A 144179-nucleotide genomic window follows, 5' to 3' on the forward strand; every position below is an offset into this window, starting at 1 on the left:
CACGTGCCGTGTAGGGAGGATTAAGCTACACGAGTGCCTCAGCTCACGTGTGGGGCATACACTGTGGCACGGAGACTAGGCCTAAGGCGGACAGGTGCAAACACCTTTAGGCTGATTAGCGGGTTTTATGTGCTTGACCATCTTTTCTTTCAACTTCTCGTGAAGTGTCCAGTCTCTATTTTGCTCTTACATTGCTTTTTGGATGAGACAGTATAACTTCGTGGTCGTTACGTTTTGTTTAGCTGTGCCTTGAATGTAGTCGTGTTCAACAAAGAAAAGTCGAAAGACGAAGGATGGGGCTGATGCCAACTACGTCGATTGGTGATTCTTGGCTCTGAGGCTGGGATTTAGCTGTGTCTCGGCGACGAATTAAAATGTTTCTTACAGAGATGGCAATACCTTTTCGCCCTGATATCGACGAAATTGAAACCTCCACTCTTTTAGACCATTTGTTATGTGTTGTGCGGGACTTAGAAGATTTATCCGTTCCGTACGAACAGTTATATTGCCTTTTAATTTTTGCTGGCTTTTACATTTAGGGTTAGAAGCATATGGGTGATGTAGCATACTTTCGGTAATACTAGGTTGTTTGTACACAAAAGCCTTTACAGCATGTTGGAAAAATTGGAAATTTGTGGTAAGGACTATGGGACCAAACTGCTGAGGTCATCGGTCCCTAGGCTTACGCACTACTTAATCTTAAACTAACTTACACAAAGGACAACACACACACACCCATGCCCGAGGGAGGACTCGAACCTCCGACGGGGGGAGCCGCGCGAACCGTGACAAGACGCCCCAAACCACGCGGTTACCACGCGTGGCTATCATGTTGAGTTCTCGATATCTGTATGCTTCTATTCTCTATTTTATGGCTTGGTGAGCTGCTTTCCAGTTTACCACAGAGTCGCTGACTCATATAAGAATACTCGTATACAGTGGTGGTGGATATTTGGTGAGGCGTAGGAAATGGAGGAGATAAATTTCGGTTCCTTAACTGGATTCTGCGAAAATGCAATCGGTTTAAAAATATACTATTTAGCAAACACTTGTGCGATCCATCCTAGCAAATTACTTAAGTATGTGGAACCCTCACCTACTACGGCATACAGAATGTGTGCGAAGAGGGACAGCACGATTGGTTTGTTTCACCTCTCGGAGGGCACCACAGAGATGCTGGAAGACCTGAACTGGCAGGCGTTTGAAGACAGGCGGTAACTATCCCAAATCACCAGGCTCCCTTAACACTGGTTCTTATCTCTGAGGTCTTTACGGGAGCGATAAGTGGGAGACTAGTGAATTCATTAAATCCTCCCTTAATACTGGTTCCTGGAACTTTGTAATTATGCTTCCGCAGGAGCCTGATTGCAAAGTTTCAGGAACCGGTACTAAGGGAGGATTTAATCAATACACTACTCTCCCACTTATCGCTCCCGTAAAGGCCGCAGAGATAAGAACAGATTAATTAGTTTCCTCAAATGGTTCAAATGGCTCTGAGCACTATGGGACTTAATTTCTGAGGTCATCAGTCCCCTAGAACTTACAACTACTTAAACCTAACTAACCTAAGGACAGCACACACATCCATGCCCGAGGCAGGATTCGAAGCTGAGGCCGTAGCGGTCGCGCGGTTCCAGACTGTAGCGCCTAGAACCGTTCGGCCACTCCGGCCGGCTAGTTTCCTCACAAAGACTTTTAAGCTGTCATCCTCACCACATTCTCTATACGAATAAGTGATAGATTAGGGCCGGCCGAGGTGCCCGAGCGGTTCTAGGCGCTACAGTCTGGAACCGCGCGACCGCTACGGTCGCAGGTTCGAATCCTGCCTCGGGCATGGATGTGTGTGATGTCCTTAGGTTAGTTAGGTTTAAGTAGTTCTAAGTTATAGGGGACTGATGACCTCAGAAGTTATGTCCCATAGTGCTCAGAGCCATTTTTTTGATAGATTAGGAAGAAACCTTGCCATATACTTCACACTGTTATGCAGAGTATGAATGTAAATACAGATTTGTCATACACATAAGTACTAAAACGAAAACGCTAAATTTCAGTTACACGACAAATTAAACAAATCTAAAGGATGTAAAGTCAACTAAATACTTAGGTACTACAATTACGAATAACTTATGTTGGAACGATGGCATAGATAATGTGGGGAACGCAAACTGAAGATGGTGAATTTTTGACACAACATTTAGAAAACAGAGTTTAAATAGGCGTGAAATCTTAACCCACGCACAGGATTATTATAGTAATTTATATTGGAAACTATAGTTCGATGAACATCTTTGTGAATAAGATTGTCGGCCGAATGGCGCAGCTTGCTGAATATTTGCGATTCGATTCAAAACTTCCTTGCAGACAGACTTCAACGTGTCGCTCTTAAAGGAATAAAATCCCACTCGCCATTCGCGAATGGAACAGGTGAGGGAGGGAGGGGGAGGGGGGAATCAGTTAGTGATACCAGAAGTACCCTCCGCCACACACAGTCAGGTGGCTTGCGCAGTATTGATGTAGACGTAGAATGGAAGAGCGAACCTTGATGCACCCTTTAACGAAGATACAGTTAAAGAATCTGTTAAAAAAGCTGTCTGGACCCTTTCTGAATTATACGAACATTACTGGGACCTTCTGGCACCCACGCTCCCTGAAATGTCTTGGAATGTCGGAGACATACCTCTCGCATTCGGAGATGATGTCATCGTGTCACTACCTAAAACGGACAACAGGAAGAATGTTTATTAAATGAGTACCATTCCTCTCTTAATGCTAAAGCCGGCCGGTGTGGCCGTGCGGTTCTAGGCGCTTCAGTTTGGAACCGCGTGACCGCTACGGTCGCAGGTTCGAATCCTGCCTCGGGCATGGATGTGTGTGATGTCCTTAGGTTAGTGAGGTTTAAGTAGTTCTAAGTTCTAGGGGACTGATGACCACAGATGTTAAGTCCCGTAGTGCTCAGAGCCATTTGAACCATTTGAACTCTTAATGCTAACTAGAAGATCATGACTTGGGGGCTTCAACTGCGAATGTAACCAGTTTTAAACATGAACTTTTAGGCGGGTGCGAATACAACGGTCTCCCTCAGTAATATCTGCCGCCTGCGATTTCGACGACATAATTTATGCCTTTGCATAGAGCAGAGCTTGCCATGTCGTATTTTTATGCTTTGACAAGGCATATGACTTCATTAGTTATGACTGTCTCTACAAAATCATGTAGAAAATGGGATGTATTGCACCTGTGATGAAACTAATTAAAGGGCTCATTGCGGATACTAAGTGAGCAGGCGTTCAATTCAGTAAGGATGCACAGCGTCGGTGGTTCTGTGTGCGAGTGCTGCAGAGTCCCTGCTAAAAACTTCAACACTGCAACATTGCTGTGGCCATAGGAAACCCCACAACAAACACCATAGGAAACCCGACAGCACACGCCGATTATATGTGTGTTGCCATATCATCGTCGGAAGATCTCCTCTTGGCGAGACGCATCATCAATGACTTTTCTGTAGGAACGGATGCTCAGCTAAATAAAATAAAAACCTCCCTATTGCGCGTCGGTAATGGCTCGGTGACACAAGATATTATGAAGAAATCAGCTTTTACAAAATCCTCGGATATATCTGAAGATAATACCCCACAAACCGACGACGTGAAATTGGACGGACATGCTAAACAAAATTAGACTTAACATCGAATTGTAATTGGACAGACAAATGAGTCTGTAACAAAAAGAGCAAACACTCAAAATCTCGGTATTCGACGCAGATCGTCCAGCACCTATTCCCATAGAAAAAACATCCAACGAGAGCCATTTTTTATCATGAGCGGAAATATTTTTAATGTGCGTTACGACACCTTAACAGCGCCAAACAGGTGGCGTGGCGTAGAGCTTACGGATTTTAGACAAGAACACAAATCTCTCTCGATCAACGGCAAAACCATAGGAAACGGCAACTATAATATTATTGAGACCTTAATCAACAGACGGGAGCCAATAAACATGGAGCTACGGGCCGACATTACACCGATACCAAGAACTTTAAGACTTATTAAACCATACTTTCTCGCATTCAGCACAATTTTCACTGGTGAAATACTAGGTCTCTTCGATACGGTAATTTACAGGTCCAGCTACAGAACCGCATCTGACATCTCGTCTTACATTCGTAGGAGATTACGATAAAAAACTGCACAATCCCAAATTGCGACGACATACTGGAAATAAGGCCGCAGGAGATACGATACCCAAGATGCAAAATAAATAAATAAATAAAATAAATTAATTAATTGGGTGGTGTGACACACGACTACATACGTAACTCACAATGGACTATCCGTTTTCAATGAATATTATTCATAAACAGAATTAGAATACCAAGTAAGAAGACTCCATATGAACTACGCAGAATTTGTCACAAAAAATATTTAGTTCTTGTGGCATGGCACGTTCCGGAACTAACCAAATCATTTATATAAGGAATGGCAATTTTTGATTTTCGACCCCCTCCTGGATAAATTTCTGGGAACGCATGTAACTTCAACGTAACTAGGGCAAAAATAGGCCAGTGGAGTGGTGGAGTCACCACTCTCAGCCCCTGCCCATTATACGTAACTTCAAATGGTTCAAATGGCTCTGAGCACTATGGGACTCAACTGCTGAGGTCATTAGTCCCCTAGAACTTAGAACTAGTTAAACCTAACTAACCTAAGGACATCACAAACATCCATGCCCGAGGCAGGATTCGAACCTGCGACCGTAGCGGTCTTGCGGTTCCCGACTGCAGCGCCTTTAACCGCACGGCCACTTCGGCCGGCTACGTAACTTCAGATCAATATCTTATACATCATATTGTTACTATCATGTAGTTTATTGCAAATTTACAAACAATGGGACATTTTAGAAAAGAAAAAAATGAAGCAATTGTCCGTTTAGACTAATATTCCAAAGTGCCAACGTTTAATTCGTGTAATGGAAGAAACACGAGACAAAGCAAATTTCTGTCCTGTATTAGTGTACGATATTAACATTTTCATGTACAACAATTTTTAAAGTGTTCAAGTCCAGGATGAAATATCAACCCCGCCCTATAGCTCTCATTTACCCGCACTATCCACTGCAGCTAGACGGCGGCTCACGTCGAATGCGGTCGCCCTCGGACCTTAGCGCTCGGAGACAGTGGCTAAGTGTGTATGAATAATTGTTGTTGTTGTATGGGTTTTCTATTTGTGAAGAAGGACGTCGACCGAAAGCTTAAATATTTCTAGTGTTCTTTTTCACTGTGCCTGTCTGCGACTCACCGTCTCGTCTATATGTTGAATAACAATCTGTCAATTCCAAATTGTAAAGTTGTTTAGAGATATTCGTTCTACGTAATAAAAAAGGGAGACAGGTAGCAAAATCTTTGACTGCAATTGCTTACAGTTCGGTACCCGACACATATATCATTCAGAAGTATCAGCACCTGCGAAAGAAGCCGAGCGGTTCTAGGCGCTTCAGTCCGGAACCGCACTGTTGCTACGGTCGTAGGTTCGAATCCTGCCTCGGGCATGGATGTATGTGATGCCCGTAGGTTAATTAGCTTTAATTAGTTCTAAGTCTAGGGGACTGATGACCTCAGATGTTAAGTCTCATAGTGTTTAGAGCCATTTGAACCACCTGCGTAAGAGAGTCATCATGTTTGGTTTTTGCGCTCTAATGAAAACACACACACACACATACACACAATAACAGGGCCCTACACAACCAAACAGAAGAATTTAACACACAGACAGAAACACACAGCTCACAGCCGGACAAGAATCCACAAACAAAACAAAAAAGATAACATTTTAAAAGAAACAGGGACCGCAAATACGACTCCGAAGGGACAACTCGTCACAGACACAGCTAAGAACACGGGGCACACCCAAAGATAAATTCAACGGATCAGGCATATACTAATTATCATTCACCTCTTGTCAGTCAATCCATAGAACAGACATGCAGGAATTTTAAAACAAGATTTTCTGAAGATGGCAGGGCCCCAAAAAGTAGTTCATAGAAGGCATTTGCCGACCGCTTGGAAGCTTACAGCAACAACAGCGCAAATATAATTAATATAGACCACCTTAAAACACTAAAATTCAGTCACAGCTTGCATAAAAAAATACCTAACCACACAGGAAAATTCCTGATACAGAAGACAATAACAGACTACACTGACGAAAATTAATCGCAACACCAAAAAATAATTAACGTACAGTAACGAAATTTCAGTGATACATTTGTCTAGGTAACTCCCGTTACAAAATGCTACACGTTTGCGTTTGTCATCAGGACCCAAAGCTTGTAACAGCTGTAACTTGTACGGTTTCATAACCAGCCGACGTCTCAAAACACGCCAAACTGTTGTCGTAGGCAGTTGTAACTGCCGACTGGCCGACGAGTTGATTTTGAAGGACTACGTTGGAAAGCAGTTTCAATTCGTGCAACATTTCCTTCAGGAACACGAGGGCGGCCAGGACTCTTTCCTTTACATAGACATCCTGTATCTGGAAACTGTCGATACCATCTGCGAATGTTCCACCCTTTCGGAGGATCAATTTGGTATCTGAACCTGAAACGTCTTTGCGCTGTAATCACGGAATTGTACTTCGCAAACTCGAGAACACAAAATGATTTCTGCTGCGGAGTAGACATTTTGGACATATGATGGTTACCAAGCAAAACACCAGACAATTGACATCTAGCGGCTGTTAATATAAACTAGACTATCTATTCGTTTCTCCAATAGCCGAGTCAAAGCGCAGCGATCGATAGTTTGGACAAAGTAATACTTTGTGATACGTATCATGTTTTTGAAACACCCTGTAGATGGACCTGAACTCCCGTAAGAGAATGCCGTAAACAGCGTCAATCCACCAGACGTCAAATATCCGACAGAATATGCCATTTAAATCTACATCTACAGCAGACCACTGTGAATTGTATGGCACAGGGTCCTTCCCATTGTACCAGTAATTAGGGCTCTTTCTCGTTTCATTCACGTATGGAGCGCAGGAAGGATGATTGTTTAAATGCATCTGTGTGTGGGGTGATTAATCCAATCTTATAGTCACTATGCCTAAGCGAGTCGTATATGGGGATTTTTAGTGTATTTCTAGATTCATCATTTATAGCTGGTTCTTGAAGCTTTTGAAGTAGGCTTTTCCGGGGTAGTTGGCGTCTACCTTCAAGTGTCTGTCAGTTTTAATGTTTCCTACATCTCTGAGACGATCTCCCACGTGTCAGATAAATCTGTGACCATCCGTGCTGCTCTTCTCTGTAAACATTCAGTATTCCCCATTAGTCGTATTAAATAGGGTCCAACACACATGACCAATATTCTACAGTAGGATGGATCTCACGAATGATTTGTAAGTAGGTTGATTTCACTAGCTTTATATTCTACATATGACCCAAAGTCTGCAGTCTGCTGTAACTACGTCTGAGCCTCCGTGATCGTTCCATCTCATATTCCTACAATCAATTACAAAAATGGTTCAAATGGCTCTGAGCACTATGGGATTTAACTTCTGAGGTCGTTAGTCCCCTAGAACTTAGAACTACTTAAACCTAACTAACCGGCCGGCCGAAGTGGCCGTGCGGTTAAAGGCGCTGCAGTCTGGAACCGCAAGACCGCTACGGTCGCAGGTTCGAATCCTGCCTCGGGAATGGATGTTTGTGATGTCCTTAGGTTAGTTAGGTTTAACTAGTTCTAAGTTCTAGGGGACTAATGACCTCAGCAGTTGAGTCCCATAGTGCTCAGAGCCATTTGAACCGTTTGAACCTAACTAACCTAAGGACATCACACACATTCATCTCCGAGACAGGATTCGAACCTGCGACCGTAGCGGTCGCACGGTTCCAGACTGAAGCGCCTAGAGCGGCTCGGCCACTCCGGCCGGTAATCAATTACATTCAGGTATTTCTGTGAGTTCACCGATTTCAACTGTGCACTGTTAACACCACAGCCATAGGATACTATCCAGACTATCCAGCATGAATTTTCACTCTGCAGCGGAGTGGGCGCTGATTTGAGTCTTTTGTGGCAAATAAGAATTGTGTGGCGCACCAGGACCCGGACCTGTGACTTTTGCCTTTCGCGGGCAAGTACTCTGCTAACTGAACTACGCAGGCACAACTCACGACCTGTCCTCACAGCTCAGTTTCCACCAGTACCTCACCTTATACCTCTCGAATTTCACGGAACTTCTCCTGGGTACCTTCCGGGTAAAGAAAGAGAGAAGGAACGGGTACTGAGGAGACATGTTTTAGCCACCTCCTGCGGAATTGTATCTAGAATGAATTTTCACTCTGCAACAGAGTTTGCGCCATTTTAAATCTTTCGCGGCAGTTTTTTTTCCGTGCACAATTTTTACAATTTTTACATATCTGAACTTTTGAGGTAAATTGCCAATCCTTGCACCACTTTAAAATCTGATGAAGATACGACAGAATGTGCAGCTTCTTTCAGACAGTACTTCTTGAGACAACTGCATCATCAGCGAAAATCATGTTGTTTACTATCAATATTGTCTGAAAGGTCATTAATATATAACAGTAACAGCAAGAGTTCCAACACACTTCCCTTGTGCAAAGGAAATTAGGCGCACATCTGTCGATGAATCTGCATTCAAGACAATATGCTACGTCCTCCCTACCAGTAAATTCTTAATTTAGTGACAAATTTCGCCTTATACCCCATACGATCGCACTTTTGTTAAAACCTGTAGGTGTGGTAATGACAAGGGGAGGCCACAACGTTGGGATTGCAGATTTTCTTCGAACTTTGTACAAATTTTGTGGACAATGAAAACAACATAATGCACAAGTTGTAAGGTGCATAACTCTGTCAGTTCCGATAAAATCGCAAGAGAAGTTTTACGCGTCTCTTAAGTGCCTTATGTAACCGTGCCTAACTTTCTGACGTTAGACTTAATTTTGGTCAAGTGGTTAGCGTTCGAGCTACGTAAGACAAACCCGTATGAAGTTTTTGTATGCCCATCCTCTTGGCAGGAAGTGTATGGGACGACGGCCGTTTACTATTGTGACAAAATGAAACACCTAAAGCCGTCCTTATGATTTGATATTATTTTGTTTCAACCAGTTTCAGCGCTTCAGTGCGCCATCTTCAGGCTGTAGTTGATGTGGAGCGGGTTGATATGATCCCTATATATATCGCATCAGTTGCCAGCGTAACTGGACACGCAGATGATGTGTCAGCACTCGAACCATCAACTGCCAGTTGGCACTTGGTTCCCGGCCGGGTCGCGCATCTTCTCCGCCCGGGGACTGAGTGTTTGTGTTATACTCATCACCTCATCGTCGTTCGGTTAGCGCCGAGACTGGAAATGGAAAGATCTGGAACTTGTACGGCGCTGATGACTACGATGTTGAGTGCCCCACAACCGAACATCATCATGACCAGTGTATTTACATGAAGTTTCAGTAAATGTTATCCCATGTTTGACAACTACCATCGTGCAACGTGTGATGTCGAGAGCACATCCGACGAGTAATCGTACATTACTGTTGTGACCTACAACATTACTGATTGTGAACAGCCGGCCGCTGTGACAGAGCGGTTCTAGGCGCTTCAGGCCGGAACCGCACGACTGCTACGGTCACAGGTTCGAATCCTGCCTCGGGCATGGATGTGTGTGATGTCCTTAGGTTAGTTAGGTTTAAGAAGTTCTAAGTTCTAGGGGACGGATGAACTCAGATGTTAAGTCCCATAGTGCTCAGCATCATTTTTGATTGTGAACAACGTCATTAGCATTATTATTTATAGAGGTTTGACTTGAGCTTTCCAAACCTGTCCCTCGTCCTTGAAAATTTAACTGGAAACAGTAAAAAGTCAATATTCACTACAACTTCATGAAAATGCACGTGTTTTTTTTCATTATATTACCTCTCAGATGCCATATAAATTAAATAATGGGACCTGTGATGAAAAAAATACAGTTTAAAAAGTCAACATAGCTAGGATTCTAACCCTTGCCTCCTCCACAATCCTCTTGCAAAGTGCGAAAATTAACCACTTCCTTTCTTTTTTTAATCTCATTTTGTTCGTTATTGTTTGTTGTATTTGTGCGGAGCGGACGTCGCGGACATTTCATGACACTCCTTCAAGTTCACCGTTGATCCATTCACTGAGGTTTTTTATTGCAGAGGGCATCTAACCCTCTGACCGAACAAGCTTTTTTATCTCATTTTGTTCGTCAGGGGTCGCTGTATTTGTTTGGGGCGGACTTCCGATGACATCCGTTCAGGTTCTTCATTGATCCATTCACTTTTATTATTATTATTATTATTATTACAGATGGCAGCTAACCCTCTGACCGAACACGCTGATCTATCGTGCCTGCCTTGGCTACAGTCACGTCCTCCGGAAGACACCTTCGCACAGTTACATGAGTTACATAATAAACACGAAAACTTCTCTTTCGATTTTCTTCAGAGTAGTAGTGTACCTCCCAACGTCGTTGCCTCCCCTTGTGAGTCAAATGCTTTTCGGAAATCGAGAAAAACCGCATCTGCATGACTGCCTCGATCCATAACTCTTAGGAGATCATGTGAGAAAAGTGCGATTTGTTTGTCAGGCAGGTCATTCTGTTCGAGATACGTCAAAAAAAAAATGGCACTAAGCACTATGGGACTTATCATCTGACGTCAGCAGTCCCCTAGACTTAGAACTACTTAAACTTAAATAACCTAATGACATCACACACATCCAAGCCCGAGGCAGGATTAGAACCTGCGACCGTAGCAGCAGCGCGGTTCCGGACTGAAGCTCTTAGAACCGCTCGGTCACAACGGTCGGCCGAGATACGTCATTGAGTGTGAGTTCAGAATATAAAGCGCTATTCGCGCGTAAGCTTCAATTACATTTTTTCCAAAGTCCCTACGACCGTGTACTTTCCAACCATATGATTTCAAAGATCCTTGATAGCGTCCTACGTCGGTGCTCGTTAAGCGACTACACAAGGTCATCCAGAGTGGGACTGCGCCGCCTCTCGCGTGCGTCATAGCATCGAGTAAATAGGCGCAAGTAGCCGACACTTGTAAAGGAGGCGAGCAGTTGGCTGGTGGACATGCGTGCAGTCTACCCGGCGAGCAGCTGTGCGCGGTACGCAAATCACACTTCCTGCTCAGTCGAATAGTGCCGCTGACTCGTAGATGGAGAGTGGTCGCGTTGGGAAGTGGCTGACCGCGTTGTGCTACGAGAACTTTCCGGGACGTTTCCGTGCTTCATTCAGTATAACAAAACCTTCGCTACGAACAGCTTCACGGAAGCATGACATCATGCACATCAGTGACACCCAGGCTTTGTCAGAAGTCGCGTGTGACGGACAAATATTGTGTTTTCTCCTCGCCGGTAGCGTGTGACACTCTAAATTCGAGATCCAGTGCAGTGCGACGAAAAAAACATTCAGCACGAGAATGTTGAGTGCTGTAATTGTTACTTGGGTGAGCTTGGCGCTTGTAGCCGCCGTCGCTGCCCTCTCTTACGCTTACCTCTGGTCGGTGAACAACTACTGGAAGAGACTCGGAGTGCCGGGCACGCGCCCCGAGCTGTTCTTCGGAGACACCCGTCGTGTTCTCTTCGCCACGGAGTCGTTCTCTGCTATGCTGCAGACGCTGTACCACCAGCTGGACGGAAAGCCATTTGGTGGATTTTACATGATGATGACGCCGTGTATTATCTTGAGAGACGTCAGTCTCATCAACCGGATTCTCGTTACTGATTTCTCGCATTTCAGTGACAGGTGAGTAAAATTTTACTTCTGCACATCGCGTTCAGTGGACATAAACATTACTTTCCTACTCCTCCTTTGCTGAATCGGTTGGAAGTAGCGTGGTTGCCAGCAGTATCGATGGTAGCAGACCTACAGTCTTTTCTGCCTACTCCTTCATAGCCGTCACAATTTGAGCTATGTGCTTCAGTTTTTAACTTTCTCTGGTTCTTTTTCCACCAACATTGGTTTTAGAATCATTGGTTCGATGCGGCCCACCAGCTATTCGTCTCTTGTGCTATCCTCTTCATCTCGAAGTATCACGTGCACCTTGCCTCCTCAATTATTTGCTGGACGTGTTAAAATCTGTCTTCCCTTGCAATTTTTAGTTTCTATAGCTCCCTCTTGTACCATCGAAGTAATATGCTGATGTCTTAACACACGTCCCGTCATCAAGTCGCTTCTTCTTGTCAGTGTTTTCAACAAGTTTCTTCCTTCGCCGATTCTGCGAGGAACCTCTTCATTCATTATCCATTCAGTTAACTTTCAACATCCTTCCGTAACACTACATCTCAAACGCTTCGTTTTCTTTTCCGGTAGTATTGCAAACCTAATTTGAAAAGAAAGAAAAAATACACATTAGTAATGTACCTCAAAGGCTTAAAAAAGTAACAACACAATATCTAAAGTAGACTGTTTTAAATAACTACGAAATTGGACATGAAACAATGAAGGAAAAGACAGCAATAGAAACCAGATTAGATTTTCCGGTTTTCCTACAATCCTTGATTAAATACTACACAGTACTGTGCTCCTAACTTAAATACTCAAAAATGTTTTCTGCACATTAAGGCCTATATTTGATAATAGAAGACTTCTTTTGACTGGTGATGTCCTATTTGCCTGTGCAAACCGCTTTTTTAGTCCTCTTTGATTCGTCCCATCCAAGATAACTGAATTCCTTAACTTCGTCTAGTTTGAGGTTCCCGGTTAATGTTAAGTTCATCGCTGGTCTCATTTCTGCTACTCCTCATTACTTTTGCCTTTTTCAAGTTTACTCTCAATCCGTACTCTACAGTCATTAAGCTGTTCTTTCCGTTTAGTATATTCAATAATTCTTCTTCACTTTCATTGATGATAGCAATGCCTTCAACAAATCTTATCATTGATATCCTTTCGGTCTGCATTTTAATCTCACTTTTGAATCCCCCTTTTATTTCAGTCATTACTACCTCGATGTGTAGACTGAAGCAGCGAAAGACTGCATCCTTGTCCTACACCCTTTTTAATGCGCGTGCTTCGTTTTCGATCTTCCAGCCTCATTGTTTCCTCTTGGTTCTTGTAGGTATTGTGTATACTTGTTGTGTATGACCCGTCTTTCTCTGCAGCTTATTCCTATTTTTCTCAGAACTTCGAACATCTTACACCATTTCACACTACGCTCTCGAACTCTTTTTCAAGGTCGACAATTCCTATGAATGTATTTTGATTTTTCTTCAGCCTTGCTTCCATTACCAAACGCAAAATGAGAACTGCCTCTCTGGTGCCTTCACTTTTCTTAAAGCAAAACTAATCGTTATGTAACATCCGCCGGTCGCGGTGGCTGAGCGGTTCTAGGCGCTACAGTCTGGAACCGCGCGACCGCTATGGTCGCAGGTTCGAATCCTGCCTCGAGCATGGATGTGTGTGATGTTCTTAGGTTAGTTAGATTTAAGTAGTTCAAGTTATAGGGGACTGATGACCTGATGACCTCTGAAGTTAAGTGCCATGATGCTCAGAGCCATTTGAACCATGTAACATCCTCAATTTTATTTTCTATTTTTCTATATATTGCTACTGTCAGTAGGTAACATGCATGAGCTTTTAAGTTCATTGTACGGCAGTTTTCGCACTTACACACTCTTGCTATTCTCGGTATTGTGTCTCACAGACTCCAGAAACCAACTTGAATAGTCATTTATTCGCCACTTCCGGCAATGACTTCAGAAATTCCGAAGGAATGTTATCTGTCCCTTCATAATTATTTCTTTGCAAGTCTTCCAGAACTCTGCTGAACTTTAACACCGAAATCTTATGTCTTCCATTCGACTCCTTTTTTTCTCTTATCACGCCGTCAGACAAGTCGGTCACCTCCACTGACGCACCTGTCAGTTTTTGAAGTTAGGTCTCCTTCTTGTCTCAGTTTTATTTGTTTAATTTATCATTTCCGTGGGTCCATGTTAGCCGAAGATAGGTCCTCGAGGAACGTGAGTGCATAGATCACAGGACGCTGAGTGATAAAACAAGAAACAATTGTGAGGCGTACACGAATCAATAACATATTACAAATAAAAGTTCTCAACTACTGTGAGCAACTACTGTACAGAATGGTACAAACTTTTCAACTTGGATTCACTTTTCACCATTCTGCTGCAAGCCTACTGAAAATGAAACCTTGGGAATATTACACATCTTTCTGTATAGTATTTAAAGAAGTGCACTGTGTAAAACTTAAGGACGAAAGTAACTTTCGCATGACGTGTACTGCCAAGTAACATAGCTCGATGAAATTTTTTCAAGAAACTTGTCTTCAATAAAAATGCACTCTTGGCTGAATTCACCCTTGAGCACGTGGGAAAGGAGTACAGTCACAACAACGTTGATCGGTGAGTCAGTACACCCACTCAATATTATGCCTCCCCACTTCGCAAGACGTGCACCACGAAAACGATCTTGTTGGGCAGTTTATCATGGTACGTCCAGAATTTTAGAACTTGGGTGCTTTGCTGGTCCAGCTGTTATGGTGTGGGGGGGGGGGGGGGGGCATAATGTTGCAAAGGGCTGACTTACCTTCAAATTTTGAACACAGCGCACACTCTAGTCATTCTAATTGCAGTAATGTGCTCGAGGAGGTCTATAGACTTGCTAGTACAGCGGACCGAAAATCCCTCGCTGTAACTACCTAAGACTTGCAAGTTCAAGAATAACGTGGTACGGGAGAACTCATTATTTCGAATTGAGGTCTTCCCTGCCCAAGTGGTTGCTAGATTGGACACAAAACAACTAAGTTTCACAGGTTTATTCCTTAAGAGCGTGTAAAAATTTAACAGGACATAGAGGATGCTCGACTGAAGAATTTGAAGTATGGAACCTGGGTTCGGAGAAACCAGCTTAGGGAGATAGTAGGAATCAAATCACATTACTGTATAATTTTTTATTTAGATTTGTTACAGTTAACAACAAATATCATCATTGACTCAATGAACGTATCATTTGTACTGTATCTTACAAAATGTGCTGCAACTGACGGCCATCAACCTCAATGCAGGCATGACATCGGCGAACAAGATTCTCACGCACCCTGACAAATATCACTGGTGTATTTCGCAGCACATCACAGGCAGCTACAGTTCTGGTAACTAATTCCATCTCCGTATCCACTGGGGTCTCCTACACAAGTGACTGTAGGTATTTTTGTGTTAGCAGAAAAGCCAACACCGTGTTACGAGGGGAGGCCGAAATGCACACGTTTTAGCTCACTCAGGCTAGCGTGAGGAGGGAAGAACTATACTGACGTGACGTCTGGAACATGGCAAGGAATGAGACTTCAGAAAGCGGACGTAATTAGTTTGATACTTAACTTTAATCCATTAATGATGAACGTCGCTCTTGACGGTACATGATTCACAATATTATCTGTTCAGAATACGTTCTTGAAGATATTACTTATAGTAACTGAATACGGCGCCTTGCTAGGTCGTAGCAAATGACGTAGCTGAAGGCTACGCTAAACTGTCGTCTCTGCAAATGAGAGCGTATGTAGGCAGTGAACCATCGCTAGCGAAGTCGGCTGTACAACTGGGGCGAGTGCTAGGGAGTCTCTCTAGACTAGACCTGCCGTGTGGCGGCGCTCGGTCTTCAATCACTGATAGTGGCGACACGCGGGTCCGACGTATACTAACGGACCGCGGCCGATTTAAAGGCTACGACCTAGCAAGTGTTGTGTCTGGCGGTGACGCCACAGGAATCCCATAGAAAATAATCAAGGGGATTCAGATCAGGTGAACTAAAAGACCATGTAATAGGATATCCCCTTCCAATACAGTTCCCGGAAATACAGCATTGAGATGGTTGCGGACATCCACACTGAAATGAGGCGGTGCACCGTCATTTTGTACCCACATCCTCTCACGAACAGTCAAGGGTACGTTCTCCAACAACTCAAGTGGAACTCTTTGCACGAACCTCAAGAACAGATGGCCATTCAGAAAGCCAGGTAGAAGATATGGCCCAATGAGATTGTCGCCTAAAATGCCGGCCCAGATATTCACAGAAAAAAAGTACTTGATGGTGTGCCTCTACTACAGCGCGAGGGTTTACCTCATTCCATACATGGCTGTTCCTGCTGTTCGAGATACCATCACGATCAAACACTGACCTAGTGCGACCCTTGGTGCAAAGTCAGGCACAAGCATTGCATGAACTCGTTGTGGCCGGCCGAAGTGGCCGTGTGGTTAAAGGCTATGCAGTCTGGAACCGCAAGACCGCTACGGCCGCAGGTTCGAATCCTGCCTCGGGCATGGATGTTTGTGATGTCCTTAGATTAGTTAGGTTTAACTAGTTCTAAGTTCTAGGGGACTAATGACCTCAGCAGTTGAGTCCCATAGTGCTCAGAGCCATTTGAACCATTTTGAACCATTTGAACTCGTTGTGGGCGATGTGGGTGTAATTGTTTTTCGTGGAGTACTCCCCACACGCTAGTATGTGCAACGCCCATTTCACGTGCAATACGACGAGTACTGCTGCAACAAGTCCAGCACCTCCTCTTCAAAATCGGGTGTGTGAGTGGTCCTCATGTCGCCGGGACCCTCGTTTCTTCTGTCCAATGAACCAGATTCCTGCATTCGTCGATCGAGAGAAATCGTTCCCTGTAAAACCTTTCAACGGCAAGAGCATTGCAACTTACTTCCTCACATACAAGGTGCATGTCAATGAGTTCTGCGAAACTGTACCGGTACTGCTCCATCGTATTGTACTGTACGTCTCTGAATGGGTCTCTCGTTGACTCATAGCACTTTCTTCCCTAGGACACTGTAAATACAACAGAGTAATGTAAACAAAACCTGGATCATAACTTCCTAGTAACCAGGCTCGTTCTCCTTGTTTCCTTAAAGGAAATAAAGAAAGTACATGTACTGGGAGATCAAAAAGTCAGTATAAATTTGAAAGGCCGCGACTTCATTTTTACGCGTGACATTGCAGGACTGCATCGAACAGCGCAGTTGGAGGAACTCCTGAAACGAGAAGATATTCGGCGAATGGACTGGCCCGCCCATTCTCCCGACTTCAGTCTTATCTAACACGTATAGGATGTGTTGGGGAGACATATTGCAGCATGTTCGCGTGCGCAAGTGATCTAACAGTTGTCAACCCCGCCGGTGGAGGAATGGAACCCCTAACAGTAAAGCTCCTTAAAAAACTTGTGGCCACAGTGAGAGCGTGTTGCTGGGCACGTATTGCCGCCGGTGGTGCTCATACATCCTATTAAGGAATATGTCCCGCCTTTTGAAATGTCCAGCGGACCATCATAAATCGCAGTGTCTTCCGTGTAATCATTGTCTTTGTATGAAAGTTTCATCTCTATTCGTTTCACTGGGTATTTCTTTCAGTAACCTTCTGCACTATACCATAGTAGTTCTTTCTTCGTGTGATCCAAGTTTCATGGAGCTACGCTACTGCCCATTAAAATTGCTACACCAAAAAATATGTATGGACAAATATATTATACTACAACTGATATGTGATTACATTTTCACGCAATTTGGGTGCATAGATCCTGAGAAATCAGTACCCATAACAACCACCTCTGGCCGTAATAACGGCCTTGATACACCTGGGCATTGAGTCAAACAGAGCTTGGATGGCGTGTACAGGTACATCTGCCCATGCAGCTTCAACACGATACCACAGTTCATCAAGAGTAGTGACTGGCGTGTTGGGACGAGCCAGTTGCTCGGCCACCATTGACCAGACGTTTTCAATTGATGAGAGATCTGGAGAATGTGCTGGCCAGGGCAGCAGTCGAACATTTTCTGTATCCAGAAAGGCCAGTACAGGACCTGCAACATGCGGTCATACATTATCCTGCTGAAGTGTAGGGTTTCGCAGGGATCGAATGAAGGGTAGAGCCACGGGTCATAATACATCTGAAATGTAACGTCCAATGTTCAGAGTGCCGTCAATGCGAAAAAGAGGTGACCGAGAGGTGTAACCAATGGCACCTCATACCAACACGCCGGGTGATACGCCAGTATGTCGATGACGAATACACGCTTCACCGCAATGTCGCCAAATACGGATGCGACCATCATGATACTGTAAACAGAACATGGATTCATCCGAAAGACTGACGTTTTGCCATTCGTGCACCCAGTTTCGTCGTTGAGTACACCATCGCAGGCGCCCCTGTCTGTGATGAAGCGTCAGAGGTAACCTCAGGCACGGTCTCCGAGCTGATAGTCCATGCTGCTGCAAACGTCGTCGAACTGTTCGTGCAGATGGTTGTTGTCTTGCAGACGTCCCCATCTGTTGACTGAGGTATCGAGACGTGGCTGCACGATCCGTTACAGCCATGCGGATAAGATGCCTGTCGAGGCCGTTGGGGTCCAGCACGTCGTTCCGTATTACCCTCCTGAACCCACCGATTCCGTATTCCGCTAACAGTCATTGGATCTCGACCAGCGCGAGCAGAAATGTTGCGATACGATAAACCGCAATCGCGATGGGCTACAATTCGACCTTTATCAATGTCGGAAACGTGATGGTATGCATTTCTGCTCCTTACACGAGGCATCACAACAACGTTTCACCAGGCAACGCCGGTCAAGTGCTGTTTGTGTATGAGAAATCGGTTGGAAACCTTCCTCATGTCAGCACGTTGTAGGTGTCGTCACCGGCGCCAACATTGTGGGAATGCTCTGTAAAGCTAATCATTTGCATATCGCATCATCTTCTTCCTGTCGGTTAAATTTCACGTCTGTAGCACGCCATCGTCGTGGTGTAGCAATTTTAATGGCCACTAGTGTATGTTACTTGGTAGTGACACATCATACGGAAGTTACTTTCACCCTTAAGTTTTACGCACCAATGTACACTGCCGAAAAAAAAAATTGGTACACCTCTTTAGAGGTTTCCAATTCACTCAGTTTTTATTGCTGCAACAGTGCAGATGGATTTCATGAAACTATTACGTTTACAGATCAATAGAACAAGCGTCTCTAAGGTAACAGATATCGACCCATGCTGAAACACCAGTATCAGTACGTGGTGTAGACTCCACCAGCGCCAACGCAGGCGCAGACTCTGGCATCAGTGGCGAATACTGTCCTGGGGTATGTTATGCTACCCATGTTCCACTTGTTCATGTAGTGCTGTAGGTGTTGTCGGTTGACAAGTTATACGAGTTACTTCTCGTCAAATCATATGCAGCACGTACTCGATTCGAGACATCTCCGGAGATTGTGGTGGACAGAGTAGTTGCTGCACTTCTTACAGAGCACGTTGAGTTTCACAGACAGTGTGTGGGCAGCATTGTTGGAACAACGTATCACTTTCCGTTTGCAAGAACGGCAGAAGAACGGGTCTAAAAACATTCTAGACCTCTCGGGCGCTGGTTCGTACACCTTCATACACACCAGGGGTGAACTAGAGTTGTGTGTTGCAATTCTCCGAAAGGACCATCCTGCCATTCGGAAGGCCACAGTTTGACCCCTTTGAAACTCAAGTCAGTTGGCTGTAGGTAGCATGAGTCTGCCTCTGTGGCATGGTTGGCTGCTTGCTTTACACATTTGAACCACACTGAGCCTTCTGGCTGTGAGCATTCCCTGTTAGAGGGTAGACACAGATGGCGCTCTCATAGCTATGCCAGTTATCTGTCGGCGTACGACCTTGAAACCATTATCAGCTAATCAGTACGTCTACTATCCCCCAGGAGGCATATGGTCATCGGATCAAAATAGATGGCGTCTGTACAGGTGTACTAATTTTTTCCTGGAGTGTATTATCCAAGTCCATATCATTGCCGGCCGGTGTGGCCGAGCGGTTCTAGGCGCTCCAGTCTGGAACCGCGAGAGCGCTACGGTCGCAGATTCGAATCTTGCCTCGGGCATGGATGTGTGTGATGTCCTTAGGTTAGTTAGGTTTATGCAGTTCTAAGTTCTAGGGGACTGATGACCTCAGATGTTAAGTCCCATAGTGCTCGGAGCCATTTGAACCATATCATTCAAATATCTTTCGATCACTCAATGAATGTTGTAGTTTCTTCTCAAAAAGTCAAAAGTGTCCACTACAAATTGCATGGTGGCACATACGTACGAGGATGACAGAGTTAGCACTCCGGGACACCTGAGCAACGGTCTGCAGGAAGCTCGCGAACTGATCTACATCTACATCTACGTGATTACTCTGCAATTCAGAATAAAGTGCCAGGCAGAGGATTCAGTGAACCACCTTCAAGCTGTCTGTCTACCGCTCCACTCTCGAACGGCGCGAGAAAAACAAGCACTTAAATTTTTTTGTCCGAGTCCTGATTTCTCTTATTTTATCGTGATGATCATTTCTCCTTTTGTAAGTGGGTGCCAACAGAATGTTTTCGCAATCGGAGGAGAAAACTGATGATTGTAATTTCATGAGAAGATCCCGTCGCAGCGGAAAAGGCCTTTGTTTTAAAGATTGCCACTCCAATTCACGAATCATGTCTGTGGCACTATCTCCACTTTTTCGCGATAATACAAAACGAGCTGCCCTTCTTTGTACTTTTTCGATGTCATCCGTCAGTCCCACCTGATGCGGATCCCACACAGCACGGGAATACTCCAGAATAGGGCGAATAATCGTTGTGTAAGCAGTTTCTTTAGTAGACCTGTTGCACGTTTTAAGTGTACTGTCAATGAATCGCAGTCTTTGGTTTGTTCTACCCACAACATTATCTATGTGATCATCCCAGTTTAGGTTATTTGTAAGTGTAATCCCTAAGTATTTAGTTGAATTTACAGCCTTCAGATTTGCGTAATCGAAATTTAGCGGTTTCCTTTTAGTTCTCATGTGAATAACTTCAGACTTTTCCTTGTTCAGGGTCAATAGCCACTTTTCGCACCATACAGGTATCTTACCTAAATCATTTTGCAATAATTTTTAGTTATCTGATGACTTTACCATATCCTAAGTGACAGTATCATCTGCAAACAATCTAAGACGGCTACTCAGATTGTCTCCTATGTCGTTAATATGGATAAGAAACAATAGAGGGCCTATAGCACTTACTTGTGGAAAGCCGGATATTACTTCTGTTTATTCGATGACCATTACTACGAACTGTGACCTTTCTGACAGGAAATCACGAATCCAGTCGCAGAACTGAGACTATATTTCATAGGCACGCAGTTTGGTTAGAAGACGCTTGTGAGGAACTGTATCGAAAGCCTTCTGGAAATTTAAAAATATGGAATTAATTTGACATCCCCTCTCGGTAGTACTCATTACTTCATGAATAGGAAGAGATAGCTGTGTTCCGCAAGAACGATATTTTCTGAATCCGTGGTGACCATGTGTCAATAAATCGTTTTCTTCGAGGAACTTCATAATGTTAGAAAATACAGTATATGTCCCAAAACCCTACTGCAAATCGACGCTAGTGATATGGGCCTGTAATTCAGTGGATAACTCCTACTTCCCTTTTTGGGTATTGGTGTGACTTGAACAATTTTCCAGTCTTTAGGTACGGATCATTCTGTGAGAGAGCGGTTGTATAATGTTGCTACATATGGAGCTATTGTATCAGCATACTCTGAGAGGAACCTGACTGGTACACAATCTGGGCCGGAGGCCTTGCCTTTGTTAAGTGATTTAAGCTGCTTTGTTACACCGAGGATATCTACTTCTACGTTTCTCATCTTGGCAGGTGTTCTTGATTGGAATTCAGGAATATTTACTTCGTCTTCTTTGGTGAAGGAGTTTCGGGGAACCGTGTTTAATATCTCTGCTTTAGTGGCACTGTCATCAGTGACTTCACCGTTGTTATCGCGCAGTGACGGTATTGATTACATCTTGCCACTGGTGTGCTTTATGCATGACCAAAATCTATTTGGGTTTTCTGCCAGATTTCGAGACAGAATTTCGTTGTGGAAATTATTAAAAGCATCTCGCGTTGAAATACGCGCAATATTTCGAACTTCTGCAAAAAATTGCCAGTCTTGACGATTTTGCGTTCTTTTAAATTTGGTATGCTTTTTACACTGCGATCTGACCCGCTTTGTGTACCATGGGGAATCAGTACCATTACTTATTAATTTATGTGGTATATATCTCTCAATTTCTGTCTCTGAAATCATTCCGCAACTTTTCTACGCTTACATGATCAGATCGGAAGGAGTGAAGACTGTCTCTTAAAACGGCGTTAAGAGCATTTTTAACAACTTTTTAAAATAGATATACTTTGCGTTTCTTTTTTATGGTTGTAAGTGTTACGGTTTTCAGCCTAGCAGCAACTGCCTTTTGGTGGCTAATACTGTATTCGCCACGATACTCACTATTTGTCCAGGATTATTTGTTGCTAAGAGGTCAAGTATGCTTTTGCAACTATTTACGCTTCGACTGGGCTCATGAACTAATTGTTCAAAATAATTTTCTAAGGAAGCATTCAGTACAATTTCGGATGACGTTTTATACCTGCCGCCGCCTTTAAACGTATAATTTTTCCAGCCTATCGAAGGTAGATTAAAGACACCACCGACTATAACTGTATGAGTGGGGTATCTATCTGGAATGAGACTCAAGTTTTCTTGGAACTGTTCAGCAACTATTTCTTCCAAGTCGGGGGTCGGTAAAACGATCCAATTAATAGTTCAGTCCTATTGTCAAGTATAACCTCTATCAATACTATTTCGCAGGAACTATCTACTTCAATTTCACTACGAAGCAAATACTTCTGACAGCAATAAATATTCCACCACCAATTATATTTACTCTATCCTTTCTGAACACTGTTAGGTCGTTTGAAAAAATTTCGGCTGAACTTACTTGCGGCATTAGCCAGCTCTCTGTATCTACAACTATTTGAGCTTTAGTGCTTTCTATTAGGGCTTGGAGCTCTGGTTCTTTCCCAACACAGCTACGGTAATTTACAACTACGATACCGATCGTTTCTGCAAGTACCTTACTGTGTTTTACTTATCCACTTTTAGACGGACGCTCTTTCTGTGGTTCCCTGGGACCCTCTAACCTAAAAAACTGCCCAGTCCCTTCCACACAGGCCCCGCTACCCGTGTAGCCGCATCCTGTGTGCAGTGGACTCCTGACCTATTAAGCGGAACCAGGAAACCCACCACCCGATGGCTCAAGTCAAGGAATCTGCAGCCTACACGGTCACAGAACCGCCTGATCCTCTGATTCAGACCCTCTACTCGGCTATGCACGAAAGGACCACAGTGGGTTCTATCGACGATGCTGCAGATGGTGAACTCCGCCTTAATCTCGCAAGCAAGACTGGCAGTCTTTACCATTTCCGCTAGCCGCCCGAAAGCAGAGAGAATCTCCTCCAGTCCAAAGCGACACACGTGATTGGTACCGATCATTGGTACCGACATGAGCCACCACCTGCAGTTGGCTGCACGCTGTACTCTTCATGGCATCCGGAAGCACCCTTTGCACATCCGGAATGACTGCCCCCGGTATGCACACGGAGTGCACACTGGCTTCCTATCCCTCCTGATACCGTAGACCAGTCTGACCGCACTCTTCTGAGCTGAGAACATTCTTGACGAGCAATCTTGATGAGTGCTTAGAGTTGTCCCAAACGCATCGAGATAATAGAGAGAAGTTACGTGAAGTAAACATGCCTTCGCGTTTCATTGTCACAAAGAGTGGATACTGTTTGAGATATGAACAGTAGTTTAAACCCTTTGTAATGATATTCAATAAATTCCTCTTCTCTCTTGTAAGGTCTTCAACATTTGGGATGTGATCACTCCACTGGACTTTCAGGATGCGTCTTAAACGCGCATCTCAAGTGAATATAGTTGTTTCCTTTTCTTAGCACCCAGATCCTAGATCTTACAGTACGCACTTCCATTCTCCAAAGATATGCTTTCAGAAATCTTTTACCGATTCAAAGGCTGCTATTTGCCGAACATAATACTCTCTCATTTTTACTCTGTTCGCAGGAGCAGTTTTGTTACTTAAACCCTCTGTCTTTTTTCCATCTCAATTGATATTGCTCCCTCAATAAGTAAATGAGTCAACTTTAAACAACTTATCATATACATCTATTCGGGCTTCGTTTTTTCCTTTTTCCTCAGAGACCATCAACTTCCTTTTAGGGTCGTTTGTTTTCATGTTGTAATTAAAGCACCATACCTCAGCAGGGATAAAATAGAGCGAGTGGTAGGTTATCTACAACTAGCAGAGAAACTACACCGCAGTTAAAAGAGTTGGGGGACGTGAAAGAAAGGTAATAATTGAGGACGGAATGAGACACGGTTGTAATCCATCCTCCATGTTATTTGATCTGTGCAAATAAACGGCCATGAAGGAAACAGTGAGAAATTAGGAGTTAAATTCGGGGAGAAAAAATAAATCCTTTAGGATTTGCCGATGTCATTTGAATTTTGTAAGAGACGGTAAAGGATTGAGAGAGCAGGTGAATGGAACGGGTAGAGTTTTGGATAAAATGTAAAAAGGTGACACGTATAAGAGTAATGTGCAGAAAATGAAAGGTAATCGAATTAAATCAGGTGATGCTGAAGGAGCTAATAAGTGGATGTATGTGGCAGGCTGAAAATAATGGGTAGGTTTTGGTATGTGGTCAGCATGATAAGTGAAATATAAGTGATAGCTGCTACTAACCACTAACGAAATATTTATTTAGGTCCGTTAACTAATTCTCGAACCTTCTGAGGCTCATATTCAGATGAGGTGTTCAAAAGTTACATTATACAAGTTTTCAGACTGATGATGGGATGAGTGCTAGAGGTTTTTTCTCACGGAATTATCAATGGTTAAACCAAATTGGCAGACTCAATTAGTCATTTAGTCATTACCTATCAGTCGAAGAATTGAGCACTATTCACTATTCGTTACTGTTGTTCTGTAAACACAGAATGCCAACAGAAACCGGCCAGCATCCAGAATATACTTTAGTTGTACACATGATACTGGAAGTAATCCCCGGAACACTGATTATGCACGTCTCTGGAAATTTTTAAAAATATGATGCAGACAGTAGGGCGGTCTAACGTTGACTCTAAATAATGAAAAGTTTGAGGTCATCCACATGAGTGATAAAAGGAATTCGTTAAACTTCGGTTACACGATAAATCAGTCGAATCTAAAGGCTGTAAATTCAACTAAATACGCAGGAATTATAACTACGAACAACTTAAATTGGAAGGAACACACAGAAAATGTTGTGGGTAAGGCTAATCAAAGACTCCGTTTTATTGGTAGGACAGTTAGAAAATGTAACAGATCTACTAAGGTAACTGTCTACACTACGCTTGTCCGTCCTCCTTTATAATACTGCTGCGCGGTGGGGGATTCTTACCAGATGGCTCTGACGGAGTACATCGAAAAAGTTCAAAGAAGGGCAGCACGTTTTGTATTATTGCGAAATATGGGAGAGAGTGTCAGTGATATTATACGGGACTTGGGCTGGATATCATTAAAAGAATTGCGACGGAATCTTCTCACGAAATTCCAATCACCAACTTTCTGCTGCGAATGCGAAAATATTTTTTTGACACCGACCTACATAGGGAGAAACGATCACCACGATAGAATAAGGGAAATCAGAGCTCGTATGGAAAGATATAGGTGTTCATTCTTTCTGCGCGATATATGAGATTGGAATAATAGAGAATTGTGAAGGTGGTTCGATGAACCCTCTGCCAGGCACTTAAATGTGATTTGCAGAATATCCATGTAGATATAGATGTAGAATGTGTTATGGTGGAACGTATAGCGTGAAGTCTGAGAAGACCACAAAGAAAAGATTATATAATGTTTCATTTCAGTGGATGTTTCAATGTCAATGCCCTCATTATCAGGTGAATTTCGTAGCTTTTACCTAGGGCCCTTAATTTTTGGAAGACATTGTTGAGAATTAAGCACATATTACATTGTAGGCCAATCATCGACCGCGGGAATACCACAAAAGAAAAGAATAGAAGCGTCTGCGATGTGATATTACAGCTGACTGCTGAAAATGGTGATCTTATTAGTAAACGGCACCTAGCCTCAACTGCAGGCTGCCTGTCTAGAGGCACCCAGGGAATCAAAATTTTGACTATCAATGTTTCACACACTTCTTGGCCGAATTCAAAAATTTTAAATGGTGTCGTGATCTACTACTTAAGAAGTATAATCTTATGTTAAATGGTTGACACATTAAGGCAGGTATTATAATAAAAACTTTGTGTGTCTCTTGAGGCAACGTAACTCATCTGGCACAAAACCCAGACTACAGGGTGAGTCACTAAGTATTGCCACCAAGAATAACTTCGAAAGTATGATAGGAGCTGAAAAGTTTGTGGGACAAACGTTGCATGGGACAACGGCGGCCATAATATGAGGTTGATTTTTCGTTGCTAGGTGGGGTCGCTTCAGAGATATGGTCAACTTTTTTTTTTTTTTTTAATGGGATGCAATAGTTTGGTACTTATTTTGTGATAGCGGCGCCGGCCGCTGGTGGCCGAGCGGTTCTGGCGCTACAGTCTGGAACCGCGCGACCGCTACGGTCGCAGGTTCGAATCCTGCCTCGGGCATGGATGTGTGTGTTGTCCTTAGGTTAGTTAGGCTTAAGTAGTTCTAAGTTCTAGGGGACTTACGACCTCAGCAGTTGAGTCCCATAGTGCTCAGAGCCATTTGAACCATTTTTTTTTTTTTTTTTTGATAGCGGCTATCGAGACGAATCTAGTGATGAGTAATAGTAAGGTCTTTGAAGGTCAACGAAGGTCAGAAAGGTGGCATGAACGTCCATTTACAGAAGGAGTTCGAAGTGATGACTATTGGTATGAGTGCAGTGCTGGAATCTTTTTATCATGGATTGAGTGATATTCCTTATCACTTTGGCATTTATCGAAGAACACCCTCTGACAATTCTCTCTCGTATATCGTGCAAACAGTAAATATTCAGACAATACGGCGTATCCATCTAATGTGCCATTGACATGTAAAGAGCATTTGACGGTTTCGCAATACAGCACTAATAGGAACGGTAAGACTAGTATCGTCGTCGAATCAAGCGAATGTGAACGATGTATTCCTTCGAACTTCTCATTTACGGGGAATGTCAACGAAATTCAGTGAGTACTAGAGACTTACACACCGAAAGATATCTTCAACGTACTCATCCTACAGGTCGTACATTTAAATATGTGTATGATAAAATGAGAACAACTGGATCTTTAACGCATCGGTAACGTATCCGGCAAAGGAAAGCTACTGCCGAGGAAAGGAAAAAGTGTACTCTAGCCGCTGTGGTACGAGATCCTTGTGATAGTTCGCCTAAAATCGCAAGGGAATCTGGCATGAGCCAGAGTATTGTTGTTCGTGTTCTGCGTCGCCGTAAATATAATTCCTACCATATCAGTCCCCACCAAGAAGTAACTGGTACGGATTGTATGCGTCGCATTAAATTCTGCTGATGGGCTCAACTTCAGATTCAAATGGTTCAAATGGCTCTGAGCACTATGGGACTTAACTGCTGTGGTCATCAGTCCCCTAGAACTTAGAACTACTTAAACCTAACTAACCTAAGGACATCACACACATCCATGCCCAAGGCAGGATTCGAACCTGCGACCGTAGCGGTCGCGCGATTCCAGACTGTAGCGCCTAGAACCGCTTGGCCACTCCGGCCGGCCAACTTCAGATTCAGAGGTATGACACATCTATTAATTTTTTTTGTATTTACTGACGAGACTACTTTCACGAAATATGGGGATATTAATTTGCATAACATGCATAACTGGGCAACTAAAAATCCATGTTGGCTGCGGCAAGTTGCACACCAAAAACCGTTGTCGGTGAATGTATGGTGTGGGATTCTGGGAGACATAATCATAGGCCCCTATTTCATCGAAGGAAATCTTAATGGTAGGACATTCCTGCAAGAAACATTAGGTCTGTTATTGGAAGAAAAACCTTTAGGAACAAGCAACAGAATGTTGTATCAACACGTTGGGTGTCCGGCACATTTTTCGCTGATGGCTAGAAATGAGTTGCAGAGACAATTCCCAAATCGTTGGACTGGACGCGGAGGAGATTTGTCGTGGACGGCTCGTTCTCCAGACTTGACGCCTCTGAATTTTTTCTTATGGGGATTCGTAAAAGACATTGTTTATAAAGACGTTCCAACTACACCTGAAGATATGCGAGAGAGAATTGTCAGACCATGTGCTTAAAATGAGTGCCGATGTGATAAGGAATACCACTCAATCCATGATAAGAAGATTGCAGTACTGCATTGATACTGTTTTTGATAATTGCATTGATGATACCAGTGGTCATCACTTCGAACACCTTCTGTAAATTGACGTTCATGCCACCTTTGTGACCTTCGTTGACCTTCAAAGACCTTACTGTTACACATCACTGGATTCCTCTCTATAGTCGCTATCAGAATGTATGTACCAAACTATAGCATCCCTTTTAAAAAAACAAAGTTGACCTTCATGTCTGTGAAGCGTCCCTACCGAGCAACAAAAAAACCATCGTCATGTTATGGTCGCCGTTGTCCCATGCAACTTTTGTCCCACAAACTTCTCAGCTCCTATCATGCTTTCGGAGTTATTCTTGGTGGCAATAGCTAGTGACTTAGCGTGTATATTCACCCCGTATTTGAGAGTCAGAGCACTTAGCGACATGTAACAAACTTCATACGAAAGATACGAAAGTTCGAATTCTCACGAAACTTTTTCTCGTTGATTCACCCCTTTCCCACAAAACGGCGAAAGAAGAAAACTTCACCGCTTACTACATTTTCGCTGTGTCTTCATTATAACCGCAGCATCAGGCACGCAGTTTTAATGCATTACTTCCTGACTACTTACTCTATTAATAATTCATTCAGCGTACAGTATCCACATATATCACTAAATGTACTTGGAAAACTATATCATTGTATGACACATATTTCAGGAGATGGCGATATGAACATTCAGATGCTTGATAAAACTACATTTTCCTTAAAATGGGACGCTAATTGTCAGGACTGCACTCATAAAGTGTATGACAATGAGAGCACTTATCGACTTCCAGCAAACTTGATACATAATTTCAATCCTTTTCAAAACTTTCTCTCGCTTACCTGCTTAAAGTGAAATGTGTAACACATTAATGTATCGATAAAAAGAAGTCTGAAGTGGTTTTATATACTGGAGGTCAGTTCTGTAAGGAACCATAGATTTACTGGTAAGAAAAGGAAATTACGCTCTCCGGAGAAACGGCGAGAAAAGGAATTTATAGAAAACACAGACCAGTAGAAGGAACAGGAATGTAGGACATGTCTTAAGACATCAGGGAATAAGTACGATGGTTCTTGAGAGAGTCGTCGGGTCCAAAATATTAGGGGAAGACAGAGACTTTAAAGATATAAAATAATCGACGATACTGTATGTAAGTAGTACTCTGAAATGAAGAACTTGGCGCAGATGATAAGTCGTGGAGAGACTGCCTTGTAACAGTTACAAAAATGTCGAAGAAGAATAAAACTGCTTGTTAAGGCGACGACTGCATTTCGGGCTACTTATTGTAGGTGTTGTACGTGCTGGCGCCACATTCGCCAGCCGTTGAGGTCGAGCGGATCTAGGTGCTTCAGCCTGGAAGCGTGCGAACGCTACGGTCTCAGGTTCGAATCCTGCCTCGGGCATGGATGTGTGTTATGCCCTTAGGTTAGTTAGGTTTAAGTAGTTCTAAGTTCTAGGGGACTGATGGCTTCAGATGTTAAGTCCCATAGTGCTCAGAGCCATTTGAAGCATTTGGCGCCACATTCGACGACGGTCTATCGTAATTCCAGGATACTAAGTCGTGAAGAGCCACTCAAAAGGACTTCCCGCGATGGTAATGGGTTGCAGGACTACAGGAATAGTGTGGCATATGAGTGCCAAGGTCTGTGTCTAGGAAGCACTCAGCTGAAGAGGGCACTTAACTTCTCAAGTCGTCACAAGAGAGCTCCGCTGAACGATGTTTGCATTCATGTCGCGTCTGAAGGTTGCTGTATCATCAGAGTACACTGTAGACTGTGCGCAGTCGGTTGTAGGCGCGTCTGCGATATACTGCACGTACATGATCGGTCGCAGAATTGAACCCTGTGGAACACCGGTGCTGATTATCTACAATCGCTCAATAGTTGAAAGACGTCTAAGTCGGATGAGATATCTGTGGGTCTCTAAGGAGGTTACAAGAAAGAAGTTGCTCCTTTCAAGGAGCAGTTTATCGTAGGTCGTTTGAGTAACGAAGGAACGGAGTACTTGAAAAAAAAAAAGTACAGCCATTCCCATGTATAAGAAAGGTCGTTGGGCGGGTGCACATAATTGTACGCAAATATCGCTGACGTCAGTCTGTTGTAAAGTTATGGTACATGTTTCATGCTAACGCATCATAACGTTTCTCCTCCATACAAATTCCGCGAAAAAAGTGATCTTGCGTAACTCAGCTGGCTCTGTTCGTCCATGAGATTCAAAGTGTTGCATACAAAAGCGCCCTGGTTGAGGCCGTCTTCCTTGACTTTCTGGACGCGTTCGATGCAGTTCTGAGCTATAGTTCGTGAGCGAAATACGAGTTTATAGATTCGGGACCTCCTAACAAGCGGAACGCAACACGTTCTATCGCAAAACAAAATCGACAGATGTGAAGGTAATTTCCTAAGTAACCAAAGAGAGTACTGTAGGACTGTTACTGATTCAAATAAATATAAATCATTTAGTCGATGACGCTGGAAGTTACATGAGTGTTTGCAGACGATACTGTTATGATGATAATCATGTTTCCTTTGTTGTGCACGCAACTGTGATGTCATCAGCGCCCATACATAGTCCTAATTTTTATACAGTACATTTTTGTCACAATCCAATCTAGTCACTGTCACAAATGATGATGATTATGATGACATGATGAGGACAACACAAACACCCAGTCCCCGGGCAGAGAAAATGCCCAACCGGGCCGGGAATCGTAACCGGGACCCCGTGATCCAGAGGCAGCAACGCTAGCCACTAGACCACGAGCTGCGAACGATACTGTTATCTGTAGAAAACTGAAGACTGCAGCGAAATGCAGGAAGACCTGCAGAGATCGATGACTGTCGCGTGGACTAGCAGTTGTGCCTAAACGTAAACATAATTAGTGTACTGTACGTAAACAGGAGAATGGATCCACTGCTATTCGATTAAGCTATTGAAATGCATTACTGCTGAAGGTAACATCCGTAAAATACCTAAGAGTAACCGTCCAGAGCGACCTAAAGTACACTGCATAAAACTGACTATACAGATTGCAGATGCCGGTATATTCGTTGGAAAATTCCTCAGGAAGTTTAATTCAAGCACGAAAGAAGTAACATACAAAACGCTTGTAAGACCAGCTCTTGAGAATTGCTCAATATGTATATATGCAGGCTGACGCTATGGATGAAAACTTGTACCAAGGCCGGGGCATCAGTCTGCATATACAGCGTGGTCCATTGTTAGTGACCCCGGCCAAATTTCCCACGAAATAAGCACCAAACGAAAAAACTACAAAGAACGAAACTTGTCTTCCTTGAAGGGGGAAACCAGATGGCGCTATGGTTGGCCCGCTAGATGGCGCTGCCATAGGTCAAACGGATATCAACTGCGTTTTTTTTTAAATAGGAACCTCATTATTTATTACATATTCGTGTAGTACGTAAAGAAATATGAATGTTTTAGTTGGACCACATTTTTCGCTTGTGATAGATGGCGCTGTAATAGTCATAAACTTATAACTACGTGGTATCACGTAACATCCCGCCACTGCGGACGGTATTTGCTTCGTGATACATTACCCATGTTAAAGAGGACCGTTTACCAATTGCAGCAAAAGTCGATATCGTGTTGATGTGTGGCTATTGTGGTCAAAATGCCCAACGGGCGTGTGCTATGTATGCTGCTCGGTATCCTGGACGACGTCATACAAGTGTCCGGACCGTTCGCCGGATAGTTACGTTATTTAAGGAAACGGGAAGTGTTCAGCCACATGTGAAACGTCAACCACGACCTGCAACAAATGATGATGCCCAAGTAGGTGTTTTAGCTGCTGCATATCAGTAGGAGACAAATTGCGCGGGAATCTGGAATCTCAAAAACGTCGGTGTTGAGAATGCTACATCAACATCTATTGCACCCATACCATATTTCTATGCACCAGGAATTGCATGGCGACGACTTTTAACGTCGTGTACAGTTTTGCCACCGGACACAGGGACGATGACAGATTTTTTGCACGCGTTCTATTTAGCGACGAAGCGTCACTCACCAACAGCGGTAGCGTAAACCGGCATAATATGCACAATTGCGCAACGGAAAATCCACGAAGGTTACGACAAGTGGATCATCAGTGACCTTGGCGGGTTAATGTATGGAGCGGCATTATGGGAGGAAGGATAATTGGCCCCCATTTTATCGATGACAATCTAAATGGTGCAATGTATGCTGATTTCCTACGTAATGTTCTGCCGATGTTCCTACAAGATGTTTCACTGCATGTCAGAATGGCGATGTACTTCCATCATGAGTGATGTCGGACGCATAGCTCGCGTGCGGTTGAAGCGGTATTGAATAGCAAATTTCATGACAGGTAGATTGGTCACCGTATCTGACATCCCCGGATTTCCTTCTGTGGGGAAGGATATTTGCTATCGTGATCCACTGACAACGCCTGACAACATGCGTCAGCGCATTGCCAATGCATGTGCTAACATTACGGAAGGCGATCTACTCGCTGTTGAGAGGAATGTTGTTACACGTATTGCTAAATGCATTGTGGTTGACTGACAGCATTTTGAGCATTTATTGCATTAATGTGGTATTTTCATGTAATCACGCTGTAACAGCATGCGTTCTCAGAAATGTAAATGGTTCAAATGGCTCTGAGCATTGTGGGACTTAACATCTGTGGTCATCAGTTCCCTAGAACTTAGAACTACTTAAACCTAACTAACCGAAGGACATCACACACACCCATGCCCGAGGCAGGATTCGAACCTGCGACCGTAGCGGTCATGCGGTTCCAGACTGAAGCGCCTAGAACCGCACGGCCACACCGGCCGGCCCACAAAGGTACATGTATCACATTGGAACAATCGAAATAAAATGTTCAAACGTACCTATGTTCTGTATTTTAATTTAATAAACCTACCTGTTACCAACTGTTCATATAAAATTGTGAGCCATATGTTTGTGACTATTACAGCGCCATCTGTCACAAAGCGAAAAAAAGTGGTCCAACTAAAACATTCATATTTCTTTACGTACTACACGAATATGTAATAAAAAGTGGAGGTTCCTATTTAAAAAAACGCAGTTGATATCCGTTTGGCCCATGGCAGCACCATCTAGCGGGCTCACCACAGCACCATCTGAATTCCCCCTTCAAGCTAGACAAGTTTCGTTCTTTGTAGTTTTTTCGTTTGACGCTTATTTCGTGAGATATTTGGCCCGGTCACGATCAATGGACCACCCTTTATACTTAATAGAACTATGACACTTGAAGATGTCTCTGGAATTATATATTTGCATCTGAATTTCTCATTAGTCTGAGACCCTTACCAAGTCGGATTAAGAGAGGAGAGACAGAAGATCCAAAGAGGAGAAGCTCGTCCTGTCACGGGGTAGTTTGATCAACACAGCAACGTGTTGGAGAGGCTCAAACTCCAATGGCAGACGCTACAAGAGATGTTTTGTGCACCAAGAAGAGGATTACTGTTTTCATTGCAAGAGTGTACACTCGAAGACAAGTCGAGCAACATTTCACTCCCTCCCACAAATATCGCGAAATGACAACAGCAAGATCATTAGAGCTCATACAAACGTTTTATCGACAATCATTCTTTGCAAGCACTATTTGGGACTAGAACAGTGAAGGGGGACAATAACAGCAGTAGGAGAAAGACCCTCCACCATTCAGAGCAAAGTGACTTCCAGAGCACAAATGTTAATATATATGCCACGAACAGGTAAAATTCAATTTCGTATGAGTGGAGGACCTACCCGAAGTAGTTGCAGCGCTCTCTCGAGGATCTCCTCCACCCGCTGTCGGAGCGGTATAGTCAATCTCTCTGCATGTTTCCAAGCAATGGAGTGTTACCTGTCAGGAAAATTTCTCTAAATGTGCTGGCTAGGTGAGACGCAGCAGTTGTTGCGAATTACTTAAAATGGACATTCTTGATACCTTTGGGTGCTCCACCTCACTTGGCCTTCCCCCACCCCCCTATTTCCCCATTTCCACTAACAAATAGAACCTAAAGAAAGTGATGCTGTGCCATGTGGCCTGAGCTTGGAACCATCTGATTCGATCCTGAAGTAAATTTAAACAACAGTAATCAAAGCTTATCATGAGAATAAAATGAAAAGGAATGGTTTTACCATTATTATAGGAGTTGGAGGAGCCCGAATTTGATTTATTGAAATGTATTCTGCACTGTAGTTTTGCAGCCGAACAGAAACGTGAATGCTGCGCACAGAATTCTGGAGGAAAGATTGCACTAGTGTTCAATTTCAGGTTTCACATGTGATCAAGAGTCAGTTAAAAATGCAAGTTACAGAATGACAACAAGGAAGGCATCATAGGTTTGAGACGAGCGAGGGAGAGAAACAGTACCAATGACGAGTAACAGTGGAGCGTGATGTATTCTATTCACAAGCAGCCACCCGTGAGCACAGCACCAATAATACAGGAGTGTACCGGGGGTTGTCACAACTCTGGGCCGCTAGATGCACGATCTCTCATGATTGACGAAAGCAATCTAGCACCAACATAAAAACATGCCACGTTGCATTCATCTGAATTCCAACGGCTTCCACAATACAATGTAGTGCCAAAAATGGTCCAAATGGCTCTGAGCACTATGGGACTTAATTTCTGAGGTCATCAGTCCCCTAGAACTTAGAACTACTTAAACCTAACTAACCTAAGGACATCACACAAATCCATACCCGAGGCGGGATTCGAACCTGTGACCGTAGCGGTCGCGCGGTTCCAGACTGTAGAGCCTAGAACCGCTCGGCCACCCTGGCCGGCAATGTAGTGCCCGTCTCGCTCATAGCGGTGCTTGTATTGCAGTAAACGACGTTGCAATCATAGGCATCGCTTTTCTTCCACCAAATTACGTGCCTGCTAAATGCCATCCGGGTATTTTTCCGCCAAGTGGGTATTTAGGGCATCGCCCGGCCACTCTACAGCCAGTGCGCGCTCCGGAATCACGCCATCAACGCTCAGCAGCCCTTCGGATTTCGCACTCGGCTCTCGTTCTTTCTCTGGGCCTACGCTGGCCTCGTTTAGGAACGCATCAGTCGGGAGTTCACGCTCGAGCTCTTGCCTCGCTCGGCTTCGCCTCAGCCATCCTCAGGTTACTGATTCACTTGACCTCGTCTCAACCATCCTCGAGACCATGCCTCACTGGAATACGTGTCAGCCACCTTCGATCTCACATCTCGCTGTACATCACTTCAGCCGTCCTTGAACCCACACCCGGCAGGACCTCGTCTCCAACCGTTAAGGTGCTCACCACCTTACTGGACGTCCGTGCCACATACCACTCGCCACGGACTACGGCCTTTCGGACATCCTCTGAGTAAGAACATTCCCGTACCATTTCAGTGGCACACAAAAGACGAGAATATTCCAGTGCAACGACGGTATCGACTTTCAGCCGAACCAAGTACCGCGAACTAAGGTCCCAAAAAGCTGTGTTGTCGTACTTTGTTCTTTACATAGTTCCTAGCTATATGGGTACATAAACCCTATCGCGTTGCTTTTCTGGATTGCAAATGCAAAAGCTTGTGCCTAGCCTGTAGATCGTAGTCTCTTGGGAAGTTATGCAGATGGCGGCATACAGGTGGCAGATTGACCTTTTTATGCCCTATTTGGAAACCCTGTCCCATCAAGGAAACAGTATACTGAGAGGGTAGACACTATTTTCTATTGTCACCCTGAACGTTCTAAGGAAACTACACCACCGGCCATTAAAATTGCTACACCACGAAGATGACGTGCTACAGACGCGAAATTTAACCGACAGGAACAAGATGCTGAGATATGCAAATGATTAGCTTTTCAGAGCTTCACACAAGGTTGGCACCGGTGGCAACACCTACAGCGTGCTGACATGAGGAAAGTTTCCAACCGATTTCTCATACACTAACAGCAGTTGACCGATGTTGCCTGGTGAAACGTTGTTGTGATGCCTTGTGTAAGGAGGAGAAACGGGTACCATCACGTTTCGGATTGTAGCCTATCGCTATTGCGGTTTATCGTATCGCAACATTGCTGCTCGCGTTGGTCAAGATCCAATGACTGTTAGCAGAATATGTAATCGGTGGGCTCAGGAGGGTAATAAGGAACGCCGTGCTGGATCCCAATGGCCTCGTATCACTAGCAGTCGAGATGACAGGCATCTTATCCGCATGGCTGTAACGGATCGTGCAGCCACGTCTCGATCCCTGAGTCAACAGATGGGGACGTTTGCAAGACAACAACCATCTGCACCAACAGTTCGACGACGTTTGCAGCAGCATGTAGTATCAGCTCGGAGACCATGGCTGCGGTTACCCTTGACGCTGTATCACAGACAGGAGCGCCTACGATGGTGTACTCAACGACGAACCAGGGTGCACGAATGGCAAAACGTCATTTTTTCGGATGAAACCAGGTTCTGTTTACAGCATCATGATGGTCGCATCCGTGTTTGGCGACATCGCGGCGAACGCACATTGGAAGCGTGTATTAGTCATCGCCATACTGGCGTATCACCCGGCGTGATGGTATGGGGCGCCATTGGTTACACATCTCGGTCACCTCTTGTTCGCATTGACGGCACTTTGAACAGTGGACGTTACATTTCAGATGTGTTACGACCCGTGGCTCCACTCTACATTCGATCCTGCGAAACCCTAAATTTCGGCAGGATAATGCACGACCGCATGTTGCTGGTCCTGTACGGGCCTTTTTGGATACAGAAAATGTTCGACTGCTGCCCTGGCCAGCACATTCTCCACACCTCTCACCAACTGAAAACGTCTGGTCAATGGTGGCCGAGCAACTGGCTCGTCACAATACGCCAGTCACTATTCTTGATGAACTGTGCTATCGTGTTGAAGCTGCATGGGCAGCTGTACCTGTACACGCCATCGAAGCTCTGTCTGATTCAATGCCCAGGCATATCAAGGCCGTTTTTACGGCCAGAAGTGGTCGTTCTGGGTACTGATTTCTCAGGATCTATGCACCCAAATTGCGTGAAAATGTAATCAGATGTCAGTTTTAGTATAATATATTTGTCCAATGAATACCCGTTTATCATCTGCATTTCATCTTGGTGTAGCAATTTTAATGGCCAGTAGTTTATGTCATTACCTGGCTGTTCCTGTCAGCTTCCTTCCAGGAAGGTACTATTGCGCTCCTGGGGTCTGTCTTGTTCCGGTGTAAAATTCAAGCGCCAGCACCACGGTCAGGAACGGCAGAGCAGAGAGGACTGTGAAGAAAACGTCAGCCAATAGTACGCTGACCGACCCCTCTCTAGGACGATACAGAGACCGCAGCGGCGTGTGGGCGAAGAGATCACAAGCGCCCGCACCGCCTGGCCGCGTCCCAGTTGAAGACTAGCCGTTCTACGAGCCCAACAGCAGCAACTTTGGAACCGTATTGTTTCACTTGTATTAGGAGTTGTGTATACTGAAGAGATTTTCTAATTTTTCTGTCGCCCATTGCTTGCGACACACCATTGTAAATTATCAAAGTTAAATATTGTCATTTATCTTACTGTAATAAAAAATTAATTGATGCGATTTGCTTGAATTGTTGCCTAGCGATCCGAGAAATAAAGCTGGTGACAACCAACATTTACAGTTTAAAAGGCATAGCATTAAAAATAACATGTGTCAAAATTACAGAGGGAATAATGTCCGTCAGATTCTCGTCTTAGGGTATCCGGAAACTCGCTAACAAAATGAAAGTACTATTGTAAGTGGGCTGTTTAGGTTTTTATGCTGGTAACGCCATGTAGCGCTCTATATGAAAATCACTGGCTGTGCTGTGTGCAGTCTGTGGCTAGGTGGCATTGTTGTAATATTCGCTATTGTAGTGTTGGGCAGTTGGCTGTTGACAGCGCGTAGCGTTGAGCAGTTGGAGGTGAGCCGCCAGCAGTGGTGGATGTGGGGAGAGAGATGGCGGAGTTTTGAGAGCGGATGATCTGCACGTGTGTCCATCAGAGACAGTAAATTTGTAAGACTGGATGACATGAACTGATATATATATATTATGACTTTTGAACACCATTAAGGTAAATACATTGTTCTTCTTTATCAAAATCGTTCATTTGCTAACTATGCCTATCAGTTGTTAGTGCCTTCAGTAGTTAGAATCTTTTATTTAGCTGGCGGTATTGGCGCTCGCTGTGTTGCAGTAGTTCAAGTAACGAAGATTTTTGTGAGGTAAGTGATTCATGAAAGGTATAGGTTATTGTTAATCAGGGCCATTCTTTTGTAGGGATTATTGAAAGTCAGATTGCGTTGGGCTAAAAATATTGTGTGCCAGTTTAGTGTTGATCATAATAAGTAAAGAGCGAAATGTCTGAGTACGTTCAGTTCTGCTCAGCTGTTTGAAAATCAAATAACGTAAGGGGTTTACCAGCACAGTAATTCAATAATTTTTCTAAGGGGACGTTTCACTATCACAATATTTTCGGTGTTGAGGGTGTAGAGTACTGACCTGTGATTTCTCCTCGCCGTAATCTCCAGCAATAAACAAACATTTTAACAGTTAAAGTATTTACTGGCCAGCAGACATTAATACTACTTGAATTTCCGGAGCCTTGTGTCTGCGACCAACTGAAATCCACAAGAAAATAAACGAAATAGAAGGAAATGACAGTTGAAGTGCAGGATGCAATCAGTGACACTTTTGCAGCGAGAACGAGTACAGACACGACACAGGCCTTGGTAATACAGATATCGAGAGGAAATACTTCCGAGACTACCGCCTTTAATCGAGTATTGCTGACAAAGTTACTTGGGAGTACAGCAGGGCGAATCGACGAAAGAGTGCAGCAGAGTGAAGCGATGTCCAGCGGCAATTGCAGCAGGAATATGATTGTTTACCGTACTTGGGGATAAGGTAAGGGAACGTAACATCGCAGCCGCATTTTGATAGTATTTATTTTTCAGACGAGTACTTTCAACGTTATATTTCCGTCATTATTAGATCCTACTATGAATCAAATAGGTACTTCCAGTCATCGGCTCCTGTATCATAGGACTCATACAATAAATAGGTGCCGTGTACCGCTATTTATCAGGACTGTATATTACGAACTTGTAGTCGCAACTCATGAGCTAACTAAACTACTGGCCATTAAAATTGCTACACCACGAAGATGACATGCTACATACGAGAAATTTAACCGACAGGAAGAAGATGCTGTGAAATGCAAATGATTAGCTTTTCAGAGCTTCACACAATGTTGGCGCCGGTGGCGATACCTACAACGAGCTAACACGAGGAAAGTTTCCAACTGATTTCTCATACACAAACAGCAGTTGACCGGCGTTGCCTGGTGAAATGTTGTTGTGATGCCTCGTGTAAGGAGAAGAAATGTGTACCAACACGTTTCCGACTTTGATAAAGGTCGGATTGTAACCTATCGCGATTGCTGTTCATCGTATCGCAACATTGCTGCTCGCGTTGGTCGAGATCCAATGACTGTTAGCAGAATATGAAATCGGTGGGTTCAGGAGGGTAATACGGAACGCCGTGCTGGATCCTAACGGCCTCGTATCACTAGCAGTCGAGATGACAGGCATCTTATCCGCATGGCTGTAACGGATCGTGGATCATGTCTCGATCCTTGGGTCTCCAGATGGGGACTTTTGCAAGACAACGACCATCTGCACGAACAGTTCGACGACGTCTGCGGCAGCATGGACTATGAGCTCGGAGACCATGGCTCTGGTTATCCTTGACACTGCATCACAGACGGGAGCGCCTGCGATGGTGTACTCAACGACGAATCTGAGTGCACGAATGGCAAAACGTCATTTTTTCGGATGAATCCAGGTTCTGTTTACAGCATCATGATGATCGCATTCGTGTTTGGCGATATCGCGGTGAGCGCACATTGGTAGCGTGTATTCGTGGTCGCCATACTGGCGTGGCACCCGGCGTGATGGTATGTGGTGCCATTGGTTGGTTACACGTCTCGGTCACCTCTTGTTCGCATTGACGGCACTTTGAACAGTGGACGCTACGTCTCAGATGTGTTACGACCCGTGACTCTACCCTTCATTCGTTCCCTGCAAAACTCTACATTTCAGCAGGATAATGCATGTTGCAGGGCCTGTACGGGCCCTTCTGGGTACAGAAAATGTTCGACTGCTGCCCTGGCCGGCACATTCTCCAGACCTCTCACCAACTGAAAACGTCTGGTCAATGGTGGCCGAGCAACTGGCTCGTCACAATACGCCAGTCACTACTCTCGATGAACTGTGGTATCGTGCTGAAGCTGCATGGTCAGCTGTACCTGTACACGTCATCCAAGCTCTGTTTGACTCAATGCCCAGGCGTATGACGGCCGTTATTACGGCCAGAGGTGGTTGTTCTGGGTACTAAATTCTCAGGATCTATGCAGCCAAATTGCGTGAAAATGTAATCTCATGTCAGTTCTAGTATAATATATTTGTCCAATGAATACCCGTTTATCATCTGCATTTCTTCTTGGAGTAGAAATTTTAACGACCAGTAGTGCAGCAATGAAGTGAACTGGTCCCAGCCTCGCCGTGCAATAAGTATTTGGCCAGCTCGCTCCTCCCTGATCCAGCTGTCCCACCACAGCAGCCACGGCGTGCTTTCAGTTCCAATGGCCATTTACTCTGCTGGTGACCGCCCACTTCTTGTTGCCAGCTCACTCCCCAACACCAGACTCGTTCCTTGTCAGTTTGCTCTCTCCTCCATCCGTCCTCGCGGTGGCACCTACCTGTATGCGTTCGCGCCGCAGCGGAGTCTAGGACTTGCTTAGCCACCACTAACGCGTCGATGGCACGGATCTGAGGCAGCCACGGCTGCGTGACGTCTTACAATGGCATACTACGTAGTACGCATTACGTGTGTGGTGGCAAGTGCTTCTGGTACCACCACAATTTTCCAATTCACCTCTTCCATTCTGGAATGGTGATTGGGACATGTAATGTCTCTGATTACTCGTCGTGATCATTTCCCGAGACGTATGTGGGTGAAAGTGATATATAGGCCGATACTTCTTGAAATATAAGCTTTCGGAATTTCATCAGTAATCCTCTCCTTGATGCACAACAATTTTCTTGTAGGACCTGCCACTGGAGCTCGTAGCGCACTTCTGTGCAACTCTCGCGCTGGTAATGAGTCTGCCTTTTTTTGCCTCGTTTGTTTGCCACACTAAGGTGACACAAACCTGTTAACTCCAAAGAGGCACTATACAGAGTATTTGATTTAACTTGAGTCAAGTACATCTCGATAATGACGCATCGTCAGAAAAAAATGTTCTACATGAAAAGTTTGTATTAGTAAAGGGGACATCTGTCTGTGGTACAACTGGCTACCTCCTAACCATACCTCGTGCGTGGGGGAGGGTCAACTTTGCATTTTCACGCAGCAGACATTGAAGTCTGGGCAGCTACAACCTGGATGTATCACTCTGAAAAGATAGGACCGCTTTAGCTGTAAATCATTTATTTATAGGCACGACCGATTCTGCAGCATTTAATCTGCATCATCACTTGCGATCTGTACAAACTGGTAGACGAAGACTCTTGTAAGGCACCAAGAAAATATAACTAAAATGATAAAGTTTATTTGCAGTGGACATACAAAAGGCTTGTTCAGTTCGAAAAAAGAGAAGGGAATGACGCAGCTTTCTTCATCAGCAAATTTTCGCAAATAGCAGGCTTCAAAAATAAAACCACATAGAATGCTACCATGATACCTAGAAGGGAGTAAACTAACAAGAATAATTTTCTAATAAGTAGCTACCAAGCAGGTAAAATATTAAGAAATTCCACTCACCATGAGTAAGAGTTGAAAGTTTACAAGCCGTCAGTTTTGCCTCCTTCCATTAATCAGCACACACTATTTGCCGCTTGTTGGTCTGTAGATATGAGGGACACATGATTCTCATCACTTTATTTAACTTTGATTACCGTACTTGATTCTGAGTATTGTAATTGAAAAAAAAAGTGCTGGACTTGTGTCGTTTCGGACAAGGGAATTCGTGGAAACGTTGCGGTTCGTTTCCCCAGGAGTTGGGGAACGGCTGTGGTACAAAACACTGTGGAGAACGGGACAGTCCGCTCACCACTCAGAGGATTATTAAGTCCCTGGCTTACGCAGGTGGTAGAGACATTACAGTGACACCTGCGGAACTCTCATGTCACTCAAATAAGGTCGGTATTTTCGGAGTTGTGGAGTACGGTACTATCCGGTGCCCGGCTAGCGGGTTTGAGTCTTAAGGACTGGCCTGTCACCTAGTAACATCTGGAGAGAACTCGCCGTTTTTTAAGAGACCAGGCCTGCTGATATGGGAACGAGACCTGGTGGAGTTCCCGTCGCGGTCGGTTTGCCTGTTGGAAATGTTAACTGAAATGAGCGGAACTACCAGACGGAACCGTGAAAGCGTACCATCACCTTCGCAGGATGCAGCGCACCCTTTTTTCCGCCACTGGTTGCCTTTGAACTGGAGCACACTTAGGGGGCCAATACGCATTGGTTGAATCACGAGTCTGAGGGTGGAGTTTGGACGCTAGTCTTGTAATCGTGGTAAAGATGTAAAAGGGGATGTCAAACAGTTAATAGGGAAGAGATGGTATGCCGAATCTGTATTACATTCACTATTTCAGATAACTAGAGGAATTATCGCTGCTAATGGACTGAGATGTGTAAGAGATAGATTTGTCATTTCAGTAATATGCGTGTAAGAGATAGATATTGTAGCTATTGATGTCTGATAAAATCCTAGGTGTTACAAAACTTAAACTGTTATTATTCAACTCATTAACAGTACATACTTTTAATTAAGAATTTAACTGTGTTAATGTTAGTTAGGAGCATTGGATCGTTTTTAGAAGAGAATATGATTAATGGATATGAGCTCTGCTACTAATCAAACAATCCTATTGCTGTAAATTAACTGAATTGTGATAACAGTTTGTTAATAGAGAGCTTACATGTCCCATTACTGCTGCCAAATGTACACCAACCAGGTTAAGGTGAGTGGTACACTTACAACCAGCAGACTGCTACAGGATCAGAAGCTTCGAGTAGGGCGTTACTAGTGCAACACTGTAGAGTTATGACTGCTTGTGAATGTTCGTCTTTGTATTAGACTGTTTATCTGCGTGCTGTCGACGAATTTGGCTTTTCGCTCAAGCTTTACGGTTTCCATAAGAAATCTGAAAGCTTGGTAACAGACCAGGAAATTAAAGGACGGCTGTCACATTGTTTATGGAACATTACTCATTTTCTTCCAGACTAGGGAATCCATGGACGAAGACAGCCACTTTGGGAGAGCATATGCTCATCCTGACCGGCGTCTTGTGGGAGGAGATGCGTCTGCGAACCAACCTGGTATTCACAGTGGAGCACATGAAGCGAGACTTCTTCCTGGTGAAGGAGTGTTGCACACGGCTGCAGGACTCGGTGAAAGCTCGCATCAACGGGCAGCCCAGTCGCGACTTGGAGCTCAAGGACCTGCTGTCGTCGTTCACCACTGACGTCATCGGAATGTGTGCGTTTGGTATCGAGTGTGGAGCTATCGACGACCCAAATTCACAGTTTCGACGTTTTGCCGATATGGTAAGCTTGATATAAAATTTATTTTGATCCCAACAGATTCACTGTGGCCATATCAAAAATGGTTCAAATGGCTCTGAGCACTATGCGACTTAACTTCTGAGGTCATCAGTCGCCTAGAACTTAGAACTAATTAAACCTAACTAACCTAAGGACATCACACACATCCATGCCCGAGGCAGGATTCGAACCTGCGACCGTAGCGGTCGCTCGGTTCCGGACTGTAGCGCCCAGAACCGCACGGCCACTCCGGCCGGCGTGGCCATATCGTTCAAGTGTATGTGCCACTGTATTGTACTTATACTAATCACATTATTTTGTTTTACTTTACCCCGCTATGACACGTTTTGAATACATACGAAGGCCACCTATTAATATTTTAAGTAAACGATGAAACAAAAACATTTTTGGTACGTAGCGGTATTATTGTTTGTCAAAATATTCGCCAATTGTGAGCACATTACCACTCTGATGTTGGTGTATCAAAAACATGGTTTTAGAAAGATTCAACAATTTCCTGGTGTGATAAAAACCGCTGTCAACGCAATGTTTGTTGACCAGTGGTGATTCAGGTTTCCAGTTCGATAACTTGACTACTGGCAGAGGTAACAGCTTTAGAATGGAGCTGCGACCTCTATACTTGCCGCAAAAAAACGAAAGATAAGAAAATAAAATAAAATCCATGTGTAGCTGTGGAAATTATATTTCCAAAACAAAAACAAAAGGAGGCGTCAGGCGATAAGTCAGGTAAATAAGAGCACGAAAATACTAATTCGCCGTTATTCTCCGCTGGCATTGTCACAATCAAGGCCGATGCGAAATTTTCGGATATTTAATCTCATTTCATCTGTGACTTTTGGTAAGTACACTACCTGACAAAAGAGGTAAAGCAGCCACAGGGGAACGAAGAAATGGAACCTCTCATCACCGTATGAGAGGCTATGTGATTACAAAATCAAGTCAAATCTGCAAAGAACTTGGCGGCATGAGCCCATTTAACATTCTGACTTGCACGAATGTGCCCCCTTCATGATCAACAATTTCAGAAATACTTCCGCACTGTACAGTGGCAACGCTGCCGGCGTTTACGCGCTACTGTGTACACTGAAGAGCCAAAGAAACTGGTACACCTGCCTAGTGTCGTGTAGTGCCCCCCGTGAGCACGCAGAAGTGCCAGAACACGACGTGGTATGGACTCGATTAATGTCTGAAGTAGTTCTGGAGGGAACTGACACCATGAAGCCTGCTGGGCTGTCCATAAATCCATAAGAGTACGAGACAGTGGAGATCTCTTCTGAACAGAACGTTGCAAGGCTCCCAGATACGCTGAGTAATGTGCATGTCCGGGGAGTTTGATGCCCAGCGGAAGTGTTTAAACTCAGAAGAATGTTCCTGGAGGCACTCTGTAGCAATTCTGAACGTGTGGGTTGTCGAATTGTCCTGCTGCAATTGTCCAAGGCCATCGGAAACCACAACGGACATGAATGGATGCAGGTAATCAGACAGGATGCTTACGTACGTGTCATCTGTCAGAGTCGTATCTAGACGTATCACTCCAACTGCACACGCCCCACACCATTACAGAGCCCCCACCAGATAGAACAGTCCCCTGCTGACAGCCAGGGTCCATGTATTCGTGAGGTTGTCTCCATACCGGTACAAGTCCATCGATTCTATACAATTTGAAACGAGATTCGTCCGACCAGGCAACATGTTTCCAGTTGTCAACGTGATCAACAGTCCAATGTTGGTGTTGACGGGCCCAGGCGAGGAGTAAAGCTTTGTGTCGTGCAGTCATCAAGGCTACACTAGTGGGCCTTCGACTCCGAAAGCCCTATCGATGATGTTTAGTTGAATGGTTCGCACGCTGACACTTGTTGATGGCCCAGCATTGAAATCTGCAACAATTTTCGGAAGGGCTGCACTTCAGTCATCGTTGGTCCCGTTCTTGCAGGTTCTTTTTCCGGCCGCAGCGATGTCAGAGATTTGATGTTTTACCGGATTCCTGGTCTTCACGGACACTCATGAAATGGTCGTACGGGAAAATCCCCACTTCATCGTTACCTCGCAGATGCTGTGTCCTGTTGCTCGTGCGCCGACTATAACACCACATTCAAACTCACTTAAATCTTGATAATCTGCTGTTGTAGCAGCAGTAACCGATCTAACTACGCCAGACTCTTGTTGTCTTATATACATGGTGCCGACCGCAACGTCGTATTCTGCCTGTTTTTCGGTGCTCCAGTGTACAAAGCTACTTGTAATGTAAATATTACAAGGATGACCGTGGCGACGAAAAATAAAGTCAAGCTGAAAGGAATTGCATCCTTCACTGCCGTGGTTTGCCCCTGTCTTTTCGTTGGAGGAGTACTGAATTTTGCCACTAGTAAACCTGATTCGTTTTCAGGCTGGTTGACTGCTGCCATTGCACGGTGCGGAAGTATTTCTGAACTGGTGATCTTGAAAGTTGTATACTGCCACAAGCTGGCCCACAGCTGTTGTGACTGCTCCTTTATATCGTGGATTCTGTCTCTGGGACAGAGTTGACGTCCAAGGTGCTCCTTCAAATGTTCTGTCGAGAACAGATATAGCGACCTTGCTGTCCCCTGGAGTACCGCACCACGACTCTGCAGTTCTTAGACACACGTTCCATGTGTAGAGGAGCATTGTCCCGTTGAAAAATGGCAGCATGATACTGTCGCATGAGACGTAACACGTGAAGACGGCGGATCTCGGTGATGCACTGTTGTGCCTCGGAGTCTCTCGGTCGCCACCAGCCTCCAGCTAAAGTCGTGTTCGTTTTTTTTTTCCTTACAAGAATGTTGGACGTCTTGGACCACTCCCCAGATCGCTTCCAGACTCGCCAACGATGGTCACTCAGGGTGGTGCACACCTGCGAGTCAGCTTTGAACACCCTGCTCATAGGACCGTATTTTCCTAGCCTGGCTGCTGATAGTCCCCGACTACGGATGTGGGATGATACAAGGAGTCAAAGTTCGTAGTGATAGACGGTAAATCATCGACTAGAACATAATTGATATCTGGCGTTCCGCAAGGTACTGTCAAAGGACCACTGCTGTTCCTAATTTACATAAATGATCTAGGTGATAATCTGAACAGCCCCATTAGATTGTTTGCAGATGACGCTGTAATTTACCGTCTAGTAAAATCATCAGACGATAAAAAAAAATGGACCAAATGGCTCTGAGCACTATGGGACTTATCTTCTGTGGTCATGAGCCCCCTAGAACTTAGAACTACTTAAACCTAACTAACCTAAGGACATCACACACATCCACGCCCGAAGCAGGATTCGAACCTGCTACCGTAGCGGTCGCGCGGTTCCAGACTGTAGCGCATAGAACCGCTCGGCCACCCCGGCCGCAGGCGATCAATTCCAATTAAAAATAATCTAGAGAGAATTTCTGTATGGTGCGATAAGTGGCAATTGGCACTAAACAAAGAAAAGTGCGAGGTCATCCACACGGATACTAAAAGAAATCCGATAAATTTTGGGTATACGATAAATTACACAAATATAAGGGCTGTCAATTCGACTAAATACCTAGGAATTACAATTACGAGCAACTTAAATAGGAAAGAACACATAGACAATATTGTGGGGAAGGCGAAACAAAGACTGCCTTTGTTGGCAGAACACTTAGAAGATGCGACAAACCCACTAAAGAGACAGCCTACATTACACTTGTCCGTCCTCTGCTGGAATATTGCTGCGCTGTGTGGGATCCTTACCAGGTAGGATTTACGGAGGACATCGAAAAAGTGCAAAGAAGGGCAGCTCGTTTCGTGTTATCGCGCAGTAGGGGTGAGAGTGTCACTGATATGATACGCGAGTTGGGGTGGCAGTCGCTGAAACAAAGGCGGTTTTCTTTGCGACGAGATCTATTTACGAAATTTCAATCGCCAACTTTCTATTCCGAATGCGAAAATACTTTGTTGACACCCACCCACGTAGGGAGAAATGATCCTCATAATAAAATAAGAGAAATCAGAGCTCGATTGGAAAGATCTAGGTTTTCCTTTTTCCCATGTGCCATTCGAGAGTGGAATGGTAGTGAAGTAGTATCAAAATGCTTCGATGAAACCTCTGCCAGGCACTTAAGTGTGAACTGCAAAGTAACTATGTAGATGTAGATGTATTCATCCTCGGATGGCAGATGCAGATGTACCTGGTATAAAGAACGGCGATGCTCCCACGTGGTAGTCATAACCTTGACTACAAGTGTGGCCCACGTTCCCAGGCTGTCCCACAATGGGCTTGTGTCAGATCTGGATGCTTAACAGACCTGGGTACTGTACGATTCGAACAGCTGGAAGGTGGGGTCTAGATTGAAGGAGTCTAGATTGAGACCCCCTTTCTAACTCTGTCAGATCCCGACAACGCTGCCTCATACGAGTATGTATGATCTAGTCAAAAGTGGCTCTGAGCACTATGGGACTTAACAGCTATGGTCATCAGTCCCCTAGAACTTATAACTACTTAAACCTAACTAACCTAAGGACATCACACAACACCCAGCCATCACGAGGCAGAGAAAATCCCTGACCCCGCCGGGAATCGAACCCGGGAACCCGGGCGTGGGAAGCGAGAACGCTACTGCACGACCACGAGATGCGGGCTATGATCTAGTCCTTCATAGTATATAGCCTACCACGCTTGGTAACAACACTAGACACGAACAACACTAATGAAATAATGGTGGCCGTTCTACGTCACGAGTCTAATCATTTACATACACATCAGTGGCGTGCGCATGTACGAAGTTACGATCACAACCGTCTATGTTTTGTGGTTGCTCCCCTTTTTTGTCAGGTGGTGTATGTTGCTGTTCACCATTCAGCATTAACTATTCTCCGACCTTTAAAGCTGAGATGGCGACAAGCTCAGAGTTAGCAAATAAACAAGCGATAATTTTCTTGGTTTCAGTTGACCTTGGTTAACATAATAGTTGTCAGCTCCTTAGATTTCGCCTCCCGTTACTATATGTATACGGATTACACTCTTCCTAGTCGAGATACACGAGCTTTTCCTTACAGCAATCGACATTAAACGGTTTTTGTTTACACTGAGCGTTTAATGGAACGGTATTACGAAAAACGGAACATGTAATCTGAGGGTCTTTTCACTATCATCATTAAGACCTATCAGCAGTGCTATTAATCACATCTTCCGAGTTTTAGAAAGCAGTCATCTTCAGAAAAGACAACTGTTTGGCATAATTCCGTCGTGGTCGTGCTTGCATCAGTCGTGAATTTCCTGGAGGTCGACCAAAATAGGTTGTAGTTCCAAAACACACGTAAGCTTGGGCAACGTGACTGAAGAGATTGGACATATAAGACAGATACATCTTTAGGCGTATTGAATACTGCACTGCACTTGATTCTGCACCAACTTATAGCTGTGTAGATCTCTTCCTGATGGATTCCACAGAATGTGACCAAAGACTTGCGTCAATTGGCATGAGGAAATCCTCGAACATTTCGACCAACGAAATGCAAAGTCTGTAAACAAGACGTTAGCGGGCGACGAAAATGGGGTACACGAGTGTGAACCGAAAACTAAGCAGCAGTCAGATATTCGTGTGTTCCAAGATGAACTGAAAACAACAAAATCGCAAAGCACTTTACAAAAAAAAAAGATCGCTTGTGTTTTTTTTTTTTTTTTTTTTTTTTTTTTTTTATTACACTGTATGAGCGCACTAGTGCAATTGGTGTGGATAAAGTTGTTGGTTTGATTATTTTTGTGTCAGAAGGGGTCGATTGTGCACCGCCGCTTTAAAGCCCAAATATTCAACATCGAAATGTTCCGCAAATGCGTTTGTAGTTGATTGGACATGAAAAAATTTAAAAAACGCACAAGTGCGAGAAGGATTCGCTCTCTGAACGTTCCTTACAAACTTTATTTTAGTATACAGATAGTGCATCTACACCTTTCGATGAATGAGTTTGTGACTTTCAAAATGTGACATAAATAGTCGCATCTTTTGTTTGCATAGACTTAGAATGTTAAATTTTTTCACCGCCAAGGGATTAGATTTTAGCAGCTGACATACATTTTTATTTGATACCTCCATCTGTCCCTGAGAACAAGGTGTCTCATCAGCGGTACAGACAGGTTGACAGCAAGTAGCAGCCAAGGTGGTGTAGTGTTTATCGCATCTGCCTAGTGAGTAGGAGACACAGGTTGGAATCCCTGCCTTGGTACAAATTTTCATTCACTGCTTCAGTCTGCATATATACATCATAGATGTTTGGGACTTGAAAAAGTGTCTAATACCATGTAATTTCATTTGATTAAAGCACCTGTGCCTGGGTTTCAGGCGGCATTCCCCGTTTCGTTGGATGCTGAAGTGCTATTCCAGTACTGTCGGAGAGCCTTTGCAATGCTGTTTGAGTTTAGGGGCAATACCAAGTGCGCTGAGGAGCGAATGGGAATTTGAATTGAAGAGGGAGGCGTGTTACGGTAGTCCGTGCAGTTGTGCAAGGCGACTGTGCCAGGGTGGCGTAGTGGTTAGAGCATCTGCCTAGTGAGCAGGGGATGTGGTTTCGAATCACAGTATTGGCACAAATTTCCATTCGTTGCTTCAGTCTGCATGTATACTTTATCTGACGAGTGAGTTTGCGAATGTCAAAATATGTCACATAAATGGCCGTATATTGTGAGCGCATTGATGTAAAAGTTTGAATGTTGTACGCCACCATGCTACCGTGGACCTTAGTGTTTCACAGAAATTTCAACTTGGTATCACTACCCGTGCCTGAGAAAAATGGGTCTTTGCAAACGGACAATCAACTCGATAACAAAGTGATCCTACAAGTGTACCGTTTTTGCTGACTGAGGTATGGAAACTTAAAAAAGACATTTAAATAAGTAAAAAACTTGAAAATCTGTGAAATAAATGGATCAAATCTTATAGGATAATGATGCTGACACAACTGGATATTTCAACACCTTTTTTTTATGTCTAGAAATCGTGAGAAAAGTTTAATATCAAATGCAGTCCTGCATCATGTTCTAATTGACTTCACCTAATAATATAACTAACGTTTAGAAACTGGTCATGCTTTCGTAATAGAGTAACTATACAACTGAAGCGGTGTTTAAATTCAACACATACGAGAATGGTGGCTTCATATAGACTTTTGGATTGAATTCAAACAACTGAAAAAAGATTAATTTATGCAATGTGAACAGGGCATACAATGCATTTTTGAGCAATGGTCATTCAACTACGCACCAATTCACAAAATCAGCAGCAAGTATTCAAAGATCAGTAAGCGTAGCTACCGACAACTCACTGCGGCATAAACTAAAGTCCTTGATCTTCAAAAACAATCGTTAAATGTGAAACAAGTCCATAAATACACTAACTCTAACATTAAATGCAGCAATAACTACAGTTACAACTGTCTCAGATCATGCAAACAAAATTAAAGTTCATATAGTCGTGTAAAAATGAATCACCGAAAAACACTCAAATTATTCTAAATCATATTAATGGAAGATAGAGGTAATGGTATTCTAACAGTTCGGTCCCAAGTATTTATGCCTTCCTCTCCTACCAGTCATTTTGAAAGTCACTCATTTATGATCTAATTTATTTTCCATCCTTTCATATAATTTATTACACGGCAGGCTGTGTGGGTGTATATAGGTTCTTTATCGCTAGAATTTATGACCCAAAATGGCTCCCACAATCAAGAAAATCTGCCCAAGACCAGTTCCCCACTACGAGGCCACAGAGGACATGACTCAGTGTAAAAACGGCTGGAACTTTAAAAAATCCAACTGAGATATATTGCTTATTGCACTGCCTATTTATTTAAGTACTTTTTGCGTCCCTCTTGATTTTCATGTGGTAGAATTAAGTTAGAAAACATGCTACAGCCAATATTGATTAAAAAAGGGTTACCATACTTTCAATTACCGACTTTCAACTAATTTTCAAAGTTGTCCAAACACCCCCTTGCATCTGCTTTTCAGTATCACCCAACTACTATTCAAGATCGCCATCCCAAGACGCATGCAGGCTATAGTAAATACGGGACGTTCGTGATCAGAGATCTGTAATTATATTATGACAAGCAATGCGTGTGTTTTGTACATACACTGTCACTCCCGACCGGAAAATTGCTATTTAGGGAGAAAGGTAGTGGCACTTATTTATTAATGCTATATCATCCTGAATTTATAGCATTATAGCTAGACAGCTATACTGTATCCCTCCATAGTAAACTGATACACCCTCCAAACATGCTCCACAGCCGCACTCTATTTGCGACATATTTGATGAATGAGATGCGCGATTAGATATCTTTAATCGTATATGAAGGGCTTGTTTCAATAGAGGTACAAGTCCATTACCTTCACTTTTCTGCCTATAATGCTTCTGAAATTAATGATCCAAACAAACAGATAGAAAGGTTCATCTCTAGCAACAAGCCATATGCTTCAATATTTCTTGTATCTCAACTGAGATTTTTCGGAGCTGATTTAACTTTAGGACTCTGTATCTCAAAATGAATTGAAATACGCCGTTCATATTTATTATGACAAGAATCATGTATGTGAAACTTCCTGGCAGATTAAAACTGTGTGCCGGACCGAGACTCGAACTCGGGACCTTTGCCTTTCACGGGAAAATGCTCTACCGACTGAGATACCCAAGCACGACTCACGACCCGTCCTCACAGCTTAAATTCTGCCGCTACCTCGTCTCCTACCTTCCAAACTTCACAGAAGCTCTTCTGCGAGACGAGGTACTTCTTCACCATCCCTAAAAGACTGTAACGTCGTCATAGTCACCCTGAATGTGTGTTTTTTAACATATCACTACTACACGCATGATTGGAGGGACTCAGACAAGTTCCTAGATAAATAGACCATGCAATATGCTAGCTAACTCACTTGGATTTCTTTTTTAAATTTCCCACAACGTCTACTCTGGGATACGTCCATTGTGATGCCATAATGGTGGACTTAATTGGGGTAGCAATGTTTGATTGTGACAACCATATTGTGTCATAAATTATAGCGATGAAGATTCTAAATAAACACTCATAGCCTGCCATATTTGGGCAATAAATTACTGTTAATGCTTGGAAATTGCACGCATGAAGTTATTAAAACTTCCTTGAAATGTTAAAGAGTCTAACACAGCTTAAATTATTCAAAACTTTTAACTCCAACTCACGTGGCACATCGGCCACTCGGTTTAGTCAATAACCCGAGACAAAAGGGTCTGCCAACCAAAGATGTGATCACCCCTGCTCACTCTTGAATGCTATTAATGAAGCCATGCATTACTTCATCCAGTTTAGTTACTTAAATAATGACCACTATTCAAATTTAAAGTTAGTTACACCTATACGTATGATACCAGAAGACATGGAAAAGTATTGTGATCACTTTGCAAACTGTCATAAATATCAGTGTGGTATTAAACAGATTATTAACGAAGTTCACGAATACATTTTTACATCCGATTTTACAACATGAGAAAACTTACTTATGAAATAATAAATTGTGGTTAACCATTCACAAGTAAATTACCTGTTGGTCTGGGAAACTCATGCCGTCTTCGTATTAAGTTCAACTGTGGAGATTTTATAGCATTGGCACATTTGGATATCAGCTTTTAATCAATCGTCTCCAATTCTTTGTGCTCACAGGTGGTTTGTAACCTAATTTGTTGTGAAAAACGCCTTCAATCTCAACTTTTCGGTTTTTATTCAGTACACGATGCATTTTGAACCCTGTAGGTCCATCTTCAGGTGTAATTCGTCTTAATGCATGCTTTATTTTTTTCTCTTGAATGAGTCGAAATGCGTATTCCTGTCACAAAAAGGTTTGATGTTAGATTACGAATTTCGTAATCAAACGCGGAAAATATGAGCGAAATAGTGGAAAAGATGAACAGTTAAACTTACTAAATGATCCAAGAAAAGCGTTTTTGGCGTTTTAGCACCAGCATATGTTTTTTTCTCCATCGTTTTCGTACATATCGCTTCATTCAAGAGGGTCATTGGTATACACATGTTTGTAAACACTCGATAGAGGTTTTTGTACATGGTGTGGCCAAAGATGAATTTTTCATGGTGATAAAGACATACTTCTTAAGCAATTGATATATGCACGAACCAATTGACGTATGCAGGAAATAACTTTGTAATAGGTCTTTAACAGTACTGAAACAGCTGTGGTTTGCGAAATATGTTTGTTCACTTAACATCGATTCTGGTTTCTTGATTTTGTGGGAGTATATCTCGAGTTGTTCTAACAGATTTAGGGTCTTACAATTGGCTTCATTATGTAATACTACCAAATTGTTTTCTAGATTGTTGATGACATGCTTCGTTTCCAACATATGTTGTGCAATGACTGATTTTTGAAAGTGGTTGAGCCTGAAAGCATTTACATGTTCTTGAAAACGGGTTATGAAGTTTGTGCCTGTTTTCCCTATATAGTAGCCGTGACAACTGGGACATGATACTTTGTACATTTGAAAGGTGGCTACACTGAGCCACAGCGCCAGAGATTGCGCCAAAGAGTATTATTCAGCCGCCTCCACTAGCAGTGCTTGTCGAGAACTCGTAGTAATCAGTGCTTGCTGAGATGGCGTAGTGAAAAGTTCTTGTCGAGAAGTGGTAGTGGAGAGTGCTTGTTGAGAGGTGGTAGTGAGTCGGTGTTGAGATGTTGTAGTAAGGAGTGCTTGTTCCATGTTTTATGCAGTTGTTTGATGGGCTAGACAGCAGATGTTGTTCGAATGGAAATATTGTAATGATCAGAGTGCTTTTCGTCAATATATATGAAGGTAAAATATTCCCTGTTTTTTCATTATTTCAGTGTCTTAAATAATGCGTCATTACAGGTTCAGTCAACAAAGCATCTGGCTCGTGTTCTTGTATTAGAGTGTAATTCTGGTTTCCTTACGCAATTATAGTATTTATATTTTTTTAATTACTTCAGTATAAATGATACTTAAAATTTCTTGTCTTATCGAAGAAGAACCGTGCCAGATGTGTACGTTGAATCACACTTCCACACACGGAACAGTTACACTTGTGTTTTGTTGTTGCGTTGGTTTTGTAGCTGCTGGGGACTTAATTAATTAATTGTGTTAACGGAAAATTTCATTCCATTCTTTGTTGTTATTCTATGCAGTCAGATTGCGTACTAAAACTAGTCAGGGCCAACCGTTTACGAGACCTCGTAAACGGACATACAGCGACTAAAAAATTAAAAATTATTTGCATTATATTTAATTAATCCCCATGCACGTGGCGACCCTGCCAGGATCGTCCCTTGGAATTATTCTGATTGTAAAAATAGTAGACAGTAGTATTGCTGTAGTAATTTGTAGTTTAGTAATTGTAGTCTATTTTGCATGTGTAGATTTGGTAATTGTCATTCTTCTAATGGTATTTCAGAATTTAATTTTGTTGTTTTGTATACGCGTTTGACAATTTAGTGCAATTATTTCAATTGTTCGTTAATCGTGTTTGAGGGAAACATTTCATGTGAATGGTATTGTTGGAGATGAGTAGTGTAATTTTCGTACAGTGACGAGTTTTGTATATTTTGTAAATGATTACGCGATCGATGAAAAAGGCGAAAATGATGGATAGTCAGAATGACGAAATTGTTGAAATGGCGAACTCGCCAACACAGGAGAACAGTATGATGAATAATGAAGTGGAAAACAACTTAATAAGTCGGGAAAATAGTCCGGAACCATTTCAAAATTTTTCTCAATCAGAAAATTTTCAGAATTCGAGATTAACGACAGAAGATTCTGGAATAGTATCGAACACAGATAGCTTTACAGCTATGACGAAGGAAGCTGGTTTTGTGGGAAATGTTAGGGGTGAAAGGAACTTTGAACCAGTTCATATGGAGCAGTTGATGAGTGCAATATTAAATTTGGGATCACAAATAGGAATAATTAAAACTGATACAGGAACAATTAAAACTGATATAGGAACAATTAGAACTGATATGGGAACAATGGAAACACGGTTAGACTCAGTGGGATCACAAATAGGAACAATTAGAACTGAGATGGGAACAATGGAAACACGGTTAGACTCACGAATAGGGACATGTTTCAAAAATATGAAAGATGAATTAAAGAAAGAAATCAGAGAAGAAGTACAACAGATTTTGAATTCTCACAATAATAGATTAATTGCAGTAGAGATTAGACAAAAGGAACAGAATAGAGAACAGGAAGAAAAAGATCGCGTGATAGTACAGAAATTTTCAGAGTTAAATTTACAACGTGCACACGATAAGGAGGAAATATTTGCGAGAATCGAGGAATCCGTACCAAATGACAGAATAAATAATCTAACACAACAATATGAACAGTTAACTACCAAATGTGTTAATACTGAAACCCGAGTCGCGACACTTATGGAAGACGTAAATAAACAGAAAGAACAAATAGGTGATTTATCGGAAAGAGTTGAGGAGATTTCAGATAAATTGACAAGTCTTAGTTTAAATGGGGACAGAGATTCAGATGATACAGCACCATTGCCATTTGCAGAAACCGAAGAGTACCAGAACATAAATAAACATGTTGAAAATCAGGGAAAATTTAATGAACGCGTTAAAAGGGAAGTTGAGGCATTACGAAAGCAAGTCAAACAAATTGAAGGCGAAATAGTAGGAAAAGACAGCAGAAGAAATTTAGAATCACAGATAGCAGAGGGCTTTGAAGAAAATAATTTATTTCATTTACGAGAAGCAACAAGAGAGCGCCAGGCGCGCGAACTTGACAATAATCGACATTCGGACTGGGACAGACGCGGTAGGTCTTTGTCGCCACGAGGCGAAAACTTTGACTATAAACACTTCTTGACTGTTCGGAAATTTAAGATCTTTCGCAATTCTAAGAACGACATACATCCATGTTCATGGTTAGATCAATTTACGTACGCACTTCCACCAAATTGGCCACTAAGTCACAAACTGGAAATTATGTGCGGCTATTAAGGTCCTCAGGGGATTCACTACACTAAGTGAATATGTGCCGTAGCGTGCATAGGGCCCCGAGCTGTAGTGGTGCTATTTCCCTTTTAGTTTTCTGCACCGCTGCCTACTCTTTTACTATTCTTTGCATCTGTCAAACCATCTCTTCGACTATCAATCTATCTAGAGAGTAAGTAAACATTAACCGGATGTGACTATTTTACCTAAAAGTGATTTCGGAAATTACCATTTGGACTTACTGTACCTTCAGCAGCATTCATTCGTATTTTAAACGAAAATTTACCTGTTTATCTTCGTGACAATATTACTTCATATGTTGCCGATATTCTTATTGCTAAACGTTCTTGGAGTGAGCACAACAAAATTTTGGATTCATTATTACGTATTTTTGCAAGAGTTGGCATTACAGTGAACTTGGAAAATCTGAATTTGGTCGTTCTCAGGTGAAATTTCTCGGTCACATTATTTCTACAGAAGGTATTCTTCCTGATCCAGAGAAACTAGACGCTATTCGTAATTATGCTGTTCCTACCACAAAACGTGATGTTCGTAGTTGCCTTGGTGTCTGTAATTTTCTTAGACGCTTCCTTAAATTGGACAATTTGATCACAGCTCGTTTATGTGAACTATCTGGAAAGAAATCTAATTGGTGTTGGGATGAGGAAGCTCAGTCAGAATTTGAACAACTTTGTGATGCTTTAGTTGCTGCTCCACTTCTTTCACATCTGGATTTATCTAAAGATTTTTGTTTGGCGACGGACTCATCATACAAAGGACTAGGTGCATATTTATTTCAAGAGATAGAATAAAACGGCGTTGTAGTACAGAAAACTATTGCATTTGGAAGTCGTGTTCTCTCTAAATCAGAATAGAATTATTCGATTACGGAACTTGAAGCCTTGGCTGTTGTATGGGCTTTCACAAAATTTCGCATATTTTTGTATGGCAGACATACTAAGGTTTACACTGATCATCGAGCTCTGGAATTTCTTATGTCAACAAAATTAACTCATGGAAGATTGTAACGATGGGCGTTGTATCTACAGGAATTTGACTTTAGTATTGTTTACATACAGGGTTCTTCAAATATTATTGCTGATGCTTTATCACGTGCACCTATTGGTTTGAAACAAAGTGCTGAAGAGGACTGCAAAGAAAACAATTATTGTTTGATGTATATTCAAGGTGTTGCGTTTGAGAACTTATTTCGTCTTCGCTCCAGGACATCGCTAAGGAGCAAAATAAGGATCCAATCTGGAAGAACATTAAGGAGAAGTGGAGGAGAAAGGAAAGCGTAGCGATTAGACAGTATTGTTTAGTTCGCAATGATACTCTTTTTAAACGAAAATCGGTCGACAACTCTGTTTCGTTAGTTTGTATTCCTGATGAGTGGGTCAATAAATTGATTTGGTACACACATTTGAGTTATGCGCACTTTGGTCCCAGAAAATGCTTTCATAAATTACGAGAAAATTGCTACTTCAGTAATACGGAAAAACGCATTCGATCTGTTCTTGCCAAATGCAAATTATGTCAAAAGGCTAAGCCGCCAACTATTTCTCACAGAGCACCGTTGTTTCCTATCATTCCAGCGAAATTAAAGGAGATGGCTGCAGTCGATTTGTTCGGTCCAGTGGTTCGTTCTACTAATGGTTTTGCGTACATTTTGGTAGCAGTGGAATTGACATCAAAATATGTGTGTTTTACACCTTTACGCAAAGCAACAGCTCGTTCAGTATCTAATGCATTCATCAAACATTTTCTTAAAGAAGTGGGTCATGTTGATAAGGTTATATCAGATAATGGATCACAGTTTCGCTCTAAAATTTGGCTTCGTACTCTACGGCGTCGTAAGATTAAACCAATCCTCATTTCACTTTTTCACCCTCAATCTAACGCTTCAGAGAGATGGATGAAGGAAATCAATAAATTGTGTCGACTTTATTGTCATCAGAATCACAGAACTTGGGATCAGTATCTTCATATTTTTCAAAACATTCTGAATGAACTCCCTAATGATTCAACTTCTTTACCGCCTATATTGACATTAAAAAATAAAGCACTGACAAATCGCATTTCTGAAATCGTTCCTTTTCCACCTACACGGAAACTGCGGCATTCTGAAGTTGTCAACCTGGCTCTGCAAAATATTACATCTGCGGCTGCTAGAAGAGAGAAATCAGCTAAACGTCCTGGTCGTTTAAAAACCTTGTCAGTTGGTCAAAAGGTGTTAATTAAGTCTCATCGTTTGTCTCACAAAGGAAAAGGCTTGTGTCGCAAATTTTTTCTGCTTTATAACGGTCCATATAGGATTCGGAAATTATTCATGATAACACTGTCGAAGTAGAAACTCTTAAATCTCGACGCTCTGAGGGAATACATCATATATCTAACGTTAAAATTTTTGTGGAATGACATGCTTTTGAGAAACTAACAGCTACATGTAAACATGCAGAGAATACAAGGATACCGCGCTGTGTTTTGGCGGCGGCACATACTCAAAGCAACAGTGAAGTCTGCGCGCCGCACAAGGCAGTCGTTGACCGCAAACAATTACTTCCTACGTCACGCGCCTACAGCTGATCGAGCGCTCAGTGCGAATGCACTGACAGCCGTAAACAAATACACAGTCTAATTTCTCCGATTAAATTCAGTATAAAGCTACAGTGACTTGATGAATTATGTTATTAACGTTCAGTATTTTTCAGGATACGGTTCTATAAAATATTTAAGAACTTCAGGTAAATTCTGTGCGTGTCCGACGTTAAGACGACTTGCTATTGAGAAAATTTCAGGAAGAATGTAATTTCGAAGAAGAAACTAATAAACTAAAAAGGTAACTATTAATTGAATTTATTTTTCAGGTAACATATTTCCGCTTAGGTACGTACTTTAGGCGTAATTTTCTGCTCGCGATTATGTGATTCATACTTTGCGCTAAATTTCATGTTCTACGAATTTACTTGTGAAGCGACGTGCTTGCGTACGTTAACTGATTTTGACAATGATTGATTAATGAACAGGGTTGTTATTTGTATATATTATGCATCGCTTGGCTGCACTGCTTTTTCACTGATGTCATATTTTTCTATTATGTGCCAGCTGTGCTTATTTATTTAAATTATAATTGTCACCTGATTAGTTGTGCTGATATGTATGTAAGTTATACTTTGTGATTTATCTGCTTGTGCCTTCATGTTTACTTATTAAGATTACATACGAATATTTATTTGCTTATGCTGATATGATGCTAATGACCTGTTTATTACGTAAGATATATGTTTGCTGCTGTTCGTATGGATTGCATATTTACACATTTCTCTTTTGTTGTCATAACTACTCTTTAATTTGGTATATAGAAATGCTGATATACTGTGTACAAACGTAGAGTGTAGGTCACACTATTGTATTAATTATGGATCGTTTGCTTGGCAGAGCCTCGTTGTAGGAATTGTGCTGCATCCACTTGTTGGCATTCTGTTCTCTACTGGTATAAACATACTCGCTATTGCATGTTTTGCTTACGCTCAGTGCCTTATATTTTTAAGATAAGAGAATGAACTGCTATAATTCTACGAACGACGTTGGTACAAGAAACTTCATAGAAGTCACATGAGCTGGAGGTTTTATAGAAGCTGTATAAATTTATACTAATAGGAAGGAAGCTAACGACATGACATACCAATACTAGGTTTAGACCATTGACAGTTATTACACTACATTCTTCGTGAGCAATTGAAATAGCAAGTGACACTTGACACAAGAAATACTCCACATGTTTGCTTCTGTTTTGCCACGAAGCTTGAAGTGGTGTACACACTGTGAAATATTGTGATCATTCACACTCCGTAATCGTACTTAATTACTGAGAGTTATTCGAACTAAAGTCTGTTAGAGGTCATGTATGCATTTCTCTTATTTTATGATGGACAAGGTAACCAAAATGTATTTATAATTCATAATGAGTAGAAGATTTGGGTCAGATGGATTACACAGAGGTTGTGTGTGGACATTGTGTCTTCGGATTGTATGGGATGATGAACTGAAGTTTGCACTAGGATTTTATCTGTACTTGTTCGAGGAGACTGACTAGAGGAAAGAGTTGCTATGGAAGTGAAATGATATTGGCGATAAGGTTTATATGTATCGACGTATTGAAGAGGTATTATTGAGGTACTGAGATTGTGTGAAGCTGATGATTATTGGAGTTTTGGTGGACAAGAGGTAAGGTAAATGATATTGATGATAAAATATATATGTATCGACGTAAGAGGTATTATTGAAGTATTAAGATTATGTGATGCTGATGATTATTGGAGTTTTGGTGGATAAGAGGTAAAGTAAGTGAGGTGCATATTTTTTTTGTTGGTCTATATGGAACAAGGAGGATGAAGATAGCAGACTAGAACACTAAAGTGGAAGGAAGATTGTCTACACACACTTTGTTAAATCAATAAGCAGTACATACATTTTTTTTTTTTTTTTTTTTTTGGAGAGAGGAAGTAATTGCATATCTTGGCTCACTGACAGTTGTTCAGCAACCGTACATTTTGATCTGGCTTGGCAAACATTGGTCTTGACATGATGACTATGACGTTGACTAACTATTATTGACTGTTATACATTGCTGCCACTACTACTTGATACACATGATGAACATCAAATTTTGACAGAATTGCATTTACACAGTTAACACTATTCAATTACACAGTAGTACTTAATGTGGATGAAAGATGAGTGAGTGTGTTTTGTGTGTTTTCTCTTCCTAATCCCAGATAAGTGGTACCAACTTATCTCCTAAATATTATTTTACTTGTTTGTTGTGGCTTGCACTGACACCCATAAATATTATAGGTTTACTGATATTTGTGTATTTGTAATAGTTAATGTGACAATTATCTAATATCATTTGTGTGTTTCTTATAAATTGTATGTTAAGTGTAAGAGCATTGATAATAATTTTGTAAAAGCAATTGTGTGTGCATTCAAACTATTGTTCATGCCTGAACTGTCTGATTAGTGATAGTGAATATTATGGACTGTTACCTGCACTTGTTCAACATAATGTGTGCCACTTAGAAATGTTTAATTTCTGCTGATGAACTGTGTGATCAGTGATAGTGAATGTTATGGACTGTTACTTGCACTTTTTCTACATGATTGGTGCCACTAGGACATGTTCAATTTCTGCTTATAAACTCTGATGAACAGTGTGATTAGTGATAGTGAATATTATGGACTGCTGTCTGGACCTGCTCTTCATTGCTAGGTGCCACTGATGAACTGCTTCTACTGACATAATGTCACTTGTTGGTGTCTGCACCTGCTCAACATTGCTGGGTGCCACTGATGAACTGCTTCTACTGAAATAATGTCACTTGTTGGTGTCTGCACCTGTTCAACATTGCTGGGTGCCACTAATGGAACTGCTTGTACTGAAATGATGTCACTTGTTGGTGTCTGCACCTGTTCAACATTACTGGGTGCCACTGATGGACTGCATCTATTGAAATAATGTCACTTGTTGGTGTCTGCAACTGTTCAACGTTGCTGGGTGCCACAGATGGAACTGCTTCTATTGAAATAATGTCACTTGTTGGTGTCTGCACCTGTTCAACATTGCTGGGTGCCACTAATGGAATTGCTTCTACTGAAAAGATGTCACTTGTTGGTATCTGCACCTGTTCAATATTGCTGGGTGCCGCTAATAGAACTGCTTCTACTGAAATGATGTCACTTGTTGGTGTCTGCACCTGTTCAACATTACTGGGTGCCACTGATGGACTGCATCTATTGAAATAATGTCACTTGTTGGTGTCTGCAACTGTTCAACATTGCTGGGTGCCACAGATGGAACTGCTTCTACTGAAATATTGTCACTTGTTGCTGTCTGCACCTGTTCAACATTGCTGGGTGCAACTGATGGAACTGCTTCTATTGAAATGATGTCACTTGCTGGTGTCTGCACCTGTCAACATTACTGGGTGCCACTGATGGACTGCTTCTACTGAAATGATGTCACCTGTTGGTGTCTGCACCTGTTCAACATTGCCAGGTGCCACTGATGGAACTGCTTCTACTGAGATGATGTCACTTGTTGGTGTCTGCACCTGTTCAACATTGCTAGGTGCCACTAATGGACTGATTCTACTGAAATAATGTCACTTGTTGGTGTCTGCACTTGTTCAACATTGCTGGGTGCCACTGATGGAACTGCTTCTACTGACATAATGTCACTTGTTGGTGTCTGCACCTGTTCAACATTGCTGGGTGCCACTGATGGACTGCTTCTACTAAAATGATGTCACTTGTTGGTATTTGCACCTGTTGACCATTGGTGGGTGCTACTGCTGGAACTATCAACTACTTGTTTTTTTTTTATCATTCAAAGCATTTTATGTGAACAATTGTATAAACTGACTTTTTGTGTATTGTGTAAACTATTATGTAAAGTCACATGTATGAAGGAATTTGTATTGCTTACTGTATTTTATATATTAGGTTATTGAGAGGTCAGTGCAAAGTCAAAATTTTATCTAATTATGTGATATTTACGTATTAATATTATCTTTTATTTTTGTCTGTATTTTTGTGGACGAATTTGGTGGTATTTTCACCACCAATGCTGGCAAAAATACCATCAAATTCTGGCCCGTGGAGGAAGGGCATATGAAAGGTGGCTACACTGAGCCACAGCGCCAGAGATTGCGCCAAAGAGTATTATTCAGCCGCCTCCACTAGCAGTGCTTGTCGAGAACTCGTAGTAGTCAGTGCTTGTTGAGATGTCGTAGTGAAAAGTGTGCTTGTCGAGAACTCGTAGTAGTCAGTGCTTGCTGAGATGGCGTAGTGAAAAGTTCTTGTCGAGAAGTGGTGGTGGAGAGTGCTTGTTGAGTCGGTTCAAAAATGGCTCTGAGCACTATGGGACTCAACTGCTGTGGTCATAAGTCCCCTAGAACTTAGAACTAATTAAACCTAACTAACCTAAGGACATCACACACATCCATGCCCGAGGCAGGATTCGAACCTGCGACCGTAGCAGCCCCGCGGTTCCGGACTGCGCGCCTAGAACCACTAGACCACCGCGGCCGGTCTGTTGAGTCGGTGTTGAGATGTTGTAGTAAGGAGTGCTTGTTCCATGTTTTAAGCAGTTGTTTGATGGGCTATACAGCAGATGTTGTTCGAATGGAAATATTGTAATGATCAGAGTGCTTTTCGTCAATATATATGAAGGTAAAATATTCCCTGTTTTTTCATTATTTCAGTGTCTTAAATAATGCGTCATTACAGGTTCAGTCAACAAAGCATCTGGCTCGTGTTCTTGTATTAGAGTGTAATTCTGGTTTCCTTACGCAATTATAGTATTTATATTTTTTTAATTACTTCAGTATAAATGATACTTAAAATTTCTTGTCTTATCAAAGAAGAACCGTGCCAGATGTGTACGTTGAATCACACTTCCACACACAGAACAGTTACACTTGTGTTTTGTTATTGCGTTGGTTTTGTAGCTGCTGGGGACTTAATTAATTAATTGTGTTAACGGAAAATTTCATTCCATTCTTTGTTGTTATTCTATGCAGTCAGATTGCGTACTAAAACTAGTCAGGGCCAACCGTTTACGAGACCTCGTAAACGGACATACAACGACTAAAAAATTAAAAAATTATTTCCATTATATTTAATTAAGCCCCCATGCACATTCCACTGTTGTTGTATGTTTGCGTATTTGATTTTATGTTATTGATGAGTAAGTTTTCTAACTTATTATTAGTTGAGAATGAAACTGTTTTTTTTGTAAAGGTTAACTATTTTTTGTGATGTGGGGCCCAGGTATGTGATACTGGCGAATATTTTTTCTTCTTTCATAGTGTGGCCATTCGTTGTGTTGCTTTTGTGTATTTGTCTGTCTAAATTGTCAGTCGTTTTGGCTGTGTAGCCATTGCTTATGGCATTGCTCTTTGTTGTATCTATCTCATTCTTGAGGGTGTTTTCTTCTAAATCAAGAGAGTATACTTTGTGTAGCATGGACTTATGTACAGCATGTTTCTGTGTGATGGGGCGGCATGATGAGTTGTCCAGTGTTATGTCTGTGTATGTGTGTTTTCTGTGTATGCTGAACTTACGTTTTTGTTGATGGTTGGTGATTTTAAGATCCAAGAAATTTGTGCTTTTTTTGTCCTCATGTTCTATTGTGAATTTTGCGTTTTTGTCGAAATAATTGAATACTGCCAGTAGTTCTTCGATCTCATCTTTTGTTCCATCAAATAGAAGCAAGGTATCATCAGTATATATCCAGTGATACATTATTTTACTTTTGAATCTATTGTTTTCGTTAAATAACATACTTTCCAGATGATTGAGAAATATATCTGCCAGAAAACATGATATGTTATTACCCATGGCAAGACCCTCATTCTGTTGGTAAACTTTCCCATTAAATGTAAAGTAATTGTGCGACAACATTAGCTGCAACATGTTCTTGACTTCCGATATTTCTGCAATTGACTTTTTCTTTGTTTTATTAATTTTCAAAGAGTATGTCCATTGTTTCTTCAGTTGGTACATTTGTAATTAGGCTAGTTACATCAAAATAGGCAAACCTGGAACCTGCAAGAATATTTATATCTTTAATTTTAGTTGCTAATTCCTTTCTGTTCTTAACCGAATATGATTTATCAAATGTATAGTACTGTTTCAGAATTTCGTTCACTAATTGGGTGACTTTGGAAGCAGTGTATTCTTACAATTAACAGTAGGCCTCAATGGAACTTGGGGTCTATGGGTCTTAGGTTGAGGTCTGTCTTGGGGCTGTGGGATTCATTAAAATGCACGTTTTTGCTTGTTTTTCTGTGAAGAGGAAATGGCATTTATTAACCATTTTCCTTTGTTTTGGAATATTATAGTTGGATGTTGCTTGAGCTCTGCAAGAGAAAAATAAAGCATGTATTAAGACGAATTACGTCTGAAGATGGACCCACACGCTCCGAAATGCATCGTGTACTGAATAAAACACGAAAAGTTGTGACTAAAGGCGGTTTTTAATTCATACGTCGAGTGTATTGAGTACAGTCACGTTTGAGGCTCCGAAATATGGATAAAAATAAATCTAATTTGTTGTGGTGATTAAGCATGTCGTCAACTTTTCTTATGACATTATAAGTTGCTATTGCTCCAGTGGGTTATTTGTTATTAGTTTTATAATTTGTTGTAATTAAAAACAATATTAACTTTTATAATAATGATTCTATAGTCAAGATTTTCGTTGCAATGAGCTCGTGTCATTGCTGCGATTTTTTTGTGTATTTGATTTTTCTGTTTGTTTTTGTTTGATCTGTAATGTAATATCGTTGAAAACACACTGACAGGAAAAAATCGCAACACCAAAAAGTAATTACTGTACTGAAATTTCTGGAATACATTTGTCTCGGCAACATATTTAAGTGATTAACATTGCATAATCACAGGTTAATGTAAGCGCGAGATAAGACTTCCCAAATTTGAGCAGTGTAACCGCCATAATGTTGAGTGCAAGCGTACAAGCATTGTGTTGTAAGGTGCCGGATGTTAGTTTGTGGGATGGAATTCCATGCTTGTTGCACTTAGTCAGACAAAGCAGGGACGGTTAATGCTGTTTGTCGTCCGAAGATATGCTCATTTGGATACAGATCTGGTCATCGAACAGGCCCAGGCAGCATATCGACACTCTGTAGTGCATGTGTGATTACAATATCGCCAAGGAAGTCGTTCAGCACGACAGGAGGAATCACCAGATTGACGTAAAAATTGCCAGTCAGGGTGTGTGCGATAACAACATGAATGCTCCTGCTGTCATACGAAATTTCACTCCACACTGTAACGCCAGGTGTAGATGCAGTGTATCTAGCACATAAATTGATTGGTTGCAGGCCCTGAACTGGCCTACTTCTAATCGAAACACGGCCTCCAACTGCGCCGAGACAGAACCAGATTTCATCAGAAAACACAACAGAACTCCACCCGGCCCTCCGATGAGCTCTAGCTCCACGCCACTGAAGTTCCAAATGGTGGTGGTTTGGGGTTAGTGAAATGCACGCCACAGGGCGTCTTGCTCGTACCTGTCTTTGAAGTACCCGGTTTGTAACAGTTTGTTGTGTCACTGAAGTGCCAACTGCTGCTCAAATTGTTGCTGCAGAAGCAGAACGATGCACCAGAGATATACGCCGAACACGGTGGTCTTCCCTGTCGGTAGTGCCACATCCGAAGCGAACATACAGTCCCGTGACCACCGGGGCCAGCAATCATGTACAGGGATCACATTCGTGCCAAGTCCTTATGCAGTATCGCAGAAACAGCATCCAACTTCTCATAGCCCTATATACAACCTCGTTCAAATTCAGTGAGGTGTTGACAATGGCGTCTATGCCGCCTTAAAGGTATTCTTCACTGACACCAACTAATCACGTCCCATCTCAAAGGTAACTAACGCTCAAGACTGTTACAGCGTGTGTTCAGAGGAAACCTGATTTGCATCCTCATAGTGACGCTACTAGTGTCTCAAAATAGGAATACCTTCCAAGGCTTAAATTTCATTTTAACTTCTTCTTGTCTTGACCACATGACGTTTATGTTTGTTTAACCATAGTCATTGTACTTTGGCTATGTTTTTAGACTTGCTGTGTTTATATTGCAATCTGCAGCTTTCTTAAAATCTAAGCGTTGGATGCGTTCATGTTATTAACGGTAAATTTGATTGCTGTGTCGTCTCCTTTACATCATCTGGAACAATAAATTTGCTAGCTCAAATATCAACATCCTGTCTAGTTATGGTGTAGGTTAGCAATCAGAAACGAGACTGACTTTCTGCGCTGGACGAACTTTTGCAGGAATAAATTTATTACTTCAACTTATGTACTCATTTTGCAAATTTTTCCTAATTGCCAACACAGTTCCTTCTTGAAACTTCCTGGCGATTAAAACTGTGTGCCGAGCCGAGACTTCAACTCAGGACCTTTGCCTTTCGCGGGCAAGTGCTCTACCAACTGAGCCACCCAAGCACGACTCACGCCCCGTCCTCACAGCTCTACTTCTACCAGTATCTCGTGTCCTACGTTCCAAACTTTACAGAAGTTCTCCTGCGAACCTTGCAGAACTAGCACTCCAGTTGGTAGAGCACTTGCCCGCGAAAGGCAAAGGTCCAGAGTTCGAGTCTCGGTCCGGCACAAAGTTTTAATCTGCCAGGAAGTTTCATATCAGCGCACACTCCGCTGCGTAGTGAAAGTCTCATTCTGGACAGTACCTTCTTCTTTAATTTCGCATTTCTTTCTAGTCAAAATGTTACAAACACCTGCATCCTCTACCATTTCATCTAACAGTAAGGAGCAGCGGAACATAGAACATGGTAACAGCTGTGGCTGCTAAAGCGCATACCATCTATTGATTGCATTTGGTGTTACAATTTCATTCGTGTCAGTCTGATCCTATTATACGTTACTGGGCTTGGCATGTAGATCCCATTTCACACAAAACCTCAAAATTCCTTATTTTGGCATTTAGAACCTTTTTTTCATTTCATCCCTTCAACTATACGTCACTTTTAAAACAGAAAATATGTTTTTCCTTTGTTTTCGCGACCCCTTGTGAGAATGTGCCAGTTACCTCCTAAAGACTCGTCCCCACTGAAACAGGGAATTAAGAGTCGCTAGCTCTGCCGGCAGCAGTCTGGGAGGATAGTGAGGAAATAAAATACTCACCGTGAAAAAATAACTGGACTGGTCCTCAAGGTTAGGCGTTGGGGACTGCGCTTAAAACCGTTCCCATAAAAGGAAACCTGTCACGCAACGTCAGAAATATGCTTCGGATGGAGAAGACAGGTTGACGAGGCCAAAAACCGAGTGCAGTTTGTGAGGCCAAGAGAGTAATTAAGAGTAAGTTTTGGTTACACCATAGTGATTTGTTGGGTGTTTACATCTTTTTGGCATGTAATAATTCCTTGGAAACGTCTTGATCGCTAAATATTTTATTTATGACACGTTTCGAGTAATAATCATCAGATAACTGTGGCCAAAATTAGTGAAATTGATGTATAAATACTACAAGACCAATGTAACATCAGGAAAGGAAATACACATTGAGTATAAGTACACACAATATGCTTAGCAAAGCTCATACAAGTGAACAACACAAGAAAAATGTACACTCTCATGTACAGTTGCTGTTCAGTGTTATTTCAAAAGATGCCACTCTGAGACGTTGCATGTCAGACTGGAGACAGCAGACTCAAGATCCGTGTTACTCCAACTTGGCGCCACATGGCGTTAATCTCAAAGATCGAAACATACCAGGACATAGTGTTTACAATATTCAAAACATCGTCACTATCCATCACCACATTACATCTATTTTTTTAACAACAAGCGTCATATCGTCAATGAAATAATATAACAAAGTAGTATATATTATGAATAAAACCTATTATGGGACATATATAAAGAACTCAAAGCATACTAGGCATTCTGCCCACCTATTCCATCGAGACGCAGCAATGTAAAGGCCATCATTATAAAGGAAAATGACATGAATTTTTTCATTACTTTTCAAATAAAGCAAGCCACTGTCAGCCTATGAAATCATAGACGGGGCATGTCAAAACAACCACATCGTCATCATAAATAACAGATTTTCTAGGCACTTCAGCCCGGAACCGCGCTGCTGCTACGGTCGCAGGTTCGAATCCTGCCTCGGGCATGGATGTGTATGATGTCCTTAGGTTAGTTAGATTTAAGTAGTTCTAAGTCTAGGTGAATGATGACCCCAGATGTTACGTCCCATACTGCTTAGAGCCATTTGAACCATATGAACATATTTTCTAAACGTTTTAGGCTGGACTCGAAATAAACAGAGAGGGCGGAGGGCTGGTGGGGAGTGGATCCACTGAGGGAATAGAATGAGCATATGAGGCGAAAGTAGATGTGATTCTGGGGAAGTGAGTAGGAAAGTAGGCGAGGGATGTTGGATATGGGGGATGGGGGATTGTGGAGGAACGAGGAACTGGAAAGGTAACAGGAAGGGATGTAGGAGAACAAAAAAGGAATGGGGAGAATATTACGCCAATGTACACTTTCATTGAATTTCATATAATAGTATTTAAAATTATATTAAAAAATAATGACCATATTTTTATCTATACGACATACAGGGACCAATGTATAAAAACATCATGAACATATTTTGGTACATAACACTTTTCCAAGTACATAACCATCTTTTTATTACACATATCTGTATGTGCATGTGAACTGACTATTGAGGAACAGGAGGTTCTGAAAATTGTGGACACTTTCCTGTGTGAATGAAAATTTGATTAAATATTTTACACAGTTCTGGTGTAACACTGATGATTTCATTCCAGTATAAAAGAAAATTAATATCTTCAGTACACACGTTCCGTCCTCAAATATCTTCCACAGTTTTCCAAATAGAACAATTTTGTTATGAGAATTTCCTAAGCGTTTACTTTGAGTATGCTTGCTTGGTTCACCTAGGTCCGAAACTAGGATTTGCAAAACAAATCGCCTGAGGCCTGGAAAGTGTAATGTGCAATATTGTTCTCCACAGATTTTCGATAAAACCAGGAAGGGGTCGTTCCGCGGTATGATCTTACTCATGCTGCCACAAGTATCCATGCTCCTCGGTAGCAACTTCTTCTATCCTCATGTGATGAAATTCTTCAACAGAGTTTTCACCGAGACCATCCACTACAGAAAGGGGAAAGGAATTATCAGAGACGATTTGATGCACATGCTGATGGAATTGAAAGAGAAAGGACTCAAGTCAGGAAAAAATGGAGAAAGTATAGGTAAGTTATACATAGTTATACCTAATACTTCTTAAATCCGATTTGTCATTCTCGTTATGTGATCCTGCTTCTCTACATCTACATCTACATTTATAATCCCCAAGCCACACAACGGTGTGTGGCGGAGGGCACTTTACGTGCCACTGTGTCATTACCTCCCTTTCCTGTTCCAGTCGCGTATGGTTCGCGGGAAGAACGACTGTCTGAAAGCCTCCGTGCGCGCTCTAATCTCTCTAATTTTACATTCGTGATCTCCTCGGGAGGTATAAGTAGGGGGAAGCAATATATTCGATACCTCATCCAGAAACGCACCCTCTCGAAACCTGGCAAGCAAGCTACACCGTGATGCAGAGCGCCTCTCTTGCAGAGTCTGCCACTTGAGTTTGTTAAACATCTCCGTAACGCTATCATGGTTACCAAATAACCCTGTGACGAAACGCGCCGCTCTTCTTTGGATCTTCTCTATCTCCTCCGTCAACCCGATCTGGTACGGATCCCACACTGATGAGCAATACTCAAGTGTTTTGTAAGCCACCTCCTTTGTTGATGGACTACATTTTCTAAGGACTCTCCCAATGAATCTCGACCTGGTACCCGCCTTACCAACAATTAATTTTATATGATCATTCCACTTCAAATCGTTCCGCACGCATACTCCCAGATATTTTACAGAAGTAACTGCTACCAGTGTTTGTACCGCTATCATATAATCATACAATAAAGGATCCTTCTTTCTATGTATTCGCAATACATTACATTTGTCTATGTTAAAGGTCAGTTGCCACTCCCTGCACCAAGTGCCTATCCGCTGCGGATCTTCCTGCATTTCGCTACAATTTTTCTAATGCTGCAACTACTGATGTACTACAGCATCATCCGTGAAAATTGCATGAAATTCGTGATACCTAGTGATTTGTCTGTTATTTACATCCTCATGGTAAGGGATTGGCTGACAGTGACCACGTTACTGCAATTTAGCCTTTGACTATAAAAATTAAAATGCATTGCTGGTAATTAAAATTATAACTTTCACCGACTGATGCGAAATATTCAACAAATTTCGGGCTTGCAGCCGATCGTTGTTTAATTCATTACACGATTCGACTGCGCATGTGCCAGTCATCTCCAGGAGAGCCATCGAAGACTCACTTCTATCAACATACTGGAGGGTCTCTGTCGAAGCAGAACTGATCTTTCTTTTTTTTTAGCTTTGATGTGGTACTTCTTTTTACAAAGGTCCCTCTCGCAGATCCTTCGGAACTAACTGGCAAAAGGTTCGTCATGCTCTATGCCCAGCCTGTTTTATGTTCAAGAATGTTTGAACAGATTGACGGCGTCGCCATGTGCAGGCATCTGTCTCCGTTGGTGGTCAATCTTCTTATGCGCCGACAGAGCACCTGAATCAACTGCACTTAAACCAACTGTATTTTGGAGGTACGTGGACGATACTTTCGTAGTGTTACGTCGTGGAGAAGATGAATTGATGGAGTTTCTTCACCTCCTCAACTCCATTAATAACAACATTCGGTTCACTATGGAAGCAGAGAAAGATGGTTGTCTGCAGCATTCAGTTTAACGTAAGCCCACTATACTAATCTGTATTCACCCGTTGCAAACTGTGAGCATGCTTGAAACACTGGTACACAAAACTCACGCTGTCTCGGATGTAGATAGTTTGCCAAAACAGCTCGCTCACCTAAAATGGAAATTACACCCAGCAGATTACCAGGGCACCGTCAGTTACATCCAAGAATCAGGTAATGGACAAAGAAGAGAATACGCCGACTATATCTTTAGCGCTTCTTCCGCAACACCTCGTTTAAAACAGCAAGAATCCTCTGTAAATTTCATATGAAAGTGATTTTCTGTCAACCATCTAAGTGTGCAGACCTTTTGGGATCAGTGAAGGACTGTATGTTAGTGCGGAAGGCCGGAATTTACAAAATACCTCATAAGTATGCAGTGGCTTGCATAGAACGGATCACACACATACACTGTGAAAGAAAGCTGCACTGAACATTGCCTTTTGCAACAAGCAAGTTCGCTATTGCCATAGATTGTATTTCCACTGAACATTCAATGGCGTATGATAGAACTACGACTCTGAGTACAACAACATCTTTTAGGGACTCAATTACGAAAGAATCTGTAGAAATACGCCTGGCAGGAGATCTGATAAACCGCGATAGTGGCTACCAGTTGGACCGTGCGTGGAACACCACCATCTCCACGATTTTTTTTTCAATAGAAGGCCACAGAGTGCGCCATCGACCGCGGCAAGCGGTTATGCAGAGGTTCCATCATCGAGGGCGGTGCCGCCGGTAAATGTGGTGCGTCTGTCAGCTTGCTTTTGTCGGTTGCGCTATATATTGCGCAACAGAGCAGCTCCTCGTCAGTCTTCGATGGCTCACCTGAGGATGATTGGTAAGAGCCCAGTCTAAACATCGGACGATGAGTTAAACGACGACCGGCTGCAAGCCCGAAGTTGGTTTCAAGATTCAGTTCACCGGGAAAATTTTAAAATTCATATGAGATAAAGAGTAGTACATGCTTAGATGTGCTCATGATTAACAACTCAGCGCCACCGCACAAAATAGGCAGGAGTAAAGCTACCTACATTCTACGTGTTGGAGAGGAGTGCGCAGCGGCCTTCTCTTTCAGAAACACCATTTGAGTGCACTTTTTTGTGAGAAGGTGTAGGAAGTAGAGATGTCTACCAGCACATGTCGCGTTTGATTACGCAGGTGCAGAACAATACTGGAACGAATTCAGTACACCGTACTACTGAGCCTCATCAGTGCCCGTTCGCACTACACCTGTCGAGGATTTACTGTTCATTCTCGGGACATCTTCAATGGATATCATTGTACGTTACATGACAAGGCTGTACTGGTTGGGGCGTGAACAATACGATAGTGTGTACGAGATCACAGGAACGCATGTTACTGATAAAAGACGTTTACGAGCCTGGAAGTTAGATAAACGGTAGGTTGATTGGGACACTAGGAACACTGCAAGACGCAGAATGAGATTTTCACTCTGCAGCGGAGTGTGCGCTGATATGAAACTTCCTGGCACATTAAAACTGTGTGCCGGACCGAGACTCGAACTCAGGACCTTTGCCTTTCGCGGGCAAGTGCTTTACCGACTGAGCTACCCAAGCACGACTCAATCCAGATAATTAGACTGCGACCTGAAAGGAATTGTAAGAGACCGAAACTTGTGTACTACAGTTAATATGACAGCGCATCGTATACCTAAAAGGCAACTGCTCTAAGATTAAGTGGACGCTCCGAATATCTATATAATGTCAATAGATCACAAGAAGCGTTTCCTCCGTTATAGATAATGACAGGTGCGTATAAATATAATTAAGAGGGACATACATATATATTTACTGACGGAAAGAAATCGTAACAAGAAGAATTTTGTAGCATAAACGAAAGTTGCGAGGTGTGTTTCTACATCTGGAAGATGTCTATTAAAATTTCGCGGCAGTCGTATAAGAGTGGCGCTAGTAGCTCCACTATCAGGATGCAAATCGGTTGTGAGCATTAGGTATCTTTGAGATCGGACGTGGTGAGTTTATGTTAGTCAAGAATGCCTTCAAGACAAACTCACAGAGTTTGAACGAGGTCGTGTAATAGGGCTATGAGAACCTGGATCATGTGACATTAACATAGATGTTATGTACTATGCAAAGATGAAATGTTTAGTTCATTCCGGCGTCAGATTTTGAAGAGTACAACCTGAGATTGCGGAAAAGTAATGTGTAATTGCTCAGCAGTAGTTGCGTGTATCTTGTTATCAGTACAACAGTCAGGTACGGGAGAATGAGTGACAATTATACTACTGACCATTAAAAGTGCTGCACCAAGAAGAAATGCAGATGATAAACGGGTATTCATTGGACAAATATATTATACTAGAACTGACATGTGATTACATTTTCATGCAGCTTGGGTGCATAGATCCTGAGAAATCAGTACCCAGAACAACCACATCTGGCCGTAATAACAGCCTTGATACGCCTGGGCATTGATTCAAACAGAGCTTGGATAGGGTGTACAGGTACAGCTGCCCATGCAGCTTCAATACGATACCACAGTTCATCAAGAGTACTGACTGGCGTATTGTGGCGAGCCAGTTTCTCGGCCACCACTGACCAGACGTTTTCAATTAGTGAGAAATCTGTAGAATGCGCTGGCCAGGGCAGCAGTCGAACATTTTCTGTATCCAGAAGGGCCCGTACAGGACCTGCAACATGCGGTCGTGCGTTATCCTGCTGAAGTGTAGGGTTTCGCAGGGATCGAATGAAGGGTAGAGTTACGGGTCGTAACACATATGAAATGTAGCGTCCACTGTTCAAATTGCCGTCAATGCGAACAAGAGGTCACCGAGACGTGTAACCAATGGCACTTCGTACCATCACGTCGGGCGTTCACCGCGATGTCGCTAAACACGGATGCGACCATCATGATGCTGTAATCAGAACCTGGATTCATCCGAGCAAATGACGGTTTGCCATTCGTGCACCCAGGTTCGTCGTTGAGTACACCACCGCAGGCACTCCTGTCTGTGATACAGCGTCAAGGGCAACCGCAGCCATGGTCTCCGAGCTGGTGGTCCATGCTGCTGCAAACGTCGTGGAACTGTTCGCGCAGATGGTTGTTGTCTTGCAAACGTCCCCATCTGTTGACTCAGGGATCAAGACGTGGCTGCACGATCCGTTACAGCCACGCGGATAAGATGCGTGTCATCTCGACTGCTAGTGATACGAGGCCGTTGCCCTCCTGAACACACCGATTCCATATTCTACTAACAGTCATTGAATCTCGACCAACATGAGCAGCAATGTCGCGATACGATAATCCGCAATAGCGATAGGCTACAATCCGACCTTTAACAAAGTCGGAAACGTGATGGTACGCATTTCTCCTCCTTACACCAGGCAACGTCGGTCAACTGCTGTTTGTGTATGAGAAATCGGTTGGAAACTTACCTCATGTCAGCACGTTGTAAGTGTCGGCACCGCCGCAAACCTCGTGTGAATGCTCTGAAAAGCTAATTATTTGCATATCACAGCATCTTCTTCCTGTCGGTTAAATTTAGCGTCTGTAGCACGTCATCTTCGTGGTGTGGCAATTTTAATGGCCATTAGTGTAGTTTCTTCAAAAATGTTCTCCGTTATCGATAATGGTTAGTAATGTCTCGTACTCGCACGCTATGTGTTCCGTTATATTTTTATGAGTTCCACAAAAACAGTTTGCAATCTCTGGTGAACAACTTGGTCTAGGTTAGTATTTCTCCCTAGTGCAGTTAAGACAAATTAGAACAGCGTTCGCTTTCCGTCTTACCTCGCGCCATGTCTTCCACCGACAGACTCTTATTAGGACGATCCATACGTCCACACATAGGACGATCCCCTCCATATAGCCATTAAGCTAATGGGATACTAGGTGGTTGCATTAACATACTTAAATTTTGGAGTACTCCTTTAGTCAGCGTTAGTGCCGGTAGTGCTAGTGTCGTCGTAACTGCCATCTGCTTCACGTCTGCTGTGCAGCAAGCTTCGTAAATTTAAGTAATGACTTTGTTTTTATTACTTGTCACTTCTTTTTCCGTGTGTTTTTGCTCTTAGGAAGCTTTCATTGTCGAGTGCTAGTAATAGTGTTCCATAGATTTCGTGTTTGTTTCGAATACAGTCCAGAGACAGTTAGTGCCTATTTTCATTGTTTCCAACAAGAACTGTCTAGCAACCACAGTTTCGTCAGCTATCAGTCGCCTTTAGTGAATTAAGAGTCTACTTAACTCTCTACAGTAAAGTGTTGATCTCTTCAGATGGATAGGATGTGTGACTGCTGTGTACGGACGCAGGAGGAGCTGGCCACTGTTTGCGAACAACTGACCGTGCTGATGGCCGCGGTCAGCCGTCTTCAGGCTGCTGCCTCGGAGTGTAGCGGCAGTGGGGAGTCTGGTGCGTCGCATGGTACACCCCAGGTGTTACATGCTTCACCCACGGTCCCTGCTGTCGAGACATCTTCGCGGGTACCGGGCGTGGTTGGGCCACCCTCTCCCCAAGGGGAGTGGCGGGTTCAGCGGCGTTCGCGCAGCACGAGGTGGAGGGTCAATGTGGAGGCTGGCCGTGTGGCATCGCCCGATGTGCCTGTGAGTGGACATGTGGCCGCTCCTTCAGCAAGGTCCAAGCAGGCACATGGGGGAGGGGTTTATTAGTTATTGGGAGCTCCAACGTTAGGCGGGTGATGACGCCCCTTAGGGAAATAGTGGAAAGGTCGGGGAAGAAGGCCAGTGTTCAAACTGTCTGCTTGCCGGGGGGTCTCATCCGAGATGTGGAGGAGGCCCTACCGACGGCGATAGAGAGCACTGGGTGCACCCGACTGCAAACTGTTGCTCATGTCGGCACGAATGACCCCTGCCGTCTGGGTTCAGAGGTCATCCTCAGTTCATACAGGAGGTTGGCGGAGTTGGTGAAGGCGGAATGCCTCGCTCGCGGGGTGGAATCGGAGCTAACTATTTGTAGTGTCGTTCCCAGAACCGATCGCGGTACTCCCGTTTGGAGCCGAGTGGAAGGCTTAAACCAGAGGCTTAGACGATTCTGCGGACATCTGGGGTGCAAATTTCTCGACCTCCGCTGGAGAAATGTAGGGTCCCCATGAATAGGTCAGGCGACCACTACACGCAGGAAGCGGTTACAAGGGTAGCGGAGTACGTGCGGAGTGCACATGTGGGTTTTTTAGGTTAGAGAAATCCCTCCATAGGCCCAAGAAGACGCCTCCTGAGACGCGACAAGGTAGCAGTAGGCAAAACGCAACATGGAGGGACAATATTAATGTGGTAATAGTAAACCGCAGGAGCGCCTATAAATAAGTCCCAGAACTGCTCTCATTAATAAGCGTCACAATGCCCACATAGTACTAGGGACGGAAAGTTGTATGAAACCAGATGTAAACAGTAATGAAATTCTAAACTCAGATTGGAATGTATACCGCAGAGACAGGCTGTACAGTGAAGGGGAAGGCGATTTTATAGCTATAAAAAGTGCAATAGTATCGAAGGAAATTGACGGAGATCCGAAATGTGAAATACTTTGGGTGAACGCCACGGTTAAAGCAGGCTCAAATATGGTAATTGGATGTCTCTATAGGCCCCCTGGCTCAGCAGCTGTTGTAGCAGAACACCTGAAGGAAAAGAGAAGATTTCGCGACCATGTTATAGTTATGGGTGGAGATTTTAATTTACCAGATATGGACTGGGAGGTTCAAATGTTTATAACGGGTGGCAGGGACAAAGAATCCAGTGAAATTTTTTTTTAAGTCCATTATCTGAAAAGTACCTTGAGCAGTTAAACAGAGAACCGACTCGAGGTGATATCATATTAGAGCTTCTGGTGACAAACAGACCCCAACTATTTGAAACAGTTAACACACAACAGGGAATCAGCGATCATAAAGCGGCTACTAAATGTCTTTTTCCAAAGCTGCTTCACAGAGGAAGACTGCATTATAGTTCATTCTCTAGATTGTGGCACAGATAACAAAATGGTAGATATCTAAATAGTTGACAGAGGGATAGAAAAACAATTAAAATCGCTCAAAAGAGGAAAGGCCGCTGGCTCTGATGGGATACCAGTTCGATTTTACACAGGGTACGCGAAGGAACTTGCCCCTCCCCCCCCCACCTTCCTGCAGCGGTGTACCGTAGGTCTCTAGAAGAGCGTAGCGATACAAAAGATTGGAAAAGGGCAAAGGTCATCCCAGTTTTCAGGAAGGGACTTCGAACAGATGTGCAGAACTATAGACCTTTATCTCTAACGTCGATCAGTTGCAGAATTTTGGAACACGTATTATGTTCGAGTATAATGAATTTTATGGAGACTAGAAATCTACTCTGTAAGAATCAGCATGGGTTTCGAAAAAAAAGATCGTGTGAAACCCAGATTGCGCAATTCGTCTAGGAGACTCATAGGGCCATAGGCACGGGTTCCCAGGTAGATGCCGTGTTTCTTGACTTCCGCAAGGCGTTTGATACAGTTCCCCACAGTCGTTTAATGAACAAAGTGGGAGCATATGGACTATCAGACCAATTGTGTGATTGAATTGAAGAGTTCCTAGATAACAGAACGCGGCATGTCATTCTCATGGAGAGAAGTCTTCCGAAGTAAGAGTGATTTCAGGCGTGCCGCAAGGGAGTGTCGTAGGACCGTTGCTACTCACAATATACGGAAATGACCTTGTGGATAACATCGGAAGTTCACTGAGGCTTTTTGCGGATGATGCTGTAGTATATCGAGAGGTTGTAACAATGGAAAATGTACTGAAACGCAGGAGGTTCTGCAACGAATTGACGCATGGTGCAGGGAATGGCAATTGAATCTCAATGTAGACAAGTGTAATGTGCTGTGAATACATAGAAAGAAAGATCCTTTATCATTTAGCTACAATATAGCAGGTCAGCAACTGGAAGCAGTTAATTCCATAAATTATTTGGGAGTAGGCGTTAGGAGTGATCTAAAATGGAATGACCATATAAAATTAACTGTCGGTAAAGCTGATGCCAGACTGAGATTCCAAAGGAAATGCAGTCCGAAAACAAAGGAAGTAGGTTACAGTACACTTGTTCGCCCACTGCTTGAATACTGCTCACTGGTGTGGGACCCGTACCAGATAGGGTTGATAGAAGAGGTAGAGAAGATCCAACGAAGGGTAGCGCTCTTCATTTGAGGATCATTTAGTAATCGTATAAGCATTGCGGAGATGATAGATAAACTCCAGTGGAAGACTCTGCAAGAGAGACGCTCAGGAGCTCGATTCGGGCTTTTGTTGAAGTTCCGAGAACATACCTTCACCGAAGAGTCAAGCAGTATATTGCTCCCTCCTACGTATATCTCGCGAAGAGACCATCAGGATAAAATCAGAGAGATTAGAACCTACACAGAGGCATACCGACAGTCTTTCTTTCCACAAACAATACTAGACTGAAATAGAAGGGAGAACCGATAGAGATACTCAAGGTACCCTCCGCCACACACCGTCAGGTGGCTTGCGGAGTATAGATGTAGATGTAGAATAGAGATGATCATCAGAAGAAAATTTCAAACAGGATAAGAAAGGCTTGGTGCTCATATATTTTCTAAGACTACGTTGTAGGAGGGAGAGACTGAATTCGAAGACCCTCATAGGCAACGAAGAAAATCTGATTAAGTGGCAGGGGCGAGATTTTTGGTTAGACCAAAGTTTGAATTATGGAGATCATATGCAGATGGTTACAAGGATTACCAAGAACTAGCAGATTATTTTTAGGATTCTTTCGATGATAGTGCTATTATGCCAGTTTCTGTAGGTGGACTGAAGCTGTAATTGTTCCGTTCTATGCTGTTACGTTATTCAGATACTGGATCTCAGAAAATGTATTGGAGCAGAGGTATACATATAAGGAGTATGGGGAGTATAGAGTAATAGATAACAGGATTATCAAGAATCTGCGAAGTGGGGGAGAGACGGGATGCAAAGCGGCTAACTTTGCTAAGATAATCGTACAAGAGACTGTTTGGATGGAGTGTGTATAAGGGTACAGAAGTTTTTTCTTTGTTAGTGATTCCAACCATTCATACGAGGTCTGTTAAAAAAGTATACGATCTTTGGCTGGGATAAAACTAGCTGACCTGGAGCATTGTTTCCTTGATGTTCACTTCTCCCAGCGGTGCCACCTGTACTGGATGCTTGCTTAAAAAGCCTCTTTCGGAATGGAGTTTAACTCGGCCGGTTGCTGCCATAATGTCCTCTCTTATCCGAAATAGCATTCCTTTCAATGGCCTTTTCAAGTTGGGGAGCAGCCAGAAGTCACAGGGGGCGATATCGGGAGAGTAAGGAGCGTTTTAAATCACAGGAATCTGGTGTTTCGGCAAAAAAGCCCGAATCAAGTGCGAAGAATGTGCTGGAGCATTGTCGTGATGGAGGCGGCAATTTCCTGTTGACCGCAAGTCCGGTCTCTCTCGCCGCACAGCATTACGTAGGCGACGGAGGACATCCCTTTAGTACTCTTTGGTGATTGTACCCTGTGGTACGTACTTTTGGTGTACCACACCGCTGGAGTCAAAGAAAGCAGTCAGCATCACTTTGACGTTGCTGCGCACTTGGCGGGTCTTCTATCGTCTTGGTGAATAGGAATGCTTCCACTGTGATGTCTGGGATTTGATTTCCGAGTCGTAGCCGTACACCCAGGACTCGTCACCAGTGATTGTGGTGTTCACGAAGTCTAAGTCACTGTTTGTGGAGTCCAGCAACACGAAGTTTCCTTTTGCTCCGCCGTCAGCAGCTTCGGCACGAATATCGCTGACACTCTCTTCATGGCCAAATCTCCGGTCGCAGTGGAATGTACCGATAAAGTGCTGGTGTCCAGCTCTTCCACAATTTCCCGACACTCATATGACGGTCCCACATCACCATAGCGTCCACTTTGATAATGACTTCGTCATTTTGGCGTGTTGATGGCCGACAACAGCGTGGCTCTCTCTTCACCGATGTGCAGCCGTCTTTAAACCGGTTGTACCACTCCATAATCTGCGTGATTCCCATAGCATCATCATCGAAAGCCGTTTGAATCTTCCTAATGGTTTCCATCTGGCTGTCGCTCAGTTTCTGGTAAAATTTGATGCAGTAGTGCTGCTTCAGTCATTCCGTCATTCCCTTTGCAATGAAAAACCGACACGAGTACTTCACACTACTATAGTCATAGGCGGGAAATCCATCAGATGTTCGCAATTTAAAAAAATGACATTTTGACCTACTGCTGCTCTTCAGTCAGAGGATAAATAAATAACCGAAGATTTTACGGTAAGATGACTAACACATCTCATTGTAAGTGATGATTTCCTTTGGGAGCGTTTCTGTTAAGAAGGAACGTTGATGGACTGCTGTGCATGCTATTATGGTGTAGACGAAGATGCTTCTGGAAAATACGTGGCTGTCAACCGTAAGTGGCACAAGGGAAGGAAAGGAGGGCGGAATGTGAGCATATGGTGGGCAATACATATTGATGGATAGCTCCGTATGTTAACAGGGATTGCGAAAGAATGCTAAGCTGGGAAATGTAGTCGATAAGTGTTAAGATCTGATATGTGCATGGGAGTTTCTGTGAATGTTGGTAAGTACTGGATTTTCATGTTACTGTTTCAGAAATCACCGACAGCTTCTTGGCAGCGCAGGTGCTGATTGCGTTCGCACTTGCCTTCGACATGATGTCATGGGCTATGTGCTTCTGCTTGCACGAGCTATCCCTCAAACCAGACCTGCAGACACGAGCCCGCATGGAGATTGACGCTGCCCTGCGGAGGCACTGCGGAGAGATTAGCTACGAAGCTCTGCAAGAGATGGCCTACCTGGACATGGTGGTGGCAGGTAGGATGTATTCTCTCCTGCTTGTTTATGCACAAAGAAGCCAGGGTCTTTGTTGAAAGAAACGGTTACAAATCACTGTACTGTGTCCAACTGCTGTATCAATGTATACGAGGCATGGTATTAAACTTTTAATTATCCCCTTCAGAAGTCCCTTAGCTCTCTCCCAAATCTGCAGTTCTGTCACAAGTTTATATCATCGAACGCGCATGACTCCACATTCGTCATATCCTCTCCTAGCACAGTTTCAACTGGCTCTAACATCTCAATCGTATTTAACATAGTGAGGTGACAAAGCCATCGGATAGCGATATGCGCAAGGCAGTATTACCGAGTACACAGGTTTAAAGCGGCAGTGCATATGCGGTGTCGTTGGTACTCAGGTGAAAAGATTTCCGACGTCATTATTGGCGGACGAAGGGAATTAACGGACTTTGAAAGCGGACGCATGGGACATTCCATTTCGAAATCGTTAGGGAATTCATTATTCCGAGATCCACAGTGTAAAGATTGCCAATAATACTAAATTTCAGGCATTACCTCTCACCACGAACAACGCAGTAGCCGACGGACTTCACTTAACGACCGAGAAAAGCGGCGTTTGAGTAGAGTTTTCAGTGCAACCATATAAGCAACACTACGTGAAATAACAGCAGAAATCAATGTGGGGCATAACGACGAAATTTGGCGTTAATAGATTATGATAGCAGGCGCGAGTGCCTTTGCTAATAGGACGACATCGCCTGCAGCGCCTCTCCTGGGCTCGTGACCACGTAGGTTGGACCCTAGACTACTGGGAAACCGTGGCCTGGTCAGACGAGTCCCGATTTCAGTTGGTAAGAGCTGATGGTAGGGTTTGAGTGTGGCGCAGACCCCACGAAGCCATGGACTCACGTTGTCAACAAGGCACTGTGAAAGCTGTTGGTGGCTACGTAAAGGTGTGGGCTGTGCTTGCGTGGTATGGACTGTATAGAGGATGTGTGAGGGCTTCTTAGCGAAACACTTGCAGTGTAGTCGAAACGATAGACACGCCAGCTCCGGTAAATCACGAGTCATGATGAGCTTTTTGCTTTAACTGCAACGGACCGCTGCTCATTGACTTTCTGGAACACGGCGCCACAAATAAAACACGAAGTAACACGGACACTTTGCAAAATTTGAAGCGCGCTATCAAATCCAAACGTATACCTCGCGAAGAGACCATGAGGATAAAATCAGAGAGATTAGAGCCCACACTGAGGCATACCGACAATCTTTCTTTCCACGAACAGTACGAGACTGGAATAGAAGGGAGACCCGATAGAGGTACTCAAAGTACCCTCCGCCACACACCGTCGGGTGGCTTGCGGAGTATGGATGTAGCTGGAGATGTAGATACGGCCTGATGCACTGCTCTATTCCACTAACAATATTCAGTATTGGCAAACGTCGCGGTGCTGCAGAAAAGTTAAGGCCTTTACTCAGTGCAGCAACAGAGCCGTCATCCAGTTCTTGGTTGGAAAGATCAACAACAGTTTTGTGGCTGTTATTGGACTCCCGGTCAGTACGTCCGCGAGTTAAGCGGTGAGACTTGGAACATTGATTGGTTGTCGTCTTGAACAAGCTCGCACGCTGTTGCGCTGTCGTGGCTACGTCTACCAAATACCAACAGAATGTCGACAAGGCTTGTTTTGACGACGAACACCTACAGTCTTAATTCCAGCATCTGAAGCACCTGCTCAGAGAAAATGGTTAGAACAAGAGAAAAATTGCTATCGCTCTCAAGTGCCACCGCCGAAAGATGCCTCCTGAATTGGTGGAAGAGGCCAAGCCACCTGTATTTCTTCCATTCTGTCGAGCAACTACTAGCAAGATAGGACGTGTGCTCAAGAGACATGTACTGAGACAAATTTTCTGACCCGTTACCAAGATAAGAGATATGTTACGTCCCGCTAAAGACAGCAGGAGTCTTCGAGTGTATGGTGTCTCCTGTGAATGTGGTAGCGTTTACAAAGGTCAAACCATTCGCACTGTTGCTGAGCACTGTGGAAAGCATTCAGAACATATCAAACAAGGACAACTTAAGGAATCGGCCGTGGCTGAACATTGTCTATAACACAGGCATGAAATACAATTTGAAAAAACCGAGTTTTGACTCAAACACCATAATACTGGAATTCTGTTATCAAAGAAGCGGCCGAAATTATAATACACGGCAACATTTTAACAGAGAACATTGGTACACTTGTAGGGCACAGGGGCGGACTTTGGACGGGAGGGGAAGCAAAGACGGAGCTCTGACACTTGTAGGGACGCGGGAGCTGCAGTTTCAAACGTGGCCCCGGTCGCTAGTGCCATGTGACGTCATTCGGTCCCGCGGAGCTGCCCAACTTGCCTTCTTCTCACGCCTTATTTCATACGTATCTGGAAGGTTTCAGATCCTGCCACTGTATTTATATAAGCTAGGGTGTCAGTTCGTCCCATTTTTCTAGAGACAGTCTTTTCTTTTTTTTAAAAAAAAAAAAAAAAAGAAAGAAAGAAAAAGATGTCCCACCGTTCCGAAAGTTTGCTGGGGACGCTCAAATGTCCCGATTCATTTTATTCCGTCAGATGTTTGATTTCCAATTAACTGTGCAGTTATGCACGCTGGGAAGCGTCACTTGTACGAACTGTTACCAAACTTTATTTACTGTTCTGGATACTACGTTCTATAATTAATTAAAGCTATGGTGACTTTCAGCACTTAACTTCTTCTTTCACTCGAAAGGAATCAGGAAGAACAATACAGCAAGCAAAAAATTACTTAACAACAAAGATTGTCCCCTTCTAGTCCGTCTTTTCGGTCCAGAGACACTTTGCACCACAGCTACTTGCTTTCGTCGACACTCTGTTAATGTTTTGCACTGTTGTAATACCAATTCACGTTGTATTTTCGATTGTTTGTTGTTAGCAGTCGTTATGGTATATACGGGACAATTTTAAATCTACGCAAGCACTACCGTGCCAAAACTAAAAGCAAATTTTAACATTAATGTAAAAACTGAGTTTCCTCATATTACTGGTAGTAGAGAAATTGTAGCATACATGTGGTGCAAGTCAAATGTGGACATGGTGAAATTTCTGACATTTATAAGCGGCTGCAGCAGCGAGTCATATACTCTTAGCTCACTTATTTGTTACATAGTTTAATTCTTAATTTCTTTGCGTATTTTGGTACTTGCATTGTTTAATTCATAAATTTCGGGCGTATTATAGTATTTGAGAGTGTAGCATCGCGTTTTAGTACCTGAGTAGTGTAAAATCGCGTAGTCGTCTGTCTTCTGTTTTTGTTTTGAACGGCCAGTGTCGGTTGGTCACAGCCAGTGTGCTCCGTGCCACCGTTGGATAAGCAGCTGCCAGCAGAAAGTCGTATACTCCTAGCTCACTTATTTGTTACATAGTTTAATTCTTAATTTCTTTGCGTGTTTTTGGTACTTCCATTGTTTAATTCATAAATTTCTGGCGTATTATAGTATTTGAGAGTGTAGCATCGCGTTTTAGTACCTGAATAGTGTAAAATCGCGTAGTCTCCTTCCGCCGCCGAGCATTGTGTCAGCAGTGCGCAAGTAGCAGCATTACTGCATCTATTAGGCAATCTTGTATTTTAATAACCGTTTAAATTTTGTGTCGAATAGTTTGTGCTCTCTGTAGATTAGTTCAGACGTTCTTTGCACAACAGTTTTTAGCATGGATAGGGACTGAAAATGCTGTGTTCGGATGCAGGCTGAGTTGGCATCCCTTCGCTCCCAGCTTCAGGCAGTGTTGGCTTCGGTCACACAGCTTGAGGCTGTTGCCAATGGGTATCACTGTGGGGGTCCGGATGGGGGTTTGTCGGGGACGGCCAGCTCGTCCCACGCATCCCCCGATAGGACTACGACTGTGGTTGCCCAGGATACTGCCCGCATTGAGGCTGATCCCTCACCTGTGGTAGAGTGGGAGGTCGTCTCGAGGTGTGGCCGGGGGCGAAAGACATTCCGGAGGGCTGAACGGAAGGCCTCTCCAGTTTGTCTGACGAACCGGTTTCAGGCTCTGTCTCAGGCTGATACTGATCTTCGGTCGGACATGGCTGCTTGTCCTGTTCCATAGGTTGCCCCTCAGTCTGCAAGATCCGGGCGGTCGCAGAGGGTGGGCTTACTGGTAGTTGGGAGCTCCAACGTCAGGCGCGTAATGGGGCCCCTTAGGGATATGGCAGCAAGAGAGGGGAAGAAAACCAATGGGCACTCCGTGTGCATACCGGGGGGGGAGTCATTCCACATGTGGAAAGGGTCCTTCCGGATGCTATGAAGGGTACAGGGTGCACCCATCTGCAGGTGGTCGCTCATGTCGACACCAATGATGTGTGTCGCTATGGATCAGAGGAAATCCTCTCTGGCTTCCGTCGGTTATCTGATTTGGTGAACACTGCCAGTCTCGCTATCGCGATGAAAACAGAGCTCACCATCTGCAGCATCGTCGACAGGACTGACTGCGGACCTTTGGTACAGAGCCGAGTGGAGGGTCTGAATCAGAGGCTGAGAGGGTTCTGCGACCGTGTGGGCTGCAGATTCCTCGACTTGCGCCATAGAGCGATGGGGTTTCGGGTTCCGCTGGATAGGTCAGGAGTCCACTACAAGCAGCAAGCGGCTACGCGGGTAGCAGGGGTTGTGTGGCGTGGACTGGGCGGTTTTTTTGGTTAGATGGCCTCGGCCAAGTACAGAAAGGGCAACAGCCTCAAAGGGTGCGGGGCAAAGTCAGGACATGCGGGGACCAAGCAGCAATCGGTATTGTAATTGTAAACTGTCGAAGCTGCATTTGTAAAGTACTGGAACTTCAAGCGCTGATAGAAAGCACCGAAGCTGAAATCGTTATAAGTACAGAAAGCTGGCTGAAGCCAGAGATAAATTCTGCCGAAACTTTTACAGAGGCACAGACGGTGTTTAGAAAGGACAGATTGCATGCAACCAGTGGTGGCGTGTTTGTCGCTGTTAGTAGTAGTTTATCCTGTAGTGAAGTAGAAGTGGATAGTTCCTGTGAATTATTATGGGTGGAGGTTACACTCAACAACCGAGCTAGGTTAATAGTTGGCTCCTTTTACCGACCTCCCGACTCAGCGGCACTAGTGGCAGAACAACTGAGAGAAAATTTGGAATACATTTCACATAAATTTTCTCACCATGTTATAGTCCTAGGTGGAGATTTCAATTTACCAGATATAGACTGGGACACTCAGATGTTTAGGACGGGTGGTAGGGACAGAGCATCGAGTGACATTATACTGAGTGCACTGTCCGAAAATTACCTCGAGCAATTAAACAGAGAACCGACTCGTGGAGATAACATCTTGGACCTACTGATAACAAACAGACCCGAACTTTTCGACTCTGTAAGCGCAGAACAGGGAATCAGTGATCATAAGGCCGTTGCAGCATCCCTGAATATGGAAGTTAATAGGAATATAAAAAAAGGGAGGACGGTTTATCTGTTTAGCAAGAGTAGTAGAAGGCAGATTTCAGACTACCTAACAGGTCAAAACGAAAATTTCTGTTCCGACACTGACAATGTTGAGTGTTTATGGAAAAAGTTCAAGGCAATCGGAAAATGCGTTTTAGACAGGTACGTGCCGAGTAAAACTGTGAGGGACGGGAAAAACCCACCGTGGTTCAATAACAAAGTTAGGAAACTACTGCGAAAGCAAAGAGAGCTTCACTCCAAGTTTAAACGCAGCCAAAACCTCTCAGACAAACAGAAGCTAAACGATGTCAAAGTTAGCGTAAGGAGGGCTATGCGTGAAGCGTTCAGTGAATTCGAAAGTAAAATTCTATGTACCGACTTGACAGACAATCCTAGGAAGTTCTGGTCTTACGTTAAATCAGTAAGTGCCTCGAAACAGCATATCCAGACACTCCGGGATGACGATGGCATTGAAACAGAGGATGATACGCGTAAAGCTGAAATACTAAACACCTTTTTCCAAAGCTGTTTCACAGAGGAAGACCGCACTGCAGTTCCTTCTCTAAATCCTCGCACAAACGAAAAAATGGCTGACATCGAAATAAGTGTCCAAGGAATAGAAAACCAACTGGAATCACTCAACAGAGGAAAGTCCACTGGACCTGACGGGATACCAATTCGATTCTACACAGAGTACGCGAAAGAACTTGCCCCCTTCTAACAGCTGTGTACCGCAAGTCTCTAGAGGAACGGAAGGTTCCAAATGATTGGAAAAGAGCACAGGTTGTCCCAGTCTTCCAGAAGGGTCGTCGAGCAGATGCGCAAAACTATAGACCTATATCTCTGACGTCGATCTGTTGTAGAATTTTAGAACATGTTTTTTACTCGCGTATCATGTCGTTTTTGGAAACCCATAATCTACTCTGTAGGAATCAACATGGATTACGGAAACCGCGATCGTGTGAGACCCAACTCGCTTTATTTGTTCATGAGACCCAGAAAATATTAGATACAGGCTCCCAGGTAGATGCTATTTTCCTTTACTTCCGGAAGGCGTTCGATACAGTTCCGCACTGTCGCCTGATAAACAAAGTAAGAGCCTACGGAATAGCAGACCAGCTGTGTGGCTGGATTGAAGAGTTTTTAGCAAACAGAACACAGCATGTTGTTCTCAATGGAGAGACGTCTACAGACGTTAAAGTAACCTCTGGCATACCACAGGGGAGTGTTATGGGACCATTGCTGTTCACAATATATATAAATGACCTAGCAGATAGTGTCGGAAGTTTCATGCGGCTTTTCGCGGATGATGCTGTAGTATACAGAGAAGTTGCAGCATTAGAAAATTGTAGCGAAATGCAGGAAGATCTGCAGCGAATAGGCACTTGGTGCAGGGAGTGGCAACTGACCCTTAACATAGACAAATGTAATGTATTGCGAATACATAGAAAGAAAGATCCTTTATTGTATGATTATATGATAGCGGAACAAACACTGGTAGCAGTTACTTCTGTAAAATATCTGGGAGTATGCGTGCGGAACGATTTGAAGTCGAATTATCACATAAAATTAATTGTTGGTAAGGCGGGTACCAGGTTGAGATTCATTGGGAGAGTCCTTAGAAAATGTAGTCCATCAACAAAGGAGGTGGCTTACAAAACACTAGTTCGACCTATACTTGAGTATTGCTCATCAGTGTGGGATCCGTACCAGATCGGGTTGACGGAGGAGATAGAGAAGATCCAAAGAAGAGCGGCGCGTTTCGTCACAGTGTTATTTGGTAACCGTGATAGCGTTACGGAGATGTTTAGCAAACTCAAGTGGCAGACTCTACAAGAGAGGCGCTCTGCATCACGGTGTAGCTTGCTGTCCAGGCTTCGAGAGGGTGCGTTTCTGGATGAGGTATCGAATATATTGCTTCCCCCTACTTATACCTCCCGAGGAGATCACGAATGTAAAATTAGAGAGATTAGAGCGCGCATGGAGGCTTTCAGACAGTCGTTCTTCCCGCGAACCATACGCGACTGCAACAGAAAAGGGAGGTAATGACAGTGGCACCTAAAGTGCCCTCCGCCACACACCGTTGGGTGGCTTGCGGAGTATAAATGTAGATGTAGATGTAGAATCATTTTAAGACGAAAAAACGTCACATGGCTGTCCAAACGAAAACTGCAAATAAAAGTGTGAGTGATTACTACGTAAATTTAAAAACAGGAACTGAAATGAATAAGTAGTTGGCAGCACAAAAACGTAGTTTTGCTACCACAGTGCAATGCATAACCATAGCTTTAAGTCAATGGATTTATTACAGCACTTATACCAAAACTTTACTGTCCTGATTTCACATGTTGACACACAAAATGTAAGCAGTCATTTTAAATTTTATTGCACCATATGTAGCTCAGAAGGTTTTAAATGAACTGAAAAGTGCTCGATTCATTTCTGTAATGATTGATACATCGCATCATCTGGATGTGAGGTTAATTTATCTCCTTGCCAGGTATTTTCACCCTAAAACTGGAATCATGGTGAAAGAGTTCGACTTGGTTAATTTGTCTGGGGAAACTCCAGATCAACTCCAGAATTATGTGCTGGAAATTTTAAAGAAATGTAAACTTGAGGCAAAAGTCGTTGCAGTTTTGAAGACAAGAATAACACTAATTTTGGTGGTAAAGAAAGGAAAGCACAAAACAATATATTCTGTAAATTGCAACTGAAGGCAGTGAATATTATTGTAGATGTTCACTGCCCAGCACATGTAGTCCACAATTTTACCAGCATTCCCACATATATACATATATAAAGGGTTGAATCTCTCAGTCACTCTCTAAGTTTACTGAAACTGAATACAAAACTGTACTCGGGCAAAAGGCAAGAATGTTCTGGATGCTACCAACATTGGAAAGGATTATAACGCTATTTCCTGCTTTAAATTACAATTTCATTTGCCCTGATAACTGCCTTGCTATCCTTAACCCCTCTTTGAAAAATCTGTGTCTATTGTTTCTCGCGTTAGCCACCTAAAACCTTTCTACACAACAGTTAAATCTACTGAGACACTAGAAATGACAGTAGTAAAGGCGTACCAGGAAGTAAATTATTGAGGAAATTACAGTGTATAAAGCCTGAAAAATTTCTCTCATCCTTTGTTCACAAGCAGCTAAGAAAGCTGGAAGAAGAGAATGAAATTACTGTGAAAGAATTTCAGAATTCTGCTGACATCTTCTATGACTCTTGCATATATTAATGAATGGTTTTTATTTCTCTCGCCTTGTAAAGTATTTGATTGGGTGATCATTCTAAACGAGCGGCTATAGAGGAAGGACATTGATGACTGTTGTGCTTCTGTTGGAACTATTGTCCGAGCGGTTCTAGGCGCTTCACTCTGGAACCGCGTGACCGCTACGCTCACAGGTTCGAATCCTGCCTCGTGCGTGGATGTGTGTGATGTCCTTAGGTTAGTTAGATTTAGGTAGTTCTAAGTCCTAGGGGACTAATGACCTCAGATGTTAAGTCCCATAGTGCTCAGAGCCATTTGAACCATTTTTTTAGAACTATTGTACCAAATTTTTCTGTTGACGAAGACTAACTCTTCAATGAACTTTCACATGTGCAGAACTTAATAAAAAGTGTATGAGGAGACAATGTAATTGTTAGTGCAATGTGGTGTGGAGTTTTGCTTGGAAATTCCTGGGTCAGATGTTGCTGTGAAACGTGTGTTTTCCTGAGTGAACTCTTTGTGGTCAGATGTAAGAAAAAAAAAAAGAGGATGAAAGATGAAACAGTGAAGGCCTTCCTCATTGTCTAGACACTTTAGTGGTGTATAACGTACTAACTTTCATGAAACAATATAATATCAAAAGGAAATGCACTTCTTGATAAAAGAGAAAAGTACTGCAACAATGCGGCAGAATAATCGTAAAAAGTTATTTGGATCATATCTGTGTGCATAATGTAAAGACAAACTATGTCCATAAAATTTTGTCAATACAGTTCTGTCCCGTTGTTTTCCCTTATTTTTCTCAGGTGTAATTCTAAAATTTGTTAAACGTCCCTTTGTTTAGTAATAAAGGAAATGGACACCTTAACATAAACAGTATACCGTGCCAGCTCCGGCAGTCAGTGATTTCAACTCCCGATGACGATGGCGGAACAGCTATCGAAAACTCGAGTGTTTTATACGAAATGAATTGTAAACCAGGAAGATTTTATTGAATCCGATTTTGACACATTTTTTCCGAGAAATATTTGAATATGTAAGCTACATATCGGCGGTGACTGGCGTACTTTTCTTCCAACTACTGTCCATAGTAACTCCTTCTGAATAATATAAACGAGTTCCAATGTTCTAAAATGTACTAAAATCAAATCGCAACTCCTGAAATTAGTCTCCTGTGGCCGCTATCCTGTGGAGGATGACGCATTTCTGTCCTGGGTCGGCGGGTAAATCACGAAAATCCGGCGGTTAATGTCACAGAGGACGGGGCCCGGCCTCCGGGCAGGTCTGAGAGACTAGATCCGACGGGTGGCTCCTGATCGTTAGTGGAAAACGACGGGTCCGAGATCGACGAGCTAGATTCGTCAAAAATATCGGCGGAATTGACCTGCGGCTCTGGCCCGTCGCAGAAATCCCCTCTTGTGTGGCCAGCTATTACGAAAGTCCACAACGCGATGGCAAGGGTGTTGGAAGCAAAACTGAGAGGCTCGTTAAATCGAAACGTTGTTTACTTTTACGATGGCCCTCGTCATAATAAATGCCCTAGTAGAAATGTGTGTACTTTGCTCTGATACAATATTACACTTACAAAAATAGTCGATGTCAGACATCTCTAGAACCGTGAGTAATAGAGGAAAATGGTTTGCATATTATGAATCGGGATGGTTCAGTCGTCTCAGAAAGAGTGGAGGATACCTAAATACCCGCCAAATGACTTAACGTGAGATGCTAGTGCCACTTTTCTGACTTGCAGAATCGCTGCGGATGTACCCGCCGATGGGGCAGCTCCTGCGGCAGTGTACCAAGCCGTACCGCGTACCTGGCAGCGACGTGGTGCTCGAGGAGGGCACCCTGGTGTTCGTGCCGGTGCTGGCGCTCCACAGGGACCACCGCCTCTTCCCGGAGCCGCTGCGCTTCAACCCGGACCGCTTCGCCGGTGGCAAGCACCAAGGGTCCCCCCTGGCCACCACGTACCTGCCTTTCGGCGCAGGACCGCGCAACTGCCCCGGTGAGTGCGACGATCGGCTTGCGGCGCCGCTGCGACCACTCATTTGGATATTTTACTGCAACTGTGATTATGGGTCAAAGGGAGCAGTAATTCTTACAAGGAGGCTACACGACATTCGGATTTTTCTAATTTTTTATATAATGTGCACTAAAATTCCTCTTACAAAGGATTGCAGAGATGACTGAGTACACAACATTTTGAAATAAACTCCCTCGCCGGCCGGTGTGGCCGAGCGGTTCTAAGCGCTTCAGTCTGGAACCGCGCGACCGCTACGGTCGAAGGTTCGAATCATGCCTAGGGCATGGATGTGTGTGATGTTCTTAGGTTAGTCTGGTTTAAGTAGTTCTACGTTCTAGGGGACTGATGACGTCAGATGTTACGTCCCATAATGCTCAGAGCCATTTGAACCATTTAAACCCCCTCACGAAACCGTACCATTTCCGTGCTACAGCCGCTTGTGCTTGTGCCTAGTAAATATGTTTATATTTACTAGGTAGGTATGCCACAAGGTAGTCATCTTGGGGCCGTGCAACGAACTTTTACTCAAACAAATATTACATATAATTACAAACTATGTAGGAAAGTATATCCAACGGGAATGGAGAGTTTTTTAATCCTCGTTAAGGAGCAAGAGTAGCAGGATGTTTATGGTGGCAGTAACATAGATGACAAATATAATGCTTTCCTTAACACAGCCGGCCGGAGTGGCCGCGCGGTTCTAGGCGCTACAGTCTGGAACCGCGCGACCGATACGGTCGCAGGTTCGAATCTTGCCTCGGGCATGGACGTGTGTGACGTCCTTAGGTTAGTTAGGTTTAAGTAGTTCTAAGTTCTAGGAGACTGATGACCTCAGCAGTTGAGTCCCATAGTGCTCAGAGCCACTTGAACCATTACTAATAAGTCAGATATATGTACAGTATTTAAGGGGACCACACCGTGGTTCAGGTCGAAAAAAATCGATTATCGGCTTTCATAATATTTCGATAGATTAAGGGTTTATTTAAGTACACTGAAAAGGATTTTGCTGAAAAATGTTCTGAGCATTTAAAGAGCATTTTCCTACCACGTGTGTTAATGTTCTACGCCCACTTTTCTGTCACCCACTGTCAACTCTAAGCCATATGAAGATGCCATTATTAGCAAAATAGAATGTGTAGGCCATGTTAAAAAACGTTTGGGAACAAGGCTGAGAAAACTAACTGTTGATATAAGAGGATAAAAATTAGAAGATGGAAAATTGTTGACCGGACAGGGTCGGTTAACTAAAACTGAAATAGAAAACTTGCAGGTATACTATGGGCAGGCAGTTAGGAGAAATAAAGAAAATCTGGAGGCGATGAAGAGAGATGTTTGGGCCATATTCTTCCATAAGTCCTCTACTGATGATAAGCCATGTCATGGGTTGTGTCCATCGGGAGAAAATTCGTGGTACAAATACAATAGGGCTCAGGCAACTGGAGAATCTTATTCTCACCAGCATTCTCTTCCTGCTGCTGTTATTACAGCAATTAAACCTATTTTCAGAGACTTGGCTCATCCTGACCTTCTACGGAAATGCCAGCATGGGCAGACACACAACCCAAATAAATGTTTCAACAGCTTAATTTGGAACCGCCTTCCTAAAACTGTATTTGTAGGTATTCATACAACGAAACTAGGAGTTCATGATGCTGTTATTACATTCGGTTGTGGTAATATTGGAAAGTGTTGGGTACTGAAAAAGCTGGGAATTAATCCTGGTGAAAATATTATCACTGGGCTGAAAATTGCGATAAAATGAGGATAGCCGATGCAGACAGGTCTGCATCTAATATGACCAAGAAAGCAAGACAAACATCCAGGAAGATGAAAAAGAAGCTTGAAGACCTGCTAGAGGCCGAAGAAGGGCCATCATATGCAGCAGGACAGTTTTAATTAACTGTAAGTAAGAAATTTCAGAAGTTATTACTTTAAAGTCATTTCCCGAAAACTACAATTTTCAGTACTTATGCCCCATTATATCAGAAGCTATCATAGATAAATGAATGAAATTTTCAGAGACTCTGTATAACATGAAAAGCCACCTCTGATACTACATTCATTAATATTTACCCATTAGGAAGTTCACAAAAAATATTTTCTGCAGAAAAAACTTAATATTTTTTGTTAATAAATTTAAGAAGTATTTCTTAAAAACGATAAAATGGATAAAGTAGATTTTTAGTACAGTTGACTCTATTAGCAACATGTAACATACATAAAAATATTAAGGTCCTGCATCAAATAGTTTTTTTCAGAAATGGGTCAAATACTTGCCTAAATTAACATTGGTTAGATAGGCAAGGTGTGGTTCCCTTAACAATCATTTTCTGAACGTTGCTGCTGAATTAAATAAAAATTTAGTTTCTACAGGGAATCTTATAACTTTCTTGGCAAATGACTTTCCGAGATTGATGTCTGAAATACTCCTCTGTGATACTGACAAGGGGGAGATTGAGTCAATAATTAAATCACTGAAGACTGAGGCCTCTCGTGGATATGATGGAGTGCCTAGCAGAATATTAAAGTACTGTGCTGTACATATTATCCCTGTACTTAGCTGTATTTGCAATTTTTCCATTACGAACGGTCAGTTTCCTGAGCAATTAAAGTACTCAGTAGTAAACCCGCATTATAAAAAGGGAGAAAGGGACATGTGGACAATTTTAGACCTATTTCTATGCCATCAGTGTCTGCTAAAGTTACTGAAAAGGCTGTGGAGGATAATTGATCATTTTATATCACATAATTTGCTTTCAAATGTACAGTTCGGCTTTAGAAGTACTTTAACGACTGAAAATGCTATATTATCTGATCTCTGTGAGGTACTGGATGGATCAAACAAAAGGTTTCGAACGCTAGACATATTCTTTGATTTAACTAAGACGTTTGATTGTTTTGATCACAAAATATTGCTCGAGAATTTGGACCACTATGGAATACAGGGAGTAGCTCACAACTGGTTCACCTCTTGCTTTAAGAACAGACAGCAAAAGGTCATTATTCACAGTTTTGAGAATGGTTGTCATGTGGGGTCTGAGTGGGGTACTGTCAAATGGGGGGTGGGAGGGGAGGTGCACCAGGTATTGTTGGGGCCACTCCTGTTCCTTAGTTATATAAATGATATAATCTCTAGTAGCACAGGTAATGCTAAAATATTTCTGTTTGCTGATATTGTTTGTTCGTAGGAAAGGATGTTGTGTGTAACATTGGCTCTATTTCAAATGGTGCAGTTCATGCCATAAGTTCATGGCTTGTAGAAAACGAACTAACACTAAATCGCAGTAAGACTCAGTTTTACAGTTTCTAACATACAATTCAACAAAACTCGACGTTTTAATTTCACAGAATGGGCATATGATTAGTGAAACAGAACAGTTAAAATTTATAGGTGTTGGGATAAATAGTAAACTGTCGTGGAAAGCCCACGTTCAGGATCTTGTTCAAAGACTTAATGTTGCCATTTTTACCATTCGAACAGCATCTGAAGTAAGTGATCGTTCGACACGAAAAGCAGTCTACTTTGCTTATTTTCATTCGCTTATGTCATATGGTTTTATATGTTGGGGTAATTCTTCCCATTCTCAAAGGGTATTTTTGGCTCAGAAATGGGCAGTTCGGGCAATAAGTGGTGTGAGTTCGCGAACCTTTCTCGACCCCTGTACAATAGTCTGGGTATACTGACATTGGCCTCTCAATCATCATCGTTGTCTGTGGGCCTTTGTCCCACTTCAACGCGGAATTGGCCTTGTTACTATGGATTTGTCGATGTTGGTGTCAGAGGGTGGGCGGATGCCCTTCCTGTCCCCAACCTGTACCCCCTGGGATGAAATTCGTGTACCCCAGCTGTCTGTGTCAAGTGTAAGCCATTAAATAGTGCGAACGTTTCCAAAAGTCTGCGAGTCGTGTATCTGAGGCGGGACTTGGGGACCAGCCCGGTATTCACCTAGTGCGATGTGGAAAACCGCCCAAAAACCACATCGAGGCTGACTGGCACACTGGATCTCGTCGTTACTCCGCCAGGTGGATTCGATGTGGGGCCGGCGCGCTACCCGATTCCAGGAATTTGGTCCTACGGAACTAGATGTGTAAATAAAAATAACTAAAACTTGTGACGTCATACTAGTCGGCTTGGCCGCCAAACTTCGCGAACGCTCGGCTCCGTGCAGGGCCGACGGGACATCAATATGTAACTGAGAATATTCCTAGCAAAGATCTTAATTTTTCCGTATGCTATCGACACTTGTATGCATTTAAACGTACGATAAAGGATTATTAAATTCGTCCGAAACAGATTTTGTATCAATGTGCGGGCAGGTATTCTGGATGGTTATGTGACTGTCGTACATGCTTCCAACCAAGCTCATGGGCCTAAACTGCTTGATAGGAATGTTGTAGGTGCTGTGCCATTGTACGTCCATCAAGACATTTGGCTTCACCATGACTGTGCATTCGTTCACTGTCCCAGTCATGTTCAGGAACTTCTGGACCAATGATTTAGGCACAGACAGATAGGTCAGGGTGGTCTAATTGCGTGGTCTCCCCGGTCATCTGATTTGACTCCATTGGACTCTTTCCCCTGGAGTCGAATGCAGAGTTTGGTTTATGAGACTCCTGCAGAGACAGAAGAAGATCTGGTTCCACGAGTTGTGGTCGCTGTAGGACAGATTGGAGAGACACCAGGTGTGGTAGAGGTGTGTACCACATCATCATTCGTAGGTACAATACGCACATCGAACTTGGCGGTTGCCACATCGAATCTTACTTGTAGTGGATCAGAAAGCTAACCCTCATTTGAAAAAGACAAGAACGGTTTAGCTGTAAACAACGGTGTTTGTGAAAACTTATTAAGTTTCCTGTTTGTTTCTTTGTTTACGAATGAGTGGAACTGTAAAACAACTACTGGGTAAGGACTAGTAAATTGCTTATAAAAGTGGTCGCGTTACCAAGATGTTTTCAAATGGTTGTAGAACGAAAACTATACGTTTCCGGATATGGATTCCAGTTTAAAATATTATTTACTCAGTCCCCTCTACACGTCCTCGAAGTCTGTAAGGGGAATTTTAGAGGACCCTGTATGTATGGTACGTGAAGTTCAGAATGAAATCTGTCACCCAAGCTGTCGACGCACTCTCAAAAATTCTGGAGAAAATCGACGTTGAAATTCTCAGAGCGACTGTAATTCGCTGAAGTTTGGTCGATTTCTGGATGGGTATTGTAGCTCTGTGGTATAATGCTAGACTGCTGTGTGGCTGACCTTGGTTTGAGTCCTGGCCATTTCAAATTTGTGAACGAAGGGGCCTGTTCTATGAGCATTTCCGTGAAGCATAAAAGAAAAGGTAGCGTTTCGAGATTGGTAATCGCTGAATGTTGGATCGAGTCTCGTTTCTGCTTTTTTTTTTAAATTGAATACGGACTGCCGCCATGGCAGCCGAGAGTTCTATCATTCTGCCACAGAACCACATGCCCATCGAACAATCTACCTAACTATAGTGAAATACAGTCGCTCACAGAACTTCAAATTTGATTTCCTCGAGAATTTTAAGCACGGACTTGCTTTGGCTGACTGATATTGGAGTTCTGAACTTCACGTATTATAACATAAAAACTTACAAAACTCCTTGCTGCTAAGTGTTCTCCTTATTAGATTCAGGGATACAAAAGGTCACATTTAAAACTTCTTCACCCTAATACAAGCAGGTATTTATACATTTACTGCCAATTTAATAAAATTGACAGGTAAATGAAAATGCCGTGTGGCTAGGGCCTCCCGTCGCCTGGTGGAAGTCTTTCGAGTTGACGCCACTTCAGCGACTTGCGTGTCGATGGGGATGAAATGATGATGATAAGGACAACACAACACAAAGTCCATGAGCGGAAAAGTCTCCGACCCATCCAGGAATCGAATCCAGGCCTTTAGGTATGACATTCCGTAGCGCTGACCACTCAGCTACCAGGGGCGGACAATTAACAGCTCCTGAAATATCATTAGTTGGAATCTTCTTTGACTTACAGTATTCGATTTTGTCGATCATAATTTTTTATTGGGCAAGTTCTTTATGGAACACATAGTTCAGTACGTGCTTGATTTAGTTATTATTTAACCACTTAACTGCTAGCGAAGTATATATTCAGTGCTAACGACATATATATGCGATAGAAACTGAACGTGTCAGGAGTTATTTTGTTGGTAAGCGCACACTATAAAATACCTGTTGTAAGCGGACAATTGGTACCCAAGTCCATCAATAACAAATCCAGTAGGTACAGTTCGTGCGAGCAGGGATTGTATTTTTTTCTGTGCACTGATTGAAGACATTCTGTGTGCGGAATGCAGCAGTAGTCAGCTATCATGCTGGCATCCCATATGACCTGGTACTCCCGTTCAGTTTTTATTTTATGGAACTGTCCTTAACCACAACACCTACATTTTCTATAAAATAGCTGATGCGGGAGTCCATGAAGTGCAGCATCAAGCTCATTGAGGCATCCAGTGCTTTGAAGCTATCCGGCGTGTTTCTTACTAATTCTCTTGATCAAGGTCTTTTGAGTAGCCAAGAAACTTACTGACAACTTTTTTAAACGATATTCAAGATGATTTTCCAACTTCATTCGTTTTGTCTTCAAATGATTCAGATTTGGTTTCCGAATGCCAGGACTGACGAAAATCTCTTTTCGTCTTAGCTTCTGACATCCGCGGTCACGTACTTGCCACATACTTAAAAGTCACACTATATTCTGGTGGGCTTTAATAACTTATTTAATAATGCGAAGTTCTACGTAAATTGGAGGTAGAAATTGTATTTTCCAGCTTTGAATCGAGTAGTACGATTTTCCCTCCAACATCCGGCATTCTAACTGGTCAGATTCTTTGAGACCAGTGCTTGTCTTTTGAGGGACTGGCCCATTTGCATAGGAAGCAGGGATCCTTCCTCACAACTTGAACGAAGTCGATACGGTCCCCATGACTTGTCCTGATCCCCACCCCGTACGCCGAAGTACACAAAATACGATTCTTTGACAAACTCTGAGATTGTCTGCTGCTACTTTTTTCACTACAACTTTGCCACAGGTGTATTAGAAATGATCTCTTGCCTCTTGAAGGCATGAAATTCACAAAAGCAGATTTATCATTCACTGCTGAAGATTGCGAGAAAAACGATATGTAGGACTAACACATAAACATCAACATCACACTTCACCGAGATACACTCCTGGAAATGGAAAAAAGAACACATTGACACCGGTGTGTCAGACCCACCATACTTGCTCCGGACACTGCGAGAGGGCTGTACAAGCAATGATCACACGCACGGCACAGCGGACACACCAAGAACCGCGGTGTTGGCCGTCGAATGGCGCTAGCTGCGCAGCATTTGTGCACCGCCGCCGTCAGTGTCAGCCAGTTTGCCGTGGCATACGGAGCTCCATCGCAGTCTTTAACACTGGTAGCATGCCGCGACAGCGTGGACGTGAACCATATGTGCAGTTGACGGACTTTGAGCGAGGGCGTATAGTGGGCATGCGGGAGGCCGGGTGGACGTACCGCCGAATTGCTCAACTCGTGGGGCGTGAGGTCTCCACAGTACATCGATGTTGTCGCCAGTGGTCGGCGGAAGGTGCACGTGCCCGTCGACCTGGGACCGGACCGCAGCGACGCACGGATGCACGCCAAGACCGTAGGATCCTACGCAGTGCCGTAGGGGACCGCACCGCCACTTCCCAGCAAATTAGGGACACTGTTGCTCCTGGGGTATCGCCGAGGACCATTCGCAACCGTCTCCATAAAGCTGGGCTACGGTCCCGCACACCATTAGGCCGTCTTCCGCTCACGCCCCAACATCGTGCAGCCCGCCTCCAGTGGTGTCGCGACAGGCGTGAATGGAGGGACGAATGGGGACGTGTCGTCTTCAGCGATGAGAGTCGCTTCTGCCTTGGTGCCAATGATGGTCGTATGCGTGTTTGGCGCCGTGCAGGTGAGCGCCACAATCAGGACTGCATACGACCGAGGCACACAGGGCCAACACCCGGCATCATGGTGTGGGGAGCGATCTCCTACACTGGCCGTACACCACTGGTGATCGTCGAGGGGACACTGAATAGTGCACGGTACATCCAAACCGTCATCGAACCCATCGTTCTACCATTCCTAGATCGGCAAGGGAACTTGCTGTTCCAACAGGACAATGCACGTCCGCATGTATCCCGTGCCACCCAACGTGCTCTAGAAGGTGTAAGTCAACTACCCTGGCCAGCAAGATCTCCGGATCTGTTCCCCATTGAGCATGTTTGGGACTGGATGAAGCGTCGTCTCACGCGGTCTGCACGTCCAGCACGAACGCTGGTCCAACTGAGGCACCAGGTGGAAATGGCATGGCAAGCCGTTCCACAGGACTACATCCAGCATCTCTACGATCGTCTCCATGGGAGAATAGCAGCCTGCATTGCTGCGAAAGGTGGATATACACTGTACTAGTGCCGACATTGTGCATGCTCTGTTGCCTGTGTCTATGTGCCTCTGGTTCTGTCAGTGTGATCATGTGATGTATCTGACCCCAGGAATGTGTCAATAAAGTTTCCCCTTCCTGGGACAATGAATTCGCGGTGTTCTTATTTCAATTTCCAGGAGTGTATGTAGGTACATGTATTATTGACTATAAAGCCATACATCTTTTTGTTGCAGGTTACATACTAAACTTTCAGAAAACGCCACCTGTGACGGAACAACTCCTAAGAGCTTATGCTTAGGAACAACTTCAATTGCAAAGAACACACAGATAATGGTGTGTGGAAGGCGAACCAAAGACTGCTTATTTTGACAAAACGTTTAGACAATGCGACAGTTCTATTAAAGAGACTGCCTACACTACCCTTCACCGTCTTCTTTTAGAGCACTGCTGCGCGGCATGGGATCCTTTACAAATAGGATTAACGGAGTACTTCGGGAAAATTCAAAGAAAGACAGCACGTCTTGTATTATCGAGAAATAGGAGAGAGAGTGTCGCGGACATGATTTGGGAAGAACATCATTGAAACAAAGGCGTTTCTCGTTGCGGCAGAATCTTCTCACGAAATTCTAATCACCAACTTTCTCCTTAGAATGTGAAAATTGACGCCAACCTACAAAGCATCAAAATAAAATAAGGGAGGTGAGAGCTCGCACGGAAATACATAGGTGTTCGCTTTTTTTTCCGCGCGCTGTTCGAGAGTGGAATAATAGAGAATTATTGTGAAGTTGGTTCTATGAACCCTCCGCCAGGCACTTAAATATGATTTGCAGAGTATCCATGTAGATTTAGACTTAGATGCTTTCGTGGAGTAAACTGTCGCTACTTATTGTTGTTATGCAGAAGTGACAATTTTAATAAACACCATCGCTCTTTGTTCACTACTTGTAATGTTATCTGCTGAAATTCTTGTCTGATTTGTAAGAAGTGAACTCTGGCAGCGGACTACGCTTCTTACACTAACAAGGAGCGGATCTTAGTCAGTAAGTCACTTCCTATAATAACAACCCTACCACAACAAAGGTCAAAAATTAATTATGATTTGTAGTGTTGCTCACGCTGCTAAATATTGCATTTTCGGGCAACAACAGAGTTATATTATGTGGCAGGTGTCATTAGAGAACAGTTAATAAAGTCATTTAATGAAATAATGGATAACTAGGCACTCATCTTTTCGTGTTTCCCACGCTGGTCTCGTTGTGAACTCATGGCTCAATCGTCGAAAATCTAGGTAGTGATGATTCCAAGCTCGGATGCAAAGAGGCCTAGGTGTTAATCTGCGATATTCAAAAGTTTTATAGATGTGTTTCACAAACCATTCTTGAAGATTAAATCTTTGAAAGTTAGCACAATGGTGATGTAAAAAAGTAATCAGCACTCCTAATTTAAGTTACACTTCATTTTTATTACTTTTGTTGCAATATCACGTAACTCACAAAACATCACTGCACAATATAAAACATACTTGAAAATATCTTCCTCACTGTTAAAGTTCACATTTTATAAACTGACTACAATTTGCGTCTTTTCAACATGACGTCCAAGACTTGACTCTCTAATAACCGCTTACGCCCCCAAAAATCAGAGTTACAAATACGTCAAAGATCATAGTGACAAAAGAGAGAATTCACATAAGAATAATATTGCAATATAAACATATCGATGTATCAAAGTACCTCTACAATATTGAAATCAAATCTGAAGCCGGCCGGAGTGGCCGTGCGGTTCTAGGCGCTACAGTCTGGAACCGAGCGATCGCTACAGTCGCAGATTCGAATCCTGCCTCGGGCATGGATGTGTGTGATGTCCTTGGGTTGGTTAGGTTTAATTAGTTCTAAGTTGTAGGTGACTGATGACCTCAGAAGTTAAGTCGCATAGTGCTCAGAGCCATTTGAACCATTTTTTTTTTTTTTTTTTTTTTTTCAAATCTGAATGTTGCCTCAGAAATATGTTAACTACTTTACGGAAACACAGTAGATTATTGCTGCTATCTAGAGGTTGAGGTGAGGTGCTGTAATGGTTACGTAATTCAAGTACCATTACACTATACTGTTTTACACTGAGTGGAATTAGAGCAGCAATCGCCTTTAAACAGTGGTTGATCACCCCTACGCGTTACCAGTATAAGCTTCTCACAAGGAGTATCACCAATAATTTAACTCTTACCGTGTAACCTATGTTCTAACAGTTCCTACACTCGACGAAATTATAAATACGTGGTAATGCACTGATTATTTGTCTAGGGTTACTCCGTTTCAGCTCAAGATAGTTTTACTTATTAATTTATGAAAACCGTACAATCATTTACGCGCACGCATCTGAATCGGCAGTGATCAGAGAAACGCTTTGTTTCTACGTGTAAAATAGTAAGTTTCGAATTGATTCGAATATTACAGTTAAACCCAGCACATCAATGTATGTACTGCTTTTTATGTCCTTACAAACACAACATACGCTCTCATAACAATCACTAATTAAAATAAAAACTTCCTGGCAGATTAAAATTGTGTGCCGGACCGAGACTTGAAATAACTCCTGGAAATGGAAAAAAGAACACATTGACACCGGTGTGTCAGACCCACCATACTTGCTCCGGACACTGCGAGAGGGCTGTACAAGCAATGATCACACACACGGCACAGCGGACACACCAGGAACCGCGGTGTTGGCCGTCGAATGGCGCTAGCTGCGCAGCATTTGTGCACCGCCGCCGTCAGTGTCAGCCAGTTTGCCGTGGCATACGGAGCTCCATCGCAGTCTTTAACACTGGTAGCATGCCGCGACAGCGTGGACGTGAACCGTATGTGCAGTTGACGGACTTTGAGCGAGGGCGTATAGTGGGCATGCGGGAGACCGGGTGGACGTACTGCCGAATTGCTCAACACGTGGGGCGTGAGGTCTCCACAGTACATCGATGTTGTCGCCAGTGGTCGGCGGAAGGTGCACGTGCCCGTCGACCTGGGACCGGACCGCAGCGACGCACGGATGCACGCCAAGACCGTAGGATCCTACGCAGTGCCGTAGGGGACTGCACCGCCACTTCCCAGCAAATTAGGGACACTGTTGCTCCTGGGGTATCGCCGAGGACCATTCGCAACCGTCTCCATGAAGCTGGGCTACGGTCCCGCACACCGTTAGGCCGTCTTCCGCTCACGCTCCAACATCGTGCAGCCCGCCTCCAGTGGTGTCGCGACAGGCGTGAATGGAGGGACGAATGGAGACGTGTCGTCTTCAGCGATGAGAGTCGCTTCTACCTTGGTGCCAATGATGGTCGTATGCGTGTTTGGCGCGGTGCAGGTGAGCGCCACAATCAGGACTGCATACGACCGAGGCACACAGGGCCTACACCCGGCATCATGGTGTGGGGAGCGATCTCCTACACTGGCCGTACACCACTGGTGATCGTCGAGGGGACACTGAATAGTGCACGGTACATCCAAACCGTCATCGAACCCATCGTTCTACCATTCCTAGACCTGCAAGGGAACTTGCTGTTCCAACAGGACAATGCACGTCCGCATGTATCCCGTGCCACCCAACGTGCTCTAGAAGGTGTAAGTCAACTACCCTGGCCAGCAAGATCTCCGGATCTGTCCCCCATTGAGCATGTTTGGGACTGGATGAAGCGTCGTCTCACGCGGTCTGCACGTACAGCACGAACGATGGTCCAACTGAGGCGCCAGGTGGAAATGGCATGGCAAGCCGTTCCACAGGACTACATCCAGCATCTCTACGATCGTCTCCATGGGAGAATAGCGGCCTGCATTGCTGCGAAAGGTGGATATACACTGTACTAGTGCCGACATTGTGCATGCTCTGTTGCCTGTGTCTATGTGCCTGTGGTTCTGTCAGTGTGATCATGTGATGTATCTGACAACAGGAAAGTGTCAATAAAGTTTCCCCTTCCTGGGACAATGAATTCACGGTGTTCTTATTTCAATTTCCAGGAGTGTAATTAGATTCTCTGCATACACTGAATGCGGCTAAGTGCACCACACCGTTGCTATTAACACAAGATGCAACTTACCGTATTATCTAGCAAATAAGAATTTCAAAAAAGTTCTTGGTCATGCGATATCTTGTAAATAAATAAGCCTTCTAAAATAACTGGGATCAGAAAATGCGTCTACTTGTGCCGTTGATCCATTTGTATCATCGTTTCTGCATTAAAATGACACACGCTCAGCATACCTCTTAACTGATCATAGGGCTACCAATCTATTTTTCTTACCATCTTTGTTATTATTGGTTATCAAGTAAAAAATTACTTACAATACTGGTTTATTAAAGAAATCTAATTTTCATAAATTCTATCTGCCTTCAGTTTAGTATCCAGAGATGCGACTAGTTGTTAATTTGGAATATAATATTGTCTCACTATAAAGTATATGGTTTGTTCACGTAATAAAATCAATGGCGTTGTTATTCGTCTATTTATTTATACTTTAAATAAAAAAATCCGGAATTATTTTCTTAATATTTCCTGCCGTTGAGGTAAACTAATTGCTTTGAAAGTTTCTAGACTTTAGTCCCGATAATATTCTCTTACACCTGATGTTAAACTACTATATTTGAACTTTAATTACTTCACACACTTAAATATCATCATCTCTGCCTGGGGATATCCAGTGCTATCTCCGTTAATGAATTTTACTTCCAGTTAAATATTTCCCTTGCTTACTTAAGGGAGGAGAGTCTTTTACTGTTCTTTTTGTTATGGGGAGTATTTCAGTTACCTTTTAACACAACTTTGCTTTATTTGACTTTTACTCACAGAAGCAGTCGGCGTAATGAACGAGTGCCTGCAAGTTGAAATCCACGACAAAGCGATTCAACATTTAAAAAAATTACATGTAATCAAAAATCCCATTTGCCACCACCACTTTATGCCATACCATTCAAACAACTGGATCAAACTAAAGACTCTTCAGGTGTCGGCTGATCTCGATCCACTGTCTTTCCGTCTTTAAAGATCACTCACCACACAAAAAAATGTGAGTGATGGTAAAGCCTTGACGTATACAAGTAAACTAAACCTGTAGAAATTTGTAGAAGAGTTGCACTTCTGTCACGTTGAACTATTCTCTTCAGTCGTCGTTGGTCCCGTTTTTGCAGGATCTTTTTCCGACAGCGGCGATGTCGGAGATTTGATGTTTTACCGGATCCCTCCTATTCACGGTACACTTATGAAATGGTCGTACGGGAAAATCCCCATTTCATCGCTACCTTGGAGATTCTGTGTCCCATCGCTCGTCCGCCGACTATAACACCACGTTCAAACTCACCTAAATCTTGATAACCTGCCATTGTAGCAGCAGTAACCGATCTAACAACTGCTCCAGACACTTGTCTTATATAGGCGTTGTCGACCGCAGTGCCGTATTCTGCCTGATTACATATCCCTGTATTTGAAGACGCATGCCTATATCAGTTTATTTGGTGCTTCAGTGTACTTCCTTTTGACCCGTCACAGTGTGTTGTGATGTGTCTTGTATAAAGGGTGGTCCATCGATACTGACCAGGCCAAATATTTCACGAAATAAGCATCAAACAAAAAAACTACAAAGAACGAAACTTGTCTAGCTTGAAGGGGGAAACCAGATGGCGCTATGGTTGGCCCGCTAGATGGCGCTGCCATATGTCAAATGGATATCAACTGCGTTTTTTTTAAATAGGAACCCCCATTTTTGTTACATATTTGTGTAGTACGTAAAGAAATATGAATGTTTTGATTGGACCACTTTTTTCGCTTTGTGATAGATGGCGCTGCAATAGTCACAAACATATAAGTACGTGGTATCACGTAACATTCTGCCAGTGCGGACGGTATTTGCTTCGTCATGCATTACCCGTGTTGAAATGGGCCGTTTACCAATTGCGGAAAAGGTCGATATAGTGTTTATGTGTGGCTATTGTGATCAAAATGCCCAATGGGCGTGTGCTATGTATCCTGCTCGGTATCCTGGACGACAGCATCCAAGTGTCCGGTACGTTCGCTGGATAGTTACGTTATTTAAGGAAACAGGAAGTGTTCAGTCACATGTGAAACGTCGACCACGACCAACAACAAATGATGATACCCAAGTAGGTGTTTTAGCTGCTGTCGCGGCTAATCCGCACATCAGTAGCAGACAAACTGCGCGACAATCGGGAATCTCAAAAACGTCGGTGTTGAGAATGCTACATCAACATCGATTGCACCCGTACCATATTTCTATGAACCAGAAATTGCGTGGCGACGACTTTGAATGTCGTGTACAGTTCTGCCACTGGGCACAAGGGAAATTACGGGAGGAAGACAGATTTTTTGCACGCGTTCTATTTAGTGACGAAGCGTCATTCACCAACAGCGGTAACGTAAACCGGCATAATATGCACTGTTGGGCAACGGAAAATCCACGATGGCTGCGACAAGTCGAACATCAGCGACCTTGGCGGGTTAATGTATGGTGCGGCATTATGGGAGGAAGGCCCCATTTTAGCGATGGAACTCTAAATGGTGCAATGTATGCTGATTTCCTACGTAATGTTCTACCGATGTTACTACAAGATGTTTCACTGCATGACAGAATGGCGATGTACTTCCAACATGATGGATGTCCGGCACATAGCTCGCGTGCGGTTGAAGCGGTATTGAATAGCATATTTCATGACAGGTGGATTGGTCGTCAAAGCACCATGCCATGGCCCCCACGTTTACAGGATCTGACGTCCCCGGATTTCTTTCTGTGGGGAAAGTTGAAGGGTATTTGCTATCGTGATCCACCGACAACATGCGTCAGCGCATTGTCAATGCATGTGCGAACATTACGGAAGACGAACTACTCGCTGTTGAGAGGAATGTCGTTACACATATTGCCAAATGCGTTGAGGTTGACGGACATCATTTTGAGCATTTATTGTATTAATGTGATATCTACAGGTAATCACTTTGTAGCAGCATGCGTTGTCAGAAATGATAAGTTCACAAAGATACAAGTATCTCATCGGAACAACCGAAGTAAAATGTTCAAGCGTATCTACGTTCTGTATTTTAATTAAAAAAAACCTACCTGTTACCAACTGTTCGTCTAAAATTATGAGCCATATGTTTGTGTCTATTACAGCGCCATCTATCACAAAGCGAAAAAAGTGGTCCAACTAAAACATTCACATCTCTTTGCGTACTACAGGAATATGTAATAAAAAATGGGGGTTCCTATTTTAAAAAATGCAGTTGATGTCCGTTTGACCTATGGCAGCGCCATGCAGCAGACCAACCATAGCGCCATCTGGTTTCCCTCTTCAAGCTAGACAAGTTTCGTTCTTTCTAGTTTTTTCGTTTGACGCTTATTTCGTGAGATATTTGGCCCGGTCACGATCAATGGACCACCCTGTGTATTAGAAGAGTGGACCCGATTTCGACCCCTGTGGTACGCCTGCAGTGATTATTCCTCATTCTCTTCCATTGTGCTGAGTTTCCTAATACCTGTCCTTCCAGGACAAAGCTGTTCATTGTGGAGAAATGGGGGGAACATCTGACGCAGCTGTGTTTGTCCACACTGCTTCAGCTGACTGGCACTGGTCACATGTTGCAGGCGACACGCTGGCGCTGGTGCAGATGAAGGCCGGCCTGGCGGCGCTGTTGTCGCGCTACGAGCTGCGCCAGTGTCCGCGCTCCTCGGGCAGCCCGGCCGCTCTGGAGCAGCACGGCTTCTTCTGCACGCCAGCTGGCGGGCTGTGGATCCGCGTCTCGCCGAGGCCCTGGCTACCTGTCCTCTAGGAGGAACGAGCGTTCATCAACACCTGGGACATTTGTGGAGCAAACTAATTTTTTCTTACACCCATGGCAAGGCTGAGCATCTATGATATACGTAAACCGAAGTTGCGTATTCCCTAAACACAGAAACGTGCCAGCCAATGAAAGAGCGTCCCCTTGAGATTCTTCCTCAACACATCTGCTAGCGGACTGTGGACCAGCGCTGTGTCCATCGCCTTCTAATCTTTCCTATAGAACCAGACGTGCACTTATAGGACAAGAGGCCGCTCTCCGAACGCCAATGAACAGATGACGCGCCTCAAAATAAATGACTTATTTAGAGAGGCCGTGCCAAGGATAACATCTATGGCATACGCAGACCAAGGTTACGTTTCCCTAAAGTAAAAAAAATGATAGTCATTGGCAAGTCTTTCAGCTCAGCTGATAGCGGGTTGTCGATAATTGCTATGTTCAGACCCTTCTGACCTTTCCTCTAGAATCAGATGTGCACCTCCAGACCAAGTGGCTACTCTCTGGAGGAGACACGTCTAGAGCAAGTGGCTTCTCTGGCAATCCTTGTTAACGCAGAGCGCGTGTGGCATACGTAGACCGAGGCTACGTGTTACCTAAAGACAGAAAAGTGACAGTCAATGGAACAGCATCACCTACAGGAAGTCTCTACCTCAGCGCAGCTGATAGGAACTTGATTGTGGCAACACTTCGAAGCGTGTGAAGAGTTGCCAAATACTAGAAATTATCACAGAATGATACGGCATGGCACTGAATAGTCAAGGACCACAGTAACGCAGGAATATAACTTCCGAAACTGTTGATAAAACTTCGTAACTGAACTTGAATAATCATTTAAATGTGTTGTTGTTGTGGTCTTCAGTCCAGAGACTGGTTTCATGCAGCTCTCCATGCTACTCTATTCTGTGCAAGCTTCTTCATCTCCCAGTACCTACTGCAACCTACATCCTTCTGAATCTGTTTAGTGTATTCATCTCTTGATCTTCCTCTACGATTTTTACCCTCCACGCTGCTCACCAATACGAAATTGATGATCCCTTGATGCCTCAAAACATGTCCTACCAACCGATTCCTTCTTCTAGTCAAGTTGTGCCACAAATTTCTCTTCTCTCCAATTCTATTCAGTACCTCCTCATTAGTTATTTGGTCTACCCACCTAATCTTCAGCATTATTCAGTAGCACCACATTTCGAAAGCTTCTATTCTCTTCTTGTCTAAACTATTTACCGTACACGTTTCGCTTCCATACATGGCTACACTCCATACAAATACTTTCAGAAACGACTTCCTGACACTTACTTCTGTACTCGATGTTGACAAATTTCTCTTCTTCAGAAACGCTTTCCTTGCCATTGCCAGTCTACATTTTATATGCGACAATCATCGGGTATTTTGCTCCCCAAATAGCAAAATTCATTTACTACTTCAAGCGTCTCATTTCCTAATCTAATTCCCGCAGCATCACCCGACTTAATTCAACTACATTCCATTATTCTCGTTTTGCTTTTGTTGATGTTCATCTTATGTCCTCCTTTCAAGACACTGTCCATTACGTTCAGCTGCTCTTCAGGTCCTTTGCTGTCTCTGACAGAATTACAATGTCATCGGCGAACCTCAAAGTTTTTATCTCTTCTCCATGGGTGTTAATTCCTACTCCGAATTTTTATTTTGTTTCCTTTACTGCTTGCTCAATATACAGATTGAATAACATCGGGGATAGGCTACAACCCTGTCTCACTCCCTTCCCAACCACTGCTTCCCTTTCATGCCCCTCGACGATCACTGACGTATAAGATGGTAAATCAAAAATTACGTTTACCGCCATTAAAAACAGTAGAGTACAACTTGCTCCTAAAAGCACTAAAATATTTGGTTCAGGGAAATTAGATATTTCACTCTGAGGAAACTTGTAAATCTCGGAGAAATCTAGTAGCAACCCTCAGTAATTCGGCGGTGCTGTCATTGCAGCACAGAGGTAAAGTGGCGAGATTCTTGATCAATTACAGAACTAGGTATTAACTGTAAATCCAGCAACCGAGCAAGAGCAAGATGATAAAAAAGGCGAGGATGACAAATAAGCGAACAAATCAGTTAAACCACGTCCCCCTCACCTAAAGTTATAAATGTGCATTGCAAATGCCAGAAATGACTACTACTGACATACACACCAAGTGCCTGAGACTGAGTTGTCCGAGCCTAAAAAATGTGGGATGCTTCATATATGTATATATATATGTAAAAACTGGAAAGGTATTCAGCCCTGTGTAAGACACCATTTTATAGTTTTGTTTTACACAGACCTGTTTCATCGCTTCTTTATGTGCTGTCTTCAGTTGTTTTTTCCTTTATTTTCTTTTCACATGACGTTATTAACTTGTACCGGATGGCATATTTTTTCGAATCTTCGGTCTTATGGCTGGTTTGACGTGGCTGGCCATGAATTCCTCTGCCGTGGCGACATTTTCATTTCAAAATAACACTTGCAACCTACGTCCTGAATTATTTGCTGGCTGTATTCCAATCTCTGTCTTCCTCTACAGTTTTTACTCTCTACAGCTGCCTCTAGTACCATGTAAGTTACTCCGTGATGTCTTAACTGATGTCCTATCTCCCTAGCCCTTCTTCTTTTCAGTGTTTTCCGTTTATTCCTTCCCTCGCCGATCCTGTGGAGAACCTCCTCATTCCTTACCTTATCAGTCCACTAATTTTCAACGTTCTTCTGTAGCACGATATCTCAAACGCTTTCTCCACAGTCCATGTTTCACTACCATACAGTGCTGTGCTCCAAACGTACATTCTTAGAAATGTATTCCTCAAATTATGGTATATGTTTGATACCAGTAGACTTCTTTTGGATAAGAATGCCCTATTCGCCAGTACTAGTTTGCTTTTTATGTTCTCCTTGCTCCGTCCGACATGGGTTATTTTGCTGGCTAGCTAGGTAGCAGAATTCCTTAACATTGTCTACTTTGGGATCCCCAATTCTGGTGTTAAGTGTGTCCTTGTTCTTATTTCTACTACTTCTCATTGCTTTTGTCTTTCCTCGATTAAGTCTCAATCCATATTCTGTACTCACTAGGCTGTTCATTCCATTCAGTTGTTCCTGTAATTCTTCTTCACTTCCACTGAGGACTGCAATGTAATCAGCTAATCTTATCATTAATATATATTCACCCCGAATCTTAATCCCATCTTGGAAATTTTCTTTTATTTTTCTCATAGCTTTTTCGATGTACAGACAGAACAGTAGCAGCGAAAGACTAAGTACCTGTCTTACACCCTTTTTAATCCGAACACTTCGTTCTTCGTCTTCCTGTCTTATTATTCCCTGTTGGTCCATGTACATAGTATATATTACCCATCTTTCCCCGTAGCTTACCGCTATTTTTCTCAGAAATTAGAACATTTTGCACCATTTTACATTGTCGAACTTTTTTTCCAGGTCGATAAATCCCATAAACGTGTCTTGACTTTTCTCCAGTCATTATCAGTCGCAACGTCAGAACTGCCTCTCTAATGCTTTTACCTTTCACAAAGCTAAACTGATGTTGTTGTGGTCTTTAATCCTGAGACAGGTTTGATGCAGCTCTCCATGACTAAACTGATATACAGAAGAAAAGAAAATTGAGGATCAGATAACGATCACTTTGATCAACTTCTTACTGATTCTCAATTTTCTTTACCACTCTTCTCTATATTATTCTTGTCAGCAACTTGGATGCATGACCTATTAAGCTCAATGTGGGATAATTCTCGCACTTGTCGGCTCTTGCTGTTTTCGGAACTGTGTGGATGATGTCTTTCCGAATGTCTGATGGTACATCGCCAGTCTCACGCAGTCTACACACCAACGTGAATAGTCGTTTTGTTGCCACTTTCCCCAATGATTTTAGAAATTATGATGGAATATTATCTATCCCTTCAGCCTTATTTGATCTTAAATCGTCCAAAGTTCTTTCACGTTCCTATTTTTGAACTTCCTTTTTTCGTCGATCACCTGAATTATTACTCCAGTTGCTCATGGTTTCTTTCCACTTACCTTCCTTGTACCTATCTTTGCCTTTAGAACTTCTGTGATTCCTCTTTTTAGAGTTCATTTCTTTTCAAGTGAACTGCCTACTGAGCTATTCATTATCGCAGTATCTACAGCCTCAGAGAACTTCAAGCGTATCTTTTCATTCCTTTGTATCTCAGTATCCCATTTCTTTGTACATTGATTCTTCCTGACTATTCTCTTAAACTGCAGCCTACTCTTCATCATCACCAAATTGTCGTGTGACTAGGGCCTCCCCGATTGGCCGTGCGGTTCTAGGCGCTTCAGTCTGGAACCGCGTGACCGCTACGGTCGCAGGTTCGAGTCCTGCCTCGGGCATGGATGTGTGTGATGTTCTTAGGTTAGTTAGGTTTAAGTAGTTCTAAGTTCTAGGGGACTGATTACCATAGATGTTAAGTCCCATAGTGCTCAGAGCCATTTGAACCATTTTTGAACTAGGGCCTCCCGCCGGGTAGACCGTTCGCCGGGTGCAAGTCTTTCGATTTGACGCCACTTCGGCGTCTTGGGCGTCTATGGGGATGAAATTATGATGATTAGGACAACACCCAGTCCCTGAGCGAGGAAATCTCCGACCCAGCCGGGAATCAAACCCGGGCCCTTAGGATTGACGTTCTGTCGCGCTGACCACTCAGCTACCGGGGGCAGACACCAAATCGTAATCTCAGTCTGTATTTGATTCTGGATATGCCTTACTATCCAACATCTGATTTCGGAATATCTGCCTGACCATGATGCAATCTAACTGAAATCATCCAATAAGTATACCTCCTTTTGTGTGATTCTTGAACAGAGTATTCGCTATTACTAACTGGTATTTAATGCAGAACTCAATTAGTCTTTCTCCTCTCTCATTTCTGCAACGAAGCCCAACTTCTCCCATAACCCTTTCTTCTTCTGCCTCCCCTACAACCGCATCCCAATACCCCCACGACCATTATATTGTCCTCTCTCTTTACGTACTGCATCACCTGTTCAGTATCCTCATACTCTTTCTCTGTCTTCTCATCCTCTGGTAGCGACGTTAGCGTGTCTGACTGAAGTACTGCGGTCGGTGTTGGCCTGCTGTCGAGTTTGGTGAGAACAACGGTATCACTGAACAGTTCGCAGTAACTTACTCTATTCCGTACCTTCCTGCTCATAACGAACCCTGCTCCCGTTATACTATATTCTGCTTCTGTTGATATTACTTTACACTCTGACCAGAAAATCTTGTCTTCTTCCTGTTTCACTTCACCAACCTCATTATGTCTAGATCGAATCCTAGCATTTTCCTTTTCACATTTTCTAGCTTCTCTATCAGGGTCAAACTTCTGACATCCCACACCCATTCATTCTACAGCTTACCATGGTTTTCTGATGTTGTGGTGTTGTTTCACAAGGTTGTGTCGTGTTAAAGTTGCTGTTTTCTTGCTGCTGCATGCGCATTTTTATATTCTTTTTTTTTATTTGTCAGTCAAGCACAAAGCTTCTGAGACCAAAAGATGAGAATTTTGTAATCCTTTCATAATACCTAATTTATATTTCTTTTTGATGTTATACTTTAGAATATTTCTCAACATTTTGTATACCAACAAATGACAGCAATAAGACAACACTCAACGATATAGTTCACTTGACTACGTCAAAGATATTTCTACGTGTCAGTTTGTCTCTTTAGCAATCTGATATATATGACACATAGCTTGCAACAATATGTAAGCATCTGAAAAACGTTACTTACTTCTGTGGAGCTAAATACTGCGTTAAAGGTTGTCTGCTTCAATTTACTGCGATAATTTAGCTTCGGTCGCTACAAAACACGCACTCTAAGTTTTGTGCAACGTGTCGCCACTAGAAGGTAAGCTTCTCTAACCCTCTGAATGCGACACATAAATAAATTTTATCGGGAAACTGCAACTGATTTTATTTAATCTGTTTCTGCAACGGCATTTTTATCACTCGCCAAGACTTATGTGCTCCTGTTGATACTGCAGCGCTGTCCTTGTAGTTTCTCATTTTATGCCCTTTCAGGCAAGAGACGTGAAATAAATTTTGATCACTCGCATTACAGTTCACAATGTTCTTATTCTACATATATCCAGATGGCAGCTTGATATATTAACGTTTATTCTCTTTACAGGAAACCTTTCTAATGACAGAAATATCATAGCCAGTGAAAAAAGAGAAGTTAACTGCTTGCTGAGAAAGCAAATGTATCCTCTGTGGAATTATCCAGATGGCCAATATACAATAAATATATATTTGCCAACCTGATAACGAATACTGATAATATCAGTGTGAACAGGGAGACTAACACTGTTAAATTAAAAGGAGACTGCGAAGGAACACAAACTTCTTAGGAATAAATATAGATTATCTGATGAAGTGGTGCAAACAGATAAAGACACTGGCAAACAGAAAGTCATCACCTTATTATGCCTTAGTATCCAGTCGTTAGTGTACATCAGTAAACTTGTTTTAGTTACGTACTATTCATATGTACAGTTAGCTAACGCTTAGGCAGTTCTTCGTTGGGTAACAATAGCGCGACACATGGACATAGTTTTCAAACTACTTTCCTCTTATCGTCAGTCTCGTGACTGGTTTGATAAGGTCCCCACGGATTCCTCTCTTGTGGCAACCTGCTCTTCTAAGAAAGTATTTGCACCACAGTCCTCAATTATTTATTAGGTATACTACAATCTTTGTCTTCGTCTACGGTTTTCACCATCTAGAGCTCCCACTAGTATGTTTGAAATTATTCCTTGATGTCTCAAGACAGAATGTTAGCTAAAAAATTGTAATCGAGTTCGTTGTAAAGATCTGTTCATATCAGTGAAGGTTTAACTACACTCTGTGAATATATTTCCCAATTAGTTATGCACATCAAAAATAAGTTAATTATTACAGTGCAAACAGTTGTCTCCATGGAGTGGGAGCCAGAATGAACTAACTTTTATCAAGAAAGAAAAACAGAAAACCCAGACACAGCAATTTCCATCATGAAATAAATTAGACAATTAATTGCTTAAAGTCATTAAAGAGATTACTAAAACAAACTTTTTAAACGGGTAGTTAAATGTACGTGTTAAGCAGTAAATTCTGTGTATTAAGTTACTTAGATAACAGAGGGTATTATGGGTTTGGCAAATTCAAATAGTAATAAAACACGATTCGTTTCACAATAGGGTTATGCACTGTAACTTTTTTTCTGGAAGGATTTAGACGAAAGCTCTGCAGTTGATAATCCTAACATCTTAAGCTATTTCTGAATACAATGTCTCTCTCATTATGGAGGGTTGGTGAGCCAACGTTTGAGGCAAAACAATGAGAAGTTGCCGTGACAAAACGAAAATTAAACATCACAGTCGTGGTTTTGATGTCAACTGAGAAGGTATGCTGTGATTCGTGTTGAGAAATGAAAAAACATTGTAGCACTTGCTTTTTACATTGTGAAATAAGTTCCCTGGAATAATCTACAAAGAAAACAGCATTTTACTCTACGATAAAAACTAATCGTTGTTCCAGTGGCCGGAAAAAAGCCCTATTGTAGGGCAAATTTGAAAAAATGGAAATATTTCCGCTAAAAAAATTGTACAATTATACCAGTGGCTTGCAAAAATAGTTATAGCTCTGCTACAATCGGTAAACTCCACCTCAATATAAAGAACAAACAAAATTAAAAAAGGCTCCACATCCACAACAAATACTATTTGATACTGTTGCCCCCGCTACACTGTGAGGAGTATAGCCACTGGTAATATTTCATACCAGATTGCAAACATGTTCTCTGCTAAAAAATACCCAGATTAGCTTTTCCACAAATAAAATGAAAGAAAAATTACCTCATATTTAAAAGTAATGACGAAAAACACCACAAATCTGACATTTTAAAACCGAACTGTTATGAAAGCACCAAATTTTATATTCACCAAACTGATACATTCCGAAAAAAAACATGGATACGCTCAGGCTAATCTGATTAAACATATGAACATTGCAGCCAACGATCGTCATCACGGGCACACAGGATAGCACTGAAGAAAACTTAAGGATGTTAAATTTACTTGAGAAGGGAGTGCAGATGAATTTATTGAAAGAAGTAGAATTACTGATTCACATCACAACGATGACTGCATCTTGATTGGCAAAGTTGTCTTAATAAACGAAATTTTCCTAAGAAAACCGCATCTAATGCCTTTAATTTTGTACTGACAGAGAAAATAAATGCACTTCAAAAGCTTAGCTCTGCTAGTTACGCCCCGTCGGGACGGGTAGCTCAGTTGGTAGAGCACTTGCCCGCGAAAGGCGAAGGTCCCGAGTTCGAGTCTCGGTCCGGCACACAGTTTTAATCTGTCAGGAAGTTTCATATCAGCGCACACTCCGCTGCAGAGTGAAAATCTCATTCCAGTACTGAATAATGTTTTAAAAAAAAAAGATTAAAAGACCCTGAACATTGGAACTAGTTTTAAAAATTTAATATTTGAACAAGTTGGCTTAAGTATAAAAGATTTTCCATTATACCATCAGAGAGATAACAATAATAATTCTAGAGGTCGCACAAACCTGATTGCCGGCAGGCCTAACATGGCTCTGACACTGTAATGTCGGAACGTGTGGACACTCTCGTTCGAAATGATTGATAGAATTTGTAAGCCTTAAATGTTATCTGAAGTTGCAGGATTGCTGCAGTTTATGAATAAATGCAACTTGCAGCCAACTTAGTATTCTAAGCTTCTCCCTAATGTGCGCTCCAGCACAACAACAAATATTTCAGGGCTCATTAACCCGGACTGTCATTTAATAAAAAATTATGAGAAAGCAGATTTGGGATTTAATTCCTTGAAGGGCCCTTCTGAAGTCTGATCGAATTCCCGCTGCGCACTTCACTACACACAGATGTAACAAAAGTCATGGAACAAGGATAGCCACACATACAGATGGCAGTACTATCGTGTACACAGGGTATAAATGGGGAGTGTATTGGCTAAACTATCATTTGGACTCAGGTAATTCATTGAAAAGTCGTCCAACGTGATTATGGCCGCACGAATGGAATTAACAGACTTTGAACGCGGAATGGTGTTTAGAGCTAGACGCCTGGGACATTCCATTTCGTCAGTCGTTGGGGATTTCAGTATTCCGAGATCCACAGTGTCAAGGGTGTGCCAGAATACCAAATTTCAGACATTACCTCCCACCACGGCCAACATAGTGGCAGGTGGCCTTCACTTAACGACCGAGAGCTACGGAAGATCCTTTGCTGACAGCATGACATGCCCTGCAGTGCCCCTCATCGCCTCACGACCACATCAGGTGGACCCTAGACGACTGGAAAACGATGACCTGGTCGGATGAATCCCGCTCTCAGTTGGTAAGAACTGATAGTAGGGTTCTAGTGTGGCGCAGGCCCCAAGAAGCCAAGGAACCAAATTCTCAGCAAGGCACTGTGCAAGCTGACAGTGGCTCCGAAATGGTGTGTGCTGTGTTTGCATAGAACATGGAATCGTCTGGCTCCTCTCGTCAAAATGAACCAATCACTGACTGAAAATGGTTACGTTCGGCTACTTGGAGACCATTTGCAGCCATTTATGGACTTCATGTGCCCAGACAACGATGGAATTCAGTTGTTCGCAATGGGTTTGAAGAACATTCTGGGCAGTTTCAGTAAATGATTTGGCCTCCCAGGCTGCTCGACAAGAATAACATCGAATACTTATGGGACATAACCAAGAGGTCAGTGTGTACAAAATTCTGCACCGGCAACAACTTCGCAGTTACGGACGGCCGTAGAGATATTACGGCTCATTATTTCTGCTAGAGACCCAACGACATTTTCAGTCCATGCCAACTCGAGATGCGAACTACGCAGGGCAGTAGGAAGTGCCCATAACTTTTGTCACCTCAGACTAGTGCAGCATCCTTAGTTGGGTTACTCTGATGCAATTATTACGGATCCCGTTAAATTTCGCACCTTTTTCTAGGACACTGGCCTAAAACCCATGGCACCACGCTCTTTCTTTTCTGTGAAGACACACTTCGTGCACGTTCTGCCGGCCTGTCATTGTTTGTAATGCGCCACGGCGGCAGCAGAAGCAGCGAAGCCGTGATGCGCTGACCGCGACCGTTTCCGGATGCGGGTATCATTGGCTGCGGCCGGCGCAAGGGGTTTTGTTTGCGTCGCGTTCAGGTTACGGGCGGCGGAGCAGCGCAGCGCCGTCAGCAAGTTGCTCCGTCACCGCCGCTAAATGGTCCTCTGGCACGCCCTCCCACACCGCTGCACGCAGGCGAGCCTAACGAGTCCGCCAGCTGCCCACGCACCTGTACGCACTGCCATAGCATTCGTGTCGTTCATCCGACACTTCTCGCTCCTATTCAGGTTTACTTGTCACAGCTGCTACAAGTCACCTCGCAGGAATGCCTTGCTCAAAAGAACTACCTGAACGTGACTTCTGGGGTCTGCCATACCCCACTGACCGATAACTGAGTGTTGGGTATGTTACCAAATATTACTTTTCAGAAACCAAGTGCACAACAGAACATCATTACATCCTCGATCGTTGGTGTAAGAAGAACTGAATTGTTCGAAAGGCGGCGAAAACAATGTGGAAACAATCATTCATTCCGTCGTGCTGGGTGTTTTTCATTGTAGTATGAAGGCTTCAATAATGCTTACGCCCACCGTGAGCGTTTATCACTGGCTGACACCTACAGGGCGTGCTCCGTATTAGTCTGCGGAGGTTACACTCTGGTATCCTTTCCCTTTCTTCAATGAGAGCCTGTGGAAATTCTTGGAGAGTCTATGATGTAGCAGGATGACCATCGTTGTCCTACACATACACGATGGGATTTAGGTCAGGACTCAGCGCCGGTCATTTCATTACTACAATGTCCAGACTTCGCAAGACTTCCTTGTTGATGCCTGCCACAGGGGCCCTGGCTTTTGAAAGAAATTCATGCCACCACATGATCCAACAGGATCTGCTCGATTTTATTCTTTTCGGTAAGGCGACCATGGACAACGACAAGATGTCTGTATGAAACTACAGTGAAAACGGCATCCCATTTGAGTCAACTGATGTTTCAAAGAACTGCACTGAAAAGGTGTTTGAATGTTGTGCAGTTGTGGTTAAATTTAACGGAGCTAAGCTTCTAACTGTTGTTATTTATAGATCCCCAGACTCCGATTTCACAACATTTTTACTAAAGCTAGAGAAGGTTCTTGGTTCACTTTATAGGAAATACAAGAAGTTAGTTATATGTGGTGACTTCAATATTAATTGTATAAGTGATTGTGCAAGGAAGAGGATGCTGGTAGACCTCCTTAATTCATATAATCTTATGCAAACCGTATTCTTTCCAACGAGAGTGCAAGGGAACAGTAGAACAACCATAGACAACATTTTTGTTCATTCCTCATTACTAGAAGGGCATTCTGTTAGCAAAAAGGTGAATGGCCTTTCAGATCATGATGCACAAATTTTAACTCTAAAAGATTTTTGTGCTGCAACACGTGTTAAATATAGTAATCAGCTGTTTAGGAAAGCTGATCCAGTTTCTGTAGAGACCTTTGTAAACCTTATCAAGGAACAAGAGTAGCAAGATGTTTATAGCGCTGATACAGTAGACGATAAATATAATGCTTTTCTCAAGACTTTTCTCGTGCTCTTTGAAAGTTGCCTTCCGTTAGAACGTTCAAAACAGGGTACTAGCACAAACAAGCAGCCTGGGTGGCTGACTAGAGGGATAAGAATATCTTGTAGAACAAAGTGGCAGTTATATCAAAACGTTAGAAACAGTCAAAATCTAAATGCAGCAGCCCATTACAAACAGTATTGTAAGGTGCTTAAAAATGTTATTAGGAAGGCAAAAAGTATGTGGTATGCAGATAGAACAGCTAAGTCTCAGGATAAAATTAAAACCGTATGGTCTCTCGTAAAGGAAGTGGCTGGTCTGCAGAGACAGGTCGAGGATATAGAATCAGTGCGTAGTGGGAATGTCCGTGTTACTGATAAGTCGCATATATGTACAGTATTTAATAATCACTCTCTGAATATAGCAGGTGAACTAAATAGAAAACTAGTCCCAACAGGGAATCATATAGCGCTCTTAGAAAAAAGTGTTCCGAGACTGTTACCTGAATTGCTCCTCCATGATACTGACAAGAGGGAGATTGAGTTAATAATTAAATCACTAAAGACCAAGAACTCTCATGGATATGACGTGGTATCTAGCAGAATACTGAAGTATTGTTCTATGTATTTTATCCCAGTACTTAGCCATATATGTAACTTTTCCTTTAGGAGTGGTCGGTTTCCTGACCGATTAAAGTACTCGGTAGTGAAGCCACTTTATAAAAAGGGAGACAGGGATAATGTTGACAATTATAGACCTATTTCTATGCCATCGGTGTTTGCTAAAGTTATCGAGAAGGTTGTATATGCTAGGTTACTGGAGCATTAAAATTCACGTAATTTGCCGTAAAATGTTCAGTTTGGTTTTAGAAATGGTTTAACAACTGAAAATGCTATATTCTCTTTTCTCAGTGAGGTTTTGGACGGATTAAATAAAAGGTTGCGAACGTTAGGTGGTTTCTTTGATTTAACGAAGGCTTTTGACTGTTGACCACAAAATGTTACTGCAGAAGTTGGACCATTATGGAGTAAGGGGATTAGCTTACAATTGGTTCGCCTCTTACCTTAAGAACAGAAAGCAGAAGGTAATTCTCCGCAATATTGAGAGTGGTAGTGATGTTCAGTCCTAATGGGGCACTGTTAAGTGAGGCGTTCCCCAAGGGTCGGTGCTGGGGCCACTGCTGTTTCTTATTTATATAAATGATATGCCTTCTAGTATTACAGGTGATTCAAAAATATTTCTGTTTGCTGATGACACCAGCTTGATAGTGAAGGATCTTGTGTGTAATATTGAAATAGTATCAAATAACGTAGTTCATGAAATAAGTTCGTGGCTTGTGGAAAATAATTTGATGCTAAATCACAGTAAGACTCAGTTTTTACAGTTTCTAACACACAATTAAAAAAGAACCGATATTTTGATCAGACAGAATGGGCATATTATAAGCGAGACGGAACAGTTCAAGTTCCTAGGCGTACGGATAGATAGTAAGCTGTTGTGGAAAGCCCATGTTCCGGATCTTGTTCAGAAACTAAATGCTGCTTTATTTACCATTAGAACAGTATCTGAAATAAGTGACACTTCAACACGAAAAGTAGTCTACTTCGCATATTTCCATACGCTTATGTCGTATGGTATTACTTTTTGGGGTAATTCTTCTGATTCAAAAAGGGTATTTTTGGCTCAAAACCAGGCTGTTCGAGCTATATGTGGTGTAAGTTCGAGAACCTCTTGTCGACCCCTGTTCAATAGTCTGGGAATTCTGACATTGCCCTCACAGTATATATGTTCTTTAATGTCGTTTGTTGTTAGCAATATTAGCCTATTCCCAGGAGTTAGCAGCTTTCACTCAGTTAATACTAGGCAGAAATCCAATATGCATGTGGAATGCACTTCCTTGACTCTTGTGCAGAAAGGAGTGCAGTATTCTGCTGCATCCATTTTCAATAAGCTACCACAAGAACTCAAAAATCTTTGCAGTACCCCAAACACTTTTAAGTCTAAACTGAAGAGTTTCCTCATGGCTCACTCCTTCTATTCTGTCGAGGAGCTCCAGGAAGAGCTAAAAAATTAAGCAAATTCCAGTGTTACATTGTTGATTTTCTTTATTTAAATTTACGACTTGTCACCTGAATATGTTTTTTTATATTTCATTTTATCTGTTTCTAATATCGTGTTATAATTTCATGTATTGACTCGTTCCATGATCATGGAGACTTCTCCTTAATTTGGTCCCACAGAACAATAAATAAATAAATAAATCAGACCTTTAGCTGCTTACAGGCATTGATAATTATCAACCCGCACAGTTGAAAATGTATGCCCCTACCGGGACTCCAACCTGGGACCTCCCGCTTACATGGCAGACGCTCTATCCGGCTGAGCCACCGAGGACACAAAGGATAGTGCGACTGCAGGGACTTATCTCTAGCACGCTCCCCGTGAGACCCGCTTGACATGACAACATCTCGCAGATCGCCTTCAGTTCTGCCGTTCCCATGTGAACTGGCAACTTCGTTAGTGGCGAAACATGTTATTCACAGACGAGACCATATATCCTCTGACGCAAGGCGATGGCCGAGTTCGTGTATAGAGACCCTTAGTGAGTGTTACGTCCCAGACGTCCAGGAAATCGTCAGGTTCGCAAGGTCCTGTCCGCACACTGGATTTGTAGTGCCCCTGCCCACTATACTCGTTACTCGCGGTAGTCAATCTACCGATTCCCGTAAGTGTTCGGACAATGTGAGTGCATACGCACTGAAGAAGACCATTAGCCGGTAAGCCCTATCTATATGAAGATGGTATCTGTTCTTTCGGACATCTCCGAAAGAACAGATGCGATCTTCATATAGATATCTGTATGGCTGTCAGCACTTATGCCTCCTCAAAACCATAGGACCTTGCGAATCTGACGATTTTCTGGACGTCTGGGAATGAACATTCACTAAGGGTCTCCACACACGAACTCGGCCATCGTCTTGCGTCAGAGGATATCTGGTCTCGTCTGTGAATAACATGTTTCGCCAGTAACGAAGTTGCCAGTTGACATGGGAACGGCAGAACTGAGGGCGAGCTGCAAGATGTCATGTCAAGCGGGTTCCTCAAACACGACACTGTTCGTTACAGTCCGATCGGACGCAGCGGTTCCAGTTGCCGTTCCGAGATCGTCTTGCAGCGCTCTGGTAGTACCCGCGAGACGCAGAGTTGACCGGATATCGGTCTTCACGTGGCGTTGTCATGCATCGGCGACCTCGTCCAGCTCGCCTTGTGTACTGACCTACCTCCCTGTAACTCAACCCATCGATGACACGTAGAGAGACAATTGGGATTTGCAGCAACACAACGGAACGTCTACTCTTTTTGGATGAAACGATGCGCCCTTGCAACTTTCATTGCATTAAGATGTCGCATTACATGTGCTTGGTTGAATACGACGTCCAACAAACGACAACTGCCATCTGTGTGCCTCACCAGAAAACATTGGGACACCGGTACTCACTTCCTCCTGAGGGGTTACCTGACACTGCAATGCATGACACAGCTAACAGATGGTGAACGATCTTAATTATTGCATACATGGAAAGTGAAGACCTCAAGACATGCAGTAAGACCATAGGTACCGCCTGTATCGAAATAGATTTAAAATACCGGATGTTGCTTCACGTGTTCCCTCAGTCCTTTTGAAGAGTGTGTTTCGGAGATGAACTGCATGAGTCCTATCTCTAAACACACACACACACACACACACACACACACACACATTGTTTTCACATTTGTCTTAAACAATGAGCAACATTCTCTCAGAAATGAATAAAAAATGTTCCGATTCCCCGGTTCCGAATAACGATTTCGGGAGGTTTCCTTTTTATGTAACACAAATAAAATACCAGAACTTATAACCCCCTCCAAAATTTTCCAGCTATTCCCAATTGGGAATCTTCGTTTCCCACCTCCCACCTCGCCTGACAATGGCTGGAAAGAAGCGTCTGTATAATGGACCAGATCTCAACAACTCACTCTACCCGTTGGAGTACGAAAAGACAAAATGTGCGCGAGGATCTGCAGCTGCTCTTCCTATGTGTGGTCTTATGGGACGGAAATGTTGAGGTCATCGGTCCCTAAGCTTACACACTATTTAATCTAACTTAAACTAAGTTACGTTAAGCACGACACACACATCCATGCCCGAGGGAGGAGTCGAACCTCCGACGGGGGCAGCCGCGCGCACCGTGACAAGACGCCTCTGACCGCTCGACTACCCCGCGCGGCTCTTGCTATTAGACATAGAAGATTATTATGATAGGTCAAGTAACTTTCATTGAATTCCCCACTATACGTCAAAATGACACAGATAAATGACATTATTCTTCACCATAGTCGCTAAGTCTCTGCACACAACGATCAAAGCGTTCTAATAACCGTTCAAGTCTGTGACGACAGAACTCTATTCCTTAGCCACGATAGAAGGTTAATATCTTATTCTATTTATTGGAGATACTTCTCGTTTGGGCAGTTCTGCTTCTTACTTCCTCTTTGCTTGTTCCATCTCTGGCCACTTTGCTTCCTTGCTTACTAATACGTTGCATCCAAGATTCTGGAACAGTCTGGAGTTCTTATCAAGAAAAGAAGGAAAGGGTCTAGGTTTTTAACGGCTCGTGGACGAAGAGATGGCTAGAGACGAAGCAGGAGGAAGACGAAACAAATCGGCCTGTCGTTTTGGAATCGACCGTCCCGTTATATTATCAGGGCTGATTCCACGGGAACAATAGTGTAATCCAGGAAAGAAAGGAGGTCAGCGTCGGTCGTAATATCGTATGTATCTTATTGAAAATCTAGATTTCAGCTAAAGTGCAGGTATCGTCAGCACGTTACAGGACTCATTTAGACTCTGTATAATTATAACGACACATATTGGAATAAACTTTGGTATGTACATGCATCAGTCAAACTAAATTGACTGTCTTTCTGTCTTGGACCTCATTATTCGTTCAAGCGATATCGTGACACCGTGACGAACCCAATTTGTATGGCCCGATAGGTTTTCAAACCACTGTCCTCCCGAAGATGAGACCAGATTCTTATCAGACGTCTTAGCAGACGTCGAACAAATTCAGAATTGCGCTGCTAGGATCAAAACAGAGATGTTTAATCATTTGTGGCTCTTGATGATAATGGCTCGCTGTATCGGTTAGTACGACTCAACTACGTAAGTTTTTGCTATTGAGTTTTGATACACAGGGTCTTTGCATCGGATGTCTAGGGCTGACAGATCACGTCACGGGGAACAACTTTTATGAGAGATAAAATTTTCGTTGATGTTTCCGCCGGTCTGACATTAGCATTCACTCGCCTTGGGACGACGGGCGCAAGATCCAAGCCTCCGGTAAGCAGGTAGGTACAACAGTCAGCAGGACCTATCTGTCCCTGAACACGTCCACATGCCAGTAGGAAGTAGTCCTAAGAACTCCGTGCCCCCTCGGAGTGGCAGCTTGTGAACTCAGGGTTCAGTCTTAAACCTGTGACAGATTGCTGCGTGGCGAACGTATCCTCCGACGCTGTTGCAGTTACTGTGAGTATAGTGGAAGAGAAACTGCGACCTCAGAAAGGTTACTGTTTCGAATTCCTAAATTGTTAATAGCTAGTGTAGCGCGCTGGACGTGCACATTAAGAATTTCAAAAGTTTTATTAAAACTGCCTCCACTGAAGACAGTGATGTGCTCGAGAGTTAAAACGACCATAATCACCAGAAATAGTTTATGATAAAATTCAGAGGCAGAAAACAGCTTGTGATCTGAAGAGGAAAGCTGCAGGCGATATGTATGAGTCAGCATCAAAATTTGTATATAATCAACCGAAAGGACAACACAGGACAGAGGTAACCACTAAACAAGTCGGGAGCTTTCTTAAATCCATTCACAAAGATAGACGGAAAACTCCACAGTAATTAGCTACAAGTATTCAGGAGGTTCTTGTTATTCTACGAGTAAACACCTTAAGTGTGAAAACTAAAGATTGGGTCGATTTGTTATTGCGTCATAATGGTGACAACAACGTTATCGAATCACTTAGTATGACACAATGCATTATATGTTGATGGAGTTTTCAAATATTGCACAAAGTTATTTAGTCATTGTTTTGCAGTCCATGGGCTTGTTAATGGACTTTATATTCTAACTATTTTTCTTTGTTGAACGATAAGAAAGCTTCATCTTATCAGCATGTGTTTTCAACACTTCTTGTCAAGTGCGATAGTCAAGGTCTGAAATTATCTCTGTCAACAATGTTTTCAGACTTACAAGAAAGCATTATGAATGTCGGAAGTGACGTGTGGACTAATGTGAGAATCCGAAGTTGTAAATATCTTCTAACTCAGAACTGGTTGCGAAAGATACAAACGTTGAGACTTACACATGACCTCTACTCCTGAAATGAAATCAGGAAGTTTCTGTCCTATATTTGGTTTCCCAGTGCTGGATCCTGATATGTTTGGTGACTGCTTTGTCAGGATTTAGCATGAGTGATGCCTGCATGTGGGAAACTACAAACGTTCTGCGGCTTCGTAGTGAATACTTATACAGATGAAAACGCACTCGTTCCTCCAATTCCGTGGGTAGAACTAAGTTGTAATAGAGAAAGGACTACCAATACTTGCGGATGTTTTCACAGCAAGTAAATAGTTACATAGTACAGATCTCTAGGGTACTGAAACAAATTCAACTAGACACCAAAATTGCAATCAACTCCTCAAAAAAAAAAAAAAAAAAAAAAAAAAAAAAAAGAAGGAAAGGTCTTATCTGGGTCTAAAATTCATGAAGCAACAAGTGTTTAACTTCAAAGACAGAAAAATTGCGGGAATAAAATATGTTAAATTAGTTTCCTATAAATTAAAATCTGGAAGCACAGACTAAAATGAAAGATATTTCCAGTGTTAATGACAGGCTTACATTGTAGTCTAGTATGACAATAAATATGTAAATATATTTAAAATAAAAAAATATATGTATTTATAAATAAATTTACAAATACCTCTGGAGTGTGAGACAGTTCGTCTTCTCATGGTGTACTCTGCGGAACGCTAATCGAACCAGTACGAAAGTCAGTGCCGGCCGCTTTGGCCGAGCGGTTCTAGGCGCTTCAGTCCGGAACCGCGCTGCTGCTACGGTCGCAGGTTTGAATCCTGCCTCGGGCATGGATTTGTGTGATGTCCTTAGGTTAGTTAGGTTTAAGTAGTAGATGACCTCAGATGTTAAGTCTCATATTGCTTAGAGCCATTTTGAACCATTTTGAACGAAAGTCAGTAATTCATATGTAAGCAACAGAAGCTCATTTCCTTTCGATCTCGACATTCAGGATAATCAGAGTCTGTCGTGTCCCGACATAGGTGGGAGAGGGAGAAAAGGGGTTGCTGGTCAGTCTGCGCTCCCGAGCGGTACAGAGCAGAAGGCAGAGGGACAATTCACAGTGAAGGCATTTGATTGTTTTCTTCTTTCTGACCCAACACTGGTACAAACATTTACTAGAAATGCAGGTGGTGAGACTTGGTAGGGAACTCGTTGTGGAGACTCTTGGACAAACACGGTTCTAAAATAGTTGTTTATTCCAGACAGGACTAACTAATAGGCTGGAGGCTAGTTCTAGGGTTAGAAAAAACATGAATAACACTGTTACAACAGAATCCAGTGCAGAAGCCCCAGGAGTGCATGCTAACCACAGTAGCAAACACTAGCAGGATCTTAAGGCAACAACTTACTTGCAAAACAAAACATACTGAATGTGGCACTGTTCACTGAGGCACTCCAAGTGAGAGAGCAGACTTACGCGGAGCTGCACCGAAGCTGGAGTCGACGGACGCGGATTCGGAGCCCAGATCGTCTGACTGAGAACTCTGCCAAAATGCGGAATCTAGGGATTTTAAAGAGTCGCGTGGGGGCACTTTTTTATCCCACCAGCAAACGTATTATTTCTAAACTAAGTTGTACCCAATGACGTGATCTCTCATCCACAACGTCTGATCTAAAGACTTTGAAACACCCTATATGTTGCGACTATACTACACTGTCCACTCATTGCTATATGCACTGCCTAACTTGAAAATGTAAACTTAAAACTGGAGTACTGAACCGCACAAATGTCAGTTGGATGTCAGTGCCCAATAGACCACTAAAACAGCTCTGAGCGCCCAGCACTACTGTGCAAAATTATCTATTTATTAAAGTTTTAATTAGTAGCACACCATCGCGAGCCACAGTGAAAGTTTGGATTTTTCTAAAATCTGGCTGCGTTAACTTCGAGGGCGCAAACGTTCACTTGTCACATTTGCCCAAATTGTTAAACAGAATGCAGGCAGGGATTTGCGCAATAAAGTCCACAACTCACAAGGGTTGGAGCTTCACGAAATTATTAGTTTTATTTTTGTTATGACCCACAGAAACTTCCATGGATAAATGTTTATCCTATGTAGGAACATAAATAACCAGGCAGTATCTCAGCTAGGTCCCCACTTACTCCAGAGCCGTTTAGCTCAGTCCCCAGTTACTCCAGACCTTCGAAAAATTCGAAGTCCAGCTTGGTTCGGATCCAAGTTAAAGTTCTCAGATGCCAACTGGCAAAAATAACAAGTCCGAATCTAGCGGTAAGGTCTCAGAGTTAGAAATCGCTCCCTGACGCAAAAATACTCGTAAGTCCACAGCTCGAAAATATTACTAAATGTTACTGGTCACACACGGGAAAATTTTCTAAGTCCACAATTCAGCACTTAGAAAAATCTCAATACTTTCACGAGACGACCAACTCGCTGTCCAACCAACTCACACAGACACTGCTCGCGAGCAGGCCTACCACCCAAATCAGCCTGCCTGTGCGAAGATGGCGGTCGGGAATTTATACTCTCGTGTAGGTCACATGAGGTAAATAAAGTATATTTGCTTCATGATCAAGTAAAAATATAAATATCTTGAGATATATACTTGAAAATTTTATCAGCTTTTCAGCCACCGGTTTTCGCAAAAACTACACTTTTAACATTAAAACGTTACTTTTAGTGACACCATTGTTAACAAATTACGAACCTATTTCTCCTTTACTAACTGTTCTTATTCTTTAGTGCTGCTGCTTCTTTTACGATATAAATTAATCTTGTGGCTAAATTTGCCTATTGTTCAGTACGAAATAAACATTCCTGACTATAATTCAAAAATGTTAATGTTTATCACAATTTTTATTTCATTCTCTGATAGGGCTATACCAGATCTACCCATTCACACTTTGTTTATGAAAATCGGTGTAGTTGTCACAGAGTTACAAGTTGTTTAACACAGAATAATGCTATTCATCGCACCGAGGGTGCATTTATACCCTCGTACTCGCTATAATTTTCCCTTTTTTTCTGTGTTCTGGTTTCCCAATATCTTACTGGGTTCACATTTTATTAGAACGTGTCTGAGTTTTCAGTCTTTAACAAGATCCTTTAGTCCCTCATGACGGGAGTTTCTCCCCAACGGCTTTCGAGCAGTGGAAATACCGGCTATGTGCTTTCAGACTGAGTTAGTCGTTTGCTAGCATCAGAATTTCTCATACATGGTGTCTCCTCCAACAGCAGAACTCAAAGAGCACCGACATCTAACGGACGAACTACAAAGCGATTGCCACTGTGTGCAGCCACGCTCAGCCACCGCGGTGCTTGTTACCGCCCCCTCTATCTGTCAAACTTGACCTCGCGCGCCGACAACTTTTACACGTAGCCGCACCCGTTCCCAAAGTTTCTACGGTACTTTCTTTAGATATTACCAGTTACAGTTTCTAAATGACAGTGGTGTGTTAATAGGTTAGATCAAATGATAACACTGTCTAGTTATTCAATAAAACAAACTCATACTGAAGCTATCCGGTGGCCATGACTTCATTTTTCAAACACGTAGAAGCTTTTGAGTTCGGTCTACAGAAAGGATGTGGCCCGTGAAACAATCTACGGCTGTCCGAAAATAGAATTCCCAGCATGAAGCGCTATATTTCCACTGCAGTAAGCATAGAGAACTCTTCTCTTGGATGAATATCAGGAATTCACGTTTTCTTGCGGAATGGCGTCTCCACTGGGGACCACGCAGTCTGATGTCTCCTGCAAGTGAGAACTGTAACCAACCTCCTTGGACAACCGCTGCTTTGTCACCAATCCACGACAAAGCACTCACCGTATCGGCCTCCGACCCATCTCATTGACACGGTTGTCGTTCGTAATTGAGTGTGCTACAACCGATCTTTTCTCACTTAATCTGTATGGAAAGAGGAAACGGAGACACGAAATAAGACACGAAATACTTCTACCAGTTTTACCTAAAGTTACACAGATTCGTTTGCAGCTAACACTGCAACAGCAACATTGTGGAGAAAAGCGTCCCACACTCGGGAAGAGCGGGGTTCAAATCCAATCATGAACAAGATTATTTAGATATCCCGTGTTTTCCCTGAATCACTGCAGACGAAAGCCATTACGATTCCTTAAACCAGTTCTAAACTTTGAAGTACTTAAATGCATAATCTTGGTTAGAAAGCCAACTGTACAGAGAACTTTTTGCGATGGTTCACTGGGTAGTCAAGAGTACATCTACATTTATACTCCGCAAGCCACCCAACGGTGTGTGGCGGAGGGCACTTTACGTGCCACTGTCATTACCTCCCTTTCCTGTTCCAGTCGCGTATGGTTCGCGGGAAGAACGACTGCCGGAAAGCCTCCGTGCGCGCTCTAATCTCTCTAATTTTACATTCGTGATCTCCTCGGGAGGTATAAGTAGGGGGAAGCAATATATTCGATACCTCATCCAGAAACGCACCCTCTCGAAACCTGGCGAGCAAGCTACACCGCGATGCAGAGCGCCTCTCTTGCAGAGTCTGCCACTTGAGTTTGTTAAACATCTCCGTAACGCTATCACGGTTACCAAATAACCCTGTGACGAAACGTGCCGCTCTTCTTTGGATCTTCTCTATCTCCATGTTATAAGCCCCATGTAAACTCCGCGGCACGGTCTTAGTAATTTTAAAGACTGTGCTCGCGGCTATCTCTACTGTGTGAGGCCCCTGAGGAGTGCCCAGAGAGCAGGATACTGAGTGAGGTGTGGTGCTACAAAAGAATAAGATCGCTTCTCGGCTTTTGGCAAGACTTGTTGAATATTACTGGCACTTATGGTTCCGTTCCAGCTCCAGGTACCAGTAAGAAGGTGTCCAATCTGAAGAAGATCGCGAGTATATCTGTATTGTCAGGTCCTAAATACTTTTTAGGTCTGATCTTGCGCCAAGTTGCGGCGCCGGGGGAGCCGTGAGCACGGCCCTTAAAATTACTAGGGCCGTGCCGCGGAGTTTACATGGGGCTTATAACATGGAGATAACACAGGCTGGCGAGCGCTGTGTTAACGAACCAGTTTGTTTACATAAGGATTCGATTGGGACTGCCGCGGAGTTTAATGAGCAAGTAGCAGAAGGTCACGCGGTCAGTGATAAGGTGGACGCCGATTAAACGATAAATAGTTATTACCTAGCTATATTCATTGTAATTACTTACATTAGCCTATCAGTCATTTACGTTAGTTACGTAGCACATTGAAAACATGTCAGTAGGTTGACAGTTCAAATGGTTCAAATGGCTCTGAGCACTATGGGACTTAACATCTGAGGTCATCAGTCCCCTAGAACGTAGAACTACTTAAACCTATCTAACCTAAGGACATCACACACATCCATGCCCGAGGCAGCATTCGAAGCTGCGACCGTAGCGGTCGCGCGGTTCCAGACTATAGCGCCTACAACCGCTCGGCCACAGCGGCCGGCTTGACAGTTCAAATCCGCGTCCGGTCATCCAGCTTTAGGTTTTGCGTGATTTCTTTATATCGGTGCAGGCAAATATGGGATGGTTCCTTTGAAAAGGCATGGCTGATTTCCCATCCTTTCGTCATCCCAGCTTAATGGTGCGTCTATAACGACCACCATGTCGTCAGGACATAATCCCTAATATTCCTCACGTCCTACTTTAGTTACAAGCAAATTTAACTTATATGGACAACAGTTTGAGAACAGCATAGTAATATACGCCAGCACAGTAATATACGCGATACTTTTATTATATTTATTTTTGTCGTTCTAAATAATTACGAACCCAAACATACGTCACACTGTAATACCTTCTTATTCACGACATCCGTAACACACAAACATGCTGCCTTCCATTTAATGGTAGATCGTCTCACATTAATACCAATGTCAAAACAGGATTTTCAGACTGAACTAAATGTAATTATGTTTATTGCGTCTATCAGTGGCTATCGCCATGACCTAGCTGACAACACTCTACCCAAGAGACAATGATACTGCCCTACCTTTATGTCCTCCATGCAGTAACAGCCATATTTAAAATCTGCTCGTGTACAATTCCACCGGTTCTCGTCAGATCACCGAAATTAAGCGCTGTCGGGCTTGGCAAGCACTTGGATGGGTCACCGTTCGGTCTGTCGAGCGCTGTTGGCAAGCGGGGTGCACTCAGCCCTTGCGAAGCAAATTGAGGAGATACTTGATTGAGAAGTAGCGGCTCCGGTCATGGAAACTGTCAACGGCCGGGAGAGCGGTGTGCTGATCACACGCCCCTCCATATCCGCATCCAGTGACGCTTGTAGACTAAGAATGACACGGCGGTCGGTCAGTATCGTAAGGGTCTTTCGAGGCCTGTTCGGATGGTGTTTAGTTTAGTTTTGTTTAGTTTGTGTAAAATTCCATATTTAGGAAATTGATCCGACGAATTAGCCACAACTTTCAAATCTTGGAATTATCAAACTTCATTGTACGATAACCACCACAGCTCCTATTTTATATAACAACAACAACAGAACAGATATATAATAGTGGTTTTATAAAATTACTTGCATTGAATGTAACAATGGCTCAAATGGCTCTGAGCACTATGAGACTTAACATCTTAGGCCATCAGTCCCCTAGAACTTAGAACTACTTAAACCTAACTAACCTAAGGACATCACAAAATGGTTCAAATGGCTCTGAGCACTATGGGACTCAACTGCTGTGGTCATAAGTCCCCTAGAACTTAGAACTACTTAAACCTAACTAACCTAAGGACAGCACACAACACCCAGCCATCACGAGGCAGAGAAAATCCCTGACCCCGCCGGGAATCGAACCCGGAAACCCGGGCGTGGGAAGCGAGAACGCTACCGCACGACCACGAGATGCGGGCAAGGACATCACACACATCCATGCCCGAGGCAGGAGTCGAACCTGCGACCGTAGCAGTCCCGCGGTTCCGGACTGCAGCGCCTAGAACCGCAAGACCACTGCGGCCGGCTGAATGTAACAACTTGTATATTTAGGCAATACAGGTTATGTACTGTCCCTTGTGACTCTAATGGTTCAAATGGCTCTGAGAACTATGGGACTCAACATCTGAGGTCATCAGTCCCCTAGAACTTACAACTACTTAAACCTAACTAACCTAAGGACATCACACACATCCATGCCCGAGGCAGGATTCGAACCTGCGACTGTAGCAGTCGCACGGTTTCAGACTTCGCGCTTAAAACCGCTCGGCTACCGAGGCCGGCTTGTGACTCTAATAAAATTCTTATTGAGACCACACGCGTTTCGAATTATTTCAAAGCATCTTCAGTGGTCACTGTACGAACGTGGTCTTTCTTACAAACTTGTGTGCCAAGATCGTAAATAATTCTCATGTTTTAAATTACTGCTATTAAACAGTATTACAATTATTTTTACGATTCTCAGTTCCCTACTACAATCATAATCATCTAAAAACGAAAAAGACATGTTGTTGACGCCTAGTCAAGCATTTCCTGGCCGCCTTCACCTGAAGTACCGAAGTATCCAGTCGAGATTCAACACATCAGTTTTAATTAATATTATAGATCTGATAACCTATTATCTACACTCATGCTCATAAATTAAGGATAATGCTGATATATGGTGAAACAAGGCTGTGGTGGGCGGTTTATGGGTTTAAATCACCTCAGGGTGTGACCATGCGGTGCATTTGACCTGCGGTCGCCGCGCGGTGGCGCTGGCAGCAGTCCGCATACGCAGAGGTGTGTTGGTACATGTCAGAGTACGGTGCAGCGAGCAAGTGGGCAGACGTTTTCAGACGTGCTAATGGTGACTCTGTGTTGAAAATGGCTCAAAAAACACATATTGATGACGTTATGAGGGGTAGAATACTAGGGCGACTGGAGGCTGGTCAAACACATCAGGTCGTAGCACGGGCCCTCAAATGGTTCAAATGGTTCTGAGCACTATGGGACTCAACTGCTGAGGTCATTAGTCCCCTAGAACTTAGAACTAGTTAAACCTAACTAACCTAAGGACATCACAAAAATCCATGCCCGAGGCAAGATTCGAACCTGCGACCGTAGCGGTCTTGCGGTTCCAGACTGCAGCGCCTTTAACCGCACGGCCACTTCGGCCGGCGCACGGGCCCTCCGTGTGCCACAAAGTGTGATCTCAAGATTATGGCAACGATTTCCAGCAGACAGGAAACGTGTCCAGGCGCTACAGTACGGGACGTCCACAGTGTACAGCACCATGAGAAGACCGATATCTCACCATCAGTGCCCGCAGACGGCCACGGAGTACTGCAGGTAGCTCTGCTCAGGACCTTACCGCAGCCACTGGAGCAGTTGTCTGCAGACACACAGTCTACAGACGACTGAACAGACATGGTTTATTCGCTCGGAGACCTGCAAGGTGCATTCCACTGACCCCAGTTCACAGGAGAGCCAGTAAAGCCCGGTGTCAAGAACACAGTACATGGTCGCTGAAACAGTGGTCCCAGGTTATGTTCACGGACGAGTCCAGGTATAGTCTGAACAGTGATTCTCGGCGGGTCTTCATCTGGCGTGAACCAGGAACCAGATACCAACCCCTCAATGTCCTTGAAAGGGACCTGTATGGAAGTCGTGGTTTGATGGTGTGAGGTGGGATTGTGATTGGTGCACGTACATCCCTGCATGTCTTTGACACAGGAACTGTAACAGGTCAGGTGTATCGGGACGTCATTTTGCACCAGTATGTCCATCTTTCCAGGGCCGCAGTGTGCCCACCTTACTCCTGATGGATGATAACGCACAGCCCTGCCGAGCTGCCATCGTGGAAGAGTACTTTGAAACAGAAGATACCAGGCGAATGGAGTGGCCTGCCTGTTCTCCAGACCTAAACCCCATCGAACAAGTCTGGGATGCTCTCGGTCGTTTCGCTGCACGTCTTCAAACCCCTACGACACTTCAGGAGCCCCGACAGGCAATGGTGCAAGAATGGGAGCCTATACCCCAGCAGCTGCTCGACCACCTGATCCAGAGTATGCCAACCCGTTGTGCGGGCTGTGTAGGTGTGCATGGTGATCATATCCCATATTGATGTCGGGGTACATGAGCAGGAAACAGTACCGTTTTGCAGCTCATGAGTTTCGGGACTGTTTTCTCAACTTATCACCAATACCGTGGACTTACAGATTTGTGTCGTGTGTGTTCCCTATGTGCCTACGCTAATAGCGCCAGTTTTGTGCAGTGCCACGATTGTGTGGCACCACATTCTGCAATTATCCTTCATTTATGAGCATGTGTGTAAGATTGTCGTGGTTGCTGGAGCAGTTGAGACATTTTTACAATACCGCTATCGATTGACTAAAGAATCTATGACTGTTTTGACCACATGACAGCAAATTTCAAAAAGTTAAAGTTGTTCCATACTTAGGGAAAGAGCGTTGGAGAGAAGATGGAGGGTTCTAGCGTCGCCGTTATAGGCAAAGTCCAAGTAGAGGTACTTTGCCATTACCTTCCTCCAACCGTTATGAAGTGTCAATAGTGTCTCTGCGTCATATGGATGACTGTTTTGGGTGTTTGTACAGTGTAGTGTTGTGTCTGTGTTGTCATGAATGAAAGGAAGGAAGAGGGTGATGCCGTGTATCGCCACATAGCCTACTCCTTATTAGCACGGAGGGGCCACCGAGCTTAAAGTATCCATCCGACAGACGGTTCACCATCAGAAGTGACATACGTCTTCACATCATGAGACACTGTGGAGAAGTTTGACGTTTAAGCCAGGACATTGGCACAAAGAATGGTGATCAGGAACTTTACACCAATACCTCTCCTCCCCCGGCCAGACAAATTTTCCACCGCCAGGATACGAAGTGGCGTACTGCCGAGTCGAGTATCACAGTGCAAGCGTGCGTTAGCGTCCTCGGCAACGGACGCGGCTTTAGGGTACCGCACAAAGCACAGTTTAATCATTTATAACATCTGGGTTAACAATCATAGAAGAGTGTTCTATCTGTGAAAGACACGGCGAGGCTGGAAGGTTTCAGGTGGATCATACAATTGCAAGACAGTGATTAAGAAGCCAGATTGTCAACTGCAAATAACTTACAGCAGCAGACGTGAAGTCTGAGCACATCTGATCTGTGACATGGAAGTAAAAGTTGCAGAAATTGCAGAGAAAGACGAAATTAGGGTAAGTTGAAACGACCAGATGTAGTAGAGATTTTAAAACGGAATCTTAGGAAAGCACTAACTTAAATAGGCTAAAGAAACTTAATAGAAGATGAATCGTTAGCTTGGAGAGATGTACAGTGGATGCAGCAGAAAATCACTTAGACAGAAAGGTAAGGCACTAGAGAAATTCTTGGATAAAGCACGACATATTACATTTGATCAATGTGTGGAGCAAATATAAAAATACAGCAAAATGAAACGGGTAAAGAGAGCGCAGAATTTCAAAGAAAGTAGATTGACAGAAAGTACCAAATTGCATAGCAAGACTGGCTATAGAAGAAATGCAAAGTTGTAGAAACATGAGCGACTAAGAGAAAGGTAGATGCCGCTCATAGAGAAGTTAAAGAAACCGTTAGAGGAAAGAGAGGCTGCTCTATGAGTGTCAAGAACTCAGACGGAGAACCAGTGCTAAGCAAAGAAGGGTGGGTTGACAAGTGGAAGAAAATACAGAAGGGCTGCATATAGTAAAGGCACTTACAAATAATACTGTGCAAAGGGAAGAGAGAGTGGATGGAGTGAGATGAGTGATGCAGCGCTGCGTGAAGAATTTTACAGAATTATGGAAAATCTAAGTCGAAATGAAGAACATGGAGTAGAAGACATCCCTTCAGAATGACTAAAGTGACTGGGAGAAATAAAACTGATCATTCTGGCATGCAAGATATGAGATATACGAATCTGGTAGTGCATGAAAGCACAAGAAGGAAAACTTGTAGGATAAGGCCAAGTCTTTATTACAGTAAGCAACCTCAAGTGGATGTAGGCTGCTGCAGTAACGCAGAGAGAGCTGCATTTAATGACTTTATACTGGAGAGGGTGCAATTAGTGAGGTCCACCATGCTGCTGGGCAATATTGCCGTTCTATATAGTCGTCAGTGTGCAATTTCTATTGCCTGTGTAAACGCACCTTCATGTTCACATTTGGGATGTATTTTGCAGCAAGTTCTACCACAAGTCGTAAATCCCAGGGAGCAGAGTATGGAAAATAGTATATATTGTTAGTGTACTGAAAATGTTCAGGAGTTTATAAGAGATTCAATTAGACTACATTAAATCAGATTCACTTTTTGTTCCCTAGACCCAAAATGAGACGGTTCTCGTGAGTCTGGAACATGTCAGCAAGTATAACATAAAGATCATAGAACATTTCAATATAATACTCACTTCGCTGATCATTTGTCAGGAGATTGTCAAAATATGTGAATACATTACAGTAAACTGGAGCCACTAATGTTTACAGAATTAATACACAGTCAGAATGAAACATAGTTATGCACTTTTAATAAATTTATGATGCACAAAATATCTTATCGTGACTGTTGTGACCAAGTGCTGTAAAAACTGAAATCTAAGAGACATTTTTACTTAAGCTGATATAACAGACCTTGTTAAGATATTCATCTATAGAGTAGAAGGAGTTGCCTATCAAAAAGTCTTTGAAACTCTGTTTAAACTGTGCTTTATCTGAAACCAGGTTTTTAATGGTTCCTGGCAATGTATTTAAAACGCGTGTTCCTGAGTAACTGACTCCTTTTTTGGCCAACAAAAGTGATTTTAGGTCTGTATGTAGATTGTTCTTATTCCTAGTATTGATACTATGTATTGAGCTATTGGTAGGCAGTAGAGACATCTTTTTGTGACAAATTTCATTAAGAAATCAGTATACTGAGAAGCAGTAGTTAGGGTACCCAGTTCCTTGAACAAGTTTCTACTTTCTGTTCTTGAATTTACACCACAAATGAGTCCTATTACACGTTTTGTACTCTAAAAACCTTTTTTTATTTCATGAGTTACACGATGATATGATCCCATATGACACATACGAATGAAAGTAAGCAAGGTATGCAAGTTTTTTTTAATATTTATATCTCCTACATCTGACAACATTCACATTACAAATACAGACTTATTTAGGTGCTTCAGCAATTTTGTGGTGTGCCCTTCCCAACTGAATTTATTATCGAGTTGTAATCCCAGAAATTTAACACTGTCAACCTCTTCTTTCTGCATGTCTTCATATGCACGTGCATGCTCGAAGGAAATCTCTTAGAGGTTCTGAACTGTGTACAGTGGGTCTTTTCAAAGTTTAATGAGAGTGAATCAGATTAAAACTATTGATTAATGTCAGTGAAAGTTTGATTAGCAACCATTTCTAAATCTATACTTTACTTATTATTTGTTGCAATGTTTGTATCATCTGCAAACAAAATAAACTTTGCGTCTGGCAATGTAACAGACGAGAGGTCATTAAAGTACACAATAAAAAGCAACGAACCCAATATGGAACCTTGAGGAACACCACATGTAATTAATTTAAAGATGAAGACTGATTACTTACGTCACATTTATTTCGCAACGACACCCTTCATTTCTTGTTAGTTAGGTAAGATTCAAGTCATTTTTCAGCACTGCCAGTGACACCATTATATTCCAGTTCAGTTACAACCTTTTCAAATATTTTCGAAAACAGCCGTCAAAAGTGAAATTCGTCGATAGATTGACAGTATTTCTTAATTTCCCTTCTTGTAAAGGGGCTTAACTTCAGTATATTTTAGCGAGACCAGAAATGTTTCACTGATATGTTATCATAACCACTAGAATATTTAGATTTTAAGAATTTTATGATGGATATTACTTCTTGGGGAGAGGTGAGTGTCATTTCCAATCTACTGAAGTTATTTGTAGAGACTGGTCTCAGATATTGCATTGCACTGTTTACTGAACCTGACAACCCAAAGCTGTCAGTAACAAAAACAAAGTACTTGTAGTTTTTATCTTGTTGCCTCGTGTAAATTTCTTCTTCTCATAATGAAGCTGCTCATTTTTCTGGATTACCTTCTTCAATATTTTACTGTATTATTTGTAATGCATTACAATGCAAATGTCAGAGCTGTTCCTACATAGTTGGTATAGTTTACTTTTTGTCCCACATGATACCTTCATTCCTTTTATGTCTTTGGGAAATCTCCTAAAATTCTTAATTTTTGACTCATTTATTATCCTCCTGTACTCAAATTTAATAGATTTTATATCCTGACAAGTATCAACATTTAATATAAGGTGTTGCATGTCATGATGACATAGCCCATCTACTATTGGTTTTATATGACTTTTTCCCTCGATTTGTCTACAAAGACATAATTAATACCTGTCTCAGTGGATTTACATATCGTAATTTGCGAAGTTTACAGTAGGATCTAAATTGAATGACCGTGCTAGTGATTGCAGTAATTGTTCATTGACAGAGCATTTCAATAAATCCACATTACAGTCCCCAGCAACCACTATTTCTTTGTTTCTTGCTGTGAGATGGGCAACAGAGCTGTTGCAGTTACTGAGCCAATAACCTGCCTCCCCATTACATAAGTATCTTCATCTAACCGGAGAAGAGAAAGCCAACGCAAAACTTGCGACATGCGAGATCGGTCTTCTTCTGTTTTAAGCGACTGGGGCGAGTGTGAAGAAATATGTGAAACAGGACAACTAAACTAGGGACTCAACATGACGATTGGACACAGAAGGCCTTGTCAGCACTACAACTTCGTGACAGGTGGCGAAGCGTGAGCAAACGGCTGGTCACGGCAGACCACCAGCACTGCTGGTTCGCGCATTAAAATCCCATCTAGCGAAGCTCTGGCCTCGTAGAACCAATAAAGAAACGAAGAGCCACTCAAAAACTGATCATTCAATTCACTTATTTTGAGTTTATTGACTTCTTTCATAGACTTAGATGTTTGTATGTCACTTTGTACATTGGTTCACAACTCTCTTGAGACCACTACACATGGGTGCAATCAAATATTAGGTAGTACACGCATCCCTCCTTCCCCGTCCCGCCAGTCATTAACATTAGCAATTCTCTAAACTTTAGAAAGAAGAAGAACTTTCGTTCAACGCTTGTATTTTTGAAATGATGAAAGGAAAATTATATTTAGTTTTTGTTGCCATTCTATTAAACCTCAGACTAATGAGTGAAGACGTAATTGTTACTGCTTAATTCAAACAGCCCTCTTTTATACAATGAGGATGCAATTCTCAATGTATCCCGAGTGCTACCTACTACCCCTTCTCAGAAAAGAAAGCTACTGTCCACATGGAAGGCTGACAGTTATTACCAAACATGTTCCCCTATCTACTTGTCTCCCTCATGACATTCTCTTCACCCACAAACCACAGGCCCGGACATCTTACTCTGAACTGGCAGAAATTAGAAGACTTTGCATCGTATCTGACATTTCCCACTAATAATAACAACAGTAATACAGCGTAGCCGGCCCGGTTAGCCGTGCGGTCTAACGCACGGCTTTCCGGATTGGAAAGGACCGCCTGGTCCCCGGCACGACTTGTGTCGAGGTCCGGTGAGCCGGCAGGTTTGTGGATTGTTTTTAGGCGGTTTTCCATCTGCCTCAGCAAATGCGGGCTGGTTCCCCTTATTCCGCCTCAGCTACACTATGTCGGCGATTGCTGCGCAAACAAGTTCTCCACGTACGCGTCCACACCATTACCCTACCACGCAAACATAGGGGTTACACCTGTCTGGTGTGAGACGGTCCCTGGGGGGAAGGGAGGGGGGGCGAACTGCACAGTAACCCTGAAAGAGTGGTTGGTGTGGGGCGGCGGAGGGGTGAAGTGGACTGTGGTAGTCGTCGTGGGGTTGTGGACCACTGTGGCTGCGGCGGGGACGGAGCCTCTCCGTCGTTTCTAGGCCCCCAGTTAACATACAATACAATACAGCGTAGGCCCTACAGCAGTGTGGTAGCCATTACATAGCTACTGTCGAGTTGAACTCTCAGTTACTTCAATTTTTGTTCTGAGGTAAATAATGAAACAATTTGTGCTGTACTGCGATAATTTTCATGAGATATTTACGCACCTGTGATGTATTTGGTTGGTGCGTGAGTTCATGGCTTTTTTGTATTGTGTTGGTATTCCGGTTGCTATCGGATTATTTATCGATTGTCATTTTTTATTTGTAGTTCTCTGTTGCTAAGTGAGTTTACATATTTTCATTTTATCATGTGGACATAGTTAATGGGACTGTAGATACGAAAAAATGGAGTACCAAATAGAGAAATCGGAACATTTGCGACGTGTTCTGTTTGAGTTCAGTGGAGGGGCGACAGCAGCGGAGGGAGCTAGTAACATTTGCGCCGTGTATGGAGATAATGACATTGGACAGAGCACGGCAAGAAAATGGATTTCTCCTTTTAAGGTGGATCGTTTCTACGCATTAACCCACAACGATCCAAGTTCAGCGTACTCGAGAACTGGCAAATGTGATGAGATGTGATCAGTCCACCATCGTGGACATTTGCATGCAATGGGGAAGGTTCAAAAGTCGAGTGCCCTAAGCTAAAATCACAAAAATCATTAGGTGGCTGTATGTGCATCTCTGCTTGCTCGTCACCTATCCCAGATCAGTGACGAGAAATGACGTCTCTATGCTAACATAAGGGGAATGGTAGAGCAGAAACAAAGCAGCAGCTCCCCATAAAAGACCCGCGCTCATCGCAAAGATAATGCGCATCTGGTAGAACATGTCGGTGTGTTGTACTATAAATTGCGTCTCCGTGGTGTAATCGTCAATGTTGACATTAACTGAGACTTCTTACAGACGCAATCCAATAGCAAAGACCAGGAAGACTGCGTGAAGTGATCCTACTCTCGACACGCAGGCCGCAACCTGCTAGACTGACAAAGAACACTGTACGGCAGCTGGTAGTTCCTCCTCCACCCTAGCATATACCAATCTAAAAGGTGCTGTCTGTGTGGAACATTCAATTTCAACAACACTGATTTAGCATGAGGTCCCACTGGATATGTGCTATTGTCCGATCTCACAGTTGTAAATAGCTTTGTCCTATATTTTCCTTCCATCTGCAGGCTCATGCTAATTAGATTTCTCTCACAGAACGGCATCCCTGTAGCACAGAAATGTTTGTTGCCGTTACGCATGGTTTTCCTTTAGCAGCTATAGTCACGCTGAAACTCGCTATTTCAGCTGCCTCGTTCTTTTCCAGCTGATCAGAGGTCCTCAGATTGGTGGTGGTGGTGGGGGTTGTCGGGAGAAGTGAAGGAGGGGGGAGAGAAGGGGAAGGCGTGTCGGTATGCGGTGGAGGGGAGGGAGGTGAGGCAGTGCCAATCTCCTCACGTCCTTCCAGAGAAGCGCGGAAAGGCATTCATCTTTATCTTTTATAATGTTTTCGAATGAACTCCAGTGCCCGAGGGCCGTCGAAAGTAGCTCGTGCGAGACTGTTGGCGGGAGGGCCTCCCTTGAACAAGCGAAATTGACCGCGAGATGTCACGAGAGCCAAATCCGCCAGTATAAAAGTAGGCGAGGAGTATAGCAATTCCTTACAGCCAACAATATCCTAACCCCCGAACAGTACGGATTTCGTGCTGGGCTTAGCACAATACAGCAAGCCATTCGCTTGGTACAGTACATATGCACGCAGAAACACCAGGGCAGCAGCACCGGTGCCATTTCCCTCGACATCGAAAAGGCATTCGACCTTGTTTGGTCCCCTCGTATACCTTCTGTATACCAATGACATACTCAAAGTGCGGGGGGGGGGGGGGGGGGGGGGCAGATAGCCCTTTATGCAGATGACACTGCTCTACATAACAGTGGCCGATATATGAGTTACACTGTAGCCAGACTACAGCGGCATATGAACAGTGTTGTTACATGGTGCAACAAATGGAAAGTAAAAATAAACGCAGGAAAATGCTAGGCAATTCTCTTCGTCGCAAAGAGGAAGCCACCAATTTAAACACCCAAATAAATGACCAGGATCTCTCATGGAGAAGACAAAAATGCCGTGTGACTAGGGCCTCCCGTCGGGTAGACCGTTCGCCGGGTGCAAATCTTTCGATTTGACGCCACTTCGGCGA

General features: G+C 43.1%; 1 protein-coding gene across 1 annotated transcript; it reads left to right on the forward strand.

Moving 5' to 3' along the window:
* Window positions 1-11460: 11460 nt before the first annotated feature.
* Window positions 11461-109058, forward strand: LOC124593917 (cytochrome P450 6k1-like). The gene is made up of 6 exons (XM_047132267.1): window positions 11461-11786; window positions 43511-43835; window positions 70444-70684; window positions 81880-82101; window positions 92517-92771; window positions 108874-109058. Exons 1-6 carry the CDS (start codon window positions 11461-11463, stop codon window positions 109056-109058), a joined length of 1554 nt encoding a protein of 517 aa, XP_046988223.1.
* Window positions 109059-144179: the final 35121 nt, after the last annotated feature.

This window comes from Schistocerca americana, chromosome 2 (genome assembly GCF_021461395.2).
Source record: "Schistocerca americana isolate TAMUIC-IGC-003095 chromosome 2, iqSchAmer2.1, whole genome shotgun sequence".
Lineage (NCBI taxonomy): Eukaryota > Metazoa > Arthropoda > Insecta > Orthoptera > Acrididae > Schistocerca > Schistocerca americana.

Coding starts and splice junctions, on each gene's coding strand:
- LOC124593917 (XM_047132267.1), top strand. CDS start 11,461: ATGTTGAGTGCTGTAATTGTTACTTGGGTGAGCTTGGCGCTTGTAGCC. Junction 11,787..43,510: donor TTCTCGCATTTCAGTGACAG/GTGAGTAAAATT, acceptor ATTTTCTTCCAG/ACTAGGGAATCCATGGACGA. Junction 82,102..92,516: donor CCTGGACATGGTGGTGGCAG/GTAGGATGTATT, acceptor TCTGACTTGCAG/AATCGCTGCGGATGTACCCG.